This window comes from Paramormyrops kingsleyae, chromosome 14 (assembly GCF_048594095.1).
Source record: "Paramormyrops kingsleyae isolate MSU_618 chromosome 14, PKINGS_0.4, whole genome shotgun sequence".
NCBI lineage: Eukaryota > Metazoa > Chordata > Actinopteri > Osteoglossiformes > Mormyridae > Paramormyrops > Paramormyrops kingsleyae.
Window position 1 is genome coordinate 27,488,448 of NC_132810.1, and position 111,388 is coordinate 27,599,835.

Genomic DNA, 111,388 nt, shown 5'->3' on the forward strand with positions numbered 1-111,388 from the left:
AGCTCGTGAGAGCGACCTATTCTTTCACAAATGTTTATAGAAGCAGTCTGCATGCCTAATTGCTTGATTTTATACACCTGTGGCTATGGAAAGTATTGGAACATTTGAATTCAAATGAATTGGAGGGGTGTCTCAATACTTTTGCGACAAATATAAAAATTTAATTTTTCATAATTTTTTGTTTAATGACATCCCATTCGACACATTTTACGATAATGCATGATTTGTACCACTTCGTTTCATGACCCAAATCCCAGGTTCAGTTTTATGTAGATTGTGAGCGATGTCCACTAGCTCACATGAAGAAAATCAAGGTGACCAAAACTGACTGTCAATGTTACCATTTTAGCAAAGAAGTGCTTTTTGTTTTTCTCCAAGGAGTTTTTGTTTAAATGTGTGTATATTTTGATTAAATGATTAATGTGTTTGTATTTTCTTATTTTTTCTTATTATTTGGCAAAAATGTATGATAATTTTTTGGCTGGAACCAAAATCATAATTTTTATACCATTTCTATGTGAAAATACTTCCTACTTTATGACTTCTTGATAAATGAGCAATAATTTGGAACGAATCATTGTAAAGTTGAGAACTATCTGTATATATTTCTGGTATCATACTTCTTTGTACAAACCCCATTTCCAGAAAAGTGGAACACTTTCTAAAAATGCAATAAAAACTAAAATCTGTAATTTGGTACTTCACTTGAACACGCAAAAAGGACAAGGAAAAGATTTACAGTGTTTTCACAGACAAATTCTTTTTGTTAAACATAAACAAATTTAGAAATTGATGCCTGTGACATTCTTCAAAAAAGTTGGAACAGAGGCAAGTTTACCACGGGGTCACATCCCCAATTCTTTTAATTACATTTCTCAATCGTTAGGGAACTGACTAAACTAATTGTTGCAGTTTTGCAAGTGGATTTTTTCCCCATTCTTGCTGTATACAAGACTAGTGCTGCTCAGCAGTTTGTGGTCAACGTTATCTGATTCTCCACTTCATGATGTGCCAGACATTTTCAGTAGGAGACAGATCTGGACTGCAGGCAGGCCAGTCAAACAGTCAAACCTGTCTACGAAGCTACACTTTTGTCATTTGTGCAGAATGAGGTCTGGCATTGTCCTACTGAAATATACATGGAGTTCCTGGGAAAAGACGTTGTCGTGATGAGAGCATATGTCTCTGTAACATTTCAATGAAAGCCTCTACACCAATGGTGCCTTTGCATATATACAGATCCCCCATGGCAAGTGGAATGAGGCACCCCCATACCATCACAGTTGCTGTATTTTGCACTTTTCATTGATAACAGTCTGGATGGTCTTTTTCATCTTTGGCAAGTAGAATCCAACATCATAAACAAGCTGAAACATGGACTCATCTGACCACAGAACATATTGCCATTGTGTTTCAGTTCATCATTCATTTCAACATGGCGGCACGCAGAGACGCAGCGGCTCGGTGCTCTTCGGTGTGGCTGTTCGTGTGTCTGTTCTGCGGGCTCTTGATGTACTTCTGCTTGGCGAATATCATCTACAGCCAACAAGATGTCCTAAGGATAGGCTTTCGGAGCGAGAAACCGGTTACAGCCGAGTTTCTCTGTTCACATAACATTCCGGCGGACATAGCTAGGACTCCAGGCGCTCCGTGGTTGATCATCCTGGTGAACAGGGAGAGGAAGCAAAAGCAGGGCTGCAGAGCTGGCGCGCTAGCGAGGCTACGTAGGAAGCCGAATAAACTGCTTCCCAGCATCTTTCTCGCTAACACGAGGTCCCTCGCAAACAAGATGGATGAGCTGGAACTGCAGATTGTAACAACCAAAATCATCAGGGACAGCTGCATTCTGTTAATTACAGAAACCTGGCATCATTCACTCATCCCGGATGAGGCTATTGGGCTAGCGGGCTACACAGCATATCGGCAGGACAGGACTAAGGACTCCGGTAAGAGCAAAGGAGGGGAATTATGCATTTATGTGAACAACAGCTGGTGTACCAATGCCATGTTGATAGCCAGCCACTGCTGTCCGGACCTGGAATCTGTGACTGTTAAATGCAGGCCCATATACCTCCCGCAGGAGTTCTCGGTCATCCTGAAACTGTTGTGTATATACCACCTGATGCTAATGCTAACGTGGCTGTCGGACATTTGTATGACACCATCAGCAAACAACTAAGCATGTATCCTGAGGCTGTTTTCATCATAGCTGGGGATTTTAACCATGCAGATTTAAAGGCAGTGCTCCCAAAATTTCATCAGCATGTAGAATGTGCAACCAGGAGACCTAATACACTGGACAAGGTGTATACCAACATCATACAGAGCTACAGGGCTAAGCTGCTGGCTCACCTTGGCCTGTTGGACCATATATCTCTGCTGTTAATCCCTGCTTACTCCTCCCTTAGGAAAAGAACTCTTAGCATTACAAAGCCTGAAGATGCCTCTCTCCAGCTGCAGGATTGCTTCGAGAGAAACAGATGGGATATCTTTGAACATCAGGACCTGGAGGAATACACAGCGGCAGTCTTAGGTCATTTTAAGTTCTGTACGGACACTGTCACTGTGGATAAGTATATACAGGTCTATCCCATTCAGAAGCCCTGGATGACAAGGAACGTCCAGAACCTGCTGAAGGAAAGAAACTCTGCGTTCAGGTCTGGGGATGGGGCACAATACAGTGCTGCCAGAGCCAACTTGAAAAGGGGCATTAAAGAGGCTAAGGCAGCATACAGGAAGAGGATAGAGGACCAACTAAGCAGTAACAACACGAGGCAAGTGTGGCGGGGGGTTCAGCATGTCACTGGTTACAAGTCCAGCAACCTATCTGCTACAGAGGGTAAAGCTTCACTGTCAGAGGAGTTAAACAACTTCTTTGCTCGCTTCGACGTGTACTCCAAGGAAAATCCATTATATCCACCCACCAGCAACGGCAACACACTAACGCTGGAGGAGTTAGGCGTACACTGAGAGCAGTGAATATCAGGAAAGACCCAGGACCTGACAGGGTGACTGGACGAGTGTTGAGAGTGTTGTACAGACCAGTTGGCACACTGATTGTTATGAAGTGTTTCTAGTAGCTCGTGCGGAGTCATATAATCGCCAGCCTACCACCAGTTATGGATAAGTGCCAATTTGCATACAGGGCCAACAGATCCACAGAGGATGCGATTGCTACAGCTCTCCATGCTACCCTGACCCACCTAGAGCAGTGCGGGAGCTATGCGAGGCTTCTCTTTGTGGATTTTAGCTCAGCTTTTAACACCATATTGCCCCAAAAACTGGTATTCAAACTGTCAGTCCTAGGTCTTTCACCATCCATGTGCTATTGGATTCTGGACTTCCTGTCAGGACGCTCCCAGAGGGTCAGAGTAGGCCCAGACACCTCCACAGCTCTCAGCCTATGCACTGGCTCCCCACAGTGCTGTGTGCTGAGCCCCCAGCTATATACACTGTACACCTATGACTGCACCCCCGCCCACCCCAGCAATACTATAATAAAGTTTGCAGATGACACCACGGTGATTGGATTTATCTCCAGGGGGGAGGAGTCGGCTTACAGGGATGAGGTGGAGCGGCTGTCCAGGTGGTGCAAGGACAACAGCCTGGTCCTTAACACCGAAAAGACCAAGGAGCTGATCGTGGACTTCAGAAGGAACAAAACAGACACCCAACCACTCTACATCAACGTAGACCGGGTGGAGAGGGTCTCAAATTTCCAGTTTCTGGGCATCCAGATAGAGGAAGACCTGACCTGGAGTGCCAACACTATGGAGCTGATAAAGAAGGCACAGCAGAGACTCTACTTCCTGAGACTTCTTAGGAAGAGCCACCTTTCCCAGAAGCTGCTGGTAACCTTCTCTCGCTGCTCCATTGAAAGCGTACTAACTTACTGCATGTGTGTGTGGTATAACAGCTGCACAGTTGCAGAGAAGAAGGCGCTCCAGAGAGTCATCACTGCAGCTCAGAAAAATACTGGTTGTACTCTCCCCACTGTAGAAGAACTTTATGTATCCCGCTGCTCTGAAAAGGCAAAAAAAAATCCTTAAAGACCCAACACATCTAGGACACTGTCTGTTTCAGCTGCTGCCCTCGGGCAGGAGACTTAGAGCAATAAAATCAAGGACAAACCGGTTAAAAAACAGTTTTTATCCGAAGGCAATTATGTTATTGAATGCTGAAATGAAATGATATAATTTCTGGTGTTATCGAAGAAAGGGGTGTGGGGGCAAAGGAGGAGGGGCCAGAATGAATGCATGAGGATTTACGTATTTATTAAGTTATCTTGGACGAATGTTGTACAGAAGAGGCATGACAATAAAGTCTATCTATCTATCTATCTATCTATCTATCTATCTCTCTATCTATCTATCTATCTATCTATCTATCTAATCTTGTCGCTTAACACATTACGCTGCTGCATGAACAAATACTCCCTGAAACTGTATTATCCAAAGAGGAAGCCATACATGAATTTTGTGCAGAAACACCGGTGAGTTCTCTGGGCCCGAGCTCATCTGACAGATAGATAGAAAAGTATAGGGAGAAGTAATAAATATCGGTGGGGTGATGGTACTAATAAATAATTATTGCATGGGTTAATTGGTCTATTGTACAGTCAATTAAATGTCCTTCTGTCCCCCCTCCTGCTCCCCCTCCTGCACCTCAATGAGGAGTTGAACAGTTTGATGGCATGTGGGACAAAGGAATTCCTAAGTCTGTCAGTTCTGGATTTGAGGAGTAGCATTCTGTCACTGAGCATACTCCTCCGGTTTTTAATGACAGTGTGCAGAGGGTGCTTGACATTATCCATAATGGCCAGCAGTTTGTTCAGAGTCCTTTCCTCTGCTACTGTGGCCAGAGTATCCAGCTTCATGCCGACAACAGAGCCAGCCTTCCTGATCAGTTTTTCCAGCCTGGATGAGTCCTTTTTCACTGTGCCGCTCCCCCAACACACCACACTGAAGAAAAGGACACTGGCCACCACAGACTGGTAAAACATCCACAGAAGCTTCCTGCAGATGTTAAAGGACCGCACCCTCCTCAGGAAGTACAGCCTGCTTTGGCCCTTTTTGTACAGGTGCTGTGTGTTGTATGTCCAGTCCAGTTTATTGTCCACCCACAGCCTGAGGTAGTTGTGCACCACCTCCACCTGCTCTCCCTTGATCTGAACTGGTCGTGGACAATGATTTCCCGAAGGATTCCTGAGCCCATGTGGCTATGTCCTTCACGGTAGCATAATGGTTTCTAATGCAATACTGTTAAGGGCTCAAAGGTCACGCACATTCAGCAGCGGTGTCTGCCTTTGGCCTTTATTCACAGAGATTTTTGCTGACTCCCTGAATCTTTTCACAATATTATTAACTGTAGACGGTGACAGACCTAAATTTTTTGCTATCTCACACTGAGAAACATTGTTTTTAAATTGACAGATAATTCTCTCAGGAAGTTCAGCACAATGTGGTGAGCCACAACCCATCTTTGCTTGCAAAGACTGAGCCTTTGCTGGATGCTCCTTTTATACCCAATCTTCGTACACATACCTGTTAACCTGCTACTTGAGGAACCTGCCGGAATGTTACTTGCATGGCCTTTTCGGTCTTACTTTACCTCTGTCCCAACATTTTTGGAGTGTGTTGCAAGTATCAATTTCTAAATTTGTTTATGCTTAACAAATAGAATTAAGTTTGTCTGTGAAAACACTGAAAATCTTTTCTTTGTCCTTTTGCCTAAAGGTTCAATGAAGTACCAAATTACAAATTTTAGTTTTTATACTATTTTTAGAAAGTGTCCCAACTTTTCTGGAAATGGGGTTTGTATATTATTTACGTATGTATATGTATAGTATGTATATTAGGGATGGTAAGATTCACTGTTTCATGAAAGTTCATTAAGTGATTGCCCCAATTTAAAAAAGTGTGTGCTGGATACATTTTGGAGTTAAACATGGGTGTAGTGTCCGTCGATGTCCGTGCCTGTCCGTCTTCCTCCAAATAAACCCCGTTTCCCTGACTACCTGGCTGCTCTCTCCTGCTTCCCTGCTCACCCTCATCACCAAACGTGACAATGGGATACATCGTTTTTATTATTTTATTATATTTACATCAGTAGAATCCTATTTATTAATATGTAATACTTACTGAATTACAATACTAGAGACACAAATATGTTAAGTTAAAAAAAAAACACTTTTTAGTCATTTATTTATTTAATGAAGTCCCAATAATCCCTCTATAAAAAAGGACCAAAGGAATCACAATAGGGGTTGCAGCTGACACTAAAATTAATGTAATCTTGGTAAGTGGTATTTCTTGTTTTATGTAAGGAGGTTTTATATTGCATGTTGTTGTATTATAATCATATCGTCTCGCATATATATCTTTAATGTTTCAGATTGTTGGCAATGCATCGAGATGTATGTCAGTTCGACCTCAGTGACAAAGATGCATATCCCTAATTTATATGGACCGCTCAGTGTGTATTTCAGTTTATGAAGACAGGCATGGATGGTTGAAACTTCGTTAGGTTTCTGTAATGTGATATCTCCTCCAGTCCATAAGGGGGAGCGGGGTTGCATAGTCACTGTGGATGCACTCGTGGCCTTCAAGTCACCCTGGAAGTACTACTAGTATCAGTAACCTGACTGAACTTCGGCCCTAATGTTGTTTTTTGTTGGTTTCAGTCTTCTAGTTTTCCATAGAAAAAAGAAATAGGGGTTATGAAAGACATATATAGGTGCAAACATTCTTTCGAAAAAAAGAGTTGCTTTTGAAACATCAAAATATTGCATCAGAGTGACATCTAGTGGCCAAATGGTGTTCAAATTGTTTTGCAAGCATACTCGATATGGGGTACGTTTTCCAAAACTATAGTCAGCGACTTACGACTGGCTAAGGAAGTGTTTCGTCATACAACCCCCTAGACCAGTGTATCTCAAGATGGGGATCCCTAGACAGTACACATTTTGCTCTCTCTCAAGAAATATGTGGACTGTCGGGCAGGGAGCTGGGAGAGAACACAAACATCGTTTGGAGGTCCCTGAGGACCAGGTTGAGAAACACTGCTCTGGATGATACAGCCTACTGCACACCTAGGCTACATTAAACTTTTTTTTTTTTTATAAGTAGAAGGAGTACAGTATAGTAAATATATTAACCAGTAACATAGTCGTTTATGATATTATCAAGTATTATACACTGTACATAATTGTATATGTCATATATGTTATGTAAGACTGGCAGCAAAGTAGGTTTGTTTACAACAGCATCACAACAAATGTGTGAGTAATGTGTTACAACAGCTATAACATCACACGGCGATAGGAATTTTTCACCTACATTACTGTGTCATCTAATGGGATCACTGTCATATATGTGGTCCGTTGTTCAGCGAAACGTTGTAACGCGGCATATGACTTGTACTTGGTTTATGTTGGCCTCAGCTTGGGCCTACCCTGGGTCCCGCCCCACCACAGATACAAGGCTATTTGTTAGTGGGTTAAAAGATTTTTATTATTAGATTTGTATTATTTTATTATTAGATTTAAAAAATAATTATTTTATTATTCTGCAATGGAATATAGTGAATGGTAAAACATTTGAAGTGGCTCTAAACTTGCATACAAAGTAGCCTGTCTATAAAACACTGCAAGTAAGTCCTGATGGCCTTGAATCCTGAGGATAAATTGACAGATAAAATCTTCCCTCAGCACAGCTGTAGGTGCCCAAAGTCAGTGCAGTATATAATGTAACACGTCTACCATAACATTAAATTGTACAGTAGATTCTACATCCTCCATAAACCTATTTAGAAGCTTAAAACTCCAAATAGTCTGTGTAAATGCTAGTCATGCTGTTTTGTACACTGCAGTTACTACCTGTGATTGTGGACCCAATCCAATTAAGATATGTATTTATAGTATTGTTTTTAAAATGTGTGTATTTTAAAGGCATCCCCAAAATTGCATATAGTGTGTGACTGTGTGTTCCATGTTACTGGTCTGCTGCTGCATTTCCAGTTCATCCTGTGTTGTGTGTGGCTGAGCATCCCGATCAAAAGATGGGGTATACAAAAAGTAGCATTCCAGTGTATACTCCTGCCAATGGCAAATAAAGCAACATTTTAGGTGTCATCCTGTTTCAGACTCCAGATTTATCTACAAACAACAACATTTATTTATGTATAGTGGGTTTTCACAACATTACATTGTCTCAAAGCACTTTACATCATCCCTGCCCAAAAGCTCCCATGAACATGTGCACAGTGGGATTAGATTGTCTTGTTTGCAGATACAATCCTGTACATGTTTTTGTATATATATATATACATACATACACACACGCACACACACACAAATATAGCTTGGCTTTTTGCAGAAACACAACTATAGTATAAAAGTTGAATATACAATGAAGAGCAAACTTGGGTGCAACACTACACAACCTTCTCACTGCTGACGCTTTCCCGTCATCGCATTCCATTCGCCTGAGGTCATGCTTTCGAAAAGAAGTCCTCGATTTATTGTATACTGTGCCACTGGAAAGTGTGTAAATATAAAGCACGGCTTTAATATTGTAAATCGAGTTAAGTAATTAGAAGTAAATACATAGTAGATTATGCTATATTGTATAAAATAGGTTCTTTCCAAAACGTGTTGGAAAAGGTTTAAAAAATAAATCCGCGGATGTATACTTTTACTGCTTGACGACAGGAAGTAAGGCACGTACCAGCAGTGTGTGTAGGAATTAACGATGCATTTATATATATATATATATATATATATATATATATATATTACAAATATCTGTACGTGCAGTCTATTATTACCGCGTTCAGGACACAATGAAGTTTCTTATTGTGTTTCTCGTATTTAAGTTGTAGGAGAATGTAGCTTATGAGAGTATTATGAAGAACCCGACGATTATTTGTAAACTCCTTTGCATCGTCAAATGTTACTGTATTCCGAACTTAAAACTTGTCTTTGTTGATCGCTGATTATATTGAAGCATGTAGGACTTTACGGCTGTTATTTGACAATTTTCTTTCAGACTGCTAGTAGTTAATGGAGGTGGCTGTTGAACTTTTAGTTCCTATTACTTAGCTAGCCACATTCATGTACAATTACTTGTGGAGAGTTGGTTAGGCTTTTTGAAACGTTTCTATATTTAACGGATATATGCGTCATTATTCACAGATATATTGACTGCAGTTTGAGGTTTAAAACTCGTCCGGTCTCTATATATCAGGAAAAACAACTGGTAAATAAAAAAATAATGCTGAATCGTTGTACGCAATTCAGCTTGTGATTGGTGCACATGTATTGCCATATAGCTAAGTACGTAGGGCGAATTGACAAGTCCGATATAACGCTAGTTGACAGTTACACTAGGGACAACTATGCTCTCTTAAGGAGCTGGTAAAGTGAGATATATTCATAGACAGCTAAATTAGCAATTTGTAAACAATGTTCAAAAACGCATGTGAGCCGCTTTTGATGGCTGCCGTAGAGCCAAAATAGGAAACTTTTTTACTTTTTAAACTTTGTTATCTTGATGTCAGTTTCTTGTTTCTTTCGGAATTTTATTGTCTGAAGTAACTGCATTACTGGGACATTTATTTAAGATGATCTTGGCATTTAAAATTGTCGAAGTTTCAGAAAATAGTAGTAAAACATAACACGTGTTTATTAATCAGCAGGACTATTTGCCAATGAAAAGTGAACAATGCCTTTACCATTTGGGATCAAACTAAAGAGAACTAGAAGGTACACAGTATCCGGCAAGAGCTGCCTTGTGACACGCATCCAGCTGCTGAACAGCGAATTTGTGGAGTTAACACTTTCTGTAGAGAGCACCGGGCAGGAATGCCTGGAAGCTGTGGCACAGAGGCTAGAGTTGCAAGAGGTATGTATGGCTTTTTTTTTTAGCATGATCTTGTGTTAATGATTCACCAAAATGCAGTCTCTCTTAATATAATACATATAATTATTTAATTTAGTGATGTTTGGCTTTTTCTGATGGACACTGTTGTGTTTGGGTTTTGTGACTGCAGTTGGTAGTCAATTGTAATTGTGCATTTCTCTGTGGTCCAAAGAAAAATTTAATCTTTTAGGTGGGCATGAGAAATTTGACCAAAATATCTTGATTATCAAGTATTAGAACAGAAACAGTATTTATGGAGATATTTCTCAAGTTTTGCTTCTTCACAGTAGAAAATATTTTGTGTGAGTGCATAAAAGGGTAGTTTTTTGACTTGTCAGAATGGCTTTTATATATTAGTGGAGGCCGCCTGTGATAGGTTGTTACCTGCCTTGTGCCCGTAGCCTCTGCGATAGGCCCTGGAACCCCGCAATCCCAGAGAAGGACAAGCGATTACAGGATATGGATAGATATTACTAGAGCTTTTGTTCAGTACTATTTCTGCCTCCATCCACCACTGAAAAGGGAAATCTAAAATAAAGCTATATTACATTGTCTTCCCCTGATGGCGGATACATGTTTTTGTGACCATTCCACCACCACAGATCCTTTGCTTAAGATAACTCAAAAAGCATTTGATGGATCTTTTTCAAACTTTGTAGAGGCGTTGTATGGGTGACCAGTGTTGAGGAAGCTACTTTTAAAATGAGCTTTTCAAGCTACAAGCTAAAATAGCTTAAAGCTAGAGCCAGTCTACTGTTTTAATATAGTAGTTAGCTACAGTACAAGCTACAGAAAAAACATTAGTAACTACATCAAAGCTATTTCATCCAGTAGTATGTAATATTTCTGCAGTAGGGTACTATAAAAGCAAATTAATTTAAAAAAAAATGTGAAACATGATGTTAAAAGTAATAATGAAAATCTATATTTTTTAACAATGCAATGTCAAATCATAATAAGGTTTCAAAAAAGTTTCTTTGGCATAAGCCAAGAGTCCTTCACAATTGCTATGTGAAAATTAGAAGGGTTACTGTGGGGTTCCATTTGTCTGAAAAAATATGTTGATATAAGTTTTACACATTTGCCAAAAATATGTCAGTAGCACACTACATTTCGACTGAGCATGTAACAAAAAATTTGCCTCAGATAGATGACAATGAGATTGTCCATCGATTGCTCTTCTGATATGTCCTCTGACTGTGTTACAAATGTTGTCTTGATGTGATGTTTGTCTGTGTTATTTTTGTTTGTCGCCCTGCTTTATTATTCTCTCTGTTGCTGATATCCCTTGTAAACTAATTCAAGTCAAACTTTATTTGTATAGCATGTTTTCATACGGTAGTTCACCGTGGAAGCGATTCAGGATTCTATTGAATTTATTTTTTACAGTGCAGTAATGTTTACGTTACTAAACAATGCATCATGCCCAGAAAAACTGTGGCCCCTCTTGGTCTCATTCTGTAGCATCTGTGTTTTTTTTGGGGGGGAGTTTGGTGCTGCAGAAAGTGGCTGCATGTTACAGTAGCTCTGGTTTCCATGTTTCGTGTGGTTAGTTCTTTTTTTTTAAATGATCTTTTAATCTTTCTTTAATTATCTAACAATCTCTACAAGGAATCTGCACTACATTTTTACTTGCTCTCTGGTCCTGCTACTACTGCTACTCTTCACCAGTACCTGTGCGACCAAACTTTAACCGTCATCGTTTACATGGTGGACCAGCTGCGCCCCCGAGGAAGCTGCACTCATTTTACCAGAGGGCAGAAATCCTAGAGGAACTGAGAGGCGATACTGGGGCAGCAGAGGAGGTCTGAGATGGCAGATAAAAAGATCGAAATACAAGCCGTATTTCCTTACTGTGATCATGAGAAATGTACGGTCTCTGACAAATAAAATGGATGAGCTGGTGGTCCTGGCAAAGACACAGAGTGAGTGTCAGGAATGAAGCATCACGTGTTTTACGGCGGCGTGGCTGCACGATCTCATTCCAGACTCCAGCGTGACTGTGAACAGATTTCAGACTGTTCGGGCAGATAGGAACCACCAGCAGTGCGGTAAGAGGAAAGGAGGTGGGCTTGCCATGCTTGTAAACAACAGGTGGTTTAATGCTGGACACATCACAGTTAAAGAGCAGATCTGCAGCCTGGACATTGAGTAGATTGCCAGAGGTATCTATTATTTGCCGAAAGAGTTTTCCAAACGTCATATTGCTCGCTGTTTACATTCCCACCTCGGCCAATGCAGAAGTCGCATATGACCAATAAGTCCCTTGTCCAGCAGCAAGCATTGACAACAAGGACTGTGAGGAGATGGACTCCAGAGAACACTGAGGCACTGAGGGAATGCTTTGAAGATACAGACTGGGATGTACTGTTTGATGCACATGGGATGGATATAGATGGAATTGCATTACACATTATATCAACTTTTGTGTTGATAACATTGTACCCACCAGAACTGTACATAGGGCTAGGCCATATCATATTGATATTGAGTCGCACATGTGCAGTAATCACCAGGGCTTCAGATGACAGGCAAAACACTTAGCTGGGCACCAGCTTTTCGATATTATATGGACGTTTGTTTACGTCCACAATTTGTTAAGCAGTTTAGTAGTACAGCTAAAATATTAATGAGGCATCGTATGACGTCCAAAAGTCAGTATCAGTATAAATACGGCATATCCTTATGTTTAATAAACGTGTCAGACTTTAAACTGGAAAAAGTACCACCATACCACCGATGTCTTTTTACCTTGTTTATCCACAAGATCTCCTCTTATAAAAGATGTTGTGGCTACTCTTCTTCACTGCGACTTCAGTGCATATTGCATTAAGGTATACCAAACCATAGTATACCAAAACAGTATTTTGTGGTGTGCTCGGCTAATCAAATTTCCATCCATCCATCCATTAACTTCCGCTTATCCGAGGTCGGGTCGCGGGGGCAGCAGTCTCAGCAGGGAAACATAAGAACTATACAAATGAGAGGAGGCCATTCGGCCCATCGAGCTCGCTTGGGGAGAACTTAACTAATAGCTCAGAGTTGTTAAAATCTTATCTAGCTCTGATTTAAAGGAACCCAAGGATTCAGCTTGCACTATGTTATCAGGAAGACTACTACATACTCTGACTACACGCTGTGTAAAGAAGTGCTTCCTTAAATCCAGTTTGAAATGTTCTCCCGCTAATTTCCACCTATGGCCACGAGTTCTTGTATTTGAACTAATGCTGAAGTAACTATTTGGTTGAACAGCATCCAAACCTGTTAGAATCTTATAGACCTGGATCATGTCCCCCCTCAGTCTCCTTTGCTTGAGGCTGAACAGATTTAGCTCAACTAGCCTTTCCTCGTATGACATTCCTCTAAGACCAGGAATCATTCTTGTGGCCCTACGCTGCACCTTTTCTAAGGCCGCAATGTCCTTTTTAAGATATGGTGACCAAACCTGCACACAATATTCTAGGTGAGGTCTCACCAAGGAATTGTATAATCTTAGCATTACCTCCCTTGATTTAAACTCCACACACCTGGAGATATACCCCAACATCCTATTGGCCTTTTTTATTGCTTCCCCGCACTGGCGAGAATGAGACATGGAAGCATCAACATACACACCAAGGTCTTTCTCATAAACAGTTACCTTTATTTCAGTAGGTCCCATAAAATACCTGTACTTTATATTTCTGCTTCCTACATGGAGTACCTTACATTTGTCTATGTTAAATTTCATCTGCCAGGTATCGGCCCAGTCACCAAACCATACACCCTCAATGCCCTGGCTGCGCCTAGAAATTCTGTCCATAAAAGTTATGAACAGAATTGGTGACAAAGGGCAGCCCTGGCAGAGTCCAAGCCTCGCCGGAAATGAGTCCAACTTACTACCAACATTGCGGACCAAGCTCTGACACCGGTTGTACAGGGACCGAACTGCCCTTATAAGGTAGCCCAGCACCCCATACTCCCAGAGCACTCCCAACAGGATTCATTGATGGACGCGGCCGAATGCCTTCTCCAAGTCCACAAAGCACATGTAGACTGGTTGGGCAAACTCCCACGCACCCTCCAGGACTCTGCTGAGAGTATAGAGCTGGTCCACTGTTCCATGGCCAGGGCGAAAACCACACTGCTCCTCCTGAATCTGAGGTTTGACTATCTGATGGACCCTCCTCTCCAGCACCCCTGAATAGACCTTACCAGGGAGGCTGAGGAGTGTGATCCCCCTATAGTTGGAACACACCCTCCGGTCCCCCTTCTTAAAGAGGGGGACCACCACCCCAGTCTGCCAATCCTGAGGCACTGCCCCCGATGTCCACTCGATGCTGCAGATGCGTGTCAACCAGGACAGCCCCACAGCATCCAGAGCTTTAAGGAACTCCGGGCGGATCTCATCCACCCCGGGGCCCGGACACCGAGGAGCTTTCTTAACCACCTCAGCAACCTCTGCCCCAGAGATAGGCGAGTCCACCCCCAGTGTTGATGCTGCACTGCTTTCCCACCCTGAGACGCCAGATGGTGGACCAGAATCTCCTCGAAGCCGCCCGGAAGTCGTTCTCCATGTCCTCGCCAAACTCCTCCCATTCCCGAGTTTTTGCCTCAGCGACCGCCGAAGCCGCGTTCCGCTTGGCCCACCGGTACTCATCAGCTGCTTCCAGAGTCCCACAGGCTAAAAAAGCCCGATAGGACTCCTTATTCAGCTTGACGGCATCCCTCACCGCCGGTGTCCACCAGCTGGTTCAGGGATTGCCGCCGCAACAAGCACCGACCACCTTACAGCTATAGTTCCAGTCAGCCGCCTCCACAATGGAGGCGTGGAACATGGCCCATTCGAACTCGATGTCCCCCGCCTCCCCTGGGACATGGGCGAAGTTCTGCTGGAGGTAGGAGTTGAAACTCCCTCTGACAGGAGATTCTGGCAGACGTTCCCAGCAGACCCGCACTATACGCTTGGGTCTGCCAGGTCTGACCGGCTTCCTCCCCCACCAGCGGAGCCAACCCACCACCAGGTGGTGATCGGTTGACAGCTCCACCTCTCTCCTCACCCGAGTGTCCAGTACATGCGGCCGCAAGTCCGATGACACGACCACAAAGTCGATCATCGAACTGCGGCCTAGGGTGTCCTGGAGCCAAGTGCACATATGGACACCCTTATGCTTGAACATGGTGTTCATTATGGACAATCCATGACGAGCACAGAAGTCCAACAACAAAACACCACTCGGGTCCAGATCGGGGGTGGCCATTCCTCCCAATCATGCCCCTCCAGGTCTCACTGTCAAACCCCAATGTACAGGCTCCCCACCAGGGGGCAACAAGTATGCCCAACCCAGCTCGGCGCCTCTCCCCGTGAGCAACTCCAGAGTGGAAGAGGGTCCAACCCCCTTCAAGAAGACTGGTTCCAGAGCCCAAGCTATGCGTTGAGGTGAGCCCGGCTACATCTAGTCAGAACCTCACAGCCTCGCGCACCAGCTCAGGCTCCTTCCCCACCAGAGAGGTGACATTCCATGTCCCTAGAGCTAGCTTCTGTAGCCGAGGATCGGGCCACCAAGGTCCCCACCTTCGGCCACTGCCTAACTCACACTGCACCCGTCCCCTATGGCTCCTCCTACAGGTGGTGAGCCCATTGGAGGGGGGACCCACGTGCCTTGTTCGGGCTGTGCCCGACCAGGCCCCATGGGTGCAGGCCTGGCTACCAGGCGCTCGCCATAGAGCCCCACCCCCAGGCCTGGCTCCAGGGGCCCCGGTGACCGGGTCCGGCCAATATTTTGTTCATCATTAGGGGTCTTGTGAGCCGCACTTCATCTGGTTAATCCCCCAGGACCTGTTTGCCTTGGGTGACCCTACTAGGGGCATAAAGCCCCGGGCAGCTTAACTCCTGGGATCATAGGAACACGCAAACCCCTCCACCACGATAAGGTGTCGGCTCCAGGAGAGGCTAATCAAATTTAATAAACATAAAGTTTACACAGATTACTAACTTTTGGGTATCACAAAAATCTCATTAATATTTAAGCTATACTACTAATCTCCTTACCAAATTATGGGAATAAATAAACGTCCGCATAACACCGAAAAGCTGGCTTCTAGCCAAATGCTTCGTCTGTCACCTGAAGCCCTGGTGATTATTGTGCATGCACGATAAAATATCAATATGATATTGCCTAGCCCTAACTGTAAATTGTTATTCTAACAACAAACCCTGGGTCATCAGTTACCTAAAGGCTCTACTAAATCAAAAAAGAGAGCCTTCAGAGCTGGCGACAGGGAGCAAATAAAGCAGGTGCAGAGAGTACTGATGGAGACAATCAAGGCCAAAGATATCTACATGAAAAAGTTTGAGGAGAAATTGGGAGAGAACAATGCTCATGAGGTGTGGAAAGGCCTAAAAAACATCACGGGCTACAAACACCCTAACTCACAATCAGTGGAGGGGAATCTGAGCAGGGCCAATGAGCTGAATCAGATTTTCAACAGGTTTGAGAAAGGGCTTCCAACTCTGCACCCATCCAGATCCCTAGCTCACCAATCTTCTGAGCAGTTTGTGCCTCCCCCTTCCCCCTCTCCAGTCCGCATCCCTGTATTCCAGACACCTCAGCTATCCTCCCTGCCCCATAATGACTCGGGCTGTAACACCTCTAAAAAGTATTTCTTCACTCTCACCCGATCTTCCCCTGCCATCAACCAGTAATAATGGACTGATCTTCAACAACAACCAAGTGTTGAAAGCACTGAGGAGACTCCATTGAGGGAATGCAGCAGTGCCAAACAGCATCAGTGTACAAGGCAATACAGTCGAGCATGGTTATTACGATTCGGCTTATAACGAAAACACGCTTGTAACGCTTTGATTCCAATTCCCCGACCTTCAGTAATGTTAAATTCCTTAAAGAAAACACGCATATAGCGATTCTTTTATAGCGAAAATTTGGCTATAACGATGTCTACTGTCTTCCCCAAAGAAATATTTCAATTAATTTTTATTCGGTTATAACGATTTGCCTCAATCATTCCAGATTTAATAGTTTAAAATAAGTCCGACGTCAGCTTAATCACGTAGCAGAAATGGTCTGTGCAGTAGCCGTCTGCGCTTCATGCGATGGCGCCCAAATATCGCTTACGAATAGAAGATTACAGTAACATCTGTGGGTATTTTTTGAATTTTCTATTAATGGGTGCTCCAATTGTAATGAAATCTGATTGTGTTTGATAAGGAAAATAATAGCGATTTAAATATTTTCAGAAAATCACTGTGGGGAGTTCATTTTCAACTGATAGATGAACAGGTGTTCCGGGCAATTCAGTTTCCCTATGTTTCCCCTGTCCCGCGCTGATTTGTACACGGTTTCGCTGTTGTTTTCATGTCTTTTTAAGAAGCTCTTTAGGTAAACAAGCCATATATTTTAAAACATCACATGCCTTTTCGATGTTTTTTGTTTTTACAGATAATAAATTAAAGTATTTAATTCGCTGGATAGAGATATTTCTTGATGAAAACGGTATAGTATTGCTTATATAAGACAATATTATGCGTGACGATCTACTGTATTCACATGTAATAATGTACCTGAGTGATTTTCAGACATCCAACATACATATTTGACAAAATATTAGGAGAAACATTATTCCCTGATAGACAGGGGAAACATAGGGAAACCGAATTGCCCGGAACACCGGTATATGTACCTTTTTTCTGTGCGTAGCGTTCTACCACCATGTAATATGTTATCGATTTCGTGGTCCATACTAAATGGTTGTTGAATTACAAAATACAGTACACGTTGCTTGATAGTAAAAAAAGATGTTTTATTTTGATCATTACATGAAACAAAGCTTCATAGACAGAACTAGAAGGTCAGTGTTATTTTATACAGTCATAATACATGTGCCTAGCGATCAGTCATAATACATAGCAATCTTACATGAAAATGGATATAACGAAATTCGGTTATAACGAAAGAAATCTGCTGGCCCCAGAAAATCGTAATAACCGTGCTCGACTGTACTATGCCCGTTGCTATGACCCGGCATAGCACAAGCAGTGCTGAAACTGTGCACTAAGCAGCTCTGTGGAGTTCTCCAACGCTTATTCAATCTGAACCTGAGCCAGGAGAGAGTCCCAGTGGTGTGGAAGACATCATGCCTGGTACCTGTCCCGAAGAAGAAGCAGCCCTGAAGAAGCAGCTCTAATGACTATCAACCAGTAGTTCTGACGTCACACCTTAGAAAAGCTTGTCCTGGTTCATCTCAAATCAATGGTCGACACACTTCTGGACCCCCTACAGTTTGCCAATCAAGACTACATTGGAGTGGATTATGTGGTGATCTACCTGCAGGACAGAGCCTACTCCCACCTGGACAAGGCTGGCAGCCCTGTGAGGATCTTGTTTTTAGATTTCTCTAGTGCAATCAACACCATACAGTCAGCGTTGTTAAGGGAGAAACTTTGTCTCATGCAGGTGGACACACCCATTGTCTCCTGGATTGTGGATTACGTGACGGGCAGACCACAGTTTGTGAGATTCCATGGCTGTGTCTCTGACATGGCGGTGAGCAGCACAGGGGTGCTCCAACGGACGGTCTTGTCTCCCTTCCTGTTCACCCTCTATATGGCTGACTTGAAATACAACATGTCAACGTATCACATGCAGAAATTTTCTGATGACACGGCCATAGTTGGTTGTATTAGGGAAGATCAGGAGGGGGAATGCAGGAAGCTGATGAAGGACTTTGTTGAGTGGTGCAATAAAAATCAGCTGCAGCTCAACAATGGAAAGACCAGAGAGATGGTGGTTGATTTCAGGAGTTCAAAAAGCCACCTGTCTTCAGTCACTATTGATGGAGAGGATGTGGAAGTGGTGGACAGTTGCAGGTACCTCGGGGTGCACCTGGATAACAGACTGGAGTATCCCCCCTGATCCCCTCTCCCCCACTCAGTCACCAGCCCTCTAGAATAGTATTGTATTTAAATGTTTGCACACTTTATTTTGCACATTGCAATCTAGTATCGTTTTGTGTTTTTTGTACAGTATTACATCTTGTGTCTTTTGCATATGTACAGTGATGTCACTTTTTGTGTGTGCTGCTGCTACTTTTGGAATTTCTTTCGGGATCAATAACATGCTACTAATACTACTACTACCACTAGTGGGGTTATTCCCTGCCTTGTGCCCGTTGCTATGACCCGGCATAGCACAAGCAGTTATGAGTAATGAATGGATTGAATTGAATATTGAGAATCGTTTTCCAAAAATGAATGTATTCATTATCAGCTAGATTTTACTTGCCATGATTTGTCAAGATACTATTTAAATGTCACCTCATTTATAAAGATAGGAAAAAATAGGGAAAATGAAAAACAATATCTGATATGTTGTACCTCACCACATGTGTATGTGTATATGTCTTTACAGGTATCCTGTTTTAGTCTCTGGTATTTTAACAAGCAAAACCAGAAAAGATGGATTGACCTGGAAAAACCACTGAAAAAACAGCTAGAAAAGTATGGACTGGAGTCAACAGCTTACTTTGGAGTTGTGTTTTATGTGCCAGATGTTTCTCAGCTACAGCAGGAGATAACAAGGTCAGGCAAATACTGTACATGCAAACACAGAGATGGGGATGGGTGTGAAAACCAAACCCTTGCAGTGTGACGTCACACTGGTACTCACTATACCCCATTATATAATACTATATATGCAAACATATGCACTATATTGCCAAAAATATTGGGACACTCCTCCAAATCATTGAATTCAGGTTCAGTTACTTCACTAGCCACAGGTGTATAAAATCAAGCACTTAGGCATGCAGACTGCTTCTACAAATATTTGAGAAAGAGTCGGTTGCTCTCAGGAGCTCAGTGAATTCAAGCGTGGTACCATGATAGGATGCCACCTGTGCAATAAATCCATTCATGAAATTTCCTCACTACTAAGGGTGCTTTTCCACCGCACAAAGTACGGTACTTTCGGTACTTTCACTTTTACATTGACTGCCGGTGGAGTACCAGTACCGAAAGTGCCAAACCAGCTGGGGTACTTCTTTGGTACTTCGGTACTTTGGGGTGGGACTTGCAAACATATTTGCTGTTGATTGGTTATGCAAATAACCTGCCGCTGAAACACAAAATACAACTGTCACCTTTTGAAACACACAGCGAACAGCAAGAAACTAAATAAAAAGCAGTAGAAACAAAAATATAAAAAAAGTAAAATGGAAGGATGGACAAACGAGGAAACACAGGCTTTAATCGCCATATGGTCGGATGAACAGATCCAGCAGGATTCGGATGGCACGACTCGAAATGAGAAAGTATTTGCCGTAATAGCAAGCCGCTTGGAAGAAATGGGGCACACGCGAAACACTGAACAATGCCGCTTGAAAATCAAAAAACTTAAGCAGGACTACAGGAAAGTGAAGGATCATAATAACATGTTTGAATTCAGCGAAAGAAATACTGCGCTGTGCTTTGTGATGATGTCAGTCAGGGGCGGTCACTGATTATGTCATTTGACGCCGGTACCAGTTTTACGCCAGTGGAAAACCGACACAAAAGATGCACCGAAAGTACGGTACCTGGTGTGGTGGAAAAGCGCCATAAATATTCCATGGTGAACTGTTACTGGTATTATAACAAATTGGAAGCAATTGGAAACAACAGCAACTGAGCCACGAAGTGGGGATGATGCACGCTGATGCACACAGTGTGCAGAAGTTACCAACTGTCTGCAGAGTCAATAGCTACGGACCTCCAAACTTTGTGTGGCCTTCAGATTAGCTCAAGAACAGTATGTAGAGGACTTCATGGAATGGGTTTCCATGGGTGAGCTGTTGCATCCAAGCCTTACATCACCAAGTGCAATGCAAAGCGTCGGATGCAGTGGTGTAAAGCACGCCGCCACTGGACACTAGAGCAGTGGAGATGATTAATCACACTTTTCTGTTTGGCAGTCCGATGGATGACTTTGGGTTTGGCAGTTGCTAGGAGAATGGTACTTGCCCGACTGCATTATGCCAAATGTAAAGTTTCATGAAGGGGGATTATGGTGTGGGGTCGTTTTTCAGGGGTTGGCCTTGGCCCCTTTGTTCCAGTGAAAGGAACTCTTAATGCTGCAGCATTCAAAGACATTTTGGACAGTTTCATGCTCCCAACTTTGTGGGAACAGTTTGGGGATGGCCCCTTCCTGTTCCAACATGACTGTGCACTAGTGCACAAAGCAAGGTCCATAAGGACATGGATGAGTGAGTCTGGTGTGGAGGAATTTGGCTGGCCTGCACAGAGCCCTGACCTCAACCCGATAGAACACCTTTGGGATGAATTAGAGCAGATACTGTGAGCCAAGCCTTCTCATCCAACATCAGTGCCTGACCTCACAAATGCAGTCCTGTAAGAATGGTCAAAAATTCCCTTAAACACACTTCTAAATCTTGTGGACAGCCTTCCCTGAAGAGCTGAAGCTATTGTAGCTGCAAAGGGTGGACCAACTCTATATTAAAGCCTATGTATTAAGAAAGGGATGTCAATAAAGTTCATGTGTGTGTAAAGGCAGGTGTCCCAATACTTTTGGCAACATGGTATATGTGGGGATGGGAATGAAAACCAAACCCTGACAGTGTGACATCACAGTGCTACTTACCATGCCCCTTTCTTCAGTGATAATAATGTGCATGCAACCTTTAATATTGGTAACACACTGTCTCCTCTTACAGATACCAGTATTACCTTCAGTTGAAGAAAGATGTTTTGGAAGGTCGAATAACTTGTTCGATAGACCAGGCAACTCATTTAGCAGGCTTAGCTGTGCAAGGTATGTCAATTTTAATCTTTAAAATGGCCTTTTGGTCTTCACAGATGGTTGAATAAAACTTATTGGTTGATAAGTCAAGACATTGTAGATCTTTATTCATGATGTTGTCAAGGATTAAACTGGGAATACGTTATGTAGCTATTAGATCAGTAGAATTTTACTTTCAATTATGAATTCCCTTCCAAAGTAAACACAACTATGCTATTTGTAAATGTGGTATACAGACGCTTCTCTACTTACGAACGAGATACGTTCCGAACAGTCGTTCATAACTTGAAATGTTAAAAGTTGTTATTCAACATTATTTCAAGGGTATAATTAAGTACAAAAAACTAGGATGCTGGGAGTACACACGTTATGCTGCTGTGCGGTGGGAGTAGCGGCCAAAAGTCATACTAGGCAGAATTGATGTGCAGGAAAAAAAAAAATTATATTGTGGACAGGAAACGGGAGCCCAATGACCACAGTTTGGACTTACAGTCCTCTTCGTTCGTATGTCTGAAAGTATGTAAGGTGAAAGTTCGTAAGTAGAGGAGCGTCTGTACTTTCACATAAAACGGATAAATATTTTACTTTGGTGTTCACTTTGAGTGTTAAGGCCACTCTTCTATAACTTAATGGTACAGTATTAAGTGTAGGCTGGAGTTTACACATACAAGTTTACAAGGGTGTATGTTTCTAATCAAACATCAAAAGCATCATTTGAAATAGATGCAGTGTTTTATAATATTCGTTTTGTAATAAGTTCTGAGTTGTACATTTTTAAAACTGTTAAGGATTGGCAATACAATATAACACAATATTACACATTGATGCTGTAGTGTGGATGACAAATTATGCATGATAAAAAGAAATATATATTGCTGGTCCTAAACCTGTTGTGCATGGTAGGTAATGTAGTTTCTTCAGACAGTCTAAAAACATGAACATCCTTTAAGCTAAGTTCACACTACGCAATTTTAGTCCCATTTTCCACTTACTGACAGTTTTTGGAGGTCGCCAACAAAGTCCCCAGATCAGCAGCAAAATCGTTGTTCGATCGCCACGTGTGAACTGTTCAAAGATGCAACCCCATGGAGGCACCGATGGGTTGCAGACACCCGGCAGATATTTGGCGAGATAAATATCTAGACTTTGTCGGCAACTCCAAATCCTGTAGGAGTGAAGGTGTCGCGTCTGGCAATTGAGATACAGCCAATGAGAGTGCAAGACGAGTTAGGCAAAACCAGAGGAGTGATATTAAAAAGATATTAAATTGCCCACAATTTGTGAAAGGACTGGCATCACACCCAGAGTTTTTTCTGCCTTTATAAGGGAGGTTAGTCTGACCTGCTTGGCATGCTGCCATCGTCACCCTCACCAGGAAGAGCAGTGGGAAAACATGACCATAAGACTTAGACAAAAACCCATGAGACAACTGAGAAAAGGCAATAAAAACTCCTGTAATTATTAACAGGGACTGACCGATAACATACTCATGTATCCGTTTTTGCCGATGTGCCGATACCTATAACTGTAATATCAGCAATGAATGAAGCAATATCATTAATGAACAAAATAAATGGGACTAAATGTCTGTGGCAAGCAGGTACTTAAGAGTTAACAATGAAAACCAAAGCATAACCTTCCGCAGAAAGTAAAAATTATTATCTACTGCCAATCAGTCACTCCCCCTCCCTGGGTGACAAGTTTTAACACTGACTATGAGTATTAGTATATAAAATGTTTTGTGTATGTGTGTGTGTGCGTACGTGCGTGCGTGTGTGCTTGAATGTATGGGGGGTAATAGCGATATTGTTTATCCTGATTTTTAAAATCTAAAACATCACATTATATTTTAAGATATGCTTAGCCCTTATTGGTATTGGTAAGTAGCTGAACGTGAGCAGAGCAGTAAAAAAATGCATGATTTAATATATATTTTTTTCCCCTAGCCGATTTTGGTGACTTCAATCACTATGATTCCCAAGAATTTCTGGAGAAGTTAGACCTGTTTCCTATAGTAAGTGTGCTGTGTTTAGTTATTGGTCATACTAGTTGGATCATAATGTTTGTTTTTAGCTATTACATTTTTTGAATATCCCTTTCTGTACTATAATGTGTATACTTTTCTTTAAAGGGGTGGATTCAGGATGAAATTGTGCTGGAAGAAGCCATGCAAAAAGTGGCACTACTTTATACAAAGTGCAGGTATACATGAGATTTTCAACTGAATATTTCTTGTATGCATATTTAATATTTTGAGTTTTGAATTTTAATCATATATGTATAAAAGTCTTTTTTTGGCATCCCCGAATAATTATATATCAAAATTAAATGAATATTAAAATTTGAAAAGATTTTTATGTAAATGTTAACAATTCATTTGCATATCTTTAGCTTGTGTTCCTTAGTGGAAATTCAGTCATTAAGTCCATCCATTCGTCTGTCTTCCAATTACTTGTCTACTACAGGAAAGTAGGCAGTTGTGATGTTTAGGTGCTAGTGTCTTAAAAATGAATTATTGACGTGTAAGATTGGTTGCAGTCAGGCAACAGAGGCACTGGTCACACCATGCACTGCGCAGCCGTGTGAGACGTATAATTAATTCATCAAGCAAAAAAAGATGGTTACATCCTCAGTGATTTTGTCAACAAGCAAACATGGACTCTAATTTCCCTCAAATAACACAAAACGAGAGAAGATGTTTTTAAATCTTTCAACTTTATTGCAAGTAACCCACAATAGACAGTCAAGTAGTACAATAAGATGTACCTTTATTTCTTCAGTTGTTTGTTATTTCAGTTGTTTTACTCTGCAACTGATTACCTCAGATGCAAAATCAACATTTTAGACAATACTGTAATGTGAGTCTGTTAAACATATTTTAGAAATTAGAGAAATTCATATGGTACAGTTTCTGTTTTTTACCCTCTTCATTCAGAAGTTCTGCAAACAAGCGAATATGCCGAACCAATATATTTTTATGTTAGTATTATTAGTAGCATGGTTTGAAAATTTAGAATCAATTGCTAATAAAATAATAATGCAATGAACTGCATAGTCCACTACAGCATAGGCTGTGATGCATTATTCCAAAACATACATCTACTGCATTAAGCATAGAATGGTTCCCAGTTAGAAGAGTGTCCAGGTCAGGTAGTTTCATTGGGTACACCTGATGATCTAATGTATGTACTGTGTGTATGAAGTGTATGTATCTGTACTAAAATATGGGACAATCCAGAATTCCGAGTGGTTTACAATCCACCCAGAAAACATGCGATGCATTCAGTGTGTGTCGGTGAATATCAAGATGAAGGTGTCTCTGTCTCACTCTGGCAGGAGCACAAGTACATGCACGGCAAGTACATGCACTTAGGATTGTGGGAACATGCTACCTTTGAACCTTTGCTACCTTCATTTCAGTTGAAAGAATTATTTCGTAATCCACCAGTCGTTTATCCTAACTGATTTGCCAACCGGGCTGGTTGACAAGGCAGATGTCACTTGAAATCCTGCCTAAAGGTGATATGCTTGTGTCCACTCATATATTTCTATATAGTCTTGTTATATAATTATGAATTATTCACATGCATCATAGATTGTAACATTTATTTTAAAAAAGCTTCATTTTGTTACATGTTCAGCTTTCTGAACACTGCAATATTGCATTCGGCCACGTAACGATGTGTTAACCCCAGACATAAGACAATGGGAGAATACACTTAAGTGAAAAAGCATGCAACCAAAAAAAATAAAGCATGCAACCGCATGGAAGAATCAACCCATACCAAAAGCAATGTAGAGTGTATATACAGTAAGTAAGCTAAACTAAGCATTTAGGGTGTTTTCTAGGGCCAACAAAGGAAATCCAAATAAAACAAAGTACGCTGAGCTCGCTCAGCTCTTCTCTATGCTTTTTGGCCACAACGGCATACTATACAGTGTTGATGTCACAAATGTCCAATCATTATTATGAATTCTTTATACAGATTATATTAATTTATAATAGTATTCAAGAACCGAATTAAATTAAATGTTTAATAAACATCTGATGGAAGTTCTCCTTTACAGTAATATCTACATTTCAGTGAGAATGACTCAAGGGTTGTCAATGGCATCAAAAATAAGCCATATGTTATTTTACTTTGCTAGAGCACACGTTGTCTCCTCTATGATTGTTTAGTCTATGAGGATGTGTTTTGTGTTGCATAAGTGCTTTTGCAAGGTGATGGGCAATATGAATTCAAAGAGAATTGAGTTCTCTTTCTCTTGGACCACTTTCTGGTCCACTTAAAATGGATTTGGTTCTATTAAAATGAGCTTTATGTGAAAACATCCTTAGATAATGTGCAATGAGACAAACTGCCTAGACATTCCAATGTAGAAAATTTACAGAAGAAATAGCAATTTTACTGCATGGTTCAAACGTTGCACTGTTTGGTAAAATTTGTTTAAGCATTGACCTGAAAGGTTATTTAAAGGTCTATTGCTACCAGAAAAACTGAAAGATATCCAGATATGCTGGACAGAGTATCTAATCTAAAATATGTTTTTTTCCCGGCAGTCTTTAATTCTCTGTGCTTTTTCCGAACTGAAAATCATTTTGAGGTATTGGTCCCAATAGTTATGGGTGGGGTTGTCCATATTATGTTCAAAATGTTAATAGTCTTTCTACCTTTTGATGCAAAAAAAAGTTATAAGTAATGCAGTGTTTAATTCTGAACATTCTTTGTCAGAGGACTGTTGGCTCCAGAAGCTGAAATGCTGTACATGCAAGAAGTGGAGAAAATGGAAGGTTATGGCTATGAGAGTTATCATGCCAAGGTAATACATTATATATATTATATATGTATGTGTAATATATTATGTATGTATATGTGTATGTGCCTTGCTATGACTGATTGTTGTATGAATGCATTGTGAAGGTACAGTTAATGTAAAACATCACCGAATACGAAAACTATAAATGACATTTTAAGACATGCACATTAAGACACACAAAAAGAAATACAGTTAACCACTTAACTGGTGGTGAAACATCGCAAATTGGCATGTAAGTTTACGTTTCCACAAGTGCTGTATATATAATTGTCTGTGCCTGAAAGGTTGGATTACTTAGTTTTGCAATTAAATGCATATTGGTAGAACAAAATCTCAGTTATCGATTTGTCATGGTAAAATTATGCCAGGAAAGCAAACATGTTGATACCAAGCTATTATGGTAATAATAAATAAAACATGCCATTGTGGAGCTATATATGCGGATATAATCAGTTGAACATGCCACTATCTAGCTAAATATGTATTATTAATCTAATAAAACATGTCACTGAAACAATTAGGGTTGCAACAGTGTATTACAATCATTATTATCAGTTGAAATTACCATTATAATGATGAAAACAGAAGGACTGTTTTTGGTTGAACAAAAACTTTATAATTGCTGAAACTTGAAACAATTTTTAAAATGGAAGCATGTGTAAAAAGTATAATAAATAAAAATATAAAGAAAACTGTACATCTCCCATTTGAACAAAAGAAATGATAAAGAGTAAAAGAGCAGGATCTTAAAAAATTAATCTCTTTATAATAACAAAACCATCGAGCTAAATATACATTATTAATCTGATAAAATATGTCAATGAAACAATTTTCATTAAGCTACTGTAAATATATGGTTATAATCCATAAAGCATTAATAATCTAATAAAACATGACTCTTATACTATCAAGCTAAATGTGAATCATTTTTATAATAGTAAAAACACTCCTTTTAAAAAACATACGTAATCATATTTTATTGATGCAAATGCTTGCTGAAACTATTTTTTCTGATTTTATTGATTTGAAGTGATATAAATATGGCTGCAACAAATGCAAAATAAGTCAAACTTCAGTTCCTGTAAGTACAAAGTGTTGATCCAAAAACTGCATAACTAAATAGACTACCATAGTGAGTCCTGAAATCAAACAAAGAGTGAACACTTAAAATGAGAAGCAAAGGAAACAGATTTTTTTTTCAATCAGCAGAATCATTAATACCACTACTTGCCAAACCATAAAGCAATCGGTGTAGTTTGCTGTTACTGTAGACAATATGGTTTACCATAAAATGGCAGGATGAATTGGGCAGTACCAGAAAATGCAATGCAGTGCACTCATACTCGAAAATGCAGACATGCAAAGTACAAATCAGGCAGGTGGTATGGATTGGGTAGTGACACTGTGGGAGAGATTTGGCATGACAGCGCGAATTGCTGAGTCTGACAGGCAGCCAATTAGGAGATATGCTCAAGCAGGTGAGATTCTCCGTTTGGTTGCATTTTTTTGCATTTGGGTTGATAATCATGTTTTCATTTCATGGTATACCGTGAAAGCGATATACCTCTGAAACCCTGGTACATGGTTATAATCAATAAAACATATCGCTATCAGAATATACAGTACATTAACCTCCTGAGACCCAAGGAAAAAAGTGTCCTTCAGTTTTAGGTTAATTGTGTTTTTCTATGTCTTTGGAGGAAATAAGACATCTTTTTTCAAATTTATTTTTATTTTTAATTTCACAGCATGTCCTCTTTAGTGTACAACAGGAATAAATAAGTTTCCTTACATCAGTGAAAAGATATATGCAAAAACAAAATGTCCACTACAATGGACATAAATGAATGGGTAGGGTCTCAGGAGGTTAATCTAATAAAACGTGTCTATTATACTATGAATTTACTTTTATTTAATTGAGTGGAAATTACCTTGAGATACAGGAATCTTGCAAAGTAAATTAATCCGAGTAATTTAAGTCAAAATGATGACAAGGATAGGCTGGCTACTCCTACAGACTCAAGGGCACGTAGCTTTATAGTTATCATTGGCTAACTCACAATATTGTGGGAGTCCATCTTTTTTTAAAATGGCATTGCATTGCAGATTTTAAATGATGAAAAATTAGTTGTATGTTTAATATTTCCCATTTGGCTTTTACAAGTGTATATTATTAGTTTACTCCTGCCGTTACTTTGTATTGCATCCCATTACTTTGAAGATTACCAGATCTTCAAAATATAGCACAAAAAGTTTCAATGCTAAAGAAAGGGCAAACAGACACTATAAATAATGTAAAATAAAGACTCCATGTACACACCAAGATAAAGTAGTTAGCACTTGAGCATGTAATCTTACATGACTTCTTTTTTCTTCATTATTTTCCATTAACACAGGACAGCCAGGGAACAGATATACTCATTGGGACATGTTTGGATGGAATCGTCATCAAATATAAACATAGCAGACAGCCTGTTATATTCCGGTAAGGACAGAAGGGATGGACAGCTAAAGTAAAATATGACATACTATATTCACTAAAATGTAACAAAAAAGGAATTTAGTTTTTTATATTACAAATATATAAAATATATTTATATATATTAATATAATATATTTCAGTACAGTTATCCCCTGTGATATCGCGGTTCAGCCATCACACCCCCGCTATATCATGGATTTTTCCCAAGATTTTTCTCTGAGTATCGCGTACCTTGCTTGTGGTCCGATTGTTGTGAGCAAACTTTTTGTGAACCCATACTGAGCTTAAAATGTTTTTATTTTTACATATTCCATTACGTATACAGAGAGAGATAGAGATGTGTATATACAGTCAGGACCATAAATATTTGGACAGAGACAAAGTTTTTCAATTTTTAAGTTCTGTACTTTACCACAATAAATTTTAAAAGAAACAAGTCAGATGCAGTTGAAGTGCAGACTTTCAGCTTTCAGTGGATAGACCAAAAACATTGCATAAAAATGTGGGGAACTAAAGTAATTTTTCTACACAATCCCCTCCTTTCTGGGGCTCATAAGTAATTGGACAAATTAATATAACTGCAAATAAAATGTTCAGTTCTAATAGTTAGTTGAAAACCCTTTGCAGGCAATGACTGCCTGAAGTGTTGAACTCATGGACATGACCAGACGCTGGGTTTCCTCCTTTTTAATGTTCTGCCAGGCCTTTACTGTAGCAGCTTTCAGTTGCTGTTTGTTTGAGGGTCTTTCTGTCTGTAGTTTAGTCTTTAGCAAGTGAAATGCATGCTCAATGGGGTTGAGATCAGGTGATTGACTTGACCATTCGAGAATATTCCACTTCTTTGCTTTAATGATGTCCTGGGTTGCTTTTGCTGTGTGTGTTGGGTCATTGTCCATCTGTATTATGACACACCACCCAATCGATTTGGCTGCATTTGGCTGGATTTGAGCAGACATGATGTCTCTGAACACCTCAGCATTCATTCAGCTGCTTCCATCCTGTGACACATCATCAAGAAACACTAAAGACCCAGTGCCACTGGCAGCCGCACATGCCCAAGCCATCACACTGCCTCCACTGTGTTTTACAGATGATGAGGGGTTCTTTGTATCATAAGCTGTTCCAGCCTTTCTCCATACTTTTTCCCTCCATCATTCTGATACAGGTTGATCTTGGATTCATCTGTCCAAAGAATGCTGTTCCAGAACTGTGCTGACTTTTTTTATATGTTTTTTTGCGAAGTCCAATCTAGCCTTTCTATTCTTAAGGCTTATGCCTGAACCCTCTGTATTTGCTTTCATGCAGTCTTCTCTTTATGGTAGACTTGGATATTGATACGCCTGCCTCCTGGAGAGTGTTGTTCACTCGGTTGGCTGTTACGAAGGGGTTTTCGTCTTCATCATGGAATTGATTCTGCAATCATCCACCAGTGTTGTTGTCCGTAGACGTCCAGGCCTTTTTGCGTTGTGGAGTTCACCAATGCTTTCTTTCTTTCTCATGATGTACCAAACTGTGGATTTTGCCACAATGTTGTCGCAATTTCTCAAATTGTTTTTTCTGTTTTCGCAGCCTGTTTTACCTGCATACTGAGTTCTTTTGACCACATATTGTATGTTCACACCTTAATCATCCAAATGCAAACAAGACACCTCAAATCAACTCCAGGTCTTTTATCTGCTTAATTGATAATGAAAGAACAAAGGAATTGCCCACACCTGTCCATGAAATAGCTTTTAAGTAAATTGTCCAATTACTTTTGGCCCCTTTAAAAAGAGGGTGGCACATGTTAACGAGCTGAAACTCCTAAACCCTTCATCCAATTTGAATGTGGATACCCTAAAATGAAATCTACGAGTCCCCACTTTATGTCCATGCCCATTGTATAACTTCCATCCATCCATCCATCCATCCATTATCTCCTGCTTAATCCGAGGTCGGGTCGCGGGGGCAGCAGTCTCAGCAGGGAAACCCAGACTTCCCTCTCCCAAAGCCAATTCATCCAGCTCCTCTGGGGGAATCCCGAGGCGTTCCCAGGCCAGCCGAGAGACAAGGTCCCTCCAGTGTCTCCTGGGTCTTCCCTGGGGCCTCCTCCCAGTGGGACATGCCCGGAACACCTCACTAGGGAGGCGTCCGGGAGGCGTCCAGGAGGCATCCTAATCAGATGCCCGAGCCACCTCATCTGGCTCCTCTCAATGCGGAGGAGGAGCGGCTATACTCTGAGACCCTCCCGAATGACCAAGCTACTCACCCTATCTCTAAGGGAGAGCCCAGCCACCCTGCGGAGGAAGCTCATTTCGGCCGCTTGCACTCGCGATCTCGTTCTTTCGGCTCGTGACCATAGGTGAGGGTAGGAACGTAGATCGACTGATAAATAGAGAGCTTTGCCTTTTGGCTCAGCTCTTTCTTCACCATGACAGACCGATGCAGCGCCTGCATCACTGCTGACGCCACACTGATCCGCCTGTCGAACTTCAGTTGGGATATATTTCAGTAAACAGGTAAAATAGTAAATCTTGTGTCGGTGTCCAAATATATATGGACCTGACTGTATATACATATTATTATTATTATTATTATTATTATGTTACATCCTTAGCCCGACATGCACATATCATATGTCTTTACAAAGTGTGTTTTAATAAGTTTACATGTGTTTAAAATGTGTGGGAGGGGTATTTTAAGGCTTAAACTATATAAAAAAAAAATTTAATTTATATGGTCTTTCTATATCACGGATTTTCACCTATTGCTGGTGAGTCTGGAACGTAACTTCCGTGATAGGCGGGGGATCACTGTATTTGTATCTTAGATGGCATATCCACATGATGTTTGGTTTGACCCAATGTGATGATTTATTTTGCATTACACTTATTTATGTTTTATGCATTTTTGAAAACACATCTAAAATTGCTTTTTGTGTTTCACTTGGTGATACAGGTGGAATGACATTAACAGCATGAATCACAATAAGTCATTTTTTACATTAGACTTAGTCAACAAAGAGGACACGGTTCAGTTTCAGACAGTAAGTTTCTGATCTTTTTATTGGGAGTGACTGTTTTTAAACAAAAATTTGGCACCAAGAGTTTTCAATCTACAATTAATTGATTGCATTTTTTTCTGTTTCACAGGAAGACATGGAAACATCAAAATATGTTTGTCGAATGTGTCTTAGCCGACAGAAGTTTTATAAGATGAATGAAGGCTGTCTGTAAGTTTCCTCTTCACTGCATAAACCTGTCACACTGCTATTACTTTTAGGCCGCTGTACTTTTTCTGCATTCTCGCCTCTCTTATTCGCACAAGTCTTTGCTTCTTATTATAATCTCTCTAACAGGCATCTACCATGTTTTTTTACAGTCATAGTTATTGAAAAAATAACCAGAGCCAAATTCTACAGTTGATATACATCTGACTTAAATTACTCAGCCATACCACCTGCAGTTCTGACTAGGTAATCCATCTGAAGCTAAGCAGGTTTGGGCCTGGCTAGTACTTGGATGGTAGACCAACTAGGAAAGCTGGGTTGCTGCTGAAAGAGGTGCTGGTGTGGCCAACAGGTTAGCCCATCCTATGGTCCGTGTGGATCCCAATTCCCCATTGCAGTGATGGGGACACTGCTGTAGTGGCATCACAAATAAGCCAGATGGTGAGACATAAAGCTAATGTCCTGATTATCTGAGGTCATAAAAGATCCCTGAGCACCTTTTGAAAGTAGGTGTGGTACCCTGATGTCCTGGCTAAAATTGCACAATGTGGCCCTTTCAAATCTGGTCTCCTAATCATCCAATATATCTAACTGGTGAGTTCTGTCCTGCCCCCTCACCACTTTAGCTATTGTGTGGTGAGCATACTGGCACAGAATGGCTGCCGTCACATCCAGGTGGGTGTTACATAGTGGTGATGGTTGAAGTGCTTGCCCAATTGTTCTGTAAAGCGCTTTGGGTTTGTTGAAAAGCGCTATATAAATGTAACGTTCATTGATCCATTTTTAATTTTTGAGGCTTATCAATCATTCTGAAGTAATTTTTCCTGCAGACAATTTATGAAAATGATAAAATATATAATGAATATATTACAATACACTCATTATAAAATGTAATTATTCTACATTTGTTGAATAATAGGGCTGCACAGGTGCTCAGGGGTTATCAATGGGGCAGCTCTCGAGTGTGTTCTTTGAATTCTGTCCCTTCTCTTTGTGAGTTTATATAATCTCCCTGTGTTTTACAGGTTTTCTGTCACATAGCTCTTCTCCACCAATGCGGTGTTGGTGTCATGGCCGAGCTAGTGCCTAATTTGGAACTGGTTCCATGCTTTTCCACTGCCAATTACCTTGTGCCGTACCTGAGAAACTGGTTCTGGCCTAAACATTGACTTGGGACGGGGTTACAATGCGCTGTAAAGTTCAGCAGAGCCACATTTGTTATTTCCAGAAGTTGATGTTTTGTTTGATTTAGTGTTTGCTAAAACAGAAATTAAAGTAGAGCTAGAGAAGGTAGGCTACATTCATACAGTAGTATGGAGCAAATTATTAACAAATTATAAAAAGACTAACTAAAACAAAGAGCTCTTTAAAGCAGAGCGGGATGGAAAAAGTGAAAAAATGCCTCACTGTTCTGTGTTTGTTGTTGGTAACAAACCTTCAAATTGCGATTGTAACACATTTCCTTACAGGTTCACACAGTCAAAACTTGGTGCTTTCCCTCCTGAATATATGTTTGAGATGGTGATGTGTAGTCAAATGACTCGGGGGAAACTGAAGTTTTGAATGAACAGTGTCCAACTGAATCCAGGGACTGTTATGTCCTATGAATGGCTGGTTCAGAGAGAACCCCAAACCATTGCCGAAGCATAACTTCTGTGCAACCTCAAAATCTACACAGCAAAAATTCAGCAAATAGTTATTTATAAATATTAATTAGTAAAGCTTTGTAGTGTAGCTAGGTAGTGTTTTCTATAAAAGAATGTTTCACCTAATGTTAACTTAAGAATCAGGGCTTAAGTTAGTATTAGGCTAAACATTTTCCAACAAAAAACATTACTTAATGAATTCAGAAATGTTACATGGCCATTGTTGTGTCTGGTATGTAAATTCTTCTATGTGTGCTTTGTAAATGTTGTTTTTAACCAGTGGAAATGTAGACTGGTTCTCAGATCATGCCACTTAAGTACCATCTTAGAACTAGCTCCCTATCAGCATCAGCACTGGCATGTTACTAGTCGAAATCAAGTAACAGCCTAATGACATGCAGTTAGGCACTTTGGCTTCTTAAATGACCAATAATACATGTATGTGTATGCCTTGCATGTCAAAGGTGTTTTCCTACTTTCCTACTGTCTCTGTGCTTCCTGGGATAGACTCATGGTCAGATGTTAACTAACGTGTTGGTCCAAGAAAAATAAATGAAATGATTTTAATTAAATGCTAGTGCATGAAAGGTAGTATCAGCCCATCAGGGTAAGTGATAAATATTTAGAGACGTATATTATCCATATCACCTTGTAAGATAGTGATTGTGGCCAAAAGGTCGGCAGTTTAATTTCCTGATTTTTACTATAGAAAATGGATGAAAATTATGTGAAATTATATATTTAAAAATTACAAAATATCCCAAAAAATTTTGAGCAAAAATAATAACATTAGTTATACCTGGCCATTTTTTGATAATATAGCTTTGGATTAAGAGAAGTCAGCTGAGGTAGTTCTTAGGAGCTTTTCTATGCATGTCCCGCTGGACAGAGCCCCAGGACAGTCTCCAGACATGCTGAAGGGATTACATCTCTTAAATGGCTCAGGAATTCTCTGGGGATCTCACAAAACAAGGTGAAGACTGTGACTCTCACTGGGAGAAGTTGTATCATGATGGTGATATTATGATATGTATAATTATCAGGGGACATTTCTTTAACACATGTGAAACACTGGATCTCCAAAAATAAAATAAATGTAACATATCTTTTTCATGCCAATGTATCATGACAACGACCAGTGCAGCAAGGCAAGGCATGTTTATTTATATAGCACAATTCAGACTCAAGGAAATTCAAAGTGCATTACAAAGGCAGAAGAGTACATTTAAATAAGACATTAAAATCACATTTAAGAGATAAAAAAATAAAAATAAATAATAAAAAAAATTTTAAACCTAAAAGGCAAATAAACCGCTAACTGAAAAGAAGTTATATTGTAGTGGTATTGTATGACTTAACTGATTTAATTTATTGAGAAGCAGCAGCAAACAGTAATGTTTTAATCCCTGATTTAATTGACAATTTTAACAAACCTCAGGTCTTCAAGAAGTTTGTTCCACTGACGGGGAGCATAGAAACTGAACACTGCTTCACTTTTCTTGGTGTTGATTCTGTGAACGCTGAGTAAACCTTTTCCAGATGACCTCAGGGGTCTAACACATTTCCTTACAGGTTCACACAATCAAAACTTGATGCTTCCTTGACAGGGGTCAAGTAAATCAGAAATGTATTTTGGCCCGAGTCAAGTTAGTGTTTTCTACACAAGTAATAATATTTTAAATTCAATCCTGTGATGCACAAGAAGCCAATGCAGTGACTTAAGGACCGATGTGATATGCTGTACTCTCTTGGTGTTAGTGAGGACTATGGCAGCAGAATTCTGGATGAGCTGTACTGTATTTTACTATCTGATTGATTTTTTGCCAAAACCTGCGAACAGTTACAATAGTCTAGCCTGCTAAAAATAAATGCATGAACAAGCTTTTTCTGTATTTTTTTAGACAGAAATCCTTTAATTCTTGCTATGTTTTTGAGACGTCAGTAGGCTGATTTTGTAATTGTCTTTATGTGCCTGTTGAAATTAAGGTCCAAGTTCAGAACTACACCAAGATTTCTAGTTTGATTTGTACGTTTTAGTGTCATAGATTCAAGTTGAGCAATGACTTTCAGTTTTTCTTTTTTGGGTGCAAATATGTGTTAATTTGAGCAGGGCAGTGGGCAGAGCCATGGATCTCTTCTGCGTTTAGTGCAGTTGCAGATTCCGTTGTGTTTCTTGTACATGTCGCCCCTACTACTGGCAAAGTCACACGCAGCTTATGTTAGCTATTTATTTACAGCTTCCTATTTTTTCTCTCTGACTCATACATATTACATAAATAAATATTAAAAAATAAATTATAAAACGACATGGTATTCAATAATGCTAAGTTTAATAGTATTAAACGCATTGTCTGACCAAGTCTGTGGCTGGCAAATAAGTGGAGTCGGATTAAGAACATAAGAACTATACAAACAAGAGGAGGCCATTCGGCCCATCGAGCTCGCTTGGGGAGAACTTAACTAATAGCTCAGAGTCGTTAAAATCTTATCTAGCTCTGATTTAAAGGAACCCAAGGATTCAGCTTGCACTACGTTATCAGGAAGACTATTCCATACTCTGACTACACACTGTGTAAAGAAGTGCTTCCTTAAATCCAGTTTGAAATGTTCTCCCGCTAATTTCCACCTATGGCCACGAGTTCTTGTATTTGAACTAATGCTGAAGTAACTATTCGGTTGAACAGCATCCAAACCTGTTAGAATCTTATAGACCTGGATCATGTCCCCCCTCAGTCTCCTTTGCTTGAGGCTGAACAGATTTAGCTCAACTAACCTTTCCTCGTATGACATTCCTCTAAGACCAGGAATCATTCTTGTGGCCCTACGCTGCACCTTTTCTAAGGCCGCAATATCCTTTTTAAGATATGGTGACCAAACCTGCACACAATATTCTAGGTGAGGTCTCACCAAGGAATTGTATAATCTTAGCATTACCTCCCTTGACTTAAACTCCACACACCTGGAGATATACCCCAACATCCTATTGGCCTTTTTTATTGCTTCCCCGCACTGGCGAGAATGAGACATGGAAGCATCAACATACACACCACGGTCTTTCTCATAATCAGCTACCTTTATTTCAGTAGGTCCCATAAAATACCTGTACTTTATATTTCTGCTCCCTACATGGAGTACCTTACATTTGTCTATGTTAAATTTCATCTGCCAGGTGTCAGCCCAGTCACTAATTAAATTAAGATCCCGCTGTAGCTGCTGAGCCGCTAGTTCAGTATCTGCTACACCATCCACCTTGGTGTCATCTGCAAATTTCACCAGTTTACTGTATATATTGGTGTCTATATCATTTATGTAAATTAGGAACAATAGTGGTCCTAAAATCCCCTGACGTTGTCAGGCATGCATGCAAGCACGTGGGGGACAGACTGACTACTGAGTACCATTTTGAGTTGAGTTTCAGCAAAATGGACTAGCCTCCCACTAAACATTGGACGTCGGATAGGCGTGCAGATCATGTCTATATTAGGTCCGTCAGTCCATGACCAATTCTGGACATCTATACAACGTCCAAACTAGGTCCACAATTTGAACGTCCATCCATGACCCAACTTGCACGTCAATATGACATTCAACATTTGAACGTAATTTTTTTGACGTTATTTGGACGACTATGACAGGTGCAGGAAATATAGTTTTATTTACAAATATCAACATTGTTGTTATCAACATAATAAATGTGAATACAGATGATTATTTCGAAACAAACATGATTTATTATGCCAATGCGTACGTATTTTATGTGCATTTGCGCTGATATGACAATAAATTATATCGTGCATTGTTTTTTATGTTCGTTCTGAAAACCATGTGAAAACTGAGTAGTGCAGAGCAGCTGTAACAGTTTTATCCACGTCCCTCGCGGACACTTTTGTGCACATGCAGAACGCGGGATTTCAAAATCTGGCAGCAGCTTGATGCCCAGTCGAACAAATTAACATCCAGCTTGGTAAACCAGGTTAATGCTAAATTATGTTTTTTACTTTTCATGATACTTTTCTCTGTACTGTTCTGTTGTGTACACTGTAGCACCGGCGGGGCTCATGTCCCAGCATGCCCCGCGTGCAGTTGTAAATAGCCATTGTTGTGTTGTTGCTGTTATTGTTAATTAATAGGTAATTCCTTATTGTTGCACATGTGTTTACATGTGTCTTGTGTGTACCCGGTCTGATCCTCGTGTGTAATTAGCTTACATAAATGTCCCACCGTGGATGCGTCTTACAGTTCGTTGTCTGACAACTTTGTGTTTCTTACATATAATTATGTTTGGTGCTTTTTGGGTGCCTGAGGTAATCCTTGTACGGATTATTTGTTGAGTGGATGTTCCCCGGCAGAGTAGTCTTCGTGTTTCTCTGCTCGCGATACCTCCATCTGCCCGTCGCAGCAATACATTATTTAAATTTAAGTTTTCATTGAAAGCATGGTGAAATTGTTCATTTATATATGAATTTAGTCGAGACACGACATACACAATGTCTAAAATTAGTCTGCTTTTGGTATTATAAGACGTCCACAACGACCACATTTGGACTATAAATAGCCCATACATGGAGGTCCCACGGCCGTCAATACTAGACGTTCATTAGACGTCAAAAAAAGACGTCGCCTGGCGTTACAAAACAACCCCTTCAGTGGACCAAAATTGGACGTCCAAAAACGACATATTAAAGATGTCATTCCGACGTCACTATGCGCAGTGGGCTGCTGTATAATTTTTTCACTTTGATTTTCGTCTTTGATTGTCTTTCGTCTTTGAATTGAGCCTTCTGTAGGCTGATCATTTTCATTTCCATCAAACGATGTGGCATCCTTTCGTTCCTAACACATTACCCAGTCCATATCAGTATAGATATCCAGTAGGGGTGTGCAAAGCAGCCGGTATTTGTATCTGTATTTGTATTTGTTGAGGGGGGAAAAGTATTTGTATTTGTATTCGTATTCGAGTAAAATTCAAAATAGGCGTAAAAATCCAGTTTTTTTGCGTTGCACTCCTAATTTACGCTATAGTGTAAGTATTCTTTAATTATATCTATTATAATAATTATGGATATGCAGAAGACAGAGTAACTTAAACGTACCATATAACTCCTACAAGTGCATACAATTCGTCACAACTACACAAGCATTGTTTTAACCTTTTTAACCAAACGTTAACGTTACTCTGTCAACAGCCTAGCTATTGTCTAAATTACCGAGCTAACAGAGCTACGTAAACAGAGCGAACATGAGAGCACCTGACTGCAGACGTCAATAATGCAGCGTAATGGAATAATCTCCCGATCAAACTCTGCTTCCCGAAAGTTATAAGCTGCCTCCGGAACCCAGTTAAGGTACAAAAATCTATTCAACAAAAATAGTGATACAGTTAAGTCCATCCTCTGATGGCTACTTCCAGCAGGATAATGCACCATGTCACAAAGCTCGAATCATTTCAAATTGGTTTCTTGAACATGACAATGAGTTCACTGTACTACAATGGCCCCAACAGTCATCAGATCTCAACCCAATAGAGCATCTTCGGGATGTGGTGGAACGGGAGCTTCGTGCCCTGGATGTGCATCCCACAAATCTCCATCAACTGCAAGATGCTATCCTATCAATATGGGCCAACATTTCTAAAGAATGCTTTCAGCACCTTGTTGAATCAAGGCCACGTAGAATTAAGGCAGTTCTGAAGGCGAAAGGGGGTCAAACACCATATTAGTATGGTGTTCCTAATAATCCTTTAGGTGAGTGTAAATATGGAAAGCGATAAATATGGTGCAGTGACTATTATTGACGCTCTGGGGACGAGGGCATCGTCGACCGCGTATCTTTCTCGTGTATTTCAATCTCGCTGAAATCATTATGTAGAATCATGAAAAAAAACACTGACTAAATCTAATTATCTTTCTTCTTTTCAAAACTTCCATTGTCGGAAGTATAAAAGTTTTTAAAATTAGGTTAAATAGGCAAAAAAGCAAATCGTGTCACCTTTCTTTGTTCTACTTGTATCGGGAGCGTGTAGGACCGCTCTCAGCTGAAGATCGCTATTCACGTTCTAAATACGCTGCGTTTGAATCAGCGACCACGTGATTGCAGGCACACAGGCTTAGCCCACTGAGCCATGAACACAGGTATGAGATTTGCTGCTGAAAGTGGCAACACTGGCGCAAAGCTTCAGCGGCAGAGACATATCCGTGTGCTATATTGTAGCCGATCAGTGTAAACACTACCCAGACATGTGCCCTTGTTTATTTCGGTCACAATGGGCGTATTCACATATTTCTTCACCCAATACTAACTGTCGGATTATCATGTTATTATCATGCGAATAGCGCGATTTGCAAGTGGGTGGGTGATCAGAGCCGCTTCGAGACGCAGACGCTTAAGTCAGTCACTCTTGTTCTTTCTATTCGTATCACGAAGCTGTAAAAATATATTTAGTTTCTACCTATATATATTTGAAAAGTAGACCGTCCAAGGTTTCTGAGAGTTTTTAAAATGTGTATATGACAAAAACTCGCAGAGTTATTTAAACGGTTTTGCGAAATTTCTGTCAGATCCCGCCGGCGGGACCGCCGACCCCAGGGAGCCCATCCTCCAGGGGCCGGCAGGGAGAGTCAAATACAGTAAAATTTGAAACACAAACTGGGAGCAGGGGGGAGATGACAGCCGGTGCCAATGCTCCCTCCAATCGCCAGGCAACCAGAAGGCAGGCAGCGGGTCATACATGGAAGATGGTCATGCATAAAAGATAACGGCAAGCTGGATACAGTACACGGACGTCATTGGTAGTGGCGACGTCACATGTTGCAGGGTGTGCTGGACATCTTGATAGATTGAGGTCTCCAGGCAGCACCCCCCAGGAGGAGTAGGGGAAATAAAATATGCAATTAGTCAAAGTAGGGGATACTATAGGCAGTGCTACAAGTTAGATGAGTGCAATTTGGAGTGCAATGTGCAAACCCTGGCAGATACTGTATGGCTATGGCAGCATAAGTAGGAGGGAGAGGCAAGTGGGAATGCAGGCATGGGGAGTCCCTGAAATGTCAGCACTCCAATCCCACAAGCGATGTGAAACTAAAGTGACAGCACTGTCAATTCAGTTTATCCAAAGCCAATGGCACCGATCCCCACCCAGCTCTACACCTCACACTATAGGTCTAACTGGGAGATGAGGAGTTAGCTAGAGCTAGAACTAGTGTCCCTATAAGCTAAACTAAACAGGTGTGTTTTTAGTCTAGACTTCAATATTGAGAGTGAGCCTGAAATCCGCACATCCGGTGGAAGACCATTCCACAGCTGAGGAGCTCTATAGGAGAAAGCTCTGCAGCCTGCCGTAGCTCTTTCTACCCTAGGTACTAACAGATATCCCGCGCCTTGAGAACGAAGCAAGCGTGGGGGGTTGTATGAGGTCAGCAGGTCACTAAGGTATTCTGGTGCAAGGCCATTCAGTGCTTTATAGGTTAACAGCAGTATTTTATAGTCAATCCGAGACTTAACTGGTAACCAATGAAGGGAGGATAAGACCGGTGTTATGTGATCAAATTTTTTTGTGTTTGTGAGAACTCTGCCTGCTGCATTCTGTACCAGCTGAAGTTTATATAAGGATCGAGACGGGCAACCAGAAAGGAGGGCATTACAGTAGTCCAGTCTGGAAGTTACAAAGGCATGTATTAATTTTTCTGCATCACGAAGTGAGAGCATCTTACGTTCTGTAGATGATAAAACGCAGTTCTAGTAATACTTCTTATGTGAGCATCAAAACATACATTTGAATCAACTAGAAGACCAAGATTTCTAACCACTGTGTTAGGTTGTGTAGGAAGGCCACTAATGCTGAGGTGGTGAAACTTATTTCTTGCAGCCTTGGGACCAATTACCAATATAACTTCTGTTTTTTCTGTGTTTAACATTAGGATTTTTTTTGTCATCCAGCACCGGATATCTAATAAACAGTCTTCTAACCTAGATAGGAGTGATGTATCATCAGGGTTAACAGGGTTCTGCATAACTATGAAACCCAACACCATGATTTCTAATAATGTTACCAAGAGGTAGCATGTATAGGGTAAACAGTACATAAGAACATAAGAACATAAGAACTATACAAACGAGAGGAGGCCATTCGGCCCATCGAGCTCGCTTGGGGAGAACTTAACTAATAGCTCAGAGTTGTTAAAATCTTATCTAGCTCTGATTTAAAGGAACCCAAGGATTCAGCTTGCACTACGTTATCAGGAAGACTATTCCATACTCTGACTACACGCTGTGTAAAGAAGTGCTTCCTTAAATCCAGTTTGAAATGTTCTCCCGCTAATTTCCACCTATGGCCACGAGTTCTTGTATTTGAACTAATGCTGAAGTAACTATTCGGTTGAACAGCATCCAAACCTGTTAGAATCTTATAGACCTGGATCATGTCCCCCCTCAGTCTCCTTTGCTTGAGGCTGAACAGATTTAGCTCAAATAACCTTTCCTCGTATGACATTCCTCTAAGACCAGGAATCATTCTTGTGGCCCTACGCTGCACCTTTTCTAAGGCCGCTATGTCCTTTTTAAGATATGGTGACCAAACCTGTACACAATATTCTAGGTGAGGTCTCACCAAGGAATTGTATAATCTTAGCATTACCTCCCTTGACTTAAACTCCACACACCTGGAGATGTACCCCAACATCCTATTGGCCTTTTTTATTGCTTCCCCACACTGGCGAGAATGAGACATGGAAGCATCAACATACACACCAAGGTCTTTCTCATAATCAGCTACCTTTATTTCAGTAGGTCCCATAAAATACCTGTACTTTATATTTCTGCTCCCTACATGGAGTACCTTACATTTGTCTATGTTAAATTTCATCTGCCAGGTGTCAGCCCAGTCACTAATTAAATTAAGATCCCGCTGTAGCTGCTGAGCCGCTAGTTCAGTATCTGCTACACCACCCACCTTGGTGTCATCTGCAAATTTCACCAGTTTACTGTATATATTGGTGTCTATATCATTTATGTAAATTAGGAACAAAAGTGGTCCTAAAATTGAACCCTGCGGTACCCCACTATGAACGCAGGCCCACTGTGACATCGAGCCTCTTATAACTACTCGCTGCTTCCTATCCGTTAACCAGTTATCAATCCAAGTCGCTACAGTTCCTAAAATACCTGTCGCTTTGAGTTTAAGTGAGAGCCTCTTGTGGGGAACAACATCAAAAGCCTTTTGGAAATCTAAATAGATGACATCATAGGCCTTCTTATCATCAACTTCCTGAGTAGCTTCCTCAAAAAACTCCAACAGATTTGTTAAACAGGATCTACCTCTCCTAAATCCATGCTATATATGCTGTGAGCATATATATTTTCTGCAGTAGTGGGCTCAGTACTGATCCCTGTGGGACACCATATGTGACTTTGGTGGCCTTGGATGATTTGATGTTCACATGGGCATACTGATAGCGATCAGTTAAATATGAGCGGAACCAAGAGAGTGCTGTCCCCGTAATGCCAACTAGAGCTTCTAACCGGTCCAAGAGGATATTATGGTCCACAGTATCGAATGCTGTAGTTAAATCTAGTAATACCAACAGAGATATACAGCCACGGTTAGAAGCCGTCAAGTAAATCATTCATTACTTTGACTAGAGCAGTTTCTGTGCTATGGTTTGGTCTAAAGCCAGACTGATATAATTCATTTGTATTATTTTTTTGTAGGAAAGAGGACAACTGATGAACTACAACCTTTTCCATGATCTTTGAAATGAAAGGAAGATTTGAGATAGGTCTATAGTTTCCTAAAACACTAGGTTCAAGATTTGGTTTCTTTAGGACGGGTCTAATAACAGCCATTTTATAAGGTTTTGGAACATATCCAAGCTTAAGAGATGAGTTTAACACATTTAACAGGGTATTGCTAATCTGCGGTGCAATATCCTTGAAGAATTTTGTAGGAATTGGGTCTACGAGGCTAGTAGAGGATTTACAGGAGGAAATTAAGCTCAAGAGTTCTGAGTGTTTCATAGGAATGAAAGATTCAAAGGTCTCATTATTGGTAGGCATAAGACTAGCAGGAGGCTGGCAGCCGTAGGTAGCTAAGGACATGCACTGGATGGTCTGTCTAATCTTAGTTATTTTACCATTAAAAAACATATTAAAGTCATTACTCTTAAGAGCTTGCAGGACTTGCGAGTTTAATGAAGAATTCTGTGTTAACCTAGCCACGGATTCAAATAGGAATTTTGGATTGGTTTTGTTCCTGTCTGTTAATCTGGAGAGATACACAGACCTAGCAGTCACTAGTGCTTGTCTGTATTTAGACAGGCTCTCTTTCCATGCAGATTTGCAAACTTGTAGTTTAGTTGAGTGCCATTTGCACTCTAGCTTGCGTGATGCCTGTTTGAGTTCACGTGTATGATCAGAGTACCAGGGGGCAAGTTTCTTATCTCTGTGCTTTATCTTCTTAAGTGGGGCTACAAGATCTAGTGTGCTACGAAGGGATTTTTCCATGTTTGCAGTTGCCTGTTCAAGTTCATTTATACACGATGCTTCAGAAGTAAGGCTGAAGGACTGTGGAAGTTGTTTCATAAATGTTGTTGTAGTTAGTGAGGCAATGGAACGTCTGATTCTGTACTTTGGAACTGTGGTAAACAGGAGGCTATATTGGATTTCAAACTTTAACAAGTAATGATCTGAGAGCAGAGGACTCTGAGGCATAATAGATACATGTTCCACCAGGATGCCATGACTAATAATCAAATCAAGGGTATGGTTACAGGCATGAGTAGGCCCGACTACATTCTGACATACACCTAGAGAGTCAAGAATAGCTGCAAACGCTATTTTCAAAGGATCACTATCTTTCTCCATATGAATGTTAAAATCACCCACAACAACAGTCTTGCTTAAAATGAATGGTACAAATATGTTAATGTAAAATTAAAATGATAACTTGCTATGTGCATAAATGAGTAAAACCATGGCTCAAATCACGTTGCATAGTTATTCCCTTAATACTAAGATTCATGCATCTCCAAATCAAAACTGTGCAGTTCATAAAAATACAGTTACAAAAGGAAGGAGGGACTAAGCACAGAACCTGTCTGGTAACACTATCAATGAGACTGTCTGAAGTGGCTGCAGCAGGGAATTTGTTTTCTGAAGAATTTAGATTTAGAATTCTTTCTAGTTCAATTTAGTGAAGTTTATATCTCGTTAACTGTTTATTAATGTGTAAATCATAAAGGCAAAACTCACACAATATTTTTATATGTATTTTTTACAGACAAACCCCGACTACAGAAATATCCCCAGTAAGGTACCAGCCATCTACAAGAATTTCCCTGGTATGCATTTTAGTTACATACTTTTGTCATCTGCATGTGAGATACAAGCTCAACGAAATTGTGCTTTTCAAGAAACCATTACTGACAGTGTAGTACAAGAAGAAGTTACTTGCCTGAGCAAATATGACAAACAGGAATGGAAGTAAATCGTATGCACTGATAAGTTGGATCCTAGTGTCAGGTATTTGTAAGATGCAGAGATGGTGAGTGACAGTTCTACATGTGTCTGTGTGTCACTGTCAAGAACAGAGGAAGCAGTACTGTGTGTTAGGATAGATACTGTAGGTGCCCTGTACTCTAGACGGCATGCCTATGAACACACTCCTTCCACAAGGTGACACCAGTTTGGCTTCCTTGCCCCTGTGATATATATTATATTGGCCCATAGTGTGAAGGAGCGTTGGGAGTTGCTTGTGAACTACCTGGCCTCCAGCTGGAGTCAGGGTGACCACTGATCACCTATGGAACTTCCCCATCCATTGGTGCCCCCTGGTTCATACATGCCAAAATCTTTTTTGGACACCAGCTTAATTGGACTTTTGATAGGTAGTTATGCTTAGGTTATCATTTACCTAGTGGTACAGAAGTTCGTACCACATGGTCTGGGGCTGCTTTGCTGGCAACCATGGAACTAGCATGACTATCATAGCATACTATAAAGATATCTCATTCCATCAGGATTATGGCTAATTGGGCAATCCATTCCATTCTTTAATACGTTAACAATCCCAAAACCTCAAGTAGTTCTCACAGAACTTTGAGGTGAATCTGGGGAAGAACATATGGGAAGAATAACCCAAGCTAAGGACCAGCCAAGCCCGGGCTGCAGACCTCGAACCCTCAAAACTTGCATGGGAAGAAACAGACGGAAGAGTCAAAGCAAAACAACCTGCAAGAGCCTTACATATCAAGCATTGCTGCAGAAGAGCTGGGAAGGCATGCTGGATGATTTCCTGCTGTAGCTTGTTAGGCAAATGACTCATACTTCTGAAGCTGCTATCAAGGCAAATGGTGGCTATGTTGAAGAATCCAAGATGCATACATTCCAATTCTCTGGAATGGTTCTTTGGTGGCTCTCATGTTTTGTTCCCTCCTTCCCACTGGCAGGCACTTCAGGTCATTGTGGTGAAACCATCCAGATTTCAAAATAGCTTGTTTTCACGTGGTATAATATTTGTAAATGAACAATTCTGACCGTATGACATGAAAAAAACAGACATTAGAATGAAAGAGACGAGACAAGCCCACCCCAAGTTCAGGCTTCAGGCTCCCAGCTGAATGTTGTTTTGGAGAGGACTAAAAATATATTTAGTATATTCTGTTACCAAACAGCAATCGTTTTGAACTTCTGCATACTTTGGACCTGATCTCATTATATTTGCTTAACAAGTTATCTTAAATAACTTTGCACTTTTTAAAACATAATCCTATGCTTCTTGTACTGCTCTTAAAATTACAACAGAAACACCTTGTATTGTTTTGTAAGCCTGTGTGTGTGTATGACTGAATTCCAGTGTAGTTTAAACTGTCTTGTGTGAGGCATGTAAGTGTTATGTCTGTATGAACTTTGCAAATTATTTCTGTGTGTTACCATAATTTCCAACAAGTATATTTAAACTTTTGATTGGTGCATGTAAATAATAATAAGCAATCTGTTATATTTTCTGCAGGCAAATCAAGCCAAAGGCCAGACCTACATGATGCCCCCTCCTCAGATGAATTACAATGGCCACTACACGTCTCAAGGTAAAGATCAGATTTGCAGGCTTGACTGTGAAATATCCTTTTTCACTGAGAGAATTTATATTATCTCCTAGAAATTTGAAATAAATGACATACGTAGTACATCTAAGTACAAATATTTTCTGAATAAATCCCTTACTTATAGGCAAGAAACAATCGGCTAATTTAAGGAAGCTTCTGGAATCCTGTTTATTAGGGAGTCATATTGTGAAGGGGTAATTTTTTCTTGGTCATATATTTTGAACTCATCCTTGCATCTTTACTTTTACATATACATGATTGTTGATATATTAGGAGCTATACTGAGGTTCTAGAACCTGGTCCCTGTTGACAAGTACCTGGGCAATAACCATCCTAGAACTATAACTCCTGCTGACTTTTGTGTGTCGTTTTCACACCGCACAACAGCAACTAGGACCTTTATGCTAAATAAACATGAGTGACGTGAAAAGCTTGTATGTTAAATTTCACACATAATTTCATATGAAACTACACTGCCCTAAATACTGCAGGATAAGCAAGTCTTTTTGTTAGTTATTGGGGGTCCTTTTATTTATGTATTATTTATACAACCCACAGCATGTTAATGATTCTTATAAAATCTAGCTAGCACATCGTCTTTCATTTTCCGCAGAATAAAAGATGATTACACCACTAATAAGCACTGGCAAGTTTCACCGCTGGCACCAGTGATATTAGACAAAAGTGTATTAGTTAACAGTCAAATTTTCTGATTCCGAAATTAAATGTAACTGGGGTACAAAAATAATTTCTGCTTAATTTTGCTCCGTTACATCTGTCTCTTTTCCCTGCACTGGTCAACCAGTCAGCAAGTTTATCACTGTAAGTGTTTATGTTCAAATGAAAAGTACCTAGTCTGTAGCAGGGACTTAAATATACAAAAATCTATGAGGTAACAACAGCTTTGCTCTGTGGCCATCTAGTAATAAGAAACCAATATTCTGGTGGCATAGGACTTTGGTGATGAGTAGATGACAGAGCACAGTAGTTTTCAGGTATGGAGTGCCAGGTATGATGGGTTGCACATGATGTTTTTTGGGTAGCTTATGTGAACATTCTGATAAGGCTTCAGGAGCAATACCCCCTAAAACTCATGAACTTGTACAGGATGTCTGTGACATTGTGAACATTTATTTCTTGCTCCTGCTCTTGTTCAATGTCTTCATAACAGTGTCTGTGATGTTAAATAAAAACAATACACCAAAATGCTGGCCTTTGTTTCTTTGCAGATAGTCAGAATGGCTACTTCTGTCAGTCCCAGTCCAGTTTGGACCATTCCGCTAATGAATATAATGGGCAGGTCTGTAATGAAAGTGTATACAGTGCCCATAGCACTAGCTCTCTAAACAACCCACAGCACTACCTGCAGCCATCTCCCATGTCTTCTAACCCCAGCATCACGGGGAATGATATACTGCGGTCAGAATACATGCCATGTTATCGCCGCAGCTCACTCATTCCGCCCTCTTACCGTGCCACACCAGACTATGAAACAGTCATGCAGCAAAAAAAGCTGGGCATGGGGTCTTCAGAGCGCCAGAGTCACTCGATGCGGAACCTAAACATTGGCAGGTCCTATGCTTACAGTCGACCGGATCCTCTGGTATACAGTCAGCCTGAAATCCGTGAGCAGAGCCAGCTTACTAGCCAGTACCATTTGCATCTCAACTACAGCTTCCATGGCCCTTCTCCATACCAGTACCCAAGCGATCGACGCCCTGTGGTTGGAGCTGTGAGTGTCCCAGAGCTCACCAATGTGCAGCTACAGTCGCATGATTATCCTGCCCCTAATATCATGAGGACTCAGGTGTACTGTCCACCTCCCCCTTACTCCTACCCACGGCCTGCAAACAGCACCCCTGACCTTTCACACCATCATTACGTTAGTAGCAGTAACCCTGACCTGGTTACTCGCAGGGTTCATCACTCTGTTCAGATGTTCCAGGAAGATAGCCTTCCTGTGGCCCATTCACTGCAGGAGGTGGGTGAACTGCTTACTACAGCACAGCGTGGCCACATGAAGAAGCGGAATAGCATTGACATTGCAGGCCTTGCCTATAGCTTAGAGTGTATTAGAATGAAAGAGACAGCAATGTGCACATCAAGAGATGAGACAAGCCTACCCCAAGTTCAGGCTTCAGGCTCCCAGCTGAATGTTGTTTTGGAGAGGACTAAAAGCCAAAATGGGAAGAGCACGCAGGATTTACTGTGTAGACACAAGAAATCACTGTCAGATGCCACGATGCTGGTACACAGTAGTGGCGAAGAGGATGAATTTGTGGATGACAATGACTGCCTTATACCACAGTCGCAGAATTCCTCAGGCAACTCCAAGCAGCATGTGGCTATGCTAAATCATACTATAGTGGAATGTCCCACTGCCTACCTCCATGAACAAGCTCTTGAAACCCCAATTCCTGAAGCACTCATCCATCAATCACATTCACTCCAGAAGCCAGTGACAGAGAATTTACCAAAGAATAATAATAATGTGTACGTACTGGCAGAAGACGACCCTCAGCACGGAAAGGAAAGTGAACTTGTGCTGTCAGTCTCTGTGAGTAACCTCAGTAGCTCTCGGCTCATACCCAAGCAAACCTTGTCTAAGAAGAGGCCCGTTTCAGATGAACCTTCTGGGAAGGGGAATAATCCGGATGGCCTGCCACCTCTGATGGTGAGTTAAGCCTTCTCCTCTAACCCTATGTCAGTATTGTAATCAGTTTCTCTTTAAATTGGTATTTCATTAACTTTATGCTTATGCTTCAGTAGAGTATCAGTAGAGCTGGGCGATATGGCAAAAAAAATATCACGATATTTTTTCCTGTATTGATCAATTTCGATAATTATCAATATTATAGTTTCACAATGCTGTTCCATGTAATAATGTAATAATCAAAATAATAATAAAAGTAACCCTATTCTGACAAATAGAATGAAAAAATTGAAATAAACAATATTAGTAAAGAAATACTTATTTTCCAACAAATTTTACTATTTACATATAAAATTCCCTTAAAATTATAGAAGGTTATTGATTTTCAAGTATTCAAAGAAACATAGCTCAAAGGAAACCATATAATAATATAACAATGTGCAAAATTGATTAATATTGCAAATATGCTAAAGGACAAACATAAAATAAAGCAGGACAGAACTGACTGCAACAAGTATCTTCCTCTATTCTTGGTCTCTTAAAAACTTTTTAAAATTCTGAGGTAGAAAAGTATCTAAAACACTTATTCAAAAAAAATGCCAAATCATGGTTAAATTTTTTTGTCTGGCGCTGCAAAACGTCACCACGCGTCACCATGTCACATGATACAAAATGCTCGCGAGAGCAAGGCGACTTGAGACAGACCATGCAGCACAAACTGAAACTGCCTCCGTGACGACATAACTTTGCCCTTATTGGCTGAAGATTTTAGGCACACGCAGAGGCGCATCTTGTCAGCAGGCAGGGCAGGCAGTTGCTTGGGGCCCCCAAGCCACTAGATGGCGAACGAGAGCTGGTTTCATATTTTAAAGTCCATTAACTTGTTGAAAATGGTAACTTGTGAAATAAAAAAAGTTTACTGTTCACAATTTTTTGTTAATGTCAGATTATTTATTAAAATGACGACAAAAACTGGTTAGAGGGGGGGCCCCCAGTGAATTTTTGCTTGGGGCACCAACAGACCCTAGGATCACCTCTGGGCACATGCATGACGTTTGTATCCCAGGAAGTTCCAATGCGTTCTGCTATTTCTCCCGAAAAGCATGTAAAGCAGTGAGAACTGGTTTTCAGTTCATTTACCTGGTAAAATAAAGTTTAAATAAATTACATAATTGCTCTAACAGTTCACGTAAGTTAGTGGTTTATTTATTGTTAGTTACTATAATGTTGCGCTGCTTTATTTGTTTAATTGTCCAGTCTGTGAAGAAGGCATTCAAGTAAGAATTGCTTTGTACTCTGTACATGACAATAAAAACTTTGAATCCTTGAAATAGATGTATTTGATCTTTTTTTATACACAATATTTTTATTCACTGCTAACAGTTTGTATCAGGAGTTGGTTATTGTAAAAGAAGTAATGTGCACGCAGACGATATTTGTATAGATTTATCTACACCCTTCTGGCAGTGCTGCCATTGCAGTCAGGTCTCACATACTATGAGGAGTAGAAGTTGTCCGACTTGGCTGCAGTCAGTTTATACAGACCGCTTCTTTAAGGGAGGATGGGCAAAATTACAACGTCGTCGGTGATTGGCTGTTCTGCTGGCGTTCAGTAAACCTCTGCTCGATAGGCCATCGAGTTGTCTGTCTCAGCGCAAAATATATAATGTTAGGAAGGCTAACTTCAATTGTATGAGATTAAAACTAGAAACCGTGAACTGGATGGAGTTAAATAACAAAACTGTTGAAGAGGCATGGGATTTTTTTAAAAGCACATTATTGCAAGTGCAAGAGGACTTTCCAAAAGGTTTTTGATGTTGTCCCCCACAAGAGGCTCTTACTTAAACTCAAAGCGACAGGTATTTTAGGAACTGTAGCAACCTGGATTGATAACTGGTTGACAGATAGGAAGCAGCGGGTAGTTATAAGAGGCACAATGTCACAGTGGGCCTGCATTCATAGTGGGGTACCGCAGGGTTCAATTTTAGGACCACTATTGTTTCTAATTTACATAAGATATAGACACCAATATATACAGTAAACTGGTGAAATTTGCAGATGACACCAAGGTGGGTGGTGTAGCATATACTGAACTAGCGGCTCAGCAGCTACAGCGGGATCTCGATTTATTTAGTGACTAGGCCGATACCTGGCAGATGAAATTTAACATAGACAAATGTAAGGTACTCCATGTAGGGAGCAGAAATATAAAGTACAGGTATTTTATGGGACCTACTGAAATAAAGGTAGCTGATTATGAGAAAGACCTTGGTGTGTATGTTGATACTTCCATGTCTCATTCTCGCCAGTGCGGGGAAGCAATAAAAGAGGCCAATAGGATGTTGGGGTATATCTCCAGGTGTGTGGAGTTTAAATCAAGGGAGGTAATGCTAAGATTATACAATTGCTTGGTGAGACCTCACCTAGAATATTGTGTGCAGGTTTGGTCACCATATCTTAAAGAGGACATTGCGGCCTTAGAAAAGGTGCAGCGTAGGGCCACAAGAATGATTCCTGGTCTTAGAGGAATGTCATACGAGGAAAGGTTAGTTGAGCTAAATCTGTTCAGCCTCAAGCAAAGGAGACTGAGGGGGGACATGATCCAGGTCTATAATATTGTAACAGGTTTGGATGATGTTCAACCAAATAGTTACTTCAGCATTAGTTCAAATACAAGAACTCGTGGAAGAATACAAGAACAGGTGGAAATTAGCGGGACATTTCAAACTGGATTTAAGGAAGCACTTCTTTACACAACGTATAGTCAGAGTATGGAATAGTCTTCCTGATAACGTAGTGCAAGCTGAATCCTTGGGTTCCTTTAAATCAGAGCTAGATACGATATTAACAACTCTGAGCTATTAGTTAAGTTCTCCCCAAGCGAGCTCGATGGGCTGAATGGCCTCCTCTCGTTTGTATAGTTCTTATGTTCTTATTCTCTAAAACGGAGCAAACTTGGTTGATCGAGTTTTATAGTCTGTGTGTATCATCGTGATCATCCTCATTTTTTATAGATAAAAAAATCAAGATCGTTTTATCACCCAGCACTACTGATCAGCCATAAAATTAAATCCATTTACAGGTGAAATTAATTCAGTTAATTAGCTCATTACAGTAGCACCCATCACGGGTGTTATTATATATTAGGCAAGTGAACAGTCAGTTCTTGATGTGCAGGAAGCAGGAAAAATGGGCAAGCATAAAGATCTAAGCAAGTTTGATAAGGGCCAAATTGTGATGGCTAGTTGACTGAGTCACAGCATCTCCAAAATGGCAGGAGAGAGGTTAAGTGGTACATTGGGCGGAGCTTAAAGCTCTCCCCCATCTGTGACGTCATAAGCGGATGTGGGCGTATCCTTTTATCTGATTGGTCGGGGGGGGGTTTTGGCCAAATGGTATCATACATGCTTATGCCAAGTGTTGCCGATAGGGGGCCGTATGGTTTGGGGAGATAAGGGTTATCTTTAAACTTTAATAGAATAAAAATAAATTACATGTATTTTATTAATGTGTTATTTTTCATTACGTATTAAGGATTAATGAAACATATAGCAGGATGAACGTAAGCTAGGGCATACACGTCCTGCGGGGTTCCGTCCGTCCGTCCGCAGTGGGCACAAGCGCCCGGCGTATTTTAAAAGAAGAAAGCCCCAAAATGTTTTAAGCAAGACAAACTTTAGTGTTACATTTAAAAAGAAAGAAAGAAAAGCAGATGGAATTTAAACAAGTAGAGACATGCCCGAGCGAAACACCATATTTTAAGCACAAATGACAAAGTCCCAAACTTTTAACTAGAGACAATATTTAAGTAGAGGCATACAGTACCTGAGCGAAACAAGAGCAAATGCTGAGTTTTAAACGTGCACAAATATTTTAAACAAGTTTTTAAAAGAAGAAAGCACTTAAACCATTTACATTTAACCAACATGTTTAAAGAAGAAGAAGAAAAACTTTTAGCAATATTTACCAGTGTTAGGTTGAAGAAAACATTTAACCTGCAAACATTTTATCCCCGCAGCTCGACCGTGTGCTACCGGCCTGTTCGAAACTAGCGCGACAAATGAAGAATGGTGGGGGAATCCGAAGCTTGCACATGCGCCCTGACGTAGACACTAGGGTGGTGCATCAGCAATGAGAAAAAATAAAATATTTGAATTTTAGCTGTCGCCCCTTCTAAAACTATTCCTTCTTATCTAGAAACATTAGAAAAAAAGTTTGAGCCTCTTAGTTTTATATTTAAAGGTAGCTCATTGGCCTCAAAGTTTACAAAAACGGCATTTTATGTAAAAAAAATCTCCAAAACGCAAAATATTTCAAGCTATTTTAAGTATTTTATAGTGAGGAACATGGTAGTTTAATTAAAACAGTACTTTCAAATACATGCAGTTGTGAAAAGGAATCAAAGTCAGTACCTTTCTCTAGTTTCTACTTTGTCGAAGGACTACCTAATAGTACCTATGCAGTATTCAGTCTTGATAATGTCTTTTTCTTGCTGTCGGGATAGGCCTCCCTATGCTGTTGTACCATCTGCAATAAGAACTGAAGCTGTGATTCGTCTTTGGTCACAATCCCAATGAGTTCTTGAGCAAGAGCTACCCCACGTTCAGCATGATCGATCACCACACTTATGGCATGAACTGTCTCTGCCGCTTGCTTGTAATCCTCCTGTAACTCCCACAAGTCTGGGTCAATGTCGAGAAAGGCATGCGGCAGCTCCATCTGTTGAAAAAGGGTTATGGAATTTGGTGAGATGAATTCTTCAAATTTCTTTTCAGAGAACGTCTTTAGATCGACTTCTATTCGTTTGGTATGACCCTGCTCATCCAATTCAACCTCAGCCGCATTTCTTATGGCGTTTACCATCTGTTTCTTGGTTTCTGAAGGTACTGTTCTGTCAAAAAAAGATAAACCAACCAGTTCAGGCGACAAGTACCATAAGTGATTACCAAACTTGAGTGATGCAGCCTTTGATATCTCTGGATTAATCATGGAATAGCTAAGAAGTGATTTCAGTAGCATAAAGTCATTGTATGGTGCACTTGCTGCTAGAGGAGCTGTAATCCATGCCTTCAGGTACACACGTGCTGCAAACACGCACACATCTTGCAGACCCTTCTCCTCACTCTTTGTCAACTGGAACTGGCCTCGAAACATCCAAATCTTGAGACTGTAAATTACTTTCGACAGCCAGCGAGCGTGGTGTGTGGCTCCAGGTGCCGTGAATCGGACTCCTCTCACTGGTACAGATCCAAGAAAAATTACAACCAACTCCAAGAACTCCCTGTAGTCATCCCTTGCCAGACTCTCTGTCAGATATCTATTTGCGAAATCGATGGTACTGTCCTTGATGTCTTGCACTGATCTTGATACAGTATCGTCAGCCAAAATTCTGTTTTTGAAGGATTATTGATATGCGAAAGATGTTCAGCAGGTTACTGGTTGGTCACAGTGGTCAGTTACGAAATTAGTATAAAAACCAATATAAACCGAAATCTGCAAAATTTCAATGCAACTGAGCTACCAGTAAATAGTCACCAATTAACCTAATATTTTGCCTGAATTTTTTTTTCATATATACGAACAAAAGTAGGGTGGGCGAAGATGATATTTCCAAACTTCCAAAATTTGCACCACCCTAGTAGACACGTGTTCAAATGGCGACCTAGATGCATTTACTTGTATTTTGTTAGTTTTATTTTAAACAAGATGCCCCGATTTTATTTAAATACATTTAATAGCTGTAGGAACTGGTGAGCGGTATTTAGCAACATACTATGTTAGAATAATGCCATGGGAATATTATTTTTAAGGGCTAAAATCAAACGTGTCTGTCAAGCATATCACAGCGGCCATGCACGGAAGTTCGCACCTGCCGGAGGAAACATGGGGGTAGAATCAAACAGGCCACTGTCTTTGAGATAGACTGATCATCCGTTCACAAGTTATTAAACAAGGGGTAGAATCATCCGCTCCCAGGCTATTAGACATATGGTGTAGTCATAAACCGTCGCCGATGTTTACACGAAACCATGCATCAAACAAAGAATAATGATTTGTAAGACACACCATTTCAAATCGGTAGCAACAAACGGAGCGAATGCTATTTCAAATAAGTTCCCTTAACCATGACTGTCACGCTCGCGGGTTGGGTGAGTAGGAAGCAGGCGAGCGTAGCCAGGTAGTAAGGGTAACAGGGTTTAATAGCAGGCAGACGTACAGGCACGGACACCAACGGACACTACACAATGACTGATCTGGGGATAACTGACTCTGACAAGGACTAAATACACTAGACAAGCCACGGACAACAAGCCACAGGTTAGAACAATCAGGGCAAAACAGGAGGTAATGAGGTGGGCGTGGCACACATCGGGAGCGGACGGAGCGGGGCGTGACATAACCCCCCCCCAAAGGCGCGCCCACCGGGCGCGCCCGAGAGGAGGCGACGGACGGGACGAGGGAACAAGACCTGAAAGACAAAAAGCAAAAACCATCAACGAGACCAGGGAAACAGGACCGAAACACAAAACAGAAACAAGGACGAGAAGAAGGACAGGACGCGACAGAGGACGGGGAACGCAGACAGGCAGAGAGAAAAAGGAGACACAAAGGGGACACCCACAGGCGACACGAAGGGGCCAGGAGTGCACAGAGGAGGAACAGAGGGACCAGGAACAAAGACAGGCGGAACGAAAGGGCCAGGAGGGAACGGAGGAGGAACAAAGGGCGCCCGAAGGAACCCAGGCGGGCGACGGGCAGCGGCCGGAGGGGCCGCAGGGGAGAGGGAGAAGGGAGCAGGAGGGGACCACCCAGGGGCCAAGGGAACGGGACGAGGGAGTGACGGAGGGGACACGGAGGGAGCAGGAGGGAACACCAGGGAAGGCAGGCAGAAGGGGGAAGCCGCGGCAGGCGGAGGCGCAGCCGGAGCCGGCGAAGGCGCCGTCCGACGCCAAGCCGGAGCAGGGGGGCCCGGAGGCGACCGACATGGAGCCGGAGGCGGGACCGAGGACCGGCACCGAGGATCCAGGGGGGGACCCGGCGGCGACCGCCGACCCCGAGGCGCAGGACCCGCAGGCAGCCACCGAGCCACAGCCAGGGGCCGAACGGGCGAGCCAGGGGGCAGGGCGGGCGGGACCCGGGCCCGACGCCTGTGTCCCCGTCCCTTACGGGACACTGACAGGCGGGGTCCTGGGGGGCGTCGGCCTTGCTGGGGTAAGGGCGAGGGAGTCAGGGCCTCTAATGAGGCAACAGGCGTGGCAGTCAGAGCCGCGGGCGTGGCCGCAGGCGGGGCAGCCAGAGCCGCGGGCAGGACAGCCAGAGCGGCGGCCTCAGGCGGGGCCGCGGGCAGGACCGGAACGGCGGCCTCAGGCGGGGCCGCGGACAGGACAGGAACGGCGGCCTCAGGCAGGGCCGCGGGCATGAGTCCAGCAGGGGGCGCCTTGGTGGGCTTGGGTGCAGGCGGAGGCGGCACAGGGACCTCAGCTGCAGGCACCACCAGCACGCGACCAGGAGGGGGTGCCACAGCGGGCGCCGCCAGCACGCGACCAGGAGGGGGCGCCACAGCGGGCGCCGCCATCACACGGCCAGCAGGGGGCGTAACCGTGGCCACCTCAGGCCGTTCAGGCGCCGGCAGGACGGGCAAGACAGGAAGTTCAGGTGCCGGCAGGATGGGCAAAGCGGGCAGTTCAGGTGCCGGCAGGACGGGCAAAGCGGGCAGTTCAGGTGCCGGCAGGACGGGCAAAACAGGTAGTTCAGGTGCCGGCAGGACAGGCAACACAGGTAGTTCAGGTGCCGGCAGGACAGGCAACACAGGCGGTTCAGGTGCCGGCAGGACGGGCAAAACAGGTAGTTCAGGTGCCGGCAGAACGGGCAAGACGAGCGCCGCCGTCTCGTGGTCAGCAGGGGGCGCCTTGGCAGGCACTGCCACCACGCGGCCAGCGGGGAGCGCCTCGGCGGGCGCAGCCTCCACGCGGCCAGCAGGGGGCGCCTCGGCGGGCGCAGCCTCCACGCGGCCGGCAGGGGGCGCCTCGGCGGGCGCAGCCTCCACGCGGCCGGCAGGGGGCGCCTCGGCGGGCGCAGCCTCCACGCAGCCAGCAGGGGGCGCCTCGGCGGGCGCAGCCTCCACGCAGCCAGCAGGGGGCGCCTCAGCGGGCGCAGCCTCCCCGCGGCCAGCCACCAGGACTGCAGGCAAGCCAGGCGGGTCAGATGGGACAGACGGGTCAGGCAGGACAGGCGGTGCCGCTGACAAAGCGGCGGAAGCTACAGCAGGCGGTGCCGTAGGCAGAGCGGCGGCAGCTGCAGCAGGGAAGACAGGCAGGACGGGCAGGTCGAGCGGTGCTGCTGGCATCGCGGCGGCTGCAGCAGGCGGTGCTGCAGGCAGATCGGCGGCGGCAGCAGGCAGCGCAGCCGCGGGCAGATCGACGGCGGCAGCAGGCAGCGCAGCCGCGGGCAGATCGACGGCGGCAGCAGGCAGCGCAGCCGCGGGCAGATCGGCGACAGCAACCGCAGCAGCAGGCGGTGCCGCGGGCAGAGTGGCGGCATCAGCAACAAGCGGTGCCGCGGGCAGAGCGGCGGCATCAGCAGCAAGCGGTGCCGCGGGCAGAGCGGCGGCATCAGCAGCAAGCGGTGCCGCGGGCAGAGCGGCGGCATCAGCAGCAAGCGGTGCCGCGGGCAGAGCGGCGGAAGCCACAGCAGGCGGTGCCGCAGGCATCGCGGCGGCTGCAGCAGGATCCGGAACATGCAGGTCCGGAGGCGGCAGGAGGGGTGCCGAGCGCGTAGGCGCCTTCCCTTTAAGGGCTCTCGGGACCCGGGGAATAGCGTCTCTTACGGCGCGGATACCTCCGACGCCCAGACGCTCCAGCCGGTAGTAATACGCCTCCAAGGGTGGTGGCTTTTCCGGGTGGAGGCTGGTCAGGCGGATAGCGGCGGTGTCATCCCAGGCGGGGAGGAGAGAGCAGGCTCCCAGGTAGAGCGAGGGAGTCGCCTCCTGCTTGTCCTCTCCTCGCTCGGTGAGCCGGCGCTGTAGCCGACGGAGGCATTTCCGGGCTTTCGTCAGCGGGTAATGCTGTCCGGGCGGGCGCTCCTCTTGGAGCAGGTCCCGGCCCCGGCTAGCCAGCTCCAAGGCTACCGGGTCCTCCAGGACCTCTGGCTGGGATTGCCAATACACGAAGGTTTGCAGCAGTCCGAGCCGGTGGTGCTCGGACTGCTGCTTCGTGCTTTCGCAGAGATCAGTCATTCTGTCACGCTCGCGGGTTGGGTGAGTAGGAAGCAGGCGAGCGTAGCCAGGTAGTAAGGGTAACAGGGTTTAATAGCAGGCAGACGTACAGGCACGGACACCAACGGACACTACACAATGACTGATCTGGGGATAACTGACTCTGACAAGGACTAAATACACTAGACAAGCCACGGACAACAAGCCACAGGTTAGAACAATCAGGGCAAAACAGGAGGTAATGAGGTGGGCGTGGCACACATCGGGAGCGGACGGAGCGGGGCGTGACAATGACGTTTTTTAAAGTAATGAAGCACTTTTCTTGCAATTTGAATAATAAAGTGCCCTAAACATTTTCGACAACAAGAATCAAGGAATAACGCTGGTAATCCTTGTTAAAATGAGCGTACAGTTGTTCATGCAGCTCATCGCGAAAAACCATAGCAACATTTAGCTAATTTCACCAACGGATAGGTAATCAAAACGAGTAAATAACTTAAAAGACGCATTTAGTTGTATTTTGCTACAACGTGAAAGTATAGCCTACCGCGATGTGTGTCCAAGCCCCATAACACACTAACTTAGTCATTCACGCAGCTCATCGCGAAAAGCCATCCGGGGAGTAGGTCCGTATAGGAACTATAGTAAGCAGCATCAAGCATCAAAACATATTTTAAAACTTTGACAGAATAAAGCATTAGTTATTTTAATAAACACGGTTTTTCAGTAAATACTTATTCACGCGCACGCGTACAATCAAACGTACGGGGGTCAGGGCTTTAGAGTTTAACTCCAGGTCTGTGAAATCAGGCGTAATTATTTTTCAGGAGAACGACGTGTATGCAGACCCAAAGCAGGCCAACTTAGGCGTTCACGCAGCTTATCGCGAAAGAAATAGACTTGTAAAATTTAAAGAAAAGATATTAATTGATTTTGTTAATGTTTAAAGGTATAAAAAACTTTAGCTGTCATTCATAAATGGGGACAAATTAGCTCACCACATATACATTTTAAAGGAGGCACCAAAGCGGGCCAATAGTCTTTAAAAGAATAAAATACATCACAGTGTTTATTATTAACGAATAATTTTAAATGCATTTTAAGGGTAAATAGCATTTTATTTATCAGCGTGCTTGTAACGGTGCTCTGGGCGTGATCGATCTTTTCTACCTAGAGACGAAAGAGGGTCTGGCGGTTTTAAATGGTAAAAAATAGTTGTTTCTTAACGTGTCACTTTAAGCAAATGTATAATTTTGTGCCAGTAAAGACACAGCCAACATGTTTAGACATGTCAGGCGACTAATGGCCGCAAGCCCTCTATTATGCCGTTTTCGGGGGACGCGTGATGAAGCAACATAACCGACCATAGCCATAGCATATACGGTACAGTACATGCCAGCAAAACGGGGGTCATTAGTCTTTTAAAGAATAAAATACATTACAGATGTTTATTAATGTACTGGTTTAAATGCGTTTTAAGGATAATAAAACTTTTAGTAGCGTAATTTTAACCCTGCTCTGGGTCTCGTCAATCTTTTCTAGCTAGAGATGAAAGAGGGTATTGCGTTTTTTAAATGGTAAAAACAATAGCTGTGTTTTGTTATCTTAAGCAAATGTGCTATTTTATCTCAGAAAAAGCGTAGCCAGTATGTTTTTAGGGTGAAATTATACGGTCTAGAATTGTTTCACTTGTTTTGATATGCCACACAGCTAATGGTCGCAGTGGGGGGAACGGGGTTCAGCTACTTAAGACATTAACTGTTTTTGTTCATGTCTAAAGGTATAAAAAACTTTAGCTGTATTTGTTAAATCGGTATAAAAATTCAGCCTTAACTACAGAAATAAGGCGAACACCCCACAAGCGCCACAAAACCACGGGTACACGCACAAGCGCGCACTCTAGGGTAGCCCCGGCGAAACAGTTGTAATTTCCTCAAGCCGACAGTAGGCGCACCTTAACAAAATGGATATTACAGGGCTCCTAACAGCCACAACTTCACGCGCCTTATAAAAAAAAAACACCAGACATATATAGTTCACGCTTTTCTTAAAATTGCATAAGGATTGTTTTGTCATAGCGAAATTTTAAATTAGGATGAGTGTGATATAAATCAATTAGGCAACAAGAACGGTAGTAACTAGTGAGCGGTATATATCAACATACATCAAAACATTTTAAAATCTTTGGTAGAATAATGCCTTAGTTATCTTAATTTAAGGGATAACAAACATTAGTTGTGCTTGTCAACGTGCTATTTAATATAATAATGCATTATTTTCTAATGGTAAAAACACTGTCATCATGTTTTACGGTGAAATTATATGGGATAGTTTTGTTTTACAACACATTACAGGATACTGATTCACACTATAGCTGTTACAAGGCACCCCAGGCATGCAGAAGTGTGATGTTTTAGCACGAGTCAAGGATGGGTTGAGGGGGAGGTACGGGGAACGGTCAAGAATTAGATTTGCTTCACAAAAGTTTAGTCAAGAGGCGACATGCCACTCTCTTTGAAAATGAGCATAGAAGGGTAGGGGGATGCAGGAACTGCGGAATCAGGTCACAATACAAGTACTGTAGGATGTCTGAGATTTACTGAAAAATGTCTTTATTAAAATAACTAAGGCATTATTCTTGAAAGTTTTTAATGTGTATTTGATGCGTGATGTTAAATGCAGCTTACTAGTTCGTATAAAATGTAATTAAATAACCATGCCCACCTTCTTTAAAATGACATAAATATATCCTAAATTCTTACACACTTGTCTGATTCCGCAGTTCCTGCATCCCCCTACCCTTCTATGGCTTGTGAGATAAGAAAGCCCCCCTTCTGTCTGCCTGGTTGATCATTTCTAGCCGCTATTTAGGTGCTTCCTCAAATCTTGTTGCCTAAATGACTTATATCACACTCATACTAATTTAAAATTATGCTATAACAAAACGATCCTTATGCATTTTAAGAAAAACGTAAACTATATATGTCTGGTGTTTTTTGATTCAGTTTGATGATCAACCTCTAAAGGCCACTTCTTTAAATTTCTTAACAAAATACCGAAAATAACAGTTACTGCTAAACTGTTTTATTCCTTGTTTGAATCATCAGTGGCTATGGCCTGCTCATTTTCAAAGAGAGTGGCATGTCGCCTCTTGACTAAACTTTTGTGAAGCAAAGCTAATTCTTGACCGTTCTGTAGTTAAGGCTGAATTTTTATACCGATTTAACAAATACAGCTAAAGTTTTTGATCCGCCGAGGCGCCCCCTGCTGGCCTCGTGTCGGCAGCGCCCGCAGAGGCGCCCCATGCTGGCCACGTGACGGCAGCGCCCGCCGAGGCTCTCCCGTCCTGCCCGTCCCGCCTGCGGCTCTGGCTGCCCCGCCTGCGGCTCTGGCTGCCCCGCCTGCGGCTACGTCCACGGCTCTGGCTGCCCCGCCTGCGGCCACACCGGCTGCCTCTTTAGAGGCCCTGACTCCTGTCCGCCCAGCACTGACCTCCCTCACCCTTGCCCCGGCGAGGTCAACAGCCCCCAGGACCCCGCCTTTCAGTGTCCCGCAAGGGACGGGGACACAGGCGTCGGGCCCGGGTCCCGCCCACCCTGCCCCCTGGCTTGCCCGTTCAGCCCCTGGCTGTGGCTCGGTGGCTGCCTGCGGGTCCTCCGGCTCGGGGTCGGTGGTCTCTGGCGGGTCCCCCCCTGGTTCCTCGGTCCCGCCTCCGGCTCCGTGTCGGCCGCCTCCGGGCCCCCCTGCTCCGGCTGGGTGTCGAACGGCACCTTCCCCGGCTCCGGCTGCGCCTCCGCCTGCCGCGGCTTCCCCCTCCTGCCTGCCTGCACCGGTGTTCCCTCCTGCTCCCTCCGTGTCCCCTCCGTCACTCCCTCGTCCCATTCCCTTGGCCCCTGGGTGGTCCCCTCCTGCTCCCTCCTCCCTCTCGCCTGCGGCCCCTCCGGCCGCTGCCCGTCGCCCACCTGGGCTCCCTCGTGCTCCCCTTTGTCCCCCTTCCGTTCCTGTCTGGTCTTCCCTCTCTGCTCCTCCTCCTTTCATCCCGCCTGTGTCTGTTCCTCGTCCCTCTGGTCCTCCTCTGTTCACTCCTGGCCCCTTCGTGTCGCCTGTGGGTGTTCCCTCTGTGTTCCCCTTCTCTGTTTGCCTGTCTGCGTTTCCTGTTCTTTGTCGTGTCTTGTCTTTCTTTTCGTCCTTGTTCCTGTTCTGTGTCTCTGTCATGTTCCCGGTCCTTTGTTGATGGGTTTTGGTTTTTGTCTTCCGGGTCCTGTTCCCCGGTCTCGTCTTGTCCGTCACCTCCTCTCGGGCGCGCCCGGTATGCGCGCCTTTGGGGGGGGGGTTATGTCACGCCCCGCTCCGTCCGCTCCTAATGTGTGCCACACCCACCTCATTACCTCCTGTTTCTCCCTGATTGTTCTCACCTGTGGCTCGTTACCCGTAGCTTGTCTGTTGTATTTAGTCCTCGTCTGAGTCAGTCTTCCCCAGACTTGTCATTGATGTTACCCTTCGTTCTTCCCCGTCTTGTGAATCCTGCCCGAATAAACCCCGTTTACCCTTCTTCCTGGCTCCGTTTCCCTGCTTCCTGGATCGCCTCCCCAGCGAACGTGACATCTGTCAAAGTTTTAAAATATGTTTTTGATGCTTGATGCTGCTTACTATAGTTCCTACTCCCCGGATGGTTTTTCGCAATGAGCTGCGTGAACGACTAAGTTAGTGTGTTAAGAAGCTTGGACACACATCGCGGTCCTATACTTTCACGTTGTAGCAAAATACAACTAAATGCGTCTTTTAAGTTATTTACTCGTTTTGATTACCTATCCGTTGGTGAAATTAGCTAAATGTTGCTATGGTTTTTCGTGATGAGCTGCATGAACAACTGTACGCTCATTTTAACAAGGATTACCAGCGTTACTCCTTGATTCTTGTTGTCGAAAATGTTTAGGGCATTTTATTATTCAAATTGGCAGAAAAGTGCTTCATTACTTCATTATTCAAAACGTCATGGTTAAGGGAACTTATTTGAAATAGCATTCGCTCTGTTTGTTGCTACCGTTTTGAAATGGTGTGTCTTACGAATCATTATTCTTTGTTTGATGCATGGTTTCGTGTAAACATCGGCGACGGTTTATGACTACACCATATGTCTAATAGCCTGGGGGCGGATGATTCTACCCCTTGTTTAATAACTTGTGAACGGATGATCAGTAGAGTTGTGACGTTCGCGAACGAACCGATTCTTTTGAATGGCTCATAAACATGAACGATGGGAGCCGAGTCGCGGCTGGAGGGGAGCCGTTCTTTCTGTCGTTCTTTTTTTCCTATGCGTGTTTCACACAGATGCACACAAATTAGCTCCTCCGCGAGACAGAACAGTTATAGGGGGAGGGGCGCACCCAGCGCAGGGGTGCTACTGCCTAACAGCATGATGATAGTTGTGCACGCATCCTTCAGTGTTTGTAGTAAAAGCTGTTTTGCACAGAAATTCATTGCAGCCGGCTTTGTTTTTGATGTTTATTTGTGAGTAGGTATTGTATGAATAACATAAGTCAACGTAGCTTTACACATACACACACTTTGTACGAAAGGTAAATCCAAAATAGTGATGTCACTGTCTAAGTAGAGGGATGTTGTGCAACCATATGGAATATAGTACACACATGACAAATGAGGTAATAATCAATATTTCAGAATAATTCAAACTCAGATATTGGTGTGTGATATCTGAGTTTAAATTATTTGACTACAAATCTCACCTCATCATTCCTCCCAGTGATTATTTCCAGGATAAACTGAGATGCCCCCAAGCTGGCTTCTTAAAACTGACTAAATATTTAAAAAGAGCCAAAAGAGCCGTTCTTTTGAACGGCTCTTTGAAAGGAACGGATCGCCAAGATCCGGATCCCCTCAAAGAGCCATGAATCCCATCACTAATGATCAGTCTATCTCAAAGACAGTGGCCTGTTTGATTCTACCCCCATGTTTCCTCCGGCAGGTGCGAACTTCCGTGCATGGCCGCTGTGATATGCTTGACAGACACGTTTGATGTTTTTAGCCCTTAAAAATAATATTCCCATGGCATTATTCTAACACAGTATGTTGCTAAATACCGCTCACCAGTTCCTACAGCTATTAAATGTATTTAAATAAAATCGGGGCATCTTGTTTAAAATAAAACTAACAAAATACAAGTAAATGCATCTAGGTCGCCATTTGAACGTGTGTCTGCGTCAGGGCGCATGCGCAAGCTTCGGATTCCCCCACCATTCTTCATTTGTCGCGCTAGTTTCGAACAGGCCGGTAGCACACGGTCGAGCTGCGGGGCTAAAATGTTTGCTGGTTAAATGTTTTCTTCAACCTAACAATGGTAAATATTGCTAAAAGTTTTTCTTCTTCTTCTTTAAACATGTTCGTTAAATGTAAAGGGTTTAAGTGCTTTCTTCTTTTAAAAACTTGGTTAAAATATTTGTGCTTGTTTAAAACTCAGCATTTGCTCTTGTTTCGCTCGGGTATGCCTCTACTTAAATATTGTCTCTAGTTAAAAGTTTGGGACTTTGTCGTTTGTGCTTAAAATATGGTGTTTCGCTCGGGCATGTCTCTACTTGTTTAAATTCCATCTGCTTTTCTTTCTTTCTTTTTAAACGTAACACTAAAGTTTTTCTTGCTTAAAACATTTTGGGGCTTTCTTCTTTTAAAATACGCCGGGCGCTTGTGCCCACTGCGGACGGACGGACGGAATCCCGCAGGACGTGTATGCCCTAGCTTACGTTCATCCTGCTATATGTTTTATTAATCCTTAAAATGTAATTAAAAATAACACATTAATAAAATAAATGTAATGTATTTTTATTCTATTAAAGTTTAACGACAACCCTTATCTCCCCAAACCATACGGCCCCCTATAAGCAATACGTGGCATAAGCATGTATGATACCATTTGGCCAAAACCCCCCCCCCCCATCGACCAATCAGATCAAAGGATACGCCCACATCCGCTTATGACGTCACAGATGGGGGAGAGCTTTAAGTGCTAAAAGTTAGATGAGTGCAATATGAAGTGCAATGCTCCGGCAGATATGGCTATGGCAGCATAAGTAGGAGGGAGAGGCAGGTGGGAATGCAGGCATGGGGAGTCCCTGAAATGTCAGCACTCCAATCCCACAAGCAATTGTGAAGCTAGAGTGACAGCACTGTCAATTCAGTTTATCCAAAGCCAATGGCACCGATCCCCACCCAGCTCTACACCTCACACTATAGGTTTAACTGGGAGTGAGAAGCTAGCTAGAGCTAGAACTAGTGTCCCTATAAGCTAAACTAAATAGGTGTGTTTTTAGTCTAGACTTGAATATTGAAAGTGAGCCTGAAACCCGCACATCCAGTGGAAGACCGTTCCACAGCTGAGGAGCTCTATAGCACAAATGCTGGAAAGGTTAATGCTGGTTATGATAGAAAGGTTTTAGAATACACAGTGCATCACAGCTTGCCGTGTATGGGGCTGAATAGCCGCAGACCAGTCAGAGTGCTCATGCTGACCTTTGTCCACTGCTGAAAGCACCTACAATGGGCATATGAGTATCAGAATTGGACCATGGAGCAATGGAACATGGCCTGGTCTGATGAGTCAAATTTTCTGTTACATCATGTGGACAAATGAGTGCGTGTGTGTTGTTTACCTGGGGAAGAGATGGCAGCAAAATGCACTATGGGAAACGTTGGCAGCATGATGCTCTGGGCAATGTTCTGCTGGGAAACTTTGGGTCCTGGCATTCATGTGGATGCTACTTTGACATGTACCACATACCTATACATTACTGCAGACCAAGTATACCCCTTCATGGCAACAGTATTTTCAGATGTCTCTTTCAGCAGTATAATGCACCCTGCCACACTGCAAAAAATGTTCAGGAATGGTTTGAGGAACATGAAAAAAGACTTCAAGATATTGACTTGGCCTCCAAATTACACAGATCGAACATCTGTGGGTTGTGTACAACAAACAAGTCCGATCCATGGTGGTCCCACTTCACAACTTATAGTACTTAAAGGGTCTGCTGCTAACATCTTGGTGCCAGATACCATAGGACACCTTCACCTTCATGCCTCTATGGGTCAGAGCTGTTCTGGTGGCACAAGGGATACCTACACAATACTAGGTGGTTTGATATTTTAACAGCGGAGAAAACCAGATTTCGCCAGCACAAGGTGCAAAAAGTTTGTCCTAACTCATTTAATTATTGAGAGGGATGTTTGGGATGTAACATGCAATGAACCAATCGGAATGGGATGTAACCTCACTTTTAAAAGGCAGCGGCGCATGATTTATGATATATTGCTATTACAATTGCGCATTTGCCCGGCAAGCCAGATTGCTTTTCACTTGAAGAAATGGACATGCTCGTGCGTGAGGTGAAAATGCGCGAGCACATTGTCTACTGGAGCACCACTGTTCCACCAAGCCTTTTGAGGTGAAGCAGGTGTGAGTTGAGGTAGCAGCAGAGTGTGTCCTCATTTTCTGGTGTCATTAAATCACCCAATCAGTGCCGAAAGCAGTGTCATGATGTCAGAAGACAGGGAAAACAGAAGCTCACTGCCAAACAACTGGGAACGGGGACACCCAGCCATTTAAAAAACACCACTCCTAGAGCGGAAAGCGGGCGCAAAATCTAGCTACAGTATTTTGATGGCAGTCACGCATGGCATGAAAATGAGTAATGTACTGGTATGAAAGGAGCAAAATCACTTTGCGTTGTGCTTCGCGGCAATGGAAAATATGGCCCCAAGACTCTGAATAGGTCTTTTTGTTTTTGTCTTGATATGCATTTTTTTTCTCAAGCATAATGTTTGGTAATTTGTGGATCATTCAACGTCATTTCTATGGAGAGGATTAGTTTCCTCAATGTTATTCTTATGATGTTAGCAAGTGCAATAGATGCCTGTTAGTTAGTAGTGACCCATATATAGTTGTCACTTCCATAGGCATGCAGCATGTGCTTATTTCTTTATTTTAATATTTTGAGAGAAGCAATACATTATTAACAAACTGAGAAAAACTCATTAGAATAAAATGTACGAAATACAAAAGCTATTTTTTCTGACTTTGGTAGGCACTAAAACAGACAACGTTAATGTTAAAAATACAATCATCCGGACCTCTTCACTTCCTGTACATGTTACTGTGAGACATGTTTTCATTTTGTCATTATGGGTTAGATTAACGAACAAAAATGTCAGTTTTATCTATTTCAAATTTAATCTACAAAGCAATAACGTGCAGAGCATCAATGGGTCTGAATGCTATCTGAATTCACTGGCTATAACAGGTTAACACACATGTAGGTTGGAATGAGCACCATTTGTACATTAGTTTTAATTTAGATTTTTAAGAAAAAATCAGTTTCAGAAAATGGATGAATGGATCTCCTTCTCTTTGATCTTTCACTTACATTACATTTTTGTTAGCGAGCTGTTGCTCCCAAAGTAAGGATACTTTAATACAGGGGTGGCTAATCTTATCCACAAAGGGATGGTGCGGGTTTTCGCTGCAACTCCCTAATTAGGTTACTAATTAAAGGACTGATTGGCTGAAGAGTCCTCACACCTGGGTTTGAACAGCTGACCTAAAGGTTATCCCAAAAACCTGCATACACACCGGCCCTTTGGGGATAAGATTGGCCACCGCTGCTTTAATAAGACATTAAACAATGACTACCTTTAGAGCAATAACAGAATATTCTGAATAAGACACTATCATGCAAACAGATTTTTCATTACCTCAAGCATTAACTGGAATAAGACATAGACTATTCTCCAATCTTATTCGCATTATGCAGACATGTAAACTCCTTATTCACAAAACACATCCCATTTTTTGCAGTATTTTACAACACATATAGCATTTGCCAACTGCTTAAGAACATGCGCTGTGTCATCTATTGCTGCTGCATTTACTGGCATGTTTGCCCATAAAATTAACAAATCAGAATGTAAAATTGAGCTGGAGTAGAAAATACTCAAAATGGTTTGTGGTAGGTTGGGTAGTCAAATTCTAGAGGGAAAATCTAGGTGCGTAGGGAACGTATCGTGGGTGTGCCAATAGGCATGGAAACAAGAATATGAACAGAATACTCCATAAATAACTCATGTAAACACCACAATCAAAAAATTGACTTTATTCTTAAGTCAATGTTCAGAATATTGATGCCTATGTAAACATAGTAAATGACAGCCATTCCTACAGTACATGAAGAATGTTTTCCTCTGAATATGTAAGAGATCCTACTGAAACCCTACCTACCCTGCTTTCATTTTTGTCACTTTGTGAAAATCACTGCTTCCATGCAATTCATATCAGTGTTTGCACCTGAAAAATAAATTAAAAAGAGATATTACACAAAATAATTTACACACACATTGCTTAACCCTTTAAATACACACTGAGCCATTAACTACATTCATTTAGTTTATGCTGGCACTTCACAAGGCTTATGCTTATCCGTCTCCAATCAGGAGAACTACAATGAACAGTACCTTTTCCGATTTCACAAATAGCATTCAAAGACAATAAAAGTGTGTCTTACACATAAACTACTGTTAGCTATACAGTCCTCAGAAACCTTACACTGTCCTGCTACACCACAATGACATTACAACACAAATAAGAGTTGATTTGGCCAGTGTCTTACGCATAAACTACTGTTAGCCATACAGTTCTCAGAAACCTTACACTGTCCTGCTACACCACAATGACATTACAACACAAATAAGAGTTGATTTGGCCAGTGTCTTACACATAAACTACTGTTGGCCATACAGTCCTCAGAAACCTTACACTGTCCTGCTACACCACAATGACGTTACACACAAATAAGAGTTGATTTGGCCAGTGTCTTACACATAAATTACTGTTAGCCATACAGTTCTCAAAAACCTTACACTGTCCTGCTACACCAGGCACGTGCAGAGGGGGGGGCGGAGGGTGCTTGAGCACCCGCCCCTTTCCTCCAGGATGCCTCAAGTGCCCTTTTCTTGGGTTTTTTTTTTGTTTTTTTTTTATGTGTATGTGCGTACGGAGCCCTGTCTTTGCCCCTCAACAATAAAATGTAACTATTAATCTCAATTTTGCTAAATCAAAGGATATGGCTTGCATCAGTCACATGACTGCCATTAACCAATGCTCGCCCTTGAGGGCAGAGCGCGCTCATTACGAGCCGGGTACGAGCTCGCAAAGTGCACGCGCATTTTCTGCAGGCTGGGTGGTGCGGAGCTGGAGGAGAAGCAGGCAAATTAATTGGAAGGTGCAGACTGCAACAAAACAGTAAATAGGGTGTACAGCGCACACTATAGTCTATAACAACAAATGAATTGAAATAAATGAGCGTGCTGTTTGTGCAACAGCATGACAAACATTACCTGTCCTTTTATGAACTGCACAAGTAGTGGTGGTCATTAACTGCTAGCTAACTGGGTAAGGGTGTTACAAGGGGGTCTGTAGCTCTGTCCAACGTTTTAGGGAACATGTTTTGTTTTAAGTAAGTTACAGGACTTTTCCCTTCTTTTCTGGAGGGCTTTTATTTCACTAAAAACGATCTAATATGGATATCCACATAATTCCATATTAGATTCGTCATGAATGTGAGTTGTTATTCAGCCTGGTCTATCTTTTTTAACTTTGAGCACCCGCCCCTTTAAACGTCTCTGCACGGCCCTGTGCTACACCACTGGATGGGATCTGGCCCTCTGCCTCATAAGCTCCTTCACTGCACTACAGTCATATTTACACATCATGAAATAATTTAATAGGACTATTGAATTGACTATTTGAAATGTTCATGTAAAAACTATGTACTGTATGTAAAAGAAAAATTCTAACAAATGAAATTATTTAGGCTAAATATGTTTTTTGTCACAACATTCTTTGACATTATTTTTACAGGCATCAATGTGCTAATGATACGCAATCAGGTATTAAGTCTAAACTACTCCGAACGATTATCACGTTCATGGGCATCACCACCATTAAATCTGTCCCCCTCACATTTCATAATTATTAGTTTGGACCTCCCCACATTTAACATAAAATATTAGTTAAATGCCAGCGTGTCCCCCCCACATTCAAAATGCTTCTGACGCCCCTGATCACGTTTTATCATGATGCATTTCCTGATTCCTATATGACTGACAAACTACAAACACGTGCTGTCTACAAAATATACAAGAAAATATGTATTATTATCAAATAACATTGGGCTTATTGTGATATTGCCCTAAACGTGCATGTACTGTAAACAACTTTTATACTCACTATGCGTATCCCGGTGCCGTACACAGACCAGATAGAGCGCACAACCTATTAAAGCAGCATATATAGCCCGATTTAGCTGCTTTTTAACCATAACTTTATCTACATTATGTTTGGTCTAGCAAAAAGCAGCTATCGACGTGCATAAACTGAGGGATACAGCCTTAGCAGGCTGCGCGTGCTCCCACCGACGACAATCATTTCAATTGTTTTTTTTTTCTCTATTACGATTTTAGAAACCTGGAAACGCTCTTATAACTGTTTTGATAAATCAGGTTATGCTACCTGGAGTACAGGCAACGCCAGCGCGAGCAGCCGCAGCTCCCCGAGCTTCCCCACTCAGCGCCTTAAATTACTGTGTACTGAAACCAAGCTAATCACAGTCGAGAAAACACTAATTTGTTGTTTTACTAAAGCACTAAATTAATCGATTACCTGTGTCAGCACTATCTGAAACGTATTTTATGAATATCATTCAATTGACCTCCTCAATATGTTCCTAAGCTAATACAGCTAAATGAGTACTGGTATAGGCTTATTAAAGAAAATGATATCCTTTAGTAAATAATAAAAAACTGTCAATATAATTTAGCTTAGTTTAATCGTATACACATGATATTGAAAACTTACCTTTGTCACGTCACACAGCCATGCAGGTCCGGCGCCAGCGGAAAACAAGTTGGGGGGCAATTGAAATGCAGAGAGGGGGCGGCGATTTATCTCCCAAAATATGCACACTGTACGATTGTTAGTTCTACATGATAATAACTGTTTGATCGCACACACAAACACGCTACTGTTTAACAAACCCTAAATGTACGTTCCAAACACCATGGCACAGCAGCGATGTTTAACATTAAACATAAAGCAAGTGGGCGCATCCCAGCAAACAGCAAGTCGTCCTTAGGTCGTCCATAGGACGTCCTCTTTTGGTCCGGATCTTGTCCTCAAAGGACGTCCTTAGGACATCCTGATGGAACATTAATATAAGATACTTTTACTTCAGAAAAAAATATTTATTTAAAATGCTATTCTGGAAGCTGTCACAACAACTTGCTTTTGAATGATTTCTTTAATTGTTCATAGTAACACGGTCGTCCTTAGGTCGTCCTCAGGATGTCCTCTTTTGGTCCGGAAATCGTCCTCAAAGGACGAGTTCTGGACATCCTGATGGAACATTAATAAAAGGAAGTACTTCAGATAAAATTATTTATTTAAAATGCTATTCCTGGAAACTGTCACAACAACTTGCTTTTGAAGGATTTCTTTATTGTTCATAGTAACACGGTCGTCCTTAGGTCGTCCTCAGGACATCCCCAAAAAAGGGACGTATTGCGGATGACCTAAAGACGTCCTCTGGATGTCCCTTGTTTGCTGGGATATTTCTCGATCAAGCCAACACACCAAAACATTTAAAAAGTAAACCATACCTCAATAACGTTTTTCGGAACTGTGCTATAAGCCCAGGCAAACTCTTTGTTCTGTTTCAAAGTGTAATCAAACAAAGACAGAAAAAGTCCACTTCTCGCATATCGGTTATCAACCGAATCGATGGATCCCCTCAATGGCAATTCGTTTGAGACAAGGAATTCAATAATGTCTACAATGGCAGATTCGAGAGATTAACCAGAGTTGAAATCTCACTGTCTGTAGAACATTGCAACTGTCTCTCTTTCCAAAAAGCCACGCATGTTTGATGTTCTTTACTATTGGCATGTCTGTTAATTAGTGGTGGGCGGATCGATCCAAGTATCGATAATATCGATAATAATGTTGGTATTGATATTGATCGATACCAGTTTAATGAGATCGATACTTCAGTTTCAATTTTTCTCCCGAATGCACTGCGGCTAGCTGTCTGTGTTCGCGCTGCTGCTCTCAAATGCCGCTACCGGCTGTAGCGGCGCCAGCTAGCAAACAGGCGCGGGCACACGCACACGCACTGGCACACAGACTATAATATTTATAATAAAGTACAGTGGTACCTCTGTTCTCGAACTTAATCCGTTCCGGACTCCGGATCGAATCCTAAAAAGTTCGAATTCTGATCGAATTTTCCCCATAAGAAATAATGGAAAACCAATTGGTTCCCGGCCCCAAAAAATTACACATAAATATGTTTTTTTTTAGCATTTAAACACAAAATGAACAGGATAAAACAAGAAGAGCATATACTGTACTAAACACATCTAAACACATCTATCAAAACAGTAATTTGTAAAGTAAGAAAATAAATGTATCCAAACAATGTGTAAAGTTAAAAAAAAAAACAATGTGTCCTGCCCCGTTCGTCCGCTCCTTCCGTGTGCCACGCCACCTTATTAACCCCGTGTGGAATCCCCGCATGATCAGCTGTTTTTGGTTGTTGTCATTAGTCCTCTGTTTTTAGTCCACGTTTCAATTTGTTTCCCCAGTCTGGTCATTGTATTGTCCGTCTGCGTTTTGCCTGCCTTACCTGTAATTAAACCCTGTATTCCCCGACACCCTGATGTCTGCGCCTTTGTCTCCGTTTCCTCCCCGCTTGGCATGACAATATTATTATAATTAAATGTATTAATGGTTTATTATCAATATTAAAATAATGAATAATAAATCTTTATTTTTAAATGTATTTTATTATATAATAATAATTACTATTACTGTCTATCATTGTCTAAATGTATTTTTACTGTCTAAATATCTGTATTCAGCTAGTGTAGACATGCACGATGCTATCACAGCGAATGCGAGGCTGAGACTGAAGCGTTACCCTTCCGCTGAGAGACGTGTCGCGTGACTCATTTCCCCACGCGTACAAGTTATCTTAGTTCAGTGTTCACTGTTCGACTTCTGAGATTCAGATCGAGTTCTAGGTAATTTTTTTTTCAAACTGGTTGGTTCAACTTTTAAGAAATTCAAATTCTAATGAGTTCGAGAACCGAGGTACCACTGTATACACACACACACACACATATTTGCACAGATACATACCCATAAATTGAGAAATGGATGAAACTAATAATTTTGCTGTGGTCTCATTTTTTTCCAGAGCTGTGTGTGTGTTTCTGTGGTCCAGGTATACCTTGCGCTGTGGGGACCAGATGTCCCCACATCGTGATAAAAACCTGTTATTTTGATGTTGTAGGGACCATGTTTCCGGTCCCCATAAGAATAACCTCAGTTTTATAAAAATCGGTGACTGTAATCAAAAAATTAAAAATGCCGGGAGAGTTGTACTTTGTTTGGATAGTTATGGTTAAAGTTAGGGCTGGGTAGGGGTTATGGTCGTCATTTTTGAATCTTGGTTTTTCTAATAGAAAAGAATGGTCGGTCCCCACAAAGATGCAACTACAGGTCTGTGTGTGTGTATGTGTGTGTGTGTGTGGATTAGATTTGTGTTTCATTGGCCCCCACAACGTCGTGGGGACCATTTTTCAGGTCCCCACAAAAATCTGTGAATGCAATCAAAAAAGTAAAAATGCCAGAAGTCTTGAATTTTGTTTGCTTATTTATGCTTAAGGCTAGGGCTGGGCATGGCTGGGCTGTGTTTATGTGTGCATGGTGGTGTGCATATATATGTATGTGTTTATGTACAGTATATACATACACAGTAAGTCCAATACAGTGCAGAATCACATTTGTATTTGGTTTTGCATTATGAATTATTCTCTTAATGATGATGTAATGTATCATAGCAGGCAGAGGTGAAAAGAATGAATATCCTCATCACCTGAATGTGAAGTTAAGTTTATGCCAGCTTCAGTTTCTGTATTATTGTTTTATTGTACAGTAATGGCATGGCGCCTCAGTGGTTAGCACTGTTGCCTTACAAATCTGGAACCAGGGTTTCAAACTGCAGCCTGGTTCCGTATGTGTGGAGTTTGCATGTTCTTGCAGGTTTCCCCCTGTAGTCCAATTGATTATATTATTCTACCAATTATTTAGAATAGTAATTAAGTAATTGTTTATGTATAATATAATATAACATAATATAATATAAATATTACAATTGCACTCAAGGCTGGAACCAACCAACCATTGCAGGGTGCACATTCACTCACACATACGATGAATTTAGACACTCCAGATAACTTAGGGCTCAATTCTCCCATCAGGCACACAAGTCAAAAAAGCACTTAAAAAATTGTATGTTTTTTGAGTTATGGATATTCCCAAACTCGGGTTTGGGAGGAGTTTGGTGAGGCCATGGAAAACGACTTCTGGACGGCTTTGAGGCGATTCTGGTCCACCATCCAGCGGCTCCAGGCGGGAAAGTGGTGCAACATCAACACTGTTTATGGTGGGGATGGGGTGCTGCTGACCTCAACCCGGGACGTTTTGGGTCGGTGGGGGGAGTACTTCGAAGACCTCCTCAATCCCACCGACACGCCTTCCAATGAGGAAGCAGAGTATGGGGACTTGGGTGTGGACTCCCCTATCTCTGGGGCGGAGGTCACTGAGGTGGTCAAAAAGCTCCTCGGTGGCCGAGCCCCGGGGGTGGATGAGATCCGCCCGGAGTTCCTTAAGGCTCTGGATGCTGTGGGGCTGTCCTGGTTGACACGCAACTGCAGCATCGCGTGGACATCGGGGGTAGTGCCTCTGGACTGGCAGACTGGGGTGGTGGGCCCCCTTTTTAAGAAGGGGGACCAGAGGGTGTGCTCCAACTATAGGGGATCACACTCCTCAGCCTCCCTGGTAAGGTCTATTCGGGGGTTCTGGAGAGGAGGGTCCACCGGATTGTCGAACCTCGGATTCAGGAGGAGCAGTGTGGTTTTCGCCCCGGCCGTGGAACAGTGGACCAGCTCTATACTCTCCGCAGGGTTCTGGAGGGTTCATGGGAATTTGTCCAACCAGTCTACATGTGTTTTGTGGACTTGGAGAAGGCATTCGACCGTGTCCCTCGGGGAGTCCTGTGGGGGGTGCTCCCGGAGTATGGGGTGCCGGGCTTCCTTTTAAGGGCTGTTCGGTCCCTGTTTGACCGGTGCCAGAGTCTGGTCCGCATGGGCGGCAATAAGTCGGACTTGTCTCCGGTGAGGGTTGGACTCCGTCAGGGCTGCCCTTTGTCACCGATTCAGTTCATAGTTTTTATGGACAGAATTTCTAGGCGCAGCCAGGGCGTTGAGGGTGTCCGGTTTGGTGACCTCAGGATTAGGTCTCTGCTTTTTGCAGATAATGTGGTCCTGTTGGCCTCATCGGACCGTGACCTAAAGCTCTCGCTGGGACAGTTCGCAGCCGAGTGTGAAGCGGCTGGGATGAGAATCAGCACCTCCAAATCCGAGACCATGGTCCTCAGCCGGAAAAGGGTAGAATGCTCTCTCCAGGTCGGGGATGGGGTCCTTCCCCAAGTGGAGGAGTTTAAGTATCTTGGGGTCTTGTTCACGAGTGGGGGGATGATGGAGCAGGAGATCGACAGGCAGATCGGTGTGGCGTCCGCAGTGATGCGGGCGCTGCATCGGTCTGTCATGGTAAAGAAGGAGCTGAACCAAAAGGCAAAGCTCTCGATTTACCAGTCGATCTACGTTCCTACCCTCACCTATGGTCACGAGCTGTGGGTAGTGACCGAAAGAACGAGATCGCGAGTGCAAGCGGCCGAAATGAGTTTCCTCCGCAGGGTGGCTGGGCTCTCCCTTAAAGATAGGGTAAGGAGCTCGGTTATTCGGGAGGGACTCAGAGTAGAGCCACTGCACCTCCACATTGAGAGGAGTCAAATGAGGTGGTCCCTGCTGAGACTGCTGCCCCCACGACCCGACCTCGGATAAGCGGGAGATAATGGATGGATGGATGGATATTCTTCCCTCATCAGTGCAGTCACGCCCACTGTGTGTAACCCAAAAAAGAAAATGTGACTGTCCAAGAAGTCTAATTAATTGATCAAGCAGGAAAAGGGGGTTATGCCCTTAGTGAATTTGGCAACAAGCACACGGAACATGGACTCTTTAATTTACATTGTGAACCTAATTGAAATCAACAGAAGCTGCTGGTAGACTACTACACATATTTTTGGTCATTCTCACAGACATGATAATCCATTGACAGACCATTACAATATTTGAATTTTGTGCAGAGCAATTGAAATTACCTTAACTTTATTCCAGCCTTCAGGGAATACTTATGGTTCTGGCACCAGCAGCACATGCTTTGGTATGTTAGAAAATTACTCCAACAATTACTTGACAGATCTTTTTCAAACTTTGCATAGACATTATGTGGGTGAGTAACTAAAACCAATTAAATGCAGATCACCCGAAAATTGAAGCAACACCACATAGTGATAGTGAAAAAAGCGCACAACTCAAAAACCATGTTTTGGATCTTTTTGATTTGTAGTGTATATTGAACATGTCAATGTAGTCATGCAGTTAAGTCTTTTGGAAAAGATAAGGATTACAGTTTGCACCCATCCTGTATATTGTGTCATCGCTTCATATTGAAAAATACTATGGTGTCTGGTGTTGAACCAATATGGGGTGCAATTTGTGTCGTAGTTTTTGGTGGCACAATCGTGAGCTTGTTTTAGTATTTTAAACTAAAGCTTGATTTACTGTAGTGTGAGCAGTGATAGAGCATTGTAAAAACAACTTAAGCTTGTGGGTTCAAACCCCAGGGAGTGCATAAAATTTTTGCCATTCTTTTTGACTTTTTGGACAAAAGCATCATTTAAATGTAAATGAGTTAAAATGTGCACATGAAAAAATAACTGCCTGTGGCCAAGGGCGTAACTTTAGCTGGAACATTGGGGGGGTCGAGGTCTCCACCCATTACTGGGGAAACATGATTATTGGGGGGGTTATATTGGCTGGATCTGATTATTGGGGGGGGGGGGGGGGGTCATGACCCCCCTAACCCCCCTGGAAATTACACCCATACCTGTGGCCCATCCAGGGCTCCATCAGTTCCATTAGTGTATCTGCTATAGTTCTTGCTGTTATGTCACAGAAAATGACAGAGCTGTACTTTTAAGGGATATTTTTTTTAAATTAAATATGCATTTTTAAATCTTGGTTTAATCCTGGTTATGCTGGAAGAAGGCTACACGGCAGGTTTCTCCCAAGCTCAAAGTTTGTAAGACAGCAGTACAAGATGAAACATAAGATACTGGGGACAACCAATAACCAGCCAAGTAGAGAGCAAAAGCCTCTTTTTAATGGCAGAGATGACCTACAACTTATCCAACAGTTCCATGAATCAGAGGATGACATCAGGTGAATTTGAAAAGGAATGGGAAAAAGTAAGCGCAGGTGTGAAGTACACTGCTAGAACAGTTCGCATCAGGCTCCTAGAAGCAAAACTAAAGTTCCATAAAGCATTGCAGGAGCCTTTCATTAATGAGACACAGAGAAGCACCAGGCTGCAGTTTGCAAAAAACAATATGTATATTATTCACAGACGCACACCCATACATTGAAAAATGCTGAGGTCTCTTAATAAAAAAAATATTATGTTAATTTCAACTAATAAATATTAATATTTATTAATAAACACAAATTTTTGTATGCTTTCACTTTTTATTTGGATCCTCCTCCTCAATGCTCTGTCTTCCTTCCTCCATATTGCCAAGTAATGGAGAAGGGAAATTTTAATCAGTACTTTTTTTAAATTGATTGATTGAGTTTAATCAAGTAAATGCCCAGTTTAGAGTGTCCTGTTATGGGTTGGTGTTTCTGGGTTAGCCTCTGGACCGCCATCAACCATAGGATAAGCAGGTATGGAAGATAGATGAATGCACAGTGATGCTGAATTATTTGTTTCATTTTGGGAAGTTAAAATCATAGTATCGCTTTTATCTGTTATAGGTTCTTATGTAGATTAGCTTTTTAAAGAGAATTTTCAGTGCAGATAATTTCTCTTTTTGCGTGTTCCTGTTTCATCCTTGCTCCATTAATGAGTTCTGTCCTTTAAACCTCTCAGAGGTTTATGACTTGAAGAATATTGTGTCAATGAAAAAGTGGTGAGCAATGAGCATATTGTGATATATCAATACATGTAGAATACTCATGTTTTACTGTGCCTTTCAGTGGAAGCTTCTTGAAGAGCACCTGGAGCAGGGTATGGAGATCACGCAGTATGAGCAGCTACCTAAGCAGCATCCGCACCTGGAGTGCTCGATCGCTCAATTGCCGGAGAATGGTGACAGGAACCGTTTTCAGGACATTCTGCCTTATGATGACACGCGTGTTGAGTTGGTACCAACCAAAGAAAACAACACAGGCTATATCAATGCCTCTCATATCAAGGTAAATCTAACCTGTTGGACAGAAATCTTTTGTGAACTAAGTCTGAAGTTCTTCCATGTATATTTTCATAAATAAAGTCTGTTTAGTACCATAGTTATTTTCTGTCATCTTTTTCCTTTTTTTTAATATCATCATTGTTGTTCTGCCTATCTGGCTATCAGGTCACTGTGGGTGTGGAAGAGAAGAATTACATTGCTTCCCAAGGGCCACTCTCCAGCACTTGTCAGGACTTCTGGCAGATGGTGTGGGAGCAGGGTGTTTCTATCATTGCTATGGTCACTGCTGAAGAGGTACAGATTTTTTCTTGGAATTGATCTCTGTTTTGAGGTCATGGTTTGTCTTTACCACATTTGTAAAAGATGGCCTATTTAAATATCTGTACTATGTACTTACAAATGACTGTAGTTCTGGTAGATTAATTTCCTTGTACATGAGTAATACTGTAAATTGATTAATTGACTATATAGGACCAAGATTCTGTAGTTTAAGAAAAATATGATATGTAATGTTGATATTAATGTATTAAACTGTATTTATCTCCATTTTGACTTACAGGAAGGGGGCAGGGAAAGGAGCTTCCGTTACTGGCCACGTCTGGGATCACGCCACAACTCTGTTACTTACAGCCGCTTCAGAATTACCACACGCTTCCGTACTGACTCTGGCTGCTATGCTACCACAGGTTTGAAGATAAAGCAGCTCTTGACTGGCCAAGAACGGACTGTCTGGCATCTGCAGTACACAGACTGGCCTGACCATGGATGTCCTGAAGACATCAAGGGTTTTTTGTGTGAGTGTTAAATATCTTAATCGGTTAAATAGCAGTTTAAATTCGACTAATGAAAAAAATATTAGCATAAAATTTTGTTATTTAACAATGATATCTTTATCGAAAGATCGTGTCGTTTGGGGTAATTAATTTGTACTGTCATACAATTACATATACTTACATTCTTATCATTCGGTATGGAGTTTTGATGTCTCTTGTTATATTTTCTATTTGTAATATATGTGTAGCTCCACAGCTTAGAAAACTATGCCTGTGAACGGAAGGTAATTTTTTCATATCCTGTGGTTGGTAGAGTGATTTCACCACTGGCTGCCTTAATCCCATATTGCACAGGGGCTGTCTGACCTTGTTTTCTCAAAAAATTTACATTGTTTTGGAAAAATGATTCCATTGAATAAGTAAAATATACAAATAAATAAAATTTATAAATAAGTAAAATTTATATTTCATAAAACCAGAAACATTATAAATAGTCTTAAATTTGTCTTGGAACTTATTTTAGGGCCTGCTTATTTTCTAAATATTTTATTGAAACTTCACTCATTATTATGATGTCGTAAATATACACTGAGGAGCCAAAACATTATAAAATCTTATACATGTGTGTCAATGTCTTGGATATATTTGATGATTCAGTAACATTTGTTACTTGTGGTTGACATGATGAATGCAGAAGAATTGGGCAGTAATAAAGATCTGAGTGACTTTGACAAGGGACAAATCATTATGTCCAGGCAACTGTGTGAGAGCATCTCTGAAATAGCAAAGCTCATGGGGTGCTCATGGTCAGCTGTGGTGAGTATCTATTAAACACGGTCTAAGGAGGTACAAACCATGAATGACTGACGAGGTGTTGGGCAGTGAGATGTTAATAAAGAACATCCTGTCTAGTATGAACCAATAAAAGCATGTTACTGTGGCAGAATAGATGATTTTAATAGGTACTCACCACGGGTGACCATAAGCACCCCACAAGGCTTACCGTTTTGGAGATGGTCTGATGCAGTCTTCTTGCCGCAATGTTTTGGCCATTGTCAGTCACTCAGATCCCTGAATGCTAATATATCCCATATTTTGACAGGCACCATTTTTACCGGATACGCAATTATTATTCACTTTATGTAGAAGTGGTTATAATGTTTTGGCTCATTGGTGTAATTCTACTTCAAAAACTGTCAACATCCTTTGTTTTTCAGCCTATTTAGAAGAGATTCAATCAGTAAGAAGGCATACGAACAACACCACAGATCCAAAGAACCATGCACCAGTTCTGATCCACTGCAGTACTGGGGTGGGACGTACAGGAGTGGTAATTTTGACAGAAGTCATGATCGCTTGTCTGGAACATAATGAGGTATGGCACAAAAATAATATTAAATATAATATTAAAATATATAACATTATTTTAATATAAAATAATATTAAAATAAAATATTACATATGATATTCTGACAATGGAGCCGTCACGGACGCGGTTCAGGCGAGCAGGAAAGCAGACAAGCTGAGCCAGACTGACAGGCAAACTGGGTTTATTGCGCACAGACGGGCAGACAGGTACAGGACCAGGCACCACGTCAGACAACATTAATGACAGATCTTGGTAGACTAACTCAGACGCGGACTAAATACACAAGACAGGCTGAACTGAACAAGCAACAGGTGATCCCAATCAGGAAGTAACATGAGGTAACGAGGGGGGCGTGGCACACACAAGGATTGGACGAGCTGGGCGTAACAGGAGCAAATACATTTTATATTTTTAAAATATTTTTTTTATTATAAAGTCAACATTAAATATTTATTTCACATAATAGATAAAAAACACTGACAACTTACATCAGTTAAATGAGTAAGGGAATATAACTGTCTACTTTAATGAAAGTATTTCCCTGTTTTTTCAGCTGTTGAATGTCCCAACCGCTTTGAACTTGATGCGTCAGCAGCGCATGATGATGGTGCAGACCGTCCTACAGTACACTTTTGTTTACAAGGTTCTTATTCAGTTCCTGAAGAATTCCAGGCTTATATAATTGTGTCTTTACATATTATTATCTTAAGATTGAATTACCTTTACATAGGCTTTTTGCCAAAAATGGGACATGATGCATGTGAATTTGATATTAAGATTGTCATTTCATATACAACCAAACCAGTAATGATTTAGTTGTACTGCCCATCTTAAAATACTGTTGAACATTTTGTTAAGTATTGCTGTTACAAAATTATGGCACTAAATGAAGGGATGTTACATACCACAAAGAACGCAGGTAGATAATAACTGCTGGCCAATAACCCGGGGATGAATATTAATAAGTTATTATGTTTGTCTTTAAAAACCTCAAGCACTTTTTTGACGAATATAGTAAATCCTCCAAACCAATAAGTTTTTCTACTAAGTAAAAATGTTTAGTTTTGTGTTTTTTTCCATTTTTTTTTCTTTGTGTTCATTTATTGAAAGGTGACACAGTTGTCTTTTAAGATTATGGAAATTATTTAAGGATGAATATTATTTACATTTATCTTGAGCGTATTATTATATCTATCGATGACACAAATTTCAGCTGTAGTTATGTTATTATGCTCATTTGAATTTGAATGATAAGTGTTAGATTCCTTCCTATGTATCTACAAAAGAACATTTGGTTTTTCTTCAGGTAATAAAGTGTGTCATTTAAATATCAATACAAATGATGACTGGCTGGAGCTTTATCTGAAGGGGCTTTACCTGGTATTTGTAACATTATGATGAATTCTACATTTATAAAAAAATCAGCAACTTCCAATGGCACCCTTTTAAAGTATCATTTTAATGACCTGGCCTATAAAACTATAAGACTAGTTCATCCTTATCATACATTCAGATGTTTTGATATTGGAATTGTAAAAACAATTGGGCATTTAGATATACACTCACCTAAAGGTTTATTAGGAACACCTGTTCAATTTCTCATTAATGCAATTATCTAACCAACCAATCACATGGCAGTTGCTTCAATGCATTTAAGGGTGTGGTCCTGGTCAAGACAATCTCCTGAACTCCAAACTGAATGTCAGAATGGGAAAGAAAGGTGATTTAAGCAATTTTGAGTGTGGCATGGTTGTTGGTGCCAGACGGGCCGGTCTGAGTATTTCATAATCTGCTCAGTTACTGGGATTTTCACGCACAACCATTTCTAGGGTTTACAAAGAATGGTGTGCAAAGGGAAAAACATCCAGTATGCGGCAGTCCTGTGGGCGAAAATGCCTTGTTGATACTAGAGGTCAGAGGAGAATGATTCAAGCTGATAGAAGAGCAACTTTGACTGAAATAACCACTCGTTACAACCGAGGTATGCAGCAAAGCATTTGTGAAGCCACAACACGCAGACTGGAAAAATGTTGCCTGGTCTGATGAGTCTCGATTTCTGTTGAGACATTCAAATGGTAGAGTCAGAATTTGGCGTAAACAGAATGAGAACATGGATCCATCATGCCTTGTTACCACTGTGCAGGCTGGTGGTGGTGGTGTAATGGTGTGGGGGATGTTTTCTTGGCACACTTTAGGCCCCTTAGTGCCAATTGGGCATCGTTTAAATGCCACGGCCTACCTGAGCATTGTTTCTGACCATGTCCATCCCTTTATGACCACCATGTACCCATCCTCTGATGGCTACTTCCAGCAAGATAATGCACCATGTCACAAAGCTCGAATCATTTCAAATTGGTTTCTTGAACATGACAATGAGTTCACTGTACTACAATGGCCTCCACAGTCACCAGATCTCAACCCAATAGAGCATCTTTGGGATGTGGTGGAACGGGAGCTTCGTGCCCTGGATGTGCATCCCACAAATCTCCATCAACTGCAAGATGCTATCCTATCAATATGGGCCAACATTTCTAAAGAATGCTTTCAGCACCTTGTTGAATCAATGCCACGTAGAATTAAGGCAGTTCTGAAGGCGAAAGGGGGTCAAACACCGTATTAGTATGGTGTTCCTAATAATCCTTTAGGTGAGTGTATAGCTTTTTCTCTAAAGAACAAGGGTGAGTTTCCCGAAGCCTTCTTAATGCTACGTCGTTCGTTAGTTCTATCTTTTAACACAGAACTTAAGAACGCCGTAGCGTTAAGAACGCTTCGGGAAACTCACCCCTAATCTGTTCTCAAAAAACACTACTAAGCCAAATTCAGTGACAAATTTGTTACAGACTTCACTGATGGCATCTTTTGATATTCCACAATTCTTTCTCAGTCTTTAAGATCCACTTCTACCCTCCATTTCTTCTATTAGCGTAGCACCTTTTACTGTATCATTTTTTAGCCCAAGCATGACTTTGACTTTGATCTCCACAGTTTGTGTTAGCACAAAACATTTACCCATTAATGCCAATAAAACTAGAATTGGTGCCAGTGAGTTTGCAACAGGTACAGATTAGATGGCTGGAGCAAGTGACAGGGCTTACTGGGGAATATAATGGTGTCTTTTCTGACAGCACCGATTCTTAGCTATTTTAACTATATAGCTACCACAAGACTCTGTAGATGCAATGTCATGTAAATATGGTGCATATACACTTTATAGTAAATTTAACAACAATTATATTAAATTAAAAAAATGCAAAACTAAAGAACGAAGGTAATTTTTCAGAGCAAGTGACAGGAGAATGGATAGTTGCAAGATTATTTTTCATTAGCATGCAAAATCTCTTTAAATTCATGACGCTTAAGTTATTGTCAGAATCTGTCTTTGTCATTTCCATCATGTTTCTGTTTATCTCCCTTATCTCCCCAATGTTCCTAGTGATTCCGAGTCCAGTCTTTAGTTAACTGGTCTATGATTCACACCTGTCCCTTGTTGACTCCTCATCACTGGTGTATATATTTACCTACCCTTGCCCTGTTTCTGTGTTGGTCAATGTGTGTGTTATGCGTTATTCTCCCACATGCTCCTGGAATGTGTAGATGTGGTTCTTGTGTTTCCCTTAGTACTCTCTTCTGTCCAGTTCAATTATTGCTGTGTCTTCCCGCCTTTGTTTTGACCCCATGTGGCCCTTTTGTTTCAGATGTTGTTTGTGTCCTTTTTAAAATAAAGTTCCCTTGATGTCAGAAAACTGCCTTGTGGATTATCTCTCCGTCTCCATGACCAATCGTGACTATAATTGTTTCCATATGTGATTTTTGTGCAGCTGTATCAGTTTATATTCAGTTTGTGTATTCAGAAATAACACAAAAATATGAATTATTTGGAGGCAAAGTTTCATTGGTTAGATCAAATGAATGTTGCCTGCCTGACTGCATTGTGCCAACTGCAAAGTTTGGTGGAGGAAGGATAAAGACATGGCTGGGTGAGTTTGGTGTGGAAGAACTGGCCCACACAGAGCCCTGACTTCAATCCCATCTAACACCTTTGGGATGAATTAGAATGGAGATTGCGAGCCTGGTCTTCACATCCAACATCAATGCGTGACCTCACAAATGCTCTTCTGGATGAATGGGCAAAAATTCCTACAGTCTAAGACCTTGCAGAAAGCCTTCCCAGAAGACTGACAGCTGTTATAGCTGCAAAAGGGGGACCAAGGGAGATGTCATAAATGTTCTTGCAGGTGTAATGGCCATGGGTCCCAATATTTTTGTCCATATAGTGTATAATTATTTGCATAATATTCCAGCATACTGGTGATGTGATTGTCCACAATGAGGACAGAAAAGACCTGGAAGAGTCCAAGTACAGGCATCCCGCTGGGGACAATCCATAATGTGTTTTCTCTGTCACCAAGAAGGACACAGACCAACAGGGAGGTGCCGCGGTCCCGAGTACCTCTCTAAATTCGCAACAGCGAATTGATGGCGAAGAGGGTCAATTCCCCACACTAGTCATATCACTGGCCAGAAGATATTGCCGGGGTGCTTGCACTTGTATCTTCTTTGCAGTGATACGATTGGTGTGTGGAGTTCGGTAGGTCAAAATAGTTTCTACATTAATCTGCTTACTACAAAGTCTGTGGATTATCTTGAGTAACCAGGTCATGATTTGTGTTAAGAGATGTTGCTGTTGAATTTTTCAAACATTTCAAGCACTTCAATCACCATAAAAAGAATGCCATTCACTCCCATTATATTTGAGAGATGCCTGACAATTCTATGGCTGATATCTCCAAAACTAGGTAACTTCCATTAGAAAAATCTAGATGAATAGATAGCACTAACGACCCTCTAAAACTTTATATATATAGTTTTGGGGTGAACTGCCCCTTTAACCTTTCGGGAATGGACGTGATGGGAAAACTGGGAATGAAGGTGGAAGTAGGGGAAGATGGATTTTCAGTGACTTCGGACAGAAGTTTGAAAGAAGCATATGCTGCCTGGTATTCCAGAAGAACAAGAACACTCTGATCAGCTGCACTGTATAGCACGCTTCAGAGGAGGAGGAGATTGGGCACGGCGGTTTGAAGACACAGGGAGGCCATGTGAATCTATTGAACTTACTGCTCTTTATGTTTCTGATGATTATGTTTCTGAAGTCAGCTCCCTCTGTGTTCCTGTCCCCTGGCCAACAGGAGTGGTACAAGTGAGGAACGTTCCCTCATGTATCAAAAGGGTCAGATAGATTAAAAAGACCTAGGGCCATGGGTTCAGGAGTGCACTGACAGAACTGATTGACTAAAAATTGGGGAAAATCAATGGGTCAGTGCAGATGGAGAGGTCCAGAAACAACTGGTTTAATGGGACCTCCAGCCCAGGAAAGCCCTGAATTTGTATGTATATGTACAGTGAGGGAAATAATTATTTGACCACCTTCTTAAGTTGACCCATTAATAAATAAATGAGAAGTCTATAATTTCATTGGTAGGTTTATTTTAACATCAAAAGATAGATTATCAACAGAACAAGTAAGAAAATATCATCATGTAACAGTTACAAACTAATCTGTGATTCATCTCAGGAAATAAGTATTTAATCCCTTGGAACACATGCTTTAGTACTTGGTTGAATAACCATTGTTTGGAAGCACAGCTGTCAAACGTTTCTTTGTAGTTGGTCACCAGGATTGCATGCAGATCATCAGGAATTGTCATCCACTCCTCTTTGCAGACCTCCTTCAAATCTTTAAGGTTTTTAGGCTGTCACTTGGATAGACGAAGCTTGAGTTCCCTCCATAGGTTCTCTATGGGATTAAAGTCCAGAGATTGGCTAGAGCACTCCATGACCTTAATGTGCTTCTTCTTGAATCACTCCTTTGTTGCCTTAGCCGTATGCCTAGGGTTGTTGTCTTGCTGGAAGACCCACCCACAATGCATTTTCCGTGCCCTGTCTGAAGGAAGGAGGTTCTCATCCAAGATTTTACAGTACATTGCCCCATCCATCTTTCCTTTGATGTGGTGCAGCCGTCCTGTACCCTTGCCAGAAAAACACTCTCAAAGCATAATGCTTCCACCTGTTTGATGGTAGGGATGGTGTTCCTGGGGTTATAGTCAGCATTCTTTTTCCTTCAAACACGGCGAGTAGAGTTGATGCCAAACAGCTTGATTTTAGTTTCATCTGTCCACATCACATTCTTTCAAGCCTCATTGGAATTATTCAGGTGTTCACTGGCATACTTCAGACAGGCCTGAACATGGGCCCCTCTTGGACAGGGGTACTTTGCAAGCAATGCAGGATTTAAAATCGTAACGGCATGATGTGTTACTGATGGTTTTCTTGTTGACTGTGGTCCCTGCTGCTTTGAGATCATTAGCAAGCTCCTCCCATGTAGTTCTGGGGTTAGCCCTCACCATTCTTAAGATCATTGATGCCACATGAGATGAGATCTTCTTTGGGGCCCCAGGCTCGACAGTTATTTTGTCTTTCTTCCATTTGTGAATAATTGCAACAACAGTTGTCACTTTCTCACCAAGCTGCTTGCTGATGGTCATGTAGCCCATTCCATATTTGTGAAGGTCGACAGTATTGTCTCTGATGTCCTTAGACAGCTCTTTGTTATTTCCCATGGTGATAAGGTTGAAGATGTAGACAGGTTAGTGACCCAAGAATACTGTTTAACAAAGTAATGCCATTAAATGACAATGCTGGTTTGGTATCTGTTAAAACTTAAGTACTACTTGTGTTGTGTTAGTGCACATGTACTTGATCTAATTTCTTGCTGGCTTGTAGGGGATCAAATAATTATTTCCCTTTGTACCTGTTACATAATGAATTTTTTCTTGTTTGTTTTGTTGAAAATCTATCTTCTGGTGTTAAAATAAACCTACCAGTGAAATTACAGACTTTTTATAAATGGGTCTAGTTAATAATTCAACAGGGGGTCAAATAATTATTTCCCTCACTGTATATATACCCAGCCGCAGAAGAAATGAGGAGACTACATTTTTAAACAAATCTGCATTTTTAAATCCTGATTTAATCATGGTTCTGCTGGCAGAAGGCTGTTTCCTGGTTCAAAATTTCAGACAGCAGTATACAATAACAAAGTGAAGCAGAAGATCCTAGGAATGACCAGAAACCAGTCAGGTAGAGGGCAGAAGCAAGAGTCTAATGCCAGAGATGCAAGAGTCTAATGCCAGCCTATACTATAGCACAAAACAACACTAAATCATACCCATTAATTGATAGTCTCCCTGCACTTCATGTAGAAAATTTTAAACCTCGTTTTTCATGATATGGTTAGATTTTTTTGTCCGGCGCTGCAAAACGTCGTCACGCGTCACCATATCACATGGTACAAAAACCTTGCAAGAGCAAGACGACTTACTGTATGAGAGATCATACAGCACCTCTCAGCCGGCTGAACAAACTGGAACAGCCTCCGTGACGACACAACTTTGCCCTTATTGGCTGAAGAACGTGATGTTTGTATGACGTTTGTATCCCAGGAAGTTCCGATGCGTTATCTGCTATTTCTCCTGAATATCACGTTAAGCAGTGAGAACTGGTTTTCAGTTTCTTGTTAGTTACTGTAATGTTGCGCTGCTTTATTTGTTTAATCGTCCAGTCTGTGAAGAGATTATCTTAGAGTGGCACATGCCCCTGAGGCTATCCCACTGGTGCGATGTCAGGGGCAGCCACCTGTTAAACCATTCCTGTTTTTGGGGTCGTCTCATTGTTGCCCCTCTAGTGCACCTGTTGTTAATTTCATTAACACCAAAGTAGCTGAAACTGATTAACAACCCCCTCTGCTACTTAACTGATGAGATGAATATCCAGGAAGTTTAGTTTACTTGATGCTATACTCTGATTAATAAGCGTTCCTTTAATTTTTTTGAGCAGTGTATATATACTGTGTATCATTATATATATACATTAGTGCTGTCAAACGATAAACGATTAAAATTTTTAATCAGATTAATCACAGGGTTGCTGTGGATTAATTTCAATTAATCATGATTAAATATTATCATTCATTTTTAATCTATATTAATCGCATTTAATTTTGCATGAGCAAACAGACTCAAGAAAAAAGGGAATATACTGTATATGCACTTAACATGTTTATTGAACATCTTGAACACGAGTCGGATGCATTCCATGTTCCACAGAAGTGCAATACCTTGGTGTCACGACGCTGACCAGGGAAGCAGAAGCAAGGAGACGTATGATCGGGGAAATACGGGGATTTAATGAGCAAAAGGAAACCACACACACGAGGTAAAGCAAAAGACACTACAATGACCGGACTGGGGAAACAAACGGAAACGCGGACTAAATACAATGAACTAATGACAACAATCAGGAACAGCTGGTAAACATGGGGAATCCACACAGGGTTAACAAGGGGGCGTGGCACACGAAAGGAGTGGACGATCGGGGCAGGACAGGACCCCCCCCCCCCCTTTAAAAGATTAGGGTCTTTACTGTTTCATCAGTCTTTTTGTGCCACCCCTAATTGATAGCAGTATGAATTTTAATCGTTGTAAGATCTTCCAGCAAAACCTCTCTAAAAATGTTTCAAAGAGTCAATGTTTCAAAGAGGCACCTGTTAAGAAAACTGTATGGTGTTTTGCTTCCTATCAGCCTTTTTATGACAAATTGTGGAACAGAATATTGAAATTATTCAGGGACTTCGTAACAGCTGCGAAGATGAGACTCAATTCCCCCCAAGGTCTTTGATAATTATTGATGATTTGATAGACAGCGTGTCGGAAAACAAACTTGTGGCAGAAGCTTTCACACCGTCCAGACATCACTATAAAATATGGTTATCTACTTTGCAAAGAACGTTTTTCATCAGGGAAAGTACAGCAGGACTAAAGCCCTAAACACTACTTGTTACTGTCTAAGAATGTGCATGACAGAATGCAAATTAAAGCGCAGCAAATGTTTCCTTCACAGAAAAAGTTTTTTCTAGATGCCTGTGAAAAAGCCCCACACACAGGTTTGCATATTTTGGATTTGATCACAGCAAAAATCTCAGGCCAACAGATATACTAAAAGCCAGGACCCTTTTTTAAACATCATATTGGAATTAAACATCCCCCTCTTGACCGTTGGTAAAATTCAAGATAGAAAGGAACTTATCCTTAAAGATTATGGTGCAGCAGGTGGCCTGCCAGCGTTCCCTCTGAAGAAAACTGCAGGGCACATACAAAGAGATGCTCAGCAATTGCGCCCATGGGTACCCCTCACACACCCCGAGATTCTTCCCCAGAATATTGTATATGACCTTTAAAAGGGTGGTTCTTAACCTTTTTTGAGTCATGGACCCCTTTTTGAATCTGTGAAAGCTAAGGACCCCCTCCTGAAAATATGCACGCAAGCACATAAATCCAACTTTTTTCTATGCAAGGATTATATATATATGACTATACAGTGAACATAATTATTCATTTTTAATCTGACCATCACAGACCCCCTAAGACCCACTGATGGATCCCACCTTAAGAATCCCTACTTTAAAAGATACCTATCATGTCAAACAACTGTTATGAGGGTGTCGGACAAAGGACACGGGAGCAGGATTCAGGGCAAAACTGAGCAGGTTTATTAAGCATAAATAGGTAAGAAAACAAAAGGATCACAGGGGATCTCAAATACCAAGACTAACAACAGGACTAACAGCTACAACAACATCAATGTCAAGACTGGGGAACAGCACTGGGAGGCACCATTATACAAAGACTAACAAGGGAGCAAAATGAGTGCATTATACAAGGGCAGGTGTCACACCCGGCTCCGTCCAACCCTCATGTATGCCACGCCCCCCTCGTTAACCCGTGTTCTTCCCTGACGGATCTCACCTGTTGCTCGTTTTCCTCAGCTTGTTTAGTGTATTTAGTCCTTGTCAGAGTCAGTCATCCCCAGATCAGTCATTGTTATGTTACGTGTCGTTGCTTCCTGTTTGCCCTCGTCCTTATTAAAAGTCCTGTTTCCCCGACCCTCCGGCTCCGTGCGCCTGCTTACCCGCTCGCTCACCCGTGGATCGTGACAGAATGACTGATCTCCGAAACAAGCTTAGCGCTACCGGGGAAGTCCTCCCCATGGAGGACGAGGTGATTCAGTGGACGAACCAGCTGGATCACCACCCGGATCCCGAAGCCCGCCGGCTGGTAGAAGGCTGTTGGGAGCTCCTAGATAGGAGGTTCCGTACCGGCAAGGAACAGCTGCTCCAGCAGGTGGGCGAGAACCTGCAGCAGCTGAGGGAGAGAGCGGCTGTTTGGCTACCCCACCCGGGGTATGCCACCCGGGAACCGCCCCCCGACTCGCTACCAGCCCCCTTCCCGGTCTCAAACAGGGCTGATACTAAAACGCGCAACCCTGAGCTTCACGCGGCTACGGCCGCTCAGCTTCCCCGCTGCGGGGAGCTGCCCTGGGTCCCAGAGGGTTCCGCTCTCCCCCACGCCAAAAAGAGACGCCGGGGAAAAGGGAAGAAAGCCCACCCGACAACGCTCTTCTTGGGAGCGTGCTCCCTTCTCCCCGCCTTGGAGGACGCCTGTGTTACCGGTGAGCCCCATGACGAGGAGAACCTGCCTCCTTTAGAGGCTGGGGATGACCGGCCAGAGCGCTGTCCCGGAAGAGGGATCAGCGCCATAGACGCAAGTCCCCGGGTCCCTAAAGCCCTTAAAGGGGCAGTACTGGCTCGGCTAGCGCCCATCAGGGTACCCACTCCGGACCTGCCTGTCCTGCCTGCTGCAGCCGCTCTGCCTGCGGCACCGCCTGCTGCTGCTTCTGCCGCTTTGCCCGCGGCACCGCCTGCTGCAGCTGCCGCCTCTCTGCCCGCGGCATCGCCTGCTGCAGCTGCCGCCGCTCTGCCCGCGGCACCGCCTGCTGCTGCTTCCGCCGCATTGCCAGCGCCACTGCCTGTCCTGCTTGACCCACCTGTCCTGCCTGACCCACCTGTCCTGCCTGCTCTGCCTGCAGCTGCCACCACTCTGTCTGCGGCATTGCCAGAGGTGGCCACGGATGTGCCCCCTGCTGGCCGCGTGATGGCGGCACCCGCCGCGGTGCCCCCTGCTGGCCGCGTGATGGCGGCACCCGCCGCGGTGCCCCCTGCTGGCCGCGTGATGGCGGCACCCGCCGCGGTGCCCCCTGCCGCGGTGCCCCCTGCTGGCCACGTGATGGCGGCGCCCGCCGGGGTGCCCCCAGCTGACCAGGAACTGAGGGTGCCCGCTGCAGCTAAGCCCGAGGTACCTGCTGAGGCGCTTCCACCTGAGCTGCCTGTCTCGCCTGTCCTGCCGGCGCCTGCACTGCCTGTCTGGCCTGTCCTGCCGGCTCCTGAACTGCCTGAGGTGGCCGCTGCGGCACCCCCTGCTGGCCGTGTGATGGTGGCGCCCGCTGCTGCGCTCCCTACTGGTCACGTGATGGTGGCACCCGCCTAGGCGCCCCCTGCTGGTCGCACGCATGCAGCTGCCTCCGCTCTGCCCGTGGCGCCCGCCGAGGCGCCCCCTGCTGGTCGCACGCCCAAGGTGCCCGCAGAGGCACCCCCTGCTGGTCGCACGCCCAAGGCGCCCCTTGCTGGTCGCACGCCCAAGGCGCCCGCCGAGGCGCCCCCTGCTGGCCAAGTGACTGCGGCGCCCCCCACGGTGCCCCCTGTTGGCCAAGTATTGGCGGCCCTGCCTGAGGCCGCCTCTCCCAACCTGCCCGCGGCCCTGGCTGCCCCGCCTACGGCCACGCCTGTTGCCCCCAGGGAGGCTCTGACTCCTTCGCCCTTACCCCGGCAAGGCCGACGCCCCCCAGGACCCCGCCTCTCAGTGTCCAGCAAGGGAAGGGGACATAGGCATAGGGCCCGGGTCCCGCCCGCCCTGCCCCCTGGCTCGCCCGTTCGGCCCCTGGCGGTGGCTCGGTGGCTGCCTGCGGGTCCTCCGGCTCGGGGTCGGCGGTCCCCTCCGGGTCCCCCCCTGGATCCTCGGTGCCGGTCCTCGGTCCCGCCTCCGGGTCCATGTCAGCCGCCTCCGGGCCCCCCTGCTCCGGCTGAGCGTCGGACGGCGCCTTCGCCGGCTCCGGCTGCACCTCCGCCTGCCGCGGCTTCCCCCTCCTGCCTGCCTTCACTGGTGTTCCCTCCTGCTCCCTCCGTGTCCCCTCCGTCACTCCCTCGTCCCGTTCCCTTGGCCCCTGGGTGGTCCCCTTCTGCTCCCTCCTCCCTCTCCCCTGCGGCCCCTCCGGTTGCTGCCCGTCGCCCGCTTGGGCTCCCTCGTGCTCCCCTTGTTCCTCCTCCATTCCCGTCTGTCCCTCCTGCCTTTGTTCCTCGTCCCTCTCTGTCTCCTCCGTTCACTCCTGGCCCTTTTGTTCCGCCTTTCTCCTCTTCTTCTGTGTCTCCCTTCCTGGTTAGTCTGTCCGCCTTCCCTGTCTTGTGTCGTGTCTTGTCTTTCTTCTCGTCCCTGTTCTTGTTCTGCGTCTCCGTTCTGTTCCCTGTTTTTGGTTGACGTTCTGCTTTGTTTTCCAGGTCCGGTTTTCCTGTTTCGTTTCGTCTCGTCCGTCGCCTCTCCTCTGGCGCGCCCGGTGTGCGCGCCTTTGGGGGGGGGTTCTGTCACACCCAGCTCCGTCCAACCCTCATGTATGCCACGCCCCCTCGTTAACCCGTGTTCTTCCCTGACGGATCTCACCTGTTGCTCGTTTTCCTCAGCTTGTTTAGTGTATTTAGTCCTTGTCAGAGTCAGTCATCCCCAGATCAGTCATTGTTATGTTACGTGTCGTTGCTTCCTGTTTGCCCTCGTCCTTATTAAAAGTCCTGTTTCCCCGAACCTCCGGCTCCGTGCGCCTGCTTACCCGCTCGCTCACCCGTGGATCGTAACAGCAGGCATGAGAGGTAAGATTAATGCATAACAGGCATGGCTCATTAGACCCACTCTAGGAGAAACAGGAGAGGCAGATAGGCGGGGCATGACAACAACAATTAGATTTCAGTGATTACAACGCCTGAAAAGAAAACACTCAGTCAGGTGGAGTTGCTGAGCATCTCTTTGTATGTGCCCTGCAGGGAATGCTGGCAGGCCACCTGCCACACCATAATCTTTAAGGATAACGACAAACATCGAAAAGATTGTTAATAAAATCTAATTTTATTGAAAAAAGCAATCATCAATTTTTTTTCTTTTTTATTCATCTACATTCATTTAACAACTATAACACTCTTTAAATAGCCTTAAAGCATCTTTGAAACTTTAAGAACATTAACATGGGTAATACACGTTGAATATTTCTTAAACATGGGTTCAGAAGCGTTTTTCTTTAAGAGTACATCCCCATAGTGCCTTAACATGAAAGTCCCTTTAAGCTGTGCCAGAGGTAAAAGGCGATGTAGGCCCCACATGTGGAGGAAAAGTCGTCTTGAGCTTGACGAATTATACCTTTTATCAGTAGCGTGTCTCCCTAAAAAGCATAGAAAACTTTTAGGGTAGTAAGGGGAATCAGGGGGATAACAGTAAGAATCGAAAAAGGAGGTTTTCCCATCTTCAGGCTCCAAAACCATCCCGACCCAGTGTTCCCCCTCTCTATTTTGCTCGTGAGTATTTGCCACCAGAAAACTCTCTTTACGAGAGGGAAGTAAATCGCTAGGCCACAGCCCCCCGAAAGCATCACCCAAGAGGGGCTTCCAGCTGGTGAATGTTCATGATTGAAAATCCACCCAGAGCTTTTAGTGTTTTTTAGGTCATAGACGATGAGACTCATCATTTGGGCTGGCGGTGCTCTGAACCTTAAATCCAGCTGGCATGTACCACTAATGTTTTCAAAATCCTCACCGTTAATGCATAGTGCTGAATCCCTTAAATGTCTGTAGTCAGAAAAATGTTGCAAAACTCTCTAACCAACTGCCTCGCGTTAGAATGTGGTTGGAACAGTTTGCTAGGTATGTGGCAGCCGTTCACAGAGAGGCTCAGAAATTCTGGGAGCCTTAAGTATGAAAGGTGCGTACGCATGAAAATGTTGTGTACGTCCGTTTCCACAGTCAAGCCAACATACGTCAAGATGTATAAAAACGAAACTTGGCGTACCGCTGCGCACATTCTCATGGCAGCTCCAGACACGGTGTACGCACGTTTCTGCTTGGTTTTGTAAACTGACGGCACCCAGTGGCAAATCATTGCTACTGTGGTTTCCCTTTTTATACTCACAATCATGACGCTGACTTTATCCAATACACCAACATTAATTGTTAATTGTTTACAAATGTATGACACCTGATTTTTAATGAATTTGTAACAGTAAAATGGTATAGAAAATGACCACACTATTACAACTACCATGGTAGCTCTTGTGTTATTGGAAGACATAGCTTATGGAAGAATTAGAAGAGAGTGCGTATTCAGGGATCATAGTGATTTCTTGGCCCATGATGATGACTGGCTTCTAAGTCTATTCAGATTTCCAAGAGCAATCCTTTTGGAGCTGCATGCTGAACTGGGGCCAGCATTGCAAAGGCAGACGATGAGGAATAACACCATACCTGTTCCTTTACAAGTTCTGTCCACTCTCAGGTTCTTAGCCACAGGTGCTTTTCAGCGAGAACTTGCGGACTGATCGGGTAATTCTCAGCCAAAACATGTTTATAACATGCTGGTTAAGAAGCATAGAGACACCTCAGACAATAAACGACAGGAGTGGATACAAGACTTACAAGAAGATATTTCACCCATTCAGTGGAGTAAAATATGTTTAAAGACACACACCCAAACCATCAACACCTGATTGAGAATGATACAATTTAACTGGATAATGCGAACATACACTAACCTAAAGGGTTATTAGGAACACTATACTAATACGGTGTTTCACCCCCTTTCGCCTTCAGAACTGCCTTAATTCTACGTGGCATTGATTCAACAAGGTGCTAAAAGCATTCTTTAGAAATGTTGGCCCATATTGATAGGATAGCATCCTGCAGTTGATGGAGATTTGTGGGATGCACATCCAGGCCACGAAGCTCCCGTTCCACCACATCCCAAAGATGCTCTATTGGGTTGAGATCTGGTGACTGTGGGGGCCATTGTAATACAGTGAACTCATTGTCATGTTCAAGAAACCAATTTTAAATTATTCGAGCTTTGTGACATGGTGCATTATCCTGCTGGAAGTAGCCATCAGAGGATGGGTACATGGTGGTCATAAAGGGATGGACATGGTCAGAAACAATGCTCAGGTAGGCCGTGGCATTTAAACGATGCCCAATTGGCACTAAGGGGCCTAAAGTGTGCCAAGAAAACATCCCCCACACCATTACACCACCACCACCAGCCTGCACAGTGGTAACAAGGCATGATGGATCCATGTTCTCATTCTGTTTACACCAAATTCTGACTCTACCATTTGAATGTCTCAACAGAAATCGAGACTCATCAGACCAGGCAACATTTTTCCAGTCTTCAACTGTCCAATTTTGGTGAGCTCGTGCAAATTGCAGCCTCTTTTTCCTATTTGTAGTGGAGATGAGTGGTACCCGGTGGGGTCTTCTGCTGTTGTAGCCCATCTGCCTCAAGGTTGTGCGTGTTGTGGCTTCACAAATGCTTTGCTGCATACCTCAGTTGTAACGAGTGGTTATTTCAGTCAAAGTTGCTCTTCTATCAGCTTGAATCAGTCGGCCCATTCTCCTCTGACCTCTAGCATCAACAAGGCATTTTCGCCCACAGGACTGCCGCATACTGGATGTTTTTCCCTTTGCACACGATTCTTTGTAAACCCTAGAAATGGTTGTGCATGAAAATCCCAGTAACTGAGCAGATTGTGAAATACTCAGACCGGCCCGTCTGGCACCAACAACCATGCCACGCTCAAAATTGCTTAAATCACCTTTCTTTCCCATTCTGACATTCAATTTGGAGTTCAGGAGATTGTCTTGACCAGGACCGCACCCCTAAATGCATTGAAGCAACTGACATGTGATTGGTTGATTAGATAATTGCATTAATGAGAAATTGAACAGGTGTTCCTAATAATCCTTTAGGTGAGTGTATGTCTCCCCTGTAAAACTAAATAAATTTGATCCTAATATACTGGACATGTATTATAAGTGTACCAATCACCAAGGTTCATTGTACCACTGTTTGTGGAAGTGTGAAGAGATTCAAAAGTTTTGGTGCTCAGTGTTAAAATATATTTCTCGGATCACATCTTCCCCTGTATCGTTAAGTCTAAAGGTCTGTATTTTAGGCACTTATCCAGATGACTGTAATTTATCTCATACAGAGAGAAAAATGGTTGACCTTTGCTTACTCCATGCCAAACGTTGTATTGCAGTATGCTGGAAGAATGTTGGTGGCCCCTCTTTTGACCAATGGTTAAACAATGTAACATCAAGTTTAGTTCTTGAGAAACTGACCTATGTAGTTAGGAAAAGATCTTCAGAATTTTTTGACATTTGGAAGATGTCTCTGGAACTATTAAAAAATGGGGAAGTTGAGGAAGTGGATAGAGAGTGAGGTAATGAAAATTGTGACTGCATTTGGGAATGTACGCAGTAACCTGTACTTTTTTTTTGTGTCATTAAAGTTGTTTTTATTGTTTTCTTACTGCCATATGTTCAAGATGTTTAAAGTGTTAGATGTTTATGAATACAAAATCCAATAAATATGTTTAAAAAAAAAAAAAAAAAGAATTAAAGGCTTCCATGATAGTCGCTTCTGTCTTGTCTTTTAACGCGCATGCATTGGCCTTTTTGGAAAACGCATCAATGACCGTGAGCAGATATTTTAACCCATCACTGTACACTGCCAGCCCCTGCATGTCACATAAATCAGCCTGTCACTGATACATGGGTCTCGGTACAAACACTCTGTTCCTTGGAAAACAAAATTCTAGTGAGTCTGTGCAAAGTATAAGTATCCTGCATGGATAGGCACTCAGTGACCTCATCATTGTCAAGTTTCTCCCCCATTTGCTCCTCAGCGGATCTCTGCAGCCTGCACAGGGTGGCTGAGGTTGTAGTACGTCTGGTTTAAGTCAGACTTTAGTCTTTCGTAGTCATACTTTTATAAATGACTTGGGGGTAGAGCAACGGTGGTGAGTTTTATAGGTGGGCGCCGTTTATCACAGTTTTTTTTATTTTAAAGGTTGTACAGAAAATATGCTTTCGAAAGGGTGTAGTTTTTAAAAAATTCTGACACAGAAGATAGTTTTTCAAAAGTGTGTACAGTTTTTTTTTTTTTTTATTCTTTACAGCTGTGACAGTTGTTCAGTGACGTTCCAAGCAATAAGATCAATGCATTGGGTTTTTCAGTGATACGGGCATTGACATGTACAATTAAGGCATAAAATATAAATCTGTGACTACCATCAAATACATTGACAGGAATATAAGACAGACAAGGACATGTGAGACTCCAGAGTTTCTTCTCTTCCCAACACTTGGGTAAGTAATGCTTTTCTGCAGTGATAAGAATCACCGACTCCAGTGATGTCAAATAACAATCTATGAAATCAGCAACATGTGTAATCACCCCTCGAAACATCCCAAAATTCATTTGTTTTCAGGGCAGACTTTTTTATCAAGGCATGCATCAACAGTGGATATGAACTCACGAAAGGCGTTACTAATAGCATTTCCCATTGCGAGCTGGTTTTAGTTGTCAGCCTCCCAACGAGCCAGAAAATCTTCCACAATCGGTTTAAGTACAGAATTGTGTTGAATCACCACCTCTTCCAGTTTAGCAATTTCATACATGCCATCTCGTCACTCTCGTAGATCATAGAAAAAAGCTTCCATGGTGCCCTCCAACCTGTTAACTGGAACTTGGATGTCCAGGGTCTCTAGAACATGTATCAAAGTGGGGATCAGCCGATCAGTCTGGATGTCACGTAGCAAAGAATAAAAGTGGACTTACTGTACAGATCATTTTTTTCAGGCAAAAACAGCAAGGGTGCTGTCATTGACTCGGGTGATTGACCTCACAGCCATAGCAGTGTTTCTGCAGATGCCTGCTGATGAGTATAGCTACAAGCCCCCTTATCAATGCTTTTATACAGGTCAGCATCCCTTGGCACAAGGCCAGTGTGGAAATACAATTCAAATCACCTTGGTCATCCCCAAGGAGCAATCTGCAGACCTTCGTTTGGCGGCCCCTCTGCCCGCTCAGAGACCAGTGATGGAGGTGGAGCTGGAGAATGAGATGCCTCAGACTCCCCGCTCTCATCGCTGGATGATATCATGATCACTTTGTAGCAAGAATCTGTAGGTGAGGCCATAATGTTTATGATGGAATGTAAAAGTATCAACTTTACAGTATATGCAGCTGGTTGAGGTGATCCTTAAATTGTAATTTTTGTGTTTTTACCACCGTTTATCTCCTTACGGGTCTGACTCTCCTTAAACAGTGTGAGGAAATAATTGCAGGAATGGGGTGTTATCTGCATCCAAAGCATGTAAGGTATTTGCATTCCTGAACATATGCATTTTGGGCACTGAGATACATCAACCACCCTCTCGCCTACATGATTGATCAGATCCTGCTTGATAACAGTGGTTCGTTCTCCCCCATTGCCAAAATTTTTATAATGGAACTCCATACCATCAATGTTAGAATAATTGTCGGGCTTGGTGCAACGTTTCATCACCAGCATGATAATAAAAATCAAGTTCTCCCATTCAGCCCCAGCCAGCCTCAGCCAATGCAGGCCGACTATCAGGGGGTCTGTCACACCTCAGAGGACATGAAAGGTGAAAGGTGTCCTGCCGTCATAGTCAAAGACGCAGATCACTTTATCACCGTTGGGCATCTCTCACATAGCTCTCAGGTCTAAATATACACAATGTAAAAAAATACTATTTAAACTGACAGAAATAGCAAGCACCCGTGCACTGCAGTTTATACACATGTTTAAAAGTGACAACATTCAGCATCAGTCGCAACCTCCATATCACCTGATTTCATCCTGAAATTAAATGATGGATAGACAAATAACATTATTAATCAACTTCCCTATTTCACCCAAAGCTAAAGAACTTAATTTCACATTGCTTAGTGACATACACTTACTGGCCACTTTATTGGAAATATTGCAGTGGAAGTATTGGTGGCTGTAAACCAATCAATTTTGACAGGGGTGGGGCGGGTTTCTGGGGGAAAGCTAGTGCAGCCCAGAGCTGTGTAGAGAGAGATATTTTCCGGAAGTTAGACTGAAAGACAGATGCTCCCCGAGTTACGATGGTCCATGGTACGATATTTCAACTTTACGACAGACATTCCAGTTCGATTCTGTTTTTCATTGTCGATACATTAGTCAATAAATTACTTGAGATATTAAACACTAAATTACTGGATTTAGGGAACGTTACCAGATAAGGTTAAAATACTGGGTATAAAGCAACATATAACATACTACGAACAGCCAATTAATTGTAAATTCCATTCTCTTCATGTTATTTCATCCAACATTGTGGAATTAGAGGAAAAATACTTCTAAATGTGATTTTTATTTTTTGCAGGGTGGTGGGAGTTAATTATTAGTAACATACTGTATAATATCAGAGCATGTAATCTCAACTCTCTAGGTTTTGAAAGCTTTTCCCTGTTCCTTATTTTTAATAAACCAAACATTAAGCTTACCAATGGTGTTCTTTGTGAAAATATGTAAATGCAGCATTTGAATATGATTACCTCGCATTTTTTTTGCCCTCCTTAGTTACAGTGAGATTTCTCCTGTTGACTTCAGAGAACTGTTTTTTTCTCCTCTCCATGTCACTAGGAAAACCATGCATCTGTACTCGTTATTCTGAGGGACTGAAGCATCCTCATACAGCAAAGCAAACCATGGTAGGAACTATATGCAAGGACAGCATGGAAGAAAGGGCACAAAGTGGCATGCTATGCATGTCTGAGTTTATTGGTGATTAAGTCATTAAGATTATTTAAGTCAGGGGTGGCCAATCTTATCCGCAAAGGGCCAGTGTGTATGCAGGTTTTCGCTGCAACTTCCTAATTAGGTAACTAATTAAAGGACTGATTGGCTGAAGAGTCCTCACACCTGGGTTTGAACAGCTGACCTAAAGGTTACCCCAAAAAACCTGCATACACACCGGCCTTTTGTGGATGATTGGCCACCCCTGATTTAGGTCCTCAGAGTGGGATTACTGAAACCACCATAAATTAAACTCGTGGCCATAGGTGGAAATTAGCGGGAGAACATTTCAAACTGGATTTAAGGAAGCACTTCTTTACACAGCGTGTAGTCAGAGTATGGAATAGTCTTCCTGATAACGTAGTGCAAGCTGAATCCTTGGGTTCCTTTAAATCAGAGCTAGATAAGATTTTAACAACTCTGAGCTATTAGTTAAGTTCTCCCCAAGCGAGCTCGATGGGCCAAATGGCCTCCTCTCGTTTGTATATTTCTTATGTTCTTATGTTCTTAAAGAAATCTTCTCTTGCCCTCCCTCTAAATATATCAATAAACATTACGATTCGACTGCTAGGATCACCTACCAAATTTGAGATCATAATTAAAAAAAACATCATTCAAACCAATAAACAGCAGCAGCACGTGCTTTAACTAAGGTGAGCCTAAAACATGTCTTTTTAATTGCAAAATCCAACTTAAATATATGAGGGATCAACAGGGAAAGGTCACACAAGATAAACAAAATGTAAGTAAATAGAGAAACACAAATCACCTCTAGTAATTTTTTCCAATTCTAAATGAACGTCTAATTTCAAACTAAACTTAAACGTCTGATGTTATGGCAACTTTCTTACCCCGTTTTAAATTGACCAGGGAGTTTCCAAAAAAATGTCAACTCAGGACAAAGCAAGGGCGTAGATTTGCTCTGGACATTGGTGGGGACCTATGACTTAAGGAGTAAATAGTGAGTAAAGTTTTTTGGGGGGCTGGACAATGCCTTTAATAGGCCTCACCTTTGACCCTAACTCTTCCCCTCTGACTGCAATAGTACCTGACAGGATTGCCACCTGATGAAATAGCGTGACAAAAAAGTGAGACATGTCAGTTCAAAACTTTTGCCAAAAACACTAATGAATCACTTACATCCTCAGCCTATCACTCCTCATAATGTTAAATATTAGTATAATCAACATGTATAATACACACACACATATTATATGTTATATATAATCAACATTCAGATTCACCTCCTGTGACCTTGCCTCTTCACCTAAACTACAACATGGCTGATATGCTTCTGTCCCCTAATAAAAAAACATTGAGGGATTCCTTATGAGCATTGACAGAGAATGCCTCAGCCTATTATTGGTAACAATGTTAAATCTCAGGACAACTAGGTATAATAATATCAAGTCATCGTTCAACATCACCTGTGACCCCTTCTCTCCATCACTGTCTGATACACAGCACAGTTGTTTAGGTTCAGTCACCTGACAAAACAGGATAAACACATGCCATTTAAACGGCAATCATTTTATTTCACTTTTTCTGAGTCTTAGTGTGCAAATCTCGAATCAAATCATTAATGTTTGCCAAGTCAGTGAATGCATTTTAAAAACTATTTGTGCGAAGTGGATTGTCTATTGGTGAACTGTCAATAAAATTCTAGCCATGGCAATATTAGTATGTAGCATATCAATTTCTTTCACAAGACTGATTTCTGACAAATAGTCGTCATTAGATTGGGAGAACTGACAGGGATCATATTTATACTTTTACATTTAGCTGTTTAATCTGCTGTTAGTTTTAAGTCCGTATTCACAGACTATAGCCTGCCCTGCTATAATGAATGTGCGTCAAAACGGTAAAAAAAAAAACCCCACTAGCATTAACGTTAACTGTTGTCGTTACTTTGATGGATTCACTAGCGAACTTGAAGTGACTTACACTTTTCTTTGAAAAAAAGCTCCTTATGTCCAAAAAAAATAAAACTCTTATAACCCATGATTCTTCAGAAAACTGATATTTTCAGAAATGGTAACAGAAAGGATAATATATTAATGCGTGTTCCAATATAATGTGTCTTGGAATAAAATGTAGTCTTTGCATAGAGAAGTCACGACATAACTTTCAGCACTAAAAAATTAAGTAAATTCCGTTTTTATCGATTCATACATTTTGTTTTCATTACGTTTCACATATAATGTATCTATAGCCAGGGTCTAAGTGCAGTATTAGATTGTTAATGCAAACATAATGCTCGGATCATTAGAAATACTAATCACTTTTTCGTGAGTAAAATCGTGTACATGACATAGAAATCTTATTAATTTTTTTTATTAACAGATAATAAGAATGCGATCATAGAGACGTAAACTGTTATGCAAACTATGGATACTGTTAAATTCGCACACAGCCAAGTTTTAAAGCAGCGTGAAAATTGAGGCAAGAGTGTATTCAAACTGCACATGCACATGGTAAGTCGAGAATGTATGATACTCAAACACGCACGCACACACATAGATACATACATACATACATATATGTATGTATGTTTATATATATATATATATAAGCTAAAAATGCGATAAAACTAACCTTGTTTCTTCTTCGAAAGGCAGAGACTCGAAAGCAGCATTTATTTATGGGCGTGTGTTAAGTAGCGAACGAGCATGCGCAGTTAACTCGGGTAGGACATTTTCATGGGTAGGAAAGAATTTCAGAACAGATGTTCATATGAACCACGTGACGATCAAACATTTTGAACTTCCGTTGACGCAACACTCACCTCCGTCTGGTGCGGTCCTAATTGGAAGACGCATGCGCGAGAACTCGTCTACTTCGTGCGAGAATTGTTACTGTTCCATTCCCAATCCCGATCTAGACAACGCGTGCGCGAGAATAGTTGTCAAGTTTTTAACTGCTGAGAAGAGGTTTAGGTCGTGTATTATGTTTGAAAGTCGTTTGTTTCCCCTTTAGAGACGCCGATTTCAAACAATGAAACTCTCCCGGGCAGAATATCGTGTAATAGCAAAATATACAGACCAACTTAAACCTACACGTCATTGTATGAAGATGCTTCAGGAAAGATTCCCCGGGTACCTTGCAAGTTCTTTTTGAAATTATAGCGTATTTTATTTCTTTTATTATTAAAATAATTGTAGCACTTCATAGTGATCAACAGTCTGATTGCTGGCCCAGATTAACAATATATATGGGCATTTTAATATTATCATCATGAATCGTCAGCTGTGGTTGGTAAAATGTTATACTACTTTATTTACGAAACAACATATTTGGATTATGTATTCATGAAATGTGTACATACAATCAACTATTTTGTAAATATATTTTCAAGTCTACTGTGCAAGTTCATGTCTTGAAATTGCACCATAACCAGCGATATTAATGTTCTAGCCTAAAATAGCGTTGGAAACCCCAAGTCGGTCAGTCGCTCGCTGTTTTCGAAGTACCTTGCAGGATTTGTTTCTCTGTATTACATTCTAGTAATATCACCTATTCACCCCTCAGTTATTTGCCCTCCACCCTGCTGAGCATCTTCTCTCTGGAGTACCAGGTCAGTAATTTTGTCATGTCCAGGACCTGATTTAAAGATAATTGTCTCTATGAATTTGTAATTGAACTGGTGGTTCTGATTCATACGGAGTATTTTCAGACTAGGATCACAATTAATGCTAGATTTCTGTGAGGTATTGTCTTCCTTTATAGATTTACCTAAAACTTATTATGCCAAAACTATCCGTCCATCCATTTTCTGTAACTGCTTGGCTTATTCATGGTTACGGGGGGGATTGGGGGTGAGGAACCTATGCCAGAAGCTACAGGCACAAAGCAGGGAACAATCTAGGATGGGGCTGCAACTCATCGCAGGGCACACACACACTCCAGTCACACATACATGCATATCTACAGGCAATTTGGTAACTCCAATTAACCTCAGTGTGTTTTTGGACTGTGGGGGGACACCGGAAATCCCATGATAACACGGAGAACATCCACACACACAGAACCCTGGTGGAGACTTGAGCCCAGGTGCCAGAGGTGAGGCGACAGTGTGAATCACTGTGCCACCCCATTATGCTAAACCATTGATTGATTTTAAATATTTTCAGTATATCTCAGTATTGCAGCTGCTTGATTGGCAGAGATCATGATTGATGGTTAAAAAAAGCACATTCCAATCAGCACTGGCACTGGCAATTCTTGCTTCAGTTCCATTCAGCCTCAGATTTTTTTTTTTTTTGGGGGGGGACCTCTGAAGGACTGCTATACAGCTGTTGAAATGTTTTGGTGTTCAGACTGGGTCACTTTTCTAAATTTTATTTTCTGGTAGTGGGCAGCTAATATAAGAATCTATCTCTTTGTTTGGGACCCTCCAGTTGCCCTTCTTATTTTACCTGTATATTACGGAACCTTTTGCCAGATGGAAGGAGGGAGAAGAGGGTGTGGGAGGGTGTGTGGGATTGTCCACAATGCGGGTGGCTTTGCGGATGCAACAGATGGGAGAGAGACAGGGTTCCCGCGGGGTCTTAAAAAGTCTAAAATTCAGAAAGTTAAATTTAAGGCCTTAAAATGTCTTAAAAATGCCCAGATTTTCATCCTATTTCATCCTTAAATTCAATATACCCAAGTCTTAAAATTCTTACCTACGTTCATTCCCAAAAAGCATTGTCCGCAGAAAATAAAATAGTAAATCGCTGTAAAACTAATCTGTTGGTTGTATTTTCTGGTCTGCACCGGTGTCTGCGTGGTAATAAAACTACAAATCCCATCGCGTGATCACTGCAGCTAGGCAGTTTGAGAAGGGTCTGGCTGCAGAACGTGCACTTTCAGGCACTGACGTCAGGTGCACGCTCAGCTACAACAGGAAGTGCAGGGGAATCATGCGCTAACTTAGTTCTTGAGGCCAATGTGAATGGTATGTTGTTTTATTATTTGTATTACTGAATGACATAGTTACAAGTTTGTTTCATGCCATACATTATTGCAATGCAAATGTTTTGATGTAACTTTTTTCTCTGATGACTGGAGTGAATTTTTTCAGTTAAAAGGCAGCTACTAGCCAGTTGGCTAACGTTATCTTAAATTATAATTAAAATAAACACATTTCTACTTTTGCAGAGCTTTTCATGGAGTTACCTTGTGAATGTCTTAGTTTCCAGCATATATATTTTAGTTGTTCGTGTGATCTTGAGGAGAATGTTTCTCGGTCTCCTTATTGTAAGGCAAGTTTTTATTATCATACACAGGGGTTATTTAATATGCTTTATAAAAACAAAAAAAAAAGTTAAACCAAGACAAAAAAAGCAAAATAGAGATGAAAAAAAACTTATTTGTATAAAAATTGCTTAGAAAATCTAAAAAATCTGATTAAAAGTTCAGTATGTCCTGCCCCGCTCGTCCGCTCCTCCTGTGTGCCACGCCCCCTCGTTAACCCCGTGCAGATTCCCCGTGTTTATCAGCTGTTTCCAGTTGTTTTCATTATCGTTGATGGGTCTGGAACATAACTTCCGTGATAGGTGGGGGATCACTTAAACTATAAAAAGTTTATGTATATGGTCATTCTATATCGTGGATTTTCACCTATGGCTGATGGGTCTGGATCCCCTGCCTATCGCGGAAGTTACGTTCCAGACCCATCAGCAATAGGTGAAAATCTGCGATATAGAAAGACCATATACATAAGCTTTTTATAGTTTAAGCCTTAAAATACCACTCCCACATGCTTTAAACACATGTGAACTTATTAAAACGCACTTTGTAAACACATATGATATGTGGATGTTGGGCTAAGGATATGAGATATGAGATATGACATAAAATATGAGAAATTCTGGTATCATTCGAATGTTTCTAGTAATGCATCGAGTGCATTTTACTCATAATGGTCTTAAAATGTCTTAAAAAGGTCTTAAATTTAACTTACTGAAACCTGCAAGAACCCTGGAGAGACCCCAATGATCTTTTCAGCTGTCCTCACTATCCTCTGTAGGGTCTTGTGATCCAAAATGGAGCAATACCCATACCAAGAGTGATGCAGATGTACAGAATATTCTCTATAGTCTCTCTGTAGAACGTGGTGAGTTCATGTGCTTGTCATCTCCCCCCTGCTCCCCGTTTGTGTCTCAAATTTTACTGTATTTGACTCTCCCTGCCGGCCCCTGGAGGATGGGCTCCCCCTTTGAGTCTGGTCCCTCCCAAGGTTTCTTCCTTCTCGGGAGTTTTCGCCTATGGCTTACTCACTGGGGGCTTTGGGTGGGGATGTTGTAAAGCGCTTTGAGACGATGTAATGTTGTGATAATGCGCTATACAAAAATGAATTTGTTGTTGTTGTTGATTGGGGGGGGAGTCTCCGCGGGGAGTAGAGACGCTGTTGGGTCTTCTTGGCAATGGAGCTGGTATTGAGGGTCCATGTACAGTTCTCCGTGATCTGAACACCAAGGAACTCTGGACCATCTCCACTGATCGCCTCGTCGTTCGATCAGACCCACTTCAGTTTCTCATCAGCAAATCTGATGATTTGGTTTGAGCTGTGCATTGCTGGACTGTCATGGGTCAACAGCGTGAATAGCAGAGGGCTGAGCACACAGCCCTGGGGGATCCCTGTGCTCAGTGTAGTGGTACTGGAGACATTCCCAATCCTGACTGACTGAGGTCTCCCAGTTAGGAAGTCTTGGATTCAGTTGCAGAGGGAGGTGTTCAGGCCCAGTAGTCTCAGCTTTCCGATCAGCTGCTGAGGAATGATTGTGTTGAATGCTGAACTTAAATCTATGAACAGCATTCTCACATAAGTGTCTTTTTTGTCCTGGTGGGTGAGGGCCAGGTGAAGTTAATGTCATCATCCGTTGAGCCGTTGGAACAATATGCAAACTTCAGGAGATCCAGTGAAGGGGGCAGCTGTGATTTCATGTGCCTCATCACGAGTCTCTTGAAGCACTTAATGATGGTGCGATAATCAGTAATCATTGAGGCAGGACACTGGCGACTTCTTGATGGTGATGATGGTGGTGGCTTTGAAGCATATTGGAATGACTGTGGTGCTCAGAGAGATATTGAAGATGTCAGTGAGGACATCTGCCAGGTGGTCTGCACATCCCCTGAGCACACAACCAGGAATGTTATCTGACCCAGTGGCCTTCTGTGGGTTGACTCTGAAAATAGTTCTCCTCACATCAGCCATGGCCAGGCGGAACACATGATTTTTGGGAGGCAGGGTAGTCTTCCTTGCAGCTGTGTCATTCTGTGCTTCAGACCATAATCAGAAGTAATTCAGCGCATCTTGAAGGGAGGCCTCACCATCACAGGCAGGTGGAGATGTCTGTTGGTGTTAATCTAACAAAAAATGTCAGTGAATATTCTTTTGAGCTAAGTAGACAGTTATAATCAAAAAAATATGTTGCTATCGAACTGAATATACTTTAATAATCTAATAAAACATGTTGGATATATTATCAAGCTAACTGTAAACAATTTTTGAATGAAAAAACACACCTTGTCAAAAACATTTATGAACTTATTCTATTGATGTAAATGCTTGCTGTCATGGTAATGGTAAACTTTGGGAAAAAATAAATCATTATATACGGCGAAATCGCCAGAATCTTAAAAAGTACCATTATACAAATTTTTGGTCATACTGCCCAGCACTAACAATGCAGGTGATGGGGCTATCCGAGGAATACAATGCTGTCATTTTGACAGCCCCCCCTTTCTATTTATTAATGTCTGTGATTGGTGGGCTAGTGCTTATACTACGCTTATTTTTTATTATTGTTAATGACTGTGTTAGCATTAGGCTTGCATATTGTTGCATATGTTGTTAGTTATAATTTGTGTAAAAAAATACTAAGTCATATTAAGTTAAATGGTTTCTTGTTTTAGAAGAGAATCAAAAGATCCATTTCAAAACACCACACCCCAGAGGCTTTTGAAGAGTACTATCAAAGGTATTCATTTTCTGTTTTTATTGGCAACTTAATGGTATTTTTCAATTTACATGCTATCTTCCACCTGCTAATATTCTGGAATTATTTAATTGCTAATAAGACAATATGTATATTGTAACCTATAATTTTTATAGATGTAATTTAAAGGGACGGAAAAGTAGTTTAACTAGCTTTTTAATCTTTGGAAACTGTGTGAGGTGATGGCAGTGAAGCCTAGTAAAATGAAAGGTTTGAGCAACTGTTTAATTTTGGACAAAAAGCTATGATTAAAACATCCAGCATTTTTGGTTTAAAATATCTATCAGTTGTCAGAGCTTCACATCCTATATTACTAGTTTGGCAAGTTTAATGTTTCATTATCTTTTTGTATTGTCTAAATACACAGTTATGAAATTGATGTTATTTTTTTTTTCATTTTGAAGTTACATGAACCAAATGAAGATGTGTCCTTCATCCCAAGTCCTGTTCAGTTTGGCTAATAAGGTAATTTTTCTGTTTTCATATATTGGCAGCAAATTTTGCTGCAAAAAGTTTGATGTTTCAAAGCATCTACAAGCCTCTAAGTAAATTCCCTGAAAATAAACTTCTGTCTATTAATTAAAAAATGTGTGATGCATGGCTTGGAGGGCATTAATCCACTTATACCACAGTTAACACACATATGATTTACATGTTTATATTGGAAGATATTATTTTCACATTTATGAACTGAAAACACATTTATTAGTAAGAATACTTTTTTGGTTTGGGCGGGATTAAGGTACTGTGGCATACCGTGGTATTTTCTTTCGCTGAAACTGAATCTTACCACCATGCATGCTCAATTTGCCAAGATTTCAGAATACCATATATCGTGGTATAATGTCTAGACAGTACCGTATACAAATTATTTTGCCTTTGTACAACCCAAGCCACTGTATTTAATTCAAAAGTAGTCTGTTGCTTAAAACAATTCAGTTGTTAGTTTGGAAATTGCCTGCCACTACGCCCAAAAGCTAGTCTTTACAAAGTTGTAAGCAAAATATATATTGACTGTGGAATTCAGGCATAGTTTTATTAATTTGGCTTTATATACCTCATAGTGTTGTTCTGCAATATGGATGAACCAGACTTAGGTTAAACAGGTAATATAAGTGATTTGTAGTAATTTCTTTGGTAATTTCAGAAATAAAGATGATGATTGCACATTCATTTGCTACATATTGGTTCATGTGTTGGGTTATAGGAAAATCAACATCTTTCAAATTTGAGACTCAACAGTGCTGTAGTATAAGCACAATTAATATACTGTATTATGAAGTTACAAATATTTAAATGAGTCTATTGGTCAGGTTAAGCCACCAGCAGAATTTTCACCATTAATTATTTAGTTTGTTTTCAGTCTGATGTGTATCACAACTTAGTTTTCTTTTCACTTGTGTGCTGATGACATTCGGTTATGTTTGTCTTTCATACCAAACCGACTTGCCAGGTTGTCCACCCTAGTTGACTGCTTATCACAGATAAGAGGGGCTCTCTAATTACTACCTCTATTTAAAATCCAGTAAAACTGAAACCACGATTATAGCTTCTCTTGAATTTTACCCAAAAATTAGTCAAGCGCTTGCCTCGTTTTGTACAACTGCCAAGTCCAGGGTTTGAAATCTGGGAGTAATATTTGTTTCCTCTTTGACTCTTGATTCGAATATAAAATCAGTCTCACGTTCTTGTTGCTTTCATTTAAGGAACATTTCCAAATTGTGACCTATTGTTTCATTGGCTGAACAGGCAAAAATTGTTCATGTATTTGTTTAATCGTGTTTAGATTACTGTAATGCTTTGTTTATTGGCTTAGATAAATCATCTGTTTTACATTTATAAACAATACAAAAATGCAGTGGCCAGGTTGCTAACGTGTGCTAGTAAGCACGCTCATATTACCCCCGTTTTATATTCTTTATGTTGGCTCGTGAATTTTAGGATTCATTTTAAAATTCTTGTAGTTAGATGTAGAGAACTAAATGGTCAAGCACCAGTGTATTTATCTAGTCGTCTTCTCAAACATACTGTTTCTTGTGCTCTTCG

At 42.1% G+C, this 111,388-nt stretch overlaps 2 protein-coding genes and 1 long non-coding RNA gene across 21 annotated transcripts in view; 2 read left to right on the forward strand and 1 right to left on the reverse strand.

Annotated features, from left to right (window-relative positions):
* The first annotated feature begins 8,483 nt into the window (after positions 1-8,483).
* On the forward strand, positions 8,484-85,216 carry ptpn21 (protein tyrosine phosphatase non-receptor type 21). 7 transcript variants are annotated; one of them, XM_023793862.2, is made up of 18 exons: positions 8,484-8,542; positions 9,694-9,902; positions 19,328-19,497; positions 21,627-21,724; positions 23,659-23,726; positions 23,844-23,914; positions 26,446-26,533; positions 28,927-29,015; positions 31,950-32,037; positions 32,144-32,223; positions 45,139-45,199; positions 46,870-46,945; positions 48,193-49,637; positions 79,114-79,332; positions 79,494-79,622; positions 79,888-80,122; positions 81,319-81,476; positions 82,024-85,216. In XM_023793862.2, exons 2-18 carry the CDS (start codon positions 9,723-9,725, stop codon positions 82,150-82,152), a joined length of 3,384 nt encoding a protein of 1,127 aa, XP_023649630.2. In that variant the 5' UTR covers positions 8,484-8,542; positions 9,694-9,722; the 3' UTR covers positions 82,153-85,216. The 7 variants fall into 7 exon arrangements, with proteins under 7 accessions (XP_023649630.2, XP_023649632.2, XP_023649629.2 ...); XM_023793864.2 differs by having other exon boundaries at positions 8,520-8,542; positions 9,697-9,902; XM_023793861.2 differs by lacking the exon at positions 8,484-8,542 and adding an exon at positions 8,552-8,718.
* A 13,419-nt stretch (positions 85,217-98,635) lies between these two features.
* On the reverse strand, positions 98,636-104,169 carry LOC111856360 (uncharacterized). Of its 9 annotated transcripts, none has more exons than XR_011982484.1 (4): positions 104,146-104,157; positions 102,788-102,847; positions 99,538-102,661; positions 98,636-99,272 (listed from the first exon to the last, which is right to left on the reverse strand). It is a non-coding gene; the product is annotated as an uncharacterized lncRNA (long non-coding RNA). The 9 variants fall into 9 exon arrangements; XR_011982482.1 differs by lacking the exon at positions 104,146-104,157 and adding an exon at positions 103,305-103,336; XR_011982485.1 differs by lacking the exon at positions 104,146-104,157 and adding an exon at positions 103,305-103,336 and having other exon boundaries at positions 99,538-102,424; positions 102,605-102,847.
* cdin1 (CDAN1 interacting nuclease 1) overlaps positions 104,169-111,388 on the forward strand; it is a 32,136-nt gene continuing 24,916 nt past the window's right edge. The window contains exons 1-4 of one of the 5 annotated variants that reach the window (XM_072698917.1): positions 104,173-104,455; positions 104,889-104,934; positions 109,260-109,324; positions 109,747-109,807. In XM_072698917.1, coding sequence (XP_072555018.1) covers positions 104,355-104,455; positions 104,889-104,934; positions 109,260-109,324; positions 109,747-109,807 — 273 coding nt within the window. In that variant the 5' untranslated portion in view covers positions 104,173-104,354. Of the gene's footprint in view, positions 104,456-104,480; positions 104,612-104,888; positions 104,935-109,259; positions 109,325-109,746; positions 109,808-111,388 lie in introns of those variants that run through there. The other 4 variants (XM_072698918.1, XM_072698919.1, XM_072698920.1 and 1 more) reach the window with 4 other exon arrangements.

Coding starts and splice junctions, on each gene's coding strand:
- ptpn21 (XM_023793862.2), top strand. CDS start 9,723: ATGCCTTTACCATTTGGGATCAAACTAAAGAGAACTAGAAGGTACACA. Junction 45,200..46,869: donor CATCTACAAGAATTTCCCTG/GTATGCATTTTA, acceptor TATTTTCTGCAG/GCAAATCAAGCCAAAGGCCA. Junction 49,638..79,113: donor ATGGCCTGCCACCTCTGATG/GTGAGTTAAGCC, acceptor TGTGCCTTTCAG/TGGAAGCTTCTTGAAGAGCA.